Genomic DNA, 139,868 nt, shown 5'->3' on the forward strand with positions numbered 1-139,868 from the left:
CATACATTCACATTATACACAATTAGTCTCAACCATTAACTATTAGCCTACTTAGTACATTGTCTATCCTTCTGTCCAATCACAATATATACAGTTTGTTCAAGTCTTGTCACCTTGTCTTATACCAATCATAAAATCTGTTCCAGACTTCAAAATATTCTGATTCCCCTTTATTTTTAAGTTCAAGAGTGAGCCTATCTGCTTCCACACAGGCCAACACTTTTCTGATTATATTTAGCTCTGGTGGTTATTTTCTTTTTTCCAATATAGTGCATAGGTTATGCGCGCCACAGTTAGTACATGCATAATTAGATAAAGTGTATCTTTCTTAAGCCTCTCCGGTATTATACCTAGGAGAAAAATTTCTGGTTTAAACAAGATTTGGTCTCCCACCATTTGTTCTAACTATGATTGAATCATTTTCCAATATATTTTTTTGCCTCATTGCACGTCCACCACATACGATAAAAAGTGCCTGGTGTTTTTTTTTACACTTCCAACAATTTGGGGCCAGATTTTTAAACATTTTGGAGAGCTGTGCTGGGGGGAGATGCCATTTGTAGAACATCTTATAAAGATTTTCTTAATACGCTGTAGCCAATGTTAGTTTCTGATCAAGTATCCAAAGTTTTTCCCACTTAGCCAATTCCACATTATCACCGAAATTTTTCGCCCAGGCAACCATAGTTTCTTTGACATGTTCCTCCTCTAGCTTATATTCCAACAAAAATCTGTACAACATTTTGATCAGCTTGTTTTCTGTCTGTATCAAAAGTTTATCTAATATTGTGTAATCTTTGGCAGTACCTTCCTTCTTCCTATCCTGTGCACACCTTGATTGTATCTTTAATTAGGACCACCATTCTACTTGTACTCCTTGTGATGCCAATTCTAATCTAGTTTTGATCTCTCCCTGTCTGTTCAATAACTCTTTATATGTAACTATATTTTCCATAATAATTAAATTTGGATGTATGTATGCTTCCATCGTAGATAGCCAAATGGGTGTTTTAGTATAGTGGTCGTGTTTAATTTTGTTCCATATTAATAACAGGGACTGTCTAATGTAGTATCTATTGAAATATTTGTGTGCCGATCCTTTTTCATACCAAAGGAAGGCATGCCATCCTACTTGGAGATCATGACCTTCCAATTTGAGTAATCTTTTATTTCTCAACATTATCCATTCTTTTAACCATGTTAGAGTGGCCGCAGTATAATAAAGTTCCCAATCTGGTACACCAAATCATCCTTTTTCTTTAGTGTCTTGCATAGCCTTGAGTTTTATTCTTGGTTTTCTTCCCTGCCAAATAAATTTTGAAACCAATTGATTCAAATCCTTAAAAAAAACCTTTTTCTAATTTAATGGGAATATTCTGAAATAGGAAAAGAAATTTTGGTAATACATTCATTTTTATGACTGCGATCCTACCCATCAGGGACAATTGTAGGTTTTTCCACCTTTCTAAGTCTTTCTTAGTTTTATTGATCAAATTAGTATAGTTATCTTCTTTGATGGACACACACCTCGCAGATAAATGTATACCTAGATATTTGACTTTTTTGACAGTTTGGATACCCAATTTCTTTGTTAACTCCTCTTTTGATTTTGATGTCATATTTTTAACCAGCATTTTAGTCTTTGTCATATTTATATTTAAACCCGCTACTTTCCCATACTCTGTCAATTCCTCAATAAGTTTCATACTAGACTTTATAGGATCCTTTAACACGAAAACTAGATCGTCCGCAAAAGCCTGTAACTTAAATTGTTCCTTTTTGATTTCTAGTCCCTTTATCTGTTCCTCTTTACGTACATTCCTAGCTAGAACTTCTAAGGTTAATATAAATAGCAGTGGGGATAGAGGGCAACCTTGTCTTGTACCTTTCTGAATTGCTATACTTTGCGTTAATTCATCATTAATTATTACTTTGGCTTTTTGATTTGTATATATTGCTCTAATCGTGTTTATAAATTCATCCCCAAATTCCATGTGTTCCAATTGTTGATGCAAAAATTCCCAGTTCACATTATCAAATGCCTTTTGGGCATTGAGAAAAAATAGTGCAACCTGTTTTTCATTATGTACTTCATAATATTTGAGAATGTTCAGCATAATTCTCATATTGTTTTAATTTGTCTTCTGGGGAGGAATCCATTTTGATCTGTGTGGATGAACGATGTAAGGAATTATCTCTGATGTTTTAATTTCTTCATTGAGCATATCTTTTATTTCCTCTGGTATCTTTGGCAGTTCTGACTTTTCCAGATATTGTAGTATTCCTTCCTTTGTATAGCCTCAGTTTTCTCTATATAATTGTTCATAGAACTCTTGGGTAATCCTTTTCTTTTCCTCTAGTTGATAGCAGATCTCACCTTTTTCATCCTGTAATTTATTGATCCAATTCTCTTGCTTCTGCTTCCTCAGCCTATAGGATAGCCACCGCCCCGGTTTATTTGCATTCTCAAAGAAATTTTGTTTTGCTTTTTTTATAGACTGTGCCATTTTTTTCAAATATAACCAATTCATGTTTAATCAATTCCATACTTCCTTTTATACTTCTATTTTGTGGTTTCTTTTGAAGTTCACTTTCTAAATTTAGTTAGACTGTTGTCCTCATGGTATTGGGTTATGCAACTAAGCCATTTCTCCTAGCAATTAGATAAATACAAATTGCGTACCAAATCTTGTGGAGACATGATGACCACATACAAAAACTATATGCAGATTAACAAATGAATTAACACAGAAGATCTGAAGTGCACACTGCTTAGCAAATGCTGGCTTTTTAAATTTTAACCCAGGGTGTCTCATATTTATTAGACAGAATGGGAGGCTACCTAGGTCTGCTGAAAAGTTTGCATAACAGAAAAATTCTCTCTGTTGATTCAGACAGTTAAAACAATCATGAAACAAGATGTGTATGATATTATATACTTCATTAAATAAATCCTTTTTGGGATCTGCTTTTAAGAAATACTGTCCACATTTCTTTCCCTGCCAGGAAGTCCCTGAATCCAGGTTGAGGAACTAAAGAGTGTCAGGGTTCCAAATAGCATCCAAAATTAAATAAGAGTCCGAGGCAAATGATTCTTTAAATTTCCAATTTATTAAGAGATCCATGTTGGTACATCTGAAGGCTTCCTGCTTTTTCCACCCAGTTGAAAGTTCAAGATCTTGCCCCCACATCTATAAGTCCATCACATGGTCCAATCTTCCACTGCCATGCTGGCAGCTTCCATCCATCCAGTTCCAGTCAGATGCAGAGGTGTAGAGACAAAGGGTGACCTTGGCTTTCAAGAAAGAATTTTGTTATGGCTACATACCATCTAACTCTGTACAATCCCCCCTCTCATTTTCCCACAATAGAAATGCATAGTAGAATAATAGAACGTGTGGCATGCCTGAAGTCCACAAGAAAAGATGACTTGCAGGCCTGACAAAGAGACAGTTTAGGGCCATGATGGCGAAATTTTGGGATGCGTGCCACAGGTGGCATGTGGAGCCCTCGATGCAGGCATGCGAGCCGTCGCCCATTGCCCGGCTCAGCTGCACCGTGCATGTGCACCTGCCTCGCACCGGCCAGCTGATTTTTGGGTCTCTGCTGCTCACAGAGGGGGTTCACACGTGCATACATGAGAGGAGAAGTGTGGGGGACCACAGGTGTGAATGTGGTCTGTTTTTAGACCCAGGAGGCTTCAGAGACCACCATTGCATTCGCTCTTTCAAAGGCTCCATTGGCAGTGGGGTGGCATGCTGAACTGAGACCCAGCAGTAAAAAACAAAGTAAATCTGAAGGTGATTAAGAAATGATCCTCAACTGAACTTTATGTCCATAATGGCTACATTATGATTGTGGGCACAAATGAAATCTCTCAACTCCCAGTCACTCTATTCACCAGCTGATTGCAAAAACCTCAGTTCCTGTGGCCTACTTGCAAGGAGCAGCTGTCCAAAATGATGTACACAGTCCCACAATCTTTCTGGAGAGATTTCACCAGCCAGGATTCATTTTCTGGTCACTAATCTTAACTGTGATGCCATTCCTGCTCCTTAAGGGATGTCTAATTCATCAGAAGTCCTCATCAGATTTTTAATCTTAATCATCTGAGATGCATCTTTATTATTGATTATGTCATTGTTTCAGCTATATGGTTATTTTTAATTAATGTTATTTATGATGTAAGCTTGACATAAAATACAAAACACAAAAGTAAATAGGAATACGGGGGAGGGGAAAGAGAAGTGAGGAGGGACTGGGGAAAAGGAAAAAAAGTTTATTTCCGACTTCCTCTGTTGCAGTAAAATAAAGCATTAACATTAAACCACAGCTTTTTGCTTTTCCATAATAATATAATATAAACTATCCGTTTCTATAAACATATATCAATGTAATTGGTAGAACTCAAAATCAAAGTTTCATTTTCTCCCCACTTCAAGCATAAAGTCTCTGTGAGGCAACATAATAAATTTATATTCTTTTCTTTAATCAAAATGGTCAATTTAGCCATTTCTGCCAAGTCCATCAGCTTCTGTAGCCATTCGTCCATGGTGGGAATCAAAATGTCCTTCCATTTTTCTGCATACACTAACGTTGCTGCTGTCAACATATATAAGATCAAAGTTCCGATTTTTTTCTCCCAAGTCTTTTTCCATCCTTTTTGTCTTGTTATGCTCCTTCTAATTGCTTCTGCAGGGATTCCGAAGAAGAAGATAAACGAGTGACCTTCAGGAATAGAAATATTAAAGCATCCATCACTTCTAATGGAATCCAAGGAACCTATTCAGCATCCGCAGCAGACTTCAGGTTGTTTCCTAAACTATTAAAAATTATAACTAACAGCACCTTTCCAGAAATACCTGCAGAAGTAAATCTCATTGTGTTCAAGGGGGTTTATTCTAAAGAAAGCAAATGCCAGGTAGTCAGCCTGCTTCTGAAAACAAAGTGCCTTTTTGATTTGGTTGTGATGACTTGTCCTTGATTTATCATTTTCTCTCTGTTTTACTGCCCGTTAACTATATATCCTAACAGGGTCTGACAATGTGATTAATAATGACTGACAAATGAAAAGTCTCACATTTTTTTTACTTAATTGTTTCTTTTAGCTGTTAATTTGGCTGTGTGTATAACCGGCATATATATGGTGGCTCAGTGGCTAAGATGCTGAGCTTGTTGATCAGAAAGGTTGGCAGTTTGGTGGTTTGAATCCCTAGCACTGCGTAACGGAGTGAGTTCTTGTTACTTTCCCAGCTTCTGACAACCTAGCAGTTCGAAAGCATGTAAAAATCCAAGTAGAAAAATAGGAACCACCTTGGTGGGAAGGCAACAGCATTCCGTGTGCCTTTGACATTTAGTCATTGGCATTTAGGCCCCATGACCACAGAGACGTCTTCGGACAGCACTGGCTCTCCGGCTTCGAAACAGAGATGAACACTGCCCCCTAGAGTCGGGAATGACTAGCACATATGTGCAAGGAGAACCTTTACCATTATAACCAGCAACCCTGAAATACTTCACTTCTGAAATCTATAGGAAAAAGAAATTGATTTATGGATATTTTAACCCTCTTGGACCATTTGGGAACATCAAAATATCATTCAGACAACCTTTTGTTTAAAATGGTATAGATAGGGGTTTCCTACTTGAGCAAGGGATTGGGTTAGAAGATCTCTAAGGTCCCTTCCAATTCTGTTATTTTGTTATTTAGAACACAGAGTTGACCATTTTCCAAGGCAACAATTCTACTAGGTTAACCAGGTACAGGTATCAGCCCTTTGAGGAAGTCCAGATAAGAAGTTCAACAAGGAGTACTAATCCTCATTGCAACATTGCATTAACAGACTCTTGCAAGATTGAAAGTGTTTCTCCTTACCTTTTATGCTCCAGAAAATTAGAGATGGTCCCTTGTGAATCCTTTCCCATGCCTTCCTTCCATCTATGGGCTGAGTCCAGTCTCTGGCTCTGTCCTGCCCCCAAGGTATCATTACATATCATATTGTTAAGTAATTGAGCTCCCCGTTGGGAGAGCGAGTATGCAGAGAAGCGTAATGAGAGTGATATGGAATAACACGCACAAACCAGTATACAGAGACACTGAATAGTATAAAAATATAGTATTTATTTATTTATTTATTTTATTCAATTTATCAGTCGCACCCTCTCCACGAAGGGACTCGGGGCGACGTACAATCAAATAAATAAGCGTGTGGCATGGAGGAGGTAAATACATCAACATTTAACAATTCAAATAGAAATAAAAGTAGTAGTTTACTATGTAGAAATATAGAGTATTCAGAGTCCAGTTTACAGTCCAAGTCATACACGGTTCAGTCAGTCAGTTATCAATAATAGACAGTCTAACACACAAAGTATAGCTAAACAGTAGTAAACCACAATGCCTCAGTATACACCTGATCAGCTTCTAACAAAACGGAGAGAGAACTAACAGTCAGTCTGGCTTCCTTTCATGGCTGCTTGAGGTAATAAACCAATTACATCTCTGAATCATTTAAAGTAACAGTAAAGTAATCATAGCTTATATACATTGGTAAGCGAAGCCTAAGGTTACATCTCTAACATCACATATCATTACATCAGAAGCAACAAGTGGTTGTATCCGTGGCTAAAAAGAAAATATGACTTTTACCAGATTATGGATTAAGGGCATTTGTCACCCATTCTCAAGAGTGCAAATACCAATTCTGTCCATCATTTATTTCTACCCACTGCTCTTTCAAGGGAGGGAGGAATCATATGACCAGGACACTATTATGAATATCAATGCAGCTATCTCTCAAATTGGGAGAAGAAATTGGAGGGAGATCTATGCATGGTATCCTTGAACATAGGAGGAGTGCCAATATGATACAGAAATAATAGATCTTCTTTTTCTAATATTTCAGCTGTGAAGAAGGCCCTCATTACTATGAAAACCAAGTTGAGTTTGAATGTGACGCTGTGACCAATCATCACACTGAATGTCATACAAGTGTTGACTCCCATTGCGACACCACGACTGAATGTCACACCCAAATGTAGACGTGGTTACCACAAATATGTAACATCATTTTGTTATTTATTCTTACATTTTAAAACCTCCCTATAATATAGATTCCTTACAAGATAAGCCCACATCATTTATGATGCATGATTTTAATCAATTTATTCAAAGGCCAACTATGTAGAGGCATATTAACATTTTTGCAGTGGGTTTATTGTGTCTAAGTTCTGCACATGTCAGATAGAATTAATTGGTACATAGCAGAGGTGGGTTGCAGCTGGTTCGGCCCAGTTCAGCCGAACCAGTAGTGGCAGCGGTGGCGGGAGGTCCACCCACCCAATCGGATGCTTCTGTGCGAGGGTGCATGCGTGCACGAGCGAACTGATAGTAAACCGGTTAGCAACCCACCACTGGTACATAGTACCTCGTAATATGGTCTTTTCACCAAAGGAAACTCACTACCTATTTTATTCTATTTTACTTTTCTTGTTGCATGTTTTTGTACGTCATAATCTTTGTAAGATTAGTGCTACAGATGATCCACAATCTCACTTTCGGGCCCTCTGCAACTCAGTGTTATGATCCTGTTTATTACCAGGGAATTTCTTATTTGAAAATTATTTTTCTTCATGGTAAAAGATTCCACCCCCCTCCCAACAATCTATAGAAGCACATCAATATTATTGTTAATAAAGCTGAAGGCATAGTGGTAGTCTTCGACCAATTGCTCTCATTTTATTTTTTATTCTTGTTTATAGCGTCCCCATAAAAACATACTTTTTTGGATGAGGTTGGAATTATTTTTAGATAATTTTTTTTCACATGAATTTTCTTTTTCTTATCTGCATTAAACACTCCTTATCTATGAGCATATATAACTCGTTGTTACTTTTCTAATAAAATTCGTGAATCAAAAAAAGGTGCTACCAGTCTCCTGATTTTTTCACTACCACAGACTAACATGGTTCTTCCACAAAATTAACTTTTCAGAATTCTTGGAGAATCTCAACAAATGTGTGGGTGTGATTATCGGTGGTATATTTGATGGTAGACCGAAACTAGACCATGTTTTTGATTATCACTTCCACAGTCCCTTGCCATGGGCCATATGGGTTGAAATGGCTAGAATACAATATTGTAGGCAAACTCTGCTCACATCCTGGAGTTTGAACCTGATGGACTCAAGGTTGACTCAGCCTTCCATTCTTCTGAGCTCAGTAAAATGAGGTTTCAGATTGTTGGGAGAAATATGTTGACATTATAAACTGCCCAGAAAATGCTGAAAAGCATTAGGAGGCCATATATAAGTCTAAGTGCTAATGCTAGTGATACAATTTTATTGAAGTATCAGGTTATCAGTCCCTAACTATGCTATAATTGGCTCTTCCAAAGGCCTTTGAAAAGATAGTATCCCTGAAGGGTCTAAGTAAATGTAGAATTTATGAGATAAACAGTCCCTTTGCAAATCAGCAATATTATGCTTTCTTTAAAGGATGTAAATGAATGCTTCCCATAAGCATATAAACAAGAAAGTAGAAATATGTAGCTTATTTCTACATGATTTAGAATTGGGTGCTCAGTTGTCTTGTCATATCTTATAAATATAAATATATAATGTGAGGATTGGTCACAAAGCTTTTTTTTGCACTGTTGTAGCTTCAAATGGTCTCTAAACAAGACAGTTGTTGAGCAAGGACTGTATAAGGAACATATGAGCCATGGTGGCGCAGTGGTTAGAATGCAGTACTGCAGGCTACTTCTGCTGACTGCTGGTTGCAGTTTGGCAGTGCGATTCTCACCAGCTCAAGGTTGACTCAACCTTCCATCTTTCCGAGGTGGGTAAAATGAGGACCCAAATTGTTGGGGGCAATATGCTGACTCTATAAACCACTTAGAGAGGGCTCTAAAGGACTGTGAAATGGTATATAAGTCTAAGTGCTATTGCTATAAGACCATCCTCACTGCATCCATATAGCATTCAGCATGTTTAAAAGACTGGATGTGCTTCTCCCTAGAAGTCAGGAATGAGTGTGAAATCCCAATAGCTTAAAAGAAGAAAGTTTATAAAGGCATTAGTTTGAAATACAGACCATGTCAGTTACTGACTGTTTGTATGCAAAGAAGTCAGCGAGAGCCTGAAAAACTACATTTGTTTTTCAAATGTGAGGGTTTTTAAAAATGAAATACATATTTCCACAGCTTAATTTGCTTTATATCTTTCTGTCAATAAAACTGTTCCTCTTCTCTTGTGTTGGAAAAGATATTTTAGCTATTACTGTGTTTCTCCGAAAATAAAACAGGGTCTTATTTTCTTTTTACCCACAAAATATGGCTTGGGCCTTATTATGAGGGGAGGGTTTATTGTTTTGGGGTTGCCGGGTGGCTGCTCTCTTGCGAGTGGGCTCCCAAAGAGCCGGGCACAGCCTCATGGGAGAATAGCTGTGTTGCGCTGTCGCAGCAGCACAACACAGCACCCATGTAGCGACCACACTCATGAGCAGCCACCCGGCAAACCCCCTTTGCAGCTGAGCACAGCACCATTCACTGACCTAGGGGTATCGCCAAGCCGCGTGAGTGCCTGTTCATCACCGCCCGGCTCCCATGGCTTGGCCCCTTCAAAATGCCACTGAATGACGCTCTGCACAGCTGGAGAGGGGGGTTGCGCGAGCGGCTGTTCCGCTCTCACTTACACGCCTCCCAGCCTCACAATGCCCTGGCCCAGCTCTCCCTGCAGATCCAGGGCACCTCTGCTGCTGCCGCTGCCGCCACCGCCACCGCCATCCCAGCATGGCTTTTTCAGCGGCTTCCAAACCAAGTCTTCCAGCAGTGGCCACTCTGGGCATACACTCTATGGTTGTACGTTCTGCTGGCAGCTGGCCCACAACCATAGAGTGTATGCCGGAAGCCTCGGTTTGGAAGCCGCTGAAAAAGCCATGCTGGGATGGCGGCGGCGGCAGCAGCAGCGGAGATGCTCTGGCTCTGCGGGGAAAGCTGGGCCAGGGCATCATGAGGCTGGGAGGTGCACTAGTGGGAGCGGAACAGCTGCTCATGCAACCCCCCTCTCCAGCTGTGCAGAGCGCCTTTCACTGGCATTTCGAAGGTGCCAAGCCACGGGAGCCAGGCAGTGACGAACAGGCGCTCACATGGCTTGGCGATACCCCCAGGTCAGTGAATGGTGCTGTGCCTGGCTGGAAAGGGGGTTTGCCAGGTGGCTGCTCGTGAGCGTGGTCACTTCATGGCTGTTGTGTTGCACTGCTGCGACAGCGTAACACAGCCATTCACCCATTAGGCTGTGCCTGGCTCTTTGGGGGCCCGCTCGCAAGAGAGCAGCTGCTCGGCAACCCCGCACCTCTGGCCAGGCAGAGCACCGCTCACCAACCTAGCGGTATCCCAAAGGCACCAAGCAATGTGATCACCTCCCCCCCCCCCGGTTCCCTTGGCTTGGCACCTTCGGGATACCGCTAGGTTGGTGAGTGGTGCTCTGCCTGGCCAGAGGTGGGGGGTTGCCCAGGGGGCATATTTGCAGGGGATGGCTTATGTTTTTGCCCACCAGAAAAATGTGGCATGGCCTTATTATCAGGACATGTCGTATTTTCGGAGAAACACGGTATATCTGGAAAGTGCTTAAAGAAAAATATGAATTTAGGCCCTTCAAGTAATTCCTCAGGATCAATCAAAATTTGGAATTGGGGTATTTCTTCCTTCACTGAAAGAAACTGTGAACTTTGTGTCAGGGTAGTGGTGCATGTGCAGTGGATTTTTTTCTCTTGAAAAAAAAGCTACTTATCTATAGGTAGGTTTATTTGTTACTATCAGGAAAACAGCCGATCCACCTGTATAATGACTGTGGCAAATGTAATATCTAGAAACAAAGGGTATCAACCCAAATATTGTTAAAAGATTTTCAGTGTTAGGAAGGAATACTGTATTAGGAATGTGGGCTACTTGAGTTTCTTATAAAATAATAAAGGCAGAATAAAAATAAAAAATAGAGATGATAGATAGATAGATAGATAGATAGATAGATAGATAGATAGATGGATGGATGGATGGATGGATGGATGGATGGATGGATGGATGGATGGATGGATGGATGGATGGATGGATGATGGATGATAGATATATCCACTGGCCAATGCATTGTAAAAAGCAAACTAAGGGATAAATAACTATTTTATATATGCATTCACTCTAAAATGCAGGATGCAGTCAGGAAGAAACATAAAAGGCAATCTTGTGTACAAATCTTGATGTAAGAGTTGTGTTCATTGTTAACATAAACAAGGCCCTGCTTTGTTGTGCTTTTGCAAATGCCTCTTGAAGTGCAATGTTTTTTTAATTTGATGTTGTTAAAAAGAAGGACAGAATTTTGATGTTATATCATCAGAAAGACTGCTTTTTAGTAAGTGGCATGGGTTATCTTCATTTTCCAACTCACGTCCTTCCGGTTATCAGATGCCTTTAAAACCAGTGATGGGATTCAAATCATTTAACAACCAGTTCTCTGCCCTAATGACCATCTGCGTAGGCGTGGCTCGGTGGTCATGTGACCGTGTGGGTATGGCCAACTCAACATCACTCAGGTAGATGGGCACTTTGCCTTAGCTGTTACAATGTAATAAGGGTTAACCAGAGAGGCAGTTTCTGTAAGCAGGGCAACAAAGATTAGGCTAGAAACAACACCAGAATGTTTTCTTCCTGTCCTCCTTACAGGATTTGCCCTGTAAAGTGGGAACAAACAAACTGAGATTTCTTCCAACAATCGGTTCTCCGAAGTGCTTAGAAAGTTAACAACTGGTTCTCCTGAATAGATGCAAACTGACTGAATCCCACCACTGTTTAAAACTATTTATAAACTTATTTCTGGAGGTGGTATTGATAAATCACACAAACCCAAAGCTTAATTCTTAGGGAAATTGTGGCAGGAAACATGACTCAAACTAAAAAGCAATTAAACCACTGTAGTTTTTTTTTCTTTTAGCATATAACAAATGACACATATTTTCCTGTATATTAAAATATAGATTCTTTCTCTATTTTTAACTAAAAGATGGAAGTACAAAATGAGCTTTGTCCCTCAGTTTTCAAGTTATAAACTAAAATTATAGATTCAAATATTTGACCATATATGGTAATTTCAGTTGTAGAATACTATGGATGGAGTTAAGACATTTTCCAAATTCAAGAACTGTGAACTTCATTCTAAATTTATAGCAATGTGTATTGATAAGCTTTAATATTTCCAGATTCAGCATGCCTTCACTTAGAAAGTCGGTCTTAGGAGCAAATAGACCATTTTAAGTGTTGTTGGCTTGTCAGATATCAGCCCTGGAATTTAATTCCCTGAATATGTCTGGAGGGAATGAAAGAGCAATTCAGATGGTCTCTTAGAATAAGTAGGATATTCTCACTCATCTTTGGGGGCCTGGAGCCAATGGGACAAATCAGTGCGCATTTTTTTAAAAAAATTCAGATTCTTTTTTCAAAGCAAAACAGCTTTGAATGTACATTTGATTTCCATTTTGTCTAGAAATCTCAATGCAATAGCTCCATGAAATCTTCTTTTTTTCCTGTTGGAAGCCTCTCCATGTGGGCCAAAATCTGAGCAGTGGCCACAGTAGTGGGTGCAAGTGAACATACAATTGCACATGTGTGTGGGCAACACAAGAGAGCACAAAAGTTTTCCTAGTCTTTGTTCACACGCGTGAAAGAAATAAGAATGCCATCCTTTGTGGTCTGTACACCCAGAAGCACTCAAACAAACAGCCCCTGAGCCTTCCCTTATCACTTTATTACACCTGCTAGAATGAATAGATTAAAAGGCAATGGGAGGGAGGGAAGGCAGAAGAATCTCCCAGAAAGAGTGGGTCGGGGATTGTTAATTATTCTCTGGGGTCTCTAATCTTTAACCGGCAAACAGCATCACTAACTGTCTTAAACCTCCTTCTGGAAGACACTGATAATAAACCATCTGCATGAAGGAACCCAATTATCTAACCCTCAGTAGCCGCCTCTGACATGGCTGTAGCAGGAGATAATAGATGCACAGTATGTAATAATGACACGTCATTTATGATTATCTCCCCGATACATGACCTTTTTAGCACTTCTAAAAAGAGAGAGAGAGAGAGAGAGAGAGAGAGAGAGAGAGAGAGAGAGAGAGAGAGAGAGAGAGAGAGAGAGAGAGAGAGAGAGAGAGAGAGAGAGAGAGAGATGAGCATCCTGGGTGCTTAGCATCTACACACACACACACACACACACACACACACACACACGTCTTCTTCAGCCCCGTGATGTAACCTTGTTGTAAGTGCAACTAGAACCTACCGAGCTGTTTAATTGGATTTATGGCCCATCCCATCAGAACCTCTTTAATAATTGGCTAGTTGAGGTGCAGCCATTGTTACCATGGCGACTGGAGAGAGAGAGAGGGAGGGAGGGAGGGAGGGAGGGAGGGAGGGAGGGAGGGAACAGAAATAGCATGGTGATAAGAGCAGCCCTTTGGGCTGAACACTGAGATACTTTACTTTTTTTACTTTTATTTAGATTTTTATACCGCCCCCTCTCCCCAAAGGGACTCGATAGATGATTAGATATCTATCGCCAGAACCAGCTACCTCAATCTCCCACTCCATCTGATTCTATAATGAGCAGATTCAATGGATCCTTCAAGAGAGGAAGTCAGCAATGGAGCTATGGGTGTTTCTCTTGCCCTCACTCATGACACAAAAAATGATGTGTTTGTATACACATTGACCTACTAGCCAACAACCTCATTTCAGCCATACATGTGAAACTAACCTCAGTGGTTAGAGTATCATTTAGCATATCATGAAAACATCAGGTAACACAATCACTGTTTCTGACTGAAAGCTCACCTCCTGGACTTCATCTCAAAACTCTCACCAATTTTGCATGAACTTTTTCTGCTTGAAAGGAGCAGAAATAGGAGGTATATTCTGAATCTTCCTTATTCATGTCAGAAGCACCTGCAAATTGTAAACATGTAACATTCAACACTGAGCAAATAAAATAGGTATAAAATAGGTCATAGAAATATAGCATGTTAAAAAGAATGTAATATAAATAGGATTAAAACTAAGTGACATTCTTCCAGTATCTGGCCACATCAACAGCATTTTCTCTTGCCAGCATGACGTCTTCTTCTACACATGTTGAAGGACATCATAGGCACCAGAGCATATGTGAGATGGATTGAGATATATTCTGAATCTTCATCAATGATTGTTGTGGCCTGTCAGCGGCTACAGATCTGGCAACAGATTTGGACAGCGTGGAGGTTGGGGAGGAACATGGGCCAGTCCTGGAGCCTGGGGAAGGCTCTGATGAGTTCTCTGCATTGGAGGCAGAGGCCAGGGCCGTCTGATGGTTATCAGCTGCCTTTGGAGTCGGACATCAGTGGGGCAGAAGAACAGCTGAAGCCTGTTCCCAGTGTGTGCATGTGCAGAGCTGCCAGGAGAAGGGAAGAACTAAGGAACAAGGGTCGACTCGGGAGTAAAGCCACAGGTGGACAGTGAATGGCCTCTCCCATAGGGAATGAAGAGGAGTGAAAGTGAAAGGGGGGGAGTTTGCAGGAGACAGTTCAATTCATTAGAGTGAAGATCTGTTCCTGACTTCTTGCCAAGTGTTGTCTGCTACAGAAGATATCAGCCTGTTAAAGGTCTGTAGTTGTGAAATCTCTTGAAAGACTCTTGGCTGGAACTTTGCTGGAGAGGAATTCACTTAAAACTAAATAAAAGGGGTTTTATTGGACGAGGAGTTGGCTTCGTGTTTTTGGGAAGCCTAGGACAGAACAATGATGCCATGTTCATCCAATAGTTATTCCTCTCCAAGTTAATAAACTTTCTCAACTAGCAAAGTGAATGAGGTACCATTAAGGACAGACGTATGTTTAATGATTAGTATTTAGTCAGGTCTTTCTCAATCAATAAGGAAATTTATTGCCCAGGATTAATGTATCGCCATAGAACTGCCAGACAAATTACATTAAAGATGAATACAGTTATTACATCAGCTATCAAACACCATGGTTTTTTTTCCCTGAAACTTGCCATCAGCAAAAGAATGTGTAAACTGATTATAATTCCTTATATACACCATAGAAGAATTAGTATATAGCAGCGGTTCTTAAACTGGATGCAGTTACCCCCAAGGGAGTAATTTCGTCATATCCTAAGGATAATAGAGCAATTTGTAACTACTTGTTTGTAAGCCAAGGATCAAATCTGGGACTGTCACTCAGGGAACACTTGCATAGAACTGTATAGTCTGTATTTTTTAATGGTGGTGATGATATTATTCAGTTTGATTCATCAGTTTTAGCCACCAGATGTCTTTCCTTTAAATGTATTTGAAATACATAAAATGTATGTCACATTTTAAAATAAATTTACAAATAGATAAAAATATTTTAAAAGTAGAATCAGTTACAGATTCTGCAAAACAAATCCAAGAGAGAAAACTCTGGGCAGTCACATACAGTAGCTTCCTGTCAAATAGTCTGGGATATTAAAATAAAGTAAATAAGGGGGAAAGTTGGTTCAAATCTCACCTTGGCGTTTTAATTTCTAGGAAGCCTAAGATGCAGAACAATAGGTTCCTTAGCTGAAGATTTCACAAGTTCAGTTCCATACATCAATTTCCTGAACTGGATATGCAGGGTGAATTTCTGAAGTGCTGCAGATGAAGTACAATTCGTATTCCTACAATGCTAGAGATGATGATCATTATAATTATTCAGTTGGATTGTCACAGGTTGCCTACTAAGGTGCCAGAAACTCAATATGGGAAATCTTCTATAAGTAAGAACTGAGAAAGAGGCACACAGCTCAGCAACCCTGATATTTCAAGCCAATCTGTGGAGTATTTTTACTCCATATCCAGCAATGGTACAATAAAGCAAGGACAGGTTCCTGTGCTTTCTAAATCCTTTTGCTGCCATCTAGTGGTTGGATTCAATATAACATTAATCCCCTCCCATTTTTCCTTTGATTCACCCCTCTGACTAAAAATTAGCAGAATCTTCACTGGGAAATGATTTATGACATAAAGCCAATGAATCTGAGACTGAGACAAAAACATTGCTTTCTGAGTGATCTGAATAGAAATCATGTTTGCCAAGAAAAGAAGTAGAGGGGGAAATAATCTGATGATGTATCAATCATCTATAATTGATAGTCCTTTGTTGAGCTTCTTTATGTTGCCAGAGGAGAATTGGATCTCCTAAAGCTCAATTCACACATTTTTTTCTTTTTTTTATCATTGTCAAGAATTCCATACTCTTATTTATCATACTAAAGTTCACTAAAACTATTTGAAATATAAATTATCGTTCAAAATCAGAAGATTCACTTGCTCTTTAATACACAACAGTAAACTATAATTGGTAAAGTCAGTGGAAGCATTGAGAGCGGAGGTGTCAAACTTGGTTCATCACGGTGGGGTCACCTGATGTATCGTGACTTTTCCCCCCTTTGCTAAACCGAGTGTGGGCGTGGCTAGCATGTGTTGCACCCGGCCCACGGATTGTAAGTTTGACACCCCTGATTTAGAGCATTGTCCCAAGAACTTCCAGATCTGAGATGCCAAATGCTATTAGAGATCAGTGAAGACTAATTTCTTGTATCTTTTTATTGCCATCTAGTGGTCAGTTGGAGTTTTGCGGTCTAGATATGGTAGCTTATACTTTCTATCAATATCTTAGCCTTCAAGATTGGGTGTTCGCACATGTATCTATCTGTTTTTATCTCTTAAGCACATGTTAGCCTGCCTGCTCATAAAAAACAGAACTGAGAGAATCAAATTTTCACCCAAAGGGGAAGAATCAACTGCCCTGCCATGATTAACATACTCTTGGTGTACAGATCGGTGGTGGGATATGACCGGTACGCCCCAGTACGGGCGTACCAGTGCCTGCTGGGAGCACCAGGTACCGTTCCGGTATGGTGCTCCGAAGGGCCCACACGCCCTTCTTACCTGCATTTGAGCTGATCGGGGTTTATGCGCATGGAGTATACAGCACCTGCGCGATGCTCCACCGAGCAGCTGGAGCGTCGCAGGCGGTAAGTACGCATGTACGTGCTGCACATTTGTATGTGGTGGACGCCTGGCCCGTTGCATCGTACCAGTTACACCAGGATCCAGAGCCCACTACAAGATAGTCCTTGACTTACAACCATAATTGAGCCTGAAATTTCTGTTGCCAAACAAGACAGTTGTTAAGCGAGCCCCATTTTATGACCTTTTTTTGTTACAGTTGTTGTGAGGTCACTGCAGACGTTAAGTTAGTAGCACGGTTGTTAAGTGAATCTGGCTTCCCCATAGACTTTGCTGGTCAGAAGGTAGCAGGAAGTGCATCCCATGACCCCAGGACTCTGCAACCGTCACAAATATGAGTCAGCTGCAAAGCATCTGAATTTGGATCACCCGACCATGGGGATGCATAAGTGTGAAAAGCAGTCATAAATCCCTTTTTTCCAATGCTGTTGTAACTTCAAAGGGTCACTGAATGAAAGATTATATTTCAAGGACTACCTATATTCAGTTAACCTCATTTTCTGGTTTTGCACAATAACTTCATCCAACTCGTTCCCAGGGAAGAGTTTTCACAATTTCTTAGGCAATCCTTTGGCTGGCTGGTTGTTGGCCCAGTGCATTCCTGCTCTGGAATTCTCCGTGCATTCCACTCAGTGCAAATATTTAAATTGTACACCACCCAGAATTTCCCTGCCAGAGAAGTGAGCAGGTTCTAAATTTGATGTACCAATAAATATGTATAAATAAATCCCACAAAGCATAGACATTAGGAGCTGCAGAAGTAACTCCCCCTGTGTGTTCAGTAGTGTATGCATCTCCCGAAGCAAAGCTTAAACTGTTTACCCTTTATTTTGCTCACTTTTAAATTAGAATCTAGATTTGGGGAAAGGTGTTTAAACTATTAGCGCATAACGCCCATTTGTACATATTCAAATTCATGTTCCAAGTGAATGGTACATTATTTGCTTAAGTCACATGCAATTGCTTTATGTTTTCTTTGGCACTTTTATGCCTGATATGTTCAGATATTCCTTTCCAGGTTTTAGTACTTAAACTAGCATAAAAAATAATCTCCTTTTCTTAAATAGATTTAAAGGTTCCCAACTGGGGAATTCTGGAAGTTGAAATCTATCCATCTTAAAGTTGCCCATTTGAAAAACAGATAACAGATTAACAGAGTTGGAAAGTACCTTATAGATCCGTGATGGCGAACTTATAGCCTGTGTGCCACAGGTGGCATGCGGAGCCATATTTGCCAGCACGGCAGGCCTCAGCTCCGGCACGCATGTGTGTGCTGTCCAGCAGATTTTTGGCTTTCTGGAGGGCTGTTGAGTCATTTTTCGCCTTCCCCAGGCTCTGGAGCAGTGGTTCTCAACCTTCCCAATGCCGTGACCCTTTAATACGGTTCCTCATGTTGTGGTGACCCTACAGCCATAAAATTGGTGTCTCAGTTCCTAAGACCATTAAAAATATGTGTTTTCCGATGGTCTTAGGCGACCCCTGTGAAAGGGTCGTTCGACCCCCAAAGGGGTCCCGACCCACAGGTTGAGAACCACTGCTCTGGAGGCTTTCCTGAAACTTGGGGAGGGTGAAAAACAGCCCAATGGACGGTTGAGCCATTGGGCCTGTTTTTCGCCCTCCCCAGGCTCTGGAAGTTTTCTTGAAGCCTGGGGAGGGTGCAAATGGCCTCCCCTGGAGGGCTGGAGGGGGCCGTTTTCACCCTCCCCAGGCTTCAGGAAAGCCTCCGGAGCCTGGGGAGGGCAAAAACTCCCCCACACACACACATGAAGGGGAGAACACACACATGCATGGGGTGGGTGTCATACATGCATGCGCAGGTGTAGGAGGTCATGTGCACATGCACAAGTGGGTGGGCACGTGTGTGTGCGATAGCGTTTGCGCACACAATTTTGGCACACCTTTAGAAAAATGTTAGCTATTACTGTTATAGGTCTAGTCCAACCCCATGCTACAGCAGGAGACTCTACACCACTTCTAATAAATGGCAGTCCAATCTCTTCTTGAAAGTCTCAAGTGATGAAGCCCCCACAACGTCCGAAGGCAACTTCTGTTCCACTGGTTGATTGTTCTCACTGTCAGAAAGTTCCTCCTTGTTTCTAGGTTGAATCTCTCCTTGGTCAGTTTCCATCCATTATTCCTTGTCCGGCTTTCAGGTGCTGCACTAGAATTAAGCACACACAAACACACACACACCCTCTTTAAAAGTGTCAGAACTCCTTGTGTAAAAAGGTTATTGATGCCAAAACCATGTTTTAAATGCTGGTGTGACATCAGCCCCATAGTCAAGGACATGGTCATGAAAGGGAGAAGATTTGGGACAAGTCCAAATATTCCATAGAATACCTACAATATCCTGTGCAGCAGAAAAAATGAAGCAGAGATTAGCAAAAAAGCTCGATATTCCTGGCAATCTACAGGCCTTATTTGCTTTAACTAAAGCCAAGACTCCATCATCAGAAAAGCACGGTACTGAAAAAAGAGAGCTTACTTTGAAATAGCAGAGTAGAAGCCATTGAATCTTGATGTTCATCTCAGGTTTGTAAAGGAAACAAAATAATTGAATGGCTCTCCAGACTTCTGAAAGAACATTCTGCGGGTAGTTGAGTCCAAAGTGGATCCTTGGGGTCTACATGGACCTTAGAAAACTAGCAGAAACCAATCCCTACTTTTATGCTCCAAGTCTAAGTCTAAGATATATTCCATATTCACTCTATCCTGGAAAAACAATGCATCCCTGATGGTTAGTAAGACTCAACAGAGATTTCATTTCCTTAGAGTCCTGCAGAAAAATCAGGTGGAACAACAGCTGATGACTTATTTCTATTGGTCCACCATAGAAAGTGTCCTCACATACTGTATAACAATATGGTACACTGGTTTAACAGCTGCGGACAGGAAGGCACTATAGAGAGTGATAAATTTGGCACAAGAAACCATTGGTTGCCCTCTGACACCACTGCCAGGTCTCTCTGTTTCGGCAGAGTAAGAAAAATACTTAGGGATGATTCACACCCTGGCCAGTGTCTCTTTTCATTTTTACCATCAGGCAAAAGACACCCAAATATAGCCAGCTGGACAAACAGGTTTAGAAACAGCTTCTACCCATAAGCTGTCAGACTCCTAAACACAATATAGCACCACAAACAGATTAATACGACGAATTTCACTGGTGCCAGTGTGGTGTGCAATATGTATATACCATGATATAAGATCATACACCAGACCAGAGTAATATACAGTACATGTTGCACAGAATATGACGTACATATGGAAATGTATGACTAGGGTTTTTCCCCCTAACTACTTGTATAAGGATTATTCTTTATATTATTTATGTTGTCTTGTATTCTTGTATGGATTGCACCAGTAGAAATTAAACCAATTTCGTTGTATACATGATGTACATTAAACATTCAATTCACTAAAACCTAAAATCTTCTGGTTTTAAAAGTGGTTATAATTTCATCCAAAGAGAATTCCCTTCAGAGATCTAGAAAATCCTCTACTGATAGATAGAATTACCAGGAATCAGCAAACTGTTAGAATGGCTGTAAATTCAGTCTTTTTATTTTCCTTACCTTACTATTCCTTACCATGCCATTGCCATTTCATTATCCCTCGTCTTTTTCAGCAGCCACCATCTGTTTTGAAACAAAAGGGACTTCATTTTCATTTCTAGTGCGTGTGAACCAGTTCCTCTAAAGCATGTATCAACGTGTCTCTCGTGATCTTCTGGATGTCTAGATTTCTTATACGTGGTTTTTTTGGCTGACAGCTTCCATTCCTTTAGGCATTATTCTAAGGTGACCAACTTTTTTACAATGAAAAGGAGGACAAATAAATTGGGGAAAAATATCGTAAATAAAAGAAATATTTTATTCATTGCAACAATAATACAGTAAAATATGATATATGCATAATAAAAACATTTGTAACATTTTATATTGTAATTATGCTTACATGCCTGTTAATTATTATTTAAATGAGTACTTTTCCATTGAATAAATATTTTCTGTCAATATATCATCTTCTAACAATATTTTGGAAATATCTGAACAAGAAATATCCTTCATATTGAATTTTACGGCAAATGCTGCAGCTAGAGTATTAACATTCAATCTCAATCTCAGTCTACTGCGTGTGTATGTGCCGTGTCGTTTTTCAGTAAGAAGTAAACAAAGCCACTTGCACGCGATGCTCTCTCTCAAGGTCTCCCATGCGGAGTGCATGCATCTCATAATCGCATCTTATACTGCACTATACCGAGCCTTGACGAATTGTCATGTCAAATACAAATACATCACATAACGCGCAACAGATTAGTCTTCAAATATCGAAAAGGAGGACATGTAGGAGGACACTTTTTGAGGGAGGACAAAACTTACAGAAGAAGGACTGTCCTCCCTAAAGGAGGATGGTTGGTCACCTTAATTATTCATTCATTCATTGGATTTTTTTAAATCAGCATTTATCTTTCCAAACCAATTCTGTTAACCTTTTCCCTAGTTGCTTAAAGACACAAATTCCTTACAAAGCATAAGCTGTGGCTTATAACCAGTAGTTCCACCGCATTCATGTACCATTTTTTGAACTTTCAACTTCTCACCTAAGGTATATCTTTTTTGGGTTTCATTGGCTACATCCAATTACATCTTTCTCACTTTTCCCTTTTCTTTTGACCCATTTGCTATTCCTTCATATGCTTGATTCGTAGTTTGATGTTATCTGTGTATCTGTATGCTGAAGCATCATAATATATTTTTGTTGTATTATTCACTTATTTTTTAATTAAATCCATATTTATGCAGGATCTGTTCCATTTTTTTTACCCCATTGTTTCTTCTTGTTTTACTATAGCCACAATTTAGATATCATATACCCATTATATTCCTCAATTCAGGACTACAGTACCTACTAACTTTCACTTTGATATTGTTTACACATAGCCATTTTTGGATTACTCCATGAATATGTACTCTTTACAACAGGCCACATAACATCCGCTGTCTTTTTATCAGCATTTGCACATCTTCAACATTTTCCATGTGTTTTCCTATCTTTAGTAAATGTTCCAACAAGATGCACAAATTATTGACTTGCTTTACTTTTTCAATATTATGTATATCCACTTACTATTCTTTCAATTTCCCCCTGTTAAATATAGCTACTTTGGTCTTCAGTACATTACTTTTAGATGCATAATGACTCATATAACATAATAACATTCATTGCAAATAATTACACAACATTCTATATAGATTTATTCATATGGTAAGTCCATTAAATTAGCAAGAAAATTTCCCAAACGCTTATCTTGCTCTCTGCTCAAAGATGAACTATTAGCTAAGCATTTCATTTATCCTGATTCAAGCCCTGTTTCTATTACATGTCTCTTTCATCACCTTTTTCTTAATTTCATTGCCTCAATTAATATAAATTCATTATTTCCCCTCTTACATTCTAAGGTGCAATCTTTCATTGCCAAGGTTGCCACCAAATGGTCCTACAGATATTGACGTCTGCTGTCCATTATGACTTTAATTAATCAAGGATTTCATGATAGTCTTCAGTAAGAGAAAGTATAAACTAGGTCACCAATCTTAGTTGTACCTGCAGCAAACAGTAAAAGCAATAACAATCACTTATTTTGGCTGGTGTGTCAAATGCCCAATCAGAACCAATGTTGCACTCATACTTTTCTCATCTGATTTTCAGGCTCTTCACTGAATAGGATAATAGAATCTTGATAAAACCTGCCAGCTGGGTGAAGAGGCAGTGTCCGTTATATATAGCTATCCACTAAATGGCAAATGAGGTCATTTATATGTTTTGCATCATCTGTATAATGACATCATTATGTAAATGATGATTGGCATAGTTTGCATCCAAGGGCATAATTCATTGCTAATTATCATACTTTAAGGTGCCTTGTCTGGGTTACTTAAGATGCAGAGGAATTTCCCTATATTTTGGGGAGATACCAAACAGAAATTTGCTGCACTGTAGTACCTGAGGACTGCCAATTGGTGATCTGTTAAATAGAGATCTCATTCAATTCCTATTATTAATTTTGCTGTATCAAGAATGGGTGTTGGTGTAGGACAGGGGTCCCCAACCTGTGAGCTGTGGCCCATTACCGGGCCGTGGCCTATTTGGAACCAGGCCATGTGAGAGGTGGGATAGTGTGCGCATGCAACTCCACTCGCACCCAAAAGGCTTCTATTCTCTCATGTGAATGGAGCTGTGCATGGAGTGGTGAGAGCAGAGGCTGAATGGGACAAGCCAGCCCTACTCAGCTGTGCTGGCTCAACAAGGCTGCCTGCACAGGACACCCGATCCACCTTTGGAGTGTCAGGCAGCCTCGGTGAATCTGAAGGAACACAAGAATATGCCCCCTTTGTTTAATAATATATACATGCTCTGGTATTGGCAAAAGCAACTTGGATACAAACTCTAAACAGCGAGTTGGTGGGGGAAAGGGTTTAGAAATTTTATTAATTGACTTTTACTTAGAATATGTCATAAAGGTATAATGTTATTGGAGGATTTTTGAAATAGTTAACGAATGCCATTATGTGGTTGTGTCTTTAAGTATGAATGATTTGAGGTAAAAAAGCACGTTGAAATAATTGTAGTCAAATGGGAATTGTGGTACCTTGATAGTAAGGTATACAAAGATTTTTGATTTAAAGTGTATAATCTAATATGAGCTATAAGTAATGACTGTGGAAGAAACGCACAAAAGTTATTTGTAACCAATCCACACACTGTCTACAAGATGTAATGAAGGGTGATTCTTTTTTGTGTATCCTTGTTTAATTAAAATAAAATTTAAAAAAAAATTAAAGAGAAAAGAATGTGCCCCCAAAGGATTCTCTTCTCCATTCCAAGAGCTTTTGCGAACAGATGAAAGGCTTCGGGGGAGCAATCTCGCACTGCTTCAGGTCTTCCATCCCTGTCATGGAGAAGCCTGAAGGAGTGCAAAACCGCATCCAAAGCCTTCTCTTCTCTCTTGCATGAGTGGAACTGCATGCACATGTGCAGGTGCACCAGCCCACCACTGGCACAGACGTGTTCTCCTCCCTGCCACCCGGGCCACTAAGCCAGAGAGTTCCTGGGTTCTTACCAGTTTGGAACGCTTTGGCTGAATAGGTAGTAACGTGGTGGCCTGGGTTGCTGGAACCAGCAGCGACCCAGGCCTGCTACACCCCCAAACTGGTTCTCTTGGCAGTGCCATAGGTGCTGCCATCTGATTTTTGGCTTCTACACATGCACTGAAGCATTTTTTTAAGTACTGTGCATGTGCACATAGCATGCATCAAGAATGCACAACATGCGAGGCGCATCTCTGAGCGAACTGGCAGTAGCAGCAGCCGGAACCCACTCCTGCACCAAGCCACAAGGATTGGGGACCATTAGGGGAGGATTTATACTATATAGAGAGTTACCATGTGATAAGGTAGGTAGTCTGTCACTTTGATAAATAAATAAATAGGAAACGGAAACAGTTTTCTAATCCAAGGTAGGACTTTCTATATTTTGCCATTCATGTAAATGTTTGCATGTATTACATGATTTGGGGTTATTTAGCCTGGAAACAATAAGTAAATAATAAACATCTAATCAGACATTGATACATATGATAAAAGATCAAAGTTAAGTGCTACAATCTCTCTTTGGGCGAACTAGAGTTCCTTTGAAAATATCACACTTTATTTTAAAAATTGTTTTTATGTTATTTACAGTTTTACTTAATGTGGTACCAAACTTACATGGATTAAATATTACGTAAGTTAACAAGTCTGTACAAATACAAGTTCTATCCCTGGAGCAACTTTTAATATATACGGTAAGTTGAAAAGAGTTTCTGTTGCATGCATAAGTACACAAAGATGTTGCTGGTTTCACATATATTCCCATTAGCTAACGTTCATGTGAGCAAAAAATGACTTTTTTTTCAAAATCTCCCATATTAGGAATTCCTCTTTGAACATTCTTTTTAAAGAATGAGGCACTCCCTTAAACCAGTGGCCCCCAACCCTTTGGGCACAGTTCTGTGGAAAGAGGTTGTTCCATGGACTGGGGGGGGGGGAATGGTTTTGCATGCCTGCATCACATGGGTGGGGCTTCCCTTGTTTGCGTGGCCCAGTTTCTGGCATGCCGCGGCCCAGTGCTAGTCCACAGACCGGAGGTTGGGGATCCCTGCCTTAAACAATTAAGCGATAAGCTGTTTAGAACTTTAAATTATGCCTGCTAAGCCAGCAATTGTCAACAAGAATCACTCAGTACAGGTGTCTTATGAAGCCTGGATTTTGTATGTGCCTCAAAAACCAGAATACGTTAACAAAATAAAAGAATGAAAAAGAATAATTTCAAACAATAAGTTAAAATTATGCATCATTTGAGCAAGTTAACCCTAAAAGATGGATTTGCTTAACAGCTTTGGTATACCTCAGGGTCACCTGAATAGTGAAAATAGCAATAGCAATAGCATTTAGACTTATATACTGTTTCACTATGTACTATTAAAACCTCTGTAAATGGTTTAAAGAGTCAGCATATTGCTCCCAACAATCTGGGTCCTCATTTTACCGACCTCAGATGGTTCGAAGGCTGAGCCAGCCTTGAACTGGTGAGAATTGAACTGCCAAACTGCTGGCACTTGGCACTCAGCAGAAGTAGCCTGCTGTACTGTATTCTAACCATTTTGCCACCACAGCTCTTGGTGTGGTCTGGTAAACACAAGATAGGGGTTTGAAAGAGGGGTAAAAGAGGCCATCCACATTAAGATTGAACAGTCTTCTCTCAACAGAGGGGGAGGGATACAACACCACCTACAGTATCTCCTGTTTACAACACAGTCATTTCAGCAATTCCAAGAAGGTTCCACACCATTTGCACTATTCAGCGGTCCCTGAAGGCACAGATACACACCTCCAAGTGACTTCAATGACTCTCAGAAAGAGTGCTAACAACAAGATGACTGCAAAGAACATACATCCTTCCCAGTGATGAGTTGCTCCCGGTAGCAGCAGTGAGAGGCCCCGCCCATCCTCCCAGACACTTCTGTGCATGCGCAGATGTGTTGCACACACAAGCGAGTGCGTGCGGGAGCGCGCCTGAACTGGTAGTAAAAACATTTGCAACCCACCACTGATCCTTCCATTCTCCACCATTCAGTCAGAACTGAAGAAGCTTATTGTATGAGAAGCTAAATGTTTTCAAGCAAAATTAAAAAGTTCAGTTGCCTTTTGAAAGAAAGCTCCTTCGGGTCAGTAATTTTTAAGTATTTTAGGAAGGCTCTTCCTCTCTTGGCTTAATTCTGAAATTCTTAAATCTTGGCTTTAAAAGAAACTTTTTCTGTTGCTATCAAGGGGACTAAAGTTGGCTCATGAAAATGTATAATTACAGCACAGTAATCAGGTTGTTCAGTGATAATATATATTTGCACTGATGTGGATGCTTAAAAGAAACCCCAGATTCTACCATTTACCATAATCAATTAAATGCACACTTTTTTGAAGTTTATAGTTTGGAACCGTAAAGAAGCCCATTTTAAAAAATTTTGTCCAGGCACTTAGCAACTTCATAAAATTTGGAGAAGCAGAGAAACTGAAAATGGCTAATGAAAACATTACTGTATTTAGAAAAAAATAACTACCTTTAATCCTTCGTAGACATTCTCAGCATCCTGCCTATTTGCAAAAGGAAATTATGTAAGCACACTTGTTTTGAAAGGCCAAGGGACGCAATTTATTTTTCAACAGCACGCCATGTAGAAACTAGTATTGATTTCATCTCATTAATAATTTTAACATTGGATCGAAATTTAATTTCACATCTATATTCTGTAACTTCATGTTTTCCCTTTTCTATTACATTAACAATTCAATGCTGTAATGAAATTTGGAGACGTCAATGGAATTTAGGCACTTTTCCCTTCACTTCCACAAAAAACGTCATTTGAGTTTACTGATGAAAGAAGGAGAAATCTGTTGACATCAGCTATTTTACTCATAGCGGCTTCTAAGGCAAAGGTTAGATGAGATTATAAATTGAAAACTTTACCTGGAGTTCACTCCCAAACAAGTGATTAACGGTTGAGAAAGTTTATGTGGAAGTGGGCCAAGTACAACAAAAGACTCACTTGAGGAACACCCATTTTGCACCTTATTGGTGATGACATTCATCCTCTTATAAAACCCAGCCAGAGAAATACTGTAACACCATTGCACCATTGCTTCAGCCTCGTGGTAAACATGATGGAGAAAACATCAGGTTTCTACCAGCTCACATTTATTTGTTCTGCATTTTGTCTTGTTTATGTCCTGGTTAAAATCATCCAACTGTTTTACAAGAGACAAAAGCAGCTTAAGGCTTATAAGAATTTCCCAGGCCCTCCAACTCACTGGCTATATGGCAACATCCATCAGGTAAGAAGCGGCAAAATATATGGTGAGGTGATGGGGCAGAAGAAGACAGGGAATTTCTGATGTGGTTAATTGCTAGTGTATCTTGAAATTATTTAAAGATTGTAACTGTGCCTTAAATAATATTGAATATTCTTAAATCATTGATTCTGGCTCTGTTATTATCAGATGAATAACTTTATTCTGGTGCCCGTGTTCCACAAAGTAATTTAAGATGCAGTTAAGTTATTTATTTTATGTATTTATTTATATCAAATTTATCTAACTGCTCATCTCTCTAATTCAGAGAATATACTATATTTTCTTAAGTGTGCATTATATTATAAATGCCTTACCCATTCTTAACCTTGTTTGCATTACTCAGGCTGATTGAAGTGGACGAATATTCTGACTCTGATGAGTGTGAGGGTTTAAACACACAGCTTTGCAACTATACTGTAAACATAATTTTCCTTCCTTTCTTTCTTTCTTTCTTTCTTTCTTTCTTTCTTTCTTTCTTTCTTTCTTTCTTTCTTTCTTTCTTTCTTTCTTTCTTTCTTTCTTTCCAGATACCTAGCCAGAAAGAAGAACTAAAGTATATGTTGGAGTGGTCTGAACAGTATTCTTATGCTTTTCCAAGATGGTTTGGGATTTTTTTTTCTTCTGTAATAGTCACTCACCCAGAATATGTTAAAACTTTGTTTGCCAGAGGAGGTAAGTCCATGCCAGTTAGAACAATGACTATTTCCCATGCAGTTATGTATATAGAGATATGTAATAGAGAATAGTACCCAGGCTCTGTTGGATGCTAAGGAGCACATTTCTATCAGAGCTTCAGTACCTTTCAGCTTCTCCTATAAAGTTTATACAATACAATACAATACAATACAATACAATACAATACAATACAATACAATACAATACAATAGTATTGTTGGAAGGGATCTTGGAGGTCTTCTAGTCCAACTCCCTGCCTAGGCAAGAAACCCTATACCGTTTCAGACAAATAGCTACCCAACATCTTCTTAAAGACTTCCAGTGTTGGGGCATTCACAACTTATATTGATAGTAATACAAGATGATGCTAAAAGAGACAAAAGTGAGTTACCTTCCTGTATATATTTGGCACTCACTTTATACACTTAGTTAAGAACTCTTTTAAACCTCATACTCATTAAAGTATGTCTCGTCTCTACTGCAGCTCAAAGACCAACTTCAGAAGAGTAAAAAATAGTGTCATCAAGACTTAATGATTTCCACTAAACTTCGCTAAACCCTTCCTTGTAAATAAGTATAAAGTTGTACTGTACATTTGAATAATTTTTCTTCTGTTGTGATCCAATGGTTAATGTGTATGTGTATGTGTATGTGTATGTATGTATCAGTGATGAGTTACAACCGGTACGCCCCCGTACAGGTGTACCAGTGCCTGCCGGGAGCACCGGGTACTGTTCCGGTACGGTCTTCCGGAGGGCCACCTGCCCGCCCACGCTCCTTACTGGTATTTGAGCTCTTTGGTGCTTCCGTGCATGTACACAGAGCATAAGGCACCTGTGTGACGCTCCGCCGAGCAGCTGGAGCATCACGGAGGTGTCACGGAGGCGTCACGGAGCATTGCAGGAGTAAGGACGCATGCGCACGCTGCGTGCGTATGCATGTGTGCTGCACGCATTCATGTGATGGACGCCAGCCCCCGTTGCACCGTACCGATTGCAACAGGATCCGGAACCCTCTACTGGTATGTATATACATACATACATACATACATACATACATACATACATACATACATACATACTGTATCTTACATGTTAGAATTACTGTTTCTCTCATATTTGTTTAATGAAAGAAAGATGCAGTAAACTTCCAATGTGGACTTTATCTATGCCAAATACATTAATTATTTCAGTATAGGTTTAGAATTGTGTTTTAACTTTGCTCTGTTCTTCTTTGAATTTTCTAGATCCAAAGCCTGAATTCATCTATGCACCTTTGATTCCTTGGATCGGTATGTGTAAAAATTAAAATCAGTTATAAGTATTTTTTCTATTTCCCCCCTTTTTTTAAAAAAAAAACAGTTCAATTGATAATTTAAATGTTCTTATTATGTTGTTTGTTATAGTGTAGCTTTCCAATGTTAATTTGATCTTCTCCGGTCTTCTGCAGATTGGTTGTATATAATGGGACCAAAATCTGGAACCATATTCAGAACCACACCTGAAAGTTATCACGTTGCGGAGGCTTGATTTAATTTACAAGAATTTCAGTTTGATCATAAGAGTCTGATCATCACATCTACACTTTAATGAATGAAATGGTGCATTAAGGAAGGTCACCCAATGGTTTCTGTGCCTAATGGAGGACTAGAACCAATAAAGTAATACCTTCTCAGCCCAAATCAGTATCCGATACTTCAAACAGTTTGTCCTACTATGTAATGATAGCTTTGTTATAAGAATTGCAGTTCTTATAACAATACAAAACAAGCTCACCCTGCAAGTGGGACAACACTAGGAAGAAAAACAATAGAGAATAGAATAACAGAGTTGGAAGGGACCTTAGAGGTCTTCTAGTCCAAGCCCCTGCTCAAGTGGGAAACCATGTGCCATTTCAGACAAATGGTTGTCCAATCTCTTCTTTAAAAAATCTCCAATGTTGGAGAATCCACGACTTCTGGAAGTAAATCATTCCACTGATTAATTGTTCTAATTGTCAGGAAATTTTGACTTAGTTCTAGCTTGGTTCTCTCCTTGATTAGCTTCCATCCATCAGGTGCTTTGAAGAATAGGTTGACCTCCTCTTCTTTGCGACAGCCTCTGAGATATTGGAACACTGCCATCATGTCATCCCTAATTCTTTTCATTAAACTAGGCATACCAATTCCTGTAACCATTCTTCATATGTTTTGGCTCCAGTCCCCTAATTATCTTTCCTGCTCTTCTCTACACTCTGTCTAGAGTCTCAACATCTTTTTTATATCATGGCAACTAAAATTAGTTTTATATTCCAAGTGTGATCTTACCAAGGCATTATAAAGTGGTATTAACACTTCATGTGATCTTGATTCTATCCCTCTGTTAATGCAGCCTAGGACTGTGTTGGCTTTTTTGGCAGCTGCTGCACACTGCTGCCTCATATTTATATATATATATATATATGGATGGAAGAAGGGATAATTTAAAAATAACTTTCCTCTTTAATTAGCATGGAAGAAAGTCAACTCAGGTAAAATTTAAACCATCCATCCATTTGTGTTCCTATGCAATTTTCCATGGAGTAGGTATTCTTATATAATCTGCTGCATAGAAATAAAAAAGCTCATACTGCATATACATACTGCATACTACAGTCTAGCGTCTTTATGAATTGTCTTGAATAAAAGCAGTTTCTTCAATTCAAAAGCTTCAATATCTGATTCCCCCAACATTCAAAGAATGGATGAAAAGCTACAGGGAGAAGAAAAGGTAAAGTTTACCTATGTTTCAGTTGGATAAGCAAAAGAGAGATAAAGAAATCATATTCCTTTCAGGAATTCTAAGACAACTTGAAATGATATGCAACAGTCCTTGAGCTCTGTGCTTGAAATATGACCATCACTGTGTCAAACGAATATCAAAAGAAGCAATTCTGATCGGTGCTGACCCATTTTTAAAACCCTGCTGTCATTTCTGATGAGTTTTATTTTATGGGATTTTGAAAGATGGGCCTGGACACTGCAGGTGCATTGACTCTGTCTTAGCACTTTCAGATGTCTCCAGCATGAGATTAACTGCCTATCAAATTCTGAGTGCAAACAATCTCTTAGCTCGGTCAGAGCAGATGGAATAATATCATCATCATTATCACCATCACCGCCACTACCACTTCATTCAATGTAATTTATCTTTTTCTTTTTGTACCCCTAGGAAAAGGACTGCTTCTCTTAAGTGGCACAAAATGGCGTCAGCACAGACGGTTGTTAACACCAGCTTTTCACTATAATATTTTGAAGCCCTATGTGGCATTAGTTTCAGATTCCACCAAAGTTATGCTGGTAAGGAAAGTTTTTTTTCCTCCGAGGTTATACAAGCAGATGCAAATGGGACCATTGTAAACTGAGTAGGACCATTCCTATCTAGCTCTTGGATAGGCAACAGTCAGAATTTCTAGGACTGTAAAGTACAGGTCGTCCTTACAACATTTCATTTAGAGACCATTCAAAGTTACAACAGCACTGAAAAAAGTGACCTATGACAGTTTTCACACTTATGATCACTGCAGCATGTAATCCAAATCCAGATGCTTGGCAACTGACTTATATTTATGTTGGTTGCAGCATCCTGGGGTCTTGTGATCATCTTTTGTAACCTTATGCCAAGCCAAGTCAATGGGGAAGCCAGATTCACTTACTAGCCATGTTACTAACAACTGCAGTCATTTACTTAACAACTGTGGCAAGAAAGATCTTAAAATGGGGCAAAACTCATGTGAGCACTGTCTCGCTTAGCAACATAAAATTTGGGCTCAATTGTAGTTGTAAGTCAAGGACTACCTATAAACTAGTCCGGAACAATTCCAGAAAAATGAGAATGGGAAATCTCTTCCATGTTGTTGCTAAGTAAGTAATATGGACATAGCTGTGTCTGAAGCTGAGCTGAACTCAATGGTACATTGGACAGCAGTTCACCAAAATGGCATAAAGCATGGGAAACCGATAAACAGCTGATACAGTTCCATCTCTATTTTCCCCACTAGGATAAATGGGAGAAACGGATTGCAAAGGAGCCCATGAAGTCTTTGGAGATGTTTGAACATGTTAGTTTAATGACTCTTGACAGCATCATGAAATGTGCATTCAGTCACAACAGCAATTGCCAAACTAAGAGGTTAAAACTTTTATAATAGTACATTCTAATAACATGAGTATTGGAGAACGTTGCTCATATTTGTGTAGCATGTTTTTTTTTGTAAACAAAATGCTTTTTTCCCTTCCATTAGAGACCTGGATTATTATGTCCAAGCTGTATCTGATTTAACTTTCCTATCATTTCGGAGAATTACCTCTACTATACTTCGGAGTGATTTTCTATATTCATGTACCTCATCAGGACAGCGTTTTAAACAGGCTTGTAAATTGGCACACCAGCATACAGGTAACTCTCGTGTTCTTTGGTAAAATTAAATTAAAATTACTATGAGCTCCCAGATTATATGAAGACGGAGGAGGAGTGGCTGTAGCCTGAGGTCATCTTTGGGAGACTGTTTCACTAATCGAAAGCAAACATGTTAAAACCACTTGAAGTGAAACTCTTTCATCTAATGCCATTATATAAGAGCTATTATATGACAAGTAGAAATGTTTTCAAAACATTGTTTTATTTGGCAGCAAAATAGTTCAATCTTCACTCAAAAGTTAATGACCTGTATGGATTATGGTACGATGCTTAAAACAGCATACATTAATTTTTCACTTATTTCATAGCCTTATCCTTCACATGTCATCTTAGAAGCAAGTCCCATAGACTTCAATAAGCCTTATTATAATATAAGCAATGTTTTCTGATTCTTCTAGCTATGGGAATAAGCCTCATTATGGCCTTGAGATATGTCAGTGAAATCCTTGACCTGCCAACACACAATGACTTTTATTCATCACTACTCAAAATTGATTAGCATCAGAAAGACACTGTTGAATTTACTTGGAGCCTAATAAAGGATTTCGGTGTATACTTATTTGATTATGAATAGTTCTTAGCTTGCATATTGCAAATTTTGTTAATAATAAAAGGAATCAAATTAATCTCCCAGAGCCCTTTTTTCCAAAGTCAAGGGACAACATGATAAAACGAGGCAAACACAGTGAATTTCTCATTCTTGGCATTAACTTCTCTTGTATTAACTTCATAGAAAAAGTAATTGAAGAGAGAAAGAAATCACTACATAATGAAAGAGAGCTTGAAAAGATCCAAAAGAAGCGACATTTGGATTTTTTGGACATTCTTCTTTGTGCCAAAGTAAGAAACTAGAGGTTTTTTTTAAAACAGCCTCTTGTCTCACACTGTTATGAAAGTTATTAAAACACAAAATGAAATATTGTTTTGTTACAATGGTTAAGTAGAACAACCTGGATGTAAAATTGATGTGCTAATGAAAAACTGGTAAATCGGGGTAGGTATTGTAATAAACGGGACAATTAATTTGAATCTTTGTTACTGACTTATTTGCAATGTCTGTATTAAAAAAAAACAGATGAGAAAGTCAACAGTGCCTGAGAAAAATACAGTTAAAGCAAGCTATACTTTAAAAAGCTTGCAATTTTTATACTAGAGATAGGAATTTTCTCTATCAAAGAGAATATTTGCTGACTCAAAGCATTTGTGCAAATAAATTGTGGAACAAATGGGGCTGCCAGGTCAGGGAGTCAATATTCTCCTTAAAAGTTGCAGAGAGGGGGAATTTCATCAGATCTGTTATTGCAGCACCTAAGAGGAGCAAAGTCTATATGGCAATTCTGTTTTTTTTTCCTATTATTGGACAAAATGCTCAAGGCTATAAAGAGGAAAGCTTCCCTGTTTTCCCTTTTATAACACTTTCCCATGCAGATGCAATGGGAAAACAGAAACAATTCTCATTTCCTTTAACGAGGCAAGACTGGGAAATTTGCTAACCAGGGTAAAAGGCTTGCTACCGGCATTACTGCTGGTTCGGTGTGCAATTTTTTTTGCATGCGCATACACTCCCTTTGCTCACGTGCACGCCAAACGCCCGCTTTGCACGCATGCACATTTGCGCGTAAAAAGGTCTGCGCATGCGCACGTTAGAAAAGAAAAAAAATTAAAACTTTGCAATGAAGATTGTTCTGTGCATGCGCAGAACCGAAAATCAAGATGGTGGGGCTACCAATAGAACTGGTTTGAGGGCGTGGCAGGCCGAGTTACTACCTACTCGACCGAGCTGGTCCAAACTGGTAGGAACCCACCTCTGGTAAAAGGCGAATGGTTATGGACTGACTCTCATGTCCTGCCCATCTCGTCAGGAAATCAGCTTATCGTTTTTAAAGGACATACCCATGTGACTGTTGCCTTGGTTTCATTCCCAGCCAATTGCAGAGAAAAAAAGTTTTCCTTCTACCAACATTTTTGCTGAGGATGCGATCTATTTTATGGCATTTTATTGGCCAGGGTGGGATAAAGAGTCTCTGAGGTATACCATTTTTTTTTAAAAAAGACCCTATTATCATTTACAATTGCAGAAAGGTAGATAGATAGTAGCGTGGTGAAATCTCACAGTTCCTTGCAAAAGTAGCACTGAATGAATCAGATGTATTTGTAGTATTCTTTGGATGAGACAGGAGAAAGAAAGTAAAATAAAGATAGCCGTTTATGTCAGGATGCTTTTTGGCAACTCAAAGACTAAAACAATATACATTAACTGAACCAAAAGGAAGAACCTTACTTGTCTTTGTTCAAACCATGGAATAATAAATCCCAATAGTATCAGTGTATCTGAATCTCTCTATATATAAAAATGAAAACCACTCATGGCGCAATCATGAAATCTCCAGAACCATAAAGCCTACAAACTTGAAATTTGGCATTTGGCTTCTAGGTGCTCGGTAAGAAAGGATTTTTTGAAATGACCATCAGATCATTAGTATTTCTTATATTATTATTAACACGCTCTGATGTTAAGGAGTTAGATGTTCTACTCCCCCTCCCAACCTGAAAATAACTCTGTTCCAACTGCCACTTGGACATGGGCGTGGCCAGCGTGTGCGGGCTGGGAACTTGGAGAGGAGCCTGAGGGAGAGAAGGAGTAGGATAGGAAAAGTGCCTATAGGCAAGACTGAGGGAGAGAAGGGGATAGGTGAGGAGAGGCTTCTGTGGAGCCAGCCTGAGGGAGAGAAGGGGAGAGGAGAGGCCAATCGTAACTACTCATCAATTTTTAAGCTGTAAGTGTTGATTTATCAAGCCTGATCATATAGTTTCGTAGCGGAGCACGGGTATTCAGCTAGTCCAATAATATCATAAATTAAAAACTCAGTTTTAACACTTTTGTTTTTGGTCTGATTTTATGATGACCTCATTTTATTTTATTTTTCTCTAAATGAATGCTCATTGAAGATGCCCCTTGCTGATTGTTCTTCTCTGTTTATCAGTATGAAGATGGAACTGGACTATCTGATGAAGATCTCCGTGCTGAAGTGGACACTTTCATGTTTGCAGGCCATGATACAACAGCCTCTGGCATCTCTTGGCTACTGTATGCAATGGCTAAGCACCCAGAACAACAGCAGAAATGCAGAGAAGAAGTCAAGGGAATCTTGGGGGACAGGGAAGACATCCAGTGGTGAATACAGTATTGTTTGCTTTAGATTTTTTTTCATTGATGACTTGATTTAAGCATAACACTACACGATACCCATTTAGAAAGTATTTTTAAGCAAACAAGAATCAGAACACTTGGAGGCTGTCAGGTGGATGAATTGGTTAGATGGGATGTTTAATCCTTTCGCTGATATCACCATATTCTGCCTTTTTTAATCAAGAGGAAGGATAACCACCAACATGGTTCTTTATGTTATGTTTAGACCCACTGTCAGTCAATACGATCATTCTCTATGGCAATGTGCTACAAGAGACATTATTATTTCCATTCCATTGTGCGGGATTAGGATTAGGAAGGATACTGCTACATCTTGCTGTCTGTCTACTGCAAAACGTCTTCTGCACCCTATTTGTTTAAACCTACTGGGGAAAGAACAGCTGGAGGTGGAGGTTGTAGGGAGGAAAATTGCCCATCTACTTGTTCATCCTCAATTAAAGCTTCTGATTTTATTTTTGTCCAATAAAAAAAATAGACTATTAGTATCTTAGAGTTCAGACTATTATTCTTGCGAGAGAATAAAAGGCTTGCTACACATAGTACTATCTTGAATGTTAGGTAGCAGCTCAATTTGCATACTGATTTTATACACCAAATCATTTATTTAGAGTGTTATAAGATCTGTAGAAAAGATGAAAACTATTGGATACAAGATGATACCTGAGCACAAAACATAACACAGTCACATTTAGGTGGTTATGATTCAATGAGAATATGTTTCAGGCAAACATATTAAAATTAGCAATTTTAAATTTAAAATATTCAGAAGTTTAAAGATTGCATTGTACCTTTTCCTCCTCCTTATAGTTCAGTGAATTAGGTGGGTGTCTGATCCACTTCTAAATATTATCTGGACATCCTGCACTTACTTCAGCCCTTTTTCCCTGGGCAACAAGGTTTGTAAACGTCCATCAAAGTCGTCTTCCTTACTTTCTGCAGTGAGACTGGTCCATTCCCCATTCTCCCCAGGAAGGACTGACTCTTTATGCTATTCTTTAAAACTTTTGTTACTCTTCTAAGAAGTGGCATTATAGAAATTAGTTTGACCTTTTAGTTTCCAGAAAGGCAGGTTGGGTTGTGTAAGCCTTAGCTTTCTCTCACGGGGTCAGGCTAGATGTCCTGGGAAGATAGATGATGATAGCAGGAACTACCAAGACTCTAACCCAGGGGTCAGCAATCTTAAACACTCAGAGAGCCATTTGGACCCATTTCCCACAGAAAAAAAAACACCTTCCTGCCACAAAACCCTTCCTGTGCCTGACTATTTCCTGAGCAGCCACAAAACTAGCATATGTTCCATTGTCAATTCTTACTTCCACCCCTTGCAGTTACCTACCAAAAGACAAAACCTAGTACTTTTGGTGCACATCGAAGCTTCCCTTGGATGGTGTAGAATGGCAGTGGAGGGGGGGGGGGAATACTACGTAACTGTGAAAGGGATCTTGGAGTCCTAGTGGACAATCATTTAAATATGAGCCAGCAGTGTGCAGCAGCTGCCAAAAAAGCCAACACAGTTCTAGGCTGCATCAACAGAGGGATAGAATCAAGATCACGTGAAGTGTTAATACCACCTTATAATGCCTTGGTAAGGCCACACTTGGAATACTGCATTCAGTTCTGGTCGCCATGATGTAGAAAAGGTGTGGAGACTCTAGAAAGAGTGCAGAGAAGAGCAAAAAAGATGATTAGGGGACTGGAGACTAAAACATATGAAGAACAGTTGCAGGAACTGGGTATGTTTAGCTTAAGAGAAAGAAGGACTAGGGGTGACATGATAGCATTGTTCCAATATCTCAGGGGTTGCCACAAAGAAGAGGGAGTCAAACTATTCTCCAAGGCACCTGAGGGTAGAACAAGAAGCAATGGGTGGAAACTAATCAAGGAGAGAAGCAATTTAGAACTGAGGAGAAAGTTCCTGACAGAACAATTAATCAGTGGAACAGCTTGCCTCCAGAAGTTGTGAATGCCCCAACACTGGAAGTCTTTAAGAAGATGTTGGATCGCTATTTGTCTGAAACGGTATAGGGTTTCCTGCCTAGGCAGGGGGTTGGACTAGAAGACCTCCAAGGTCCCTTCCAACTCTACTATTGTATTATTATTGTATTACTTTACATCATTGCAGTCAAGGATAAATTAAGCTTGTCTCATTTATGCCCTGGGGATGAGATGAAGGCAATGTCACAGGTGGAATTAAAAAGGTGATACCATGAGACATTGGGGCCATTGTTAAGTGTAAGTAAATAATAAAATTGCATGATTGAGTTCCAGCTGATTCCAAAGCTCCCTCCTTTGGTACCTAACATTTTACTAATAGAAAGGTTAATTGATTTTTCTCTATAACTTTCAGGGATGATCTTGGTAAGATGACCTATACCACAATGTGCATAAAAGAGAGTCTCCGTCTATACTCTCCAGTCCCAGTGGTGTCCCGAAAACTCAGCAAACCTATTACTTTCTTTGATGGACGCACTTTGCCTGAAGGTTTGCAATTTCTTTATTTTAAAAAAATATGTTTTTAATGTTTCATTCCATTATGTTCTGCTCAATGTTGGATGACGCATAAGCTTTCAATATAAATACAGTTGGAAAAGAGTAAAATCACAGTAATAATGATAAAATGTTCGACACACTCTGATGTGAAATCTTCCCTTCCAATCTTCCCCTTTGCCTTCTAGGAGACACAGTTAAGAAATTTTAATTCATTCATACTGTATACTGCAGTGATGGGATTCATTTTTTTTACTGCCGGTTCTGTGGGTGTGGCTTTGTGGGCATGGTGTGGCTTTGTGGGCGTCAGTGACGTACGGTGAGGTTTATGGCTGGTGAGGCTAGTGATGTCATCAGGAAGGCGGGGAATGGGACCACGTGTGCTGGAGGCTGAGGCTGCCTTAGCCTCCAGCACACGTGATCCCATTCCCTCCTTCCTGAGCGCGCTCCGCTGGCTCGCGCTCTGCGGTCCCCAAGAGCAGCTGCTTTTCAGTGCTTTTCTGTGCGTCTGGCGTTTAGGACATCTGGCTATCTACCTAAACACCAGACGCACAGAAAAGCACTGAAAAGCACTTCACCTCCAAGCCATTTCATCTTAATGACGTCGCTGCAGCTGCTGGGCACGGCTGGCCGGACTCCTCGCGACTGCAATATACATCCAGAAGCAGCTTTTGTGGCTAATGGGGTTTGGGCTTCCAGCCCAACAGCCCTTGCCACTTCTGGACATCTATTGCAGTCGCGAGGAGCGCGCAAAGTACAGCGGAGGCAGGAAGGTTACTGGCGCTTCCGAGAACCCTCCTGCCTCTGCCGATTGCCCAGCTGGCACCGCCCCGCGCGCACACCTCCTCCTCCTCCCTCCTCTTCCTCTTCACTCCCCAAAGGCTCTTCTCCTTACTGGAGCTTAGCGGGAGCCGTGTAAAAGGGATGGGAGGAAATATATATTATTATTATATATTTTTATTTCATGATGAGAGGTGAGGCTCTGCCTCCCCTGCCTCCCCTGACCGCATGTCCCTGGTGGGCGTGGCAGGGGAAGGTTACTGCAAAATCCCCATTCCCTCCCCACCCCACTAACCTGCTTTCCAGCTCTGTTCTCCTGTTCAGGGCAACAAAAGAAGATCGGCTGGGAGGTAGTAGGGGTGGGGCCAGCCTATTTGCCAGTTCTCCGAATACTCAAAATTTCCGCTACCAGTTCTCCAGAACCTGTCTCAGAACTGGCTGAATACCACCTCTGGTATACTGTAGTAAAATGCAAAGCAGGGCCATGATAGTTACTATTTAGAATTCGTTTGAATGTAAACTTTGGAAAAAGCGCAGAGAAAAGCAACTAAGATGATTAAAGGCCTGGAGACAAAAACATATGAAGAACGGTTGCAGGAGTTGGGTTGGCTAGTCTAGAGAAAAAAGAAGGACTGGCGGGGGGAAGATATGAAAGTGGTATTCCAGTATTTGAAAGGCTGCCACAAAATGGAGAGGGTCAACTTATTTTTCAAAGCACCTAAGGGCAGGACAAGAAACTATGGAAACAATGGAACTGGAGGAGGAAAACAACCTGGAATTAAAGAGAAACTTCCTAAGAGTGAGAACAATTAACCAGTGGAACAGCTTGCTGTCAGAAGTTGCGGGTGCTTCATCACTAGAAGTTTTTAAGAAGAGACTGGACAGTCACTTGTCTGAAATGGTATAGGGCAGTGATGGCGAACCTTTTTTGGCTCGCGTGCCACAAGTGGGGGGAGTGGAGGGGGGTCGAGTGCGGGCGTGCCGCACCCATAATGCAACACGCAACCCCCCGAGTGCGCATGCACGCACAACGTGCAACACCCCCCCATTTTTACATTTTTTTGCCCTCCCCAGGCTCCAGGGGCTTTATAGGAGCCTGGGGAGGGCGAAAAGAGCCTCCCCCGACCCCCCGGAGGCCCTCCGGAGGCTTCAGGGACTGTCCAGAGGCTTCCCTGAAGCCTTCGGAGCGCTTAAAACCACCCTCTGAGCAAACTGGAAGTGACTTCCGGGTTGCTCGGAGGGTCGTTTAAAGCGCTCCGAAGGCATCAGGGAAGCCTCGGACGGTCCCTGAAGCCTTCGGAGCGCTTAAAACGACCCTCCGAGCAACCCAGAAGTGACTTCCGGTTTTCTCAGAGGATGGTTTTAAGCGTTCTGAAGGCTTCAGGGATGGTCCCTGAAGCCTCATGGCGGGCGGGGAGGCTCTTTTCGCCCTCCCCAGGCTCCTATAAAGCCTCTGGAGCCTGGGGAAGGCAAAAAATAACTTTTAAAAAAGGTGAACTCAGCCCTGATAAATGGCTCCGTGTGCCACGTGTGGCACGCGTGCCATAGGTTCGCCATCACGGGTATAGGGTCTGCTTGAGAAAGGGCTCCAACAACTAGAAGACCTCGAAGGTCCCATCCAACTCTATTCTGATTGGCAAATATCCTTTGCTTATTTAAACCTCTTCAAAATAGTCCAAAATTAAATATTACATTATGTCTATAAAACTATACTGATAGTGCATCTATCTAAATAGTTACTCTAGTTAGAATAAGCAATTGCCATTATAACAAAATTATTAAAAACACTAATTTCAACCATTCTGAATTAATTGAAGTTCTCTGATAACTTTGTTCCAAGAAGCCAATATTTTAGGCATTACCCTGTTTTCCCCAAAATAAGACCTCCCTGGATAATAAAACCAATCAGGCTTTTGAGCGCATGCACTAAAATAAGCCCTCCCCCAAAAGTAAGCCATCCCCCAAAAATATTGCAACACAGCAGCAGCCACAAGGTGACCATGCTCGCCGCCTCCTGCACCTCAAAAATGATAAGACCGCCCTGAAAATAAGGCCAAGTGCTTATTTTGGAGGTCAAAAGAAAATAAGACCCTGTCTTATTTTCGAGAAAACACGGTAGATAATAACTAATTGGAAGTTTGCAAAGCAAGCTGCCAAGCCTAAGCAAAGTAAAAACTTGGATAAGAGTTCTTGGATTATTTATTATTTATTTAATTAAGAGATTATTAGGAAATTTGGGGCTATAGTTCAACCTGACAAAACATCCTAGAACAAAGCTACGGCAAGCCACATCTATATTGTTACCAAGTAACTATATGAATATACTAGCAGTTGACTTTGATTCTTCTCTATTATCTAAAGTTATGGTTCTGATAATACAAGATTATCTGAGGTTTTTTTCTACAGAATACTTAAGACTCTGCTTAATGAGATATACCAAAGGTCAAGATAAGCTATTGCCTAGTGCAGCTGGAATGAAATTGGATTAAGAGTGATTTGGATACTTAAATGGGATCAGGATCACCCCTTTTCCTGTTGTCAAATATGGAATTCTTTTTCATCTTCAAACTAGTTATTGAATGGATAGATCCAGGATGGCGAACCTATGACACACGTGCTACAGGTGGCATGCGGAGCCATTTGTCAGGTCACACGAGGTGTTACTCTGTCAGCTGGCCAGCACGCATGTGCGCGCAGGCCAGCTGAGTCCAGCTTTTTTTAAAGCCATTTTTTGCCCTCCCCAGGCTCCAGAGGGAGGGTGAAAAGAGCTCCGGAGTGCAAAAAACTGGTCCTATGGTAACATGACATCCCTGACATTTGGGAACGGACTTCTGGTTTGCTTGTACTGGTCAGTTTAAGCCCTCCTGAGGTTTCAGGGACCTTCAGGAGGCTTCCCTGAAGCCTCCGGAGGACTAACCGCGGCCCTACGAGCAAACCTATGTCACGTCCAGTTTGCTGGTAGGGTCGTTTTTAGTCCTCCGGAGGCTTCAGGAAAGCCTCCTGAAGGTCCCTGAAGCCTCCGCCCTACGAGCAAACCAGAAGTGACTTCTGGTTTTCTTGTAGGGTCATTTTTTGCCCTCCGGAGGCTTCAGGGAAGCCTCCTGAAGGTCCCTGAAATCTCCAGAAGGCCTCCGGGGGTGGGGGGGGGCGGGGAAGGCTGTTTTTGCCCTCCCCAGGCTCCTATAAAGCCTCTGGAGCCTGGGAAGGCCGAAAACAGAATGTAAAAAATGGGGGGGAGCGCCTCTCATGCGTGCATGTGCACTGGGGGGGTGCATTGCATTATGGATGTGACACGCCCATGCACGACGCCCCTGCGCTCCCCCCCTTATGGCACACGAGCCAAAAAAGGTTCACCATTGCTGGTATAGATATTTATACTTCTGTATGTAGGATTACTTATTTATCATAACGCAAGAGAAATCCATTGAGCAGATAATAAATTAATAAAAAATTGAGTAATTTGCTGAACACTGCCTAGGAACATTTTGCTTGAAAAATGTAAATGCCAAACTTCTCTGGCTAGATGGAACTGGCTGCAGAATTCTTCTCATCCTGTCTTTTGATCTTGTTTCAACCACTGACAATGTTTTAATTGCTGTCTTCTCTGGTTCTTTATTTTACAGATATTACAGTTGCAGTTGACATTTATTCTCTTCATAAAAACTCCAGCATTTGGCCAGATCCTTTAGTAAGTAGGGGTTTTTTTCATGAAATGATGACAGTGATAAAGGGGACTAACTGTTGTAAATAAAATTTGTCACACTTAATCAAGACTTTTATAAGTACACAGATTCTCTATAGTAGAGATAATCCCCATTTATCAATTTTATTGACTCACTATATTTTCAGAGCAAAGCATAAAGTGATTCTGAGATGCTTCAATAGCTTTATAATAGCACAAGTACTGTAATGAGAAAAAGGGTTGTAAGCATAGCAGATTCACTTTTCTCTCTCTCCGATTGTTTTTTTTATTCCAGGAGTTTGATCCTATGAGGTTTTCACCAGAGAACACCTCTAAAAGACATTCTCATGCATTTATTCCTTTTGCAGCTGGATCAAGGTGAGTCTACAATCTATTTTTTAGACTATTGGTTTCAATGGTGGGTTTCAAAATTTTTTAGAACCTCTTCTGTAGGTGTGGCCTGCTTTGTGGGAGTGGCTTGCTGGCCATGTGACTGGGTAGGAGTGGCTTGCTGGCCATGTGACTGGGTGGGTGTGGCCAACTTGTAAAATGTGGTGAAACTCACTTAACAACACTCTTGCTTAGCAACCAAAATGTTGGCTCAGAAACTCTGGCATTTGAAGCACGCAAGTCTTAAAGCTGTCAAGTTACAAGACCCTTGCACCCCTAACCCTTTAGGAAAAAAAACCCAGGGGTGTTCAAACGTGACAGCTTTAAGACTTGTGGACTTCAACTCCCAGAATTCCTCCTCTCGCTCTTCATCTTGATGATGTGTGGACGGGAGAGGGGAGGGAGCTGGAACTGTTTCTAAACGGCACTGTAGATTTGTGGAACCTTTTCTATAGAAGAGGTTAGAACTAGCAGGAACCCACCCCTGATTGGTTTAAAAATGAATATCTCTGTCAGTGTTTCTCCTCCTTGGCAACTTATTTGGACAACTGGATGCAAATTCTGAAGCGTTGAGTCCACACAAGTTGCCAAGGGTGAGAAATGCCTATCCCAAGCATTGTTATTTGCTGTTTTTTTTTTGAGTCTTATGAAATGTTCTTACAGCTAAGAATGACAGACAGATATGTTAAAGGAGCAAAATAATCATCCCTCAAAGCTGTATAATTGATGCAGCTGTTTTTTTTTTAAATTAAGTGTGAAAATGATTTCCTAGTTAGAAGGACAGACCCTGTACCGGATGTTGTGTATTTAGCACTGTATTTAGAAGCCTTTCCAGATAGAAAATTCTAGCCAAAGATTGAAAACTGGGCATAATTCAAATATGATATTCAGTCGTTGATTATAATTTCCTATGGTGCTTTCCTGCTTAGTGACTTCAGTTAAATGCAGCCCCTGTAGAATAAATGCTTGCACTGAAGAGAAATATTTCATACATTCACACCTTGTTTTAATTGATTCAATACACTGTCCTCACCTGTTCAGTTTTTAAGATATCTGTTAATGTTTGCTCTTCTCATTACACTCTATATCTAATTTGCATGCTTACTAACTGGTACATAACTGAGTAGGAAAACCCACCCTAACTTGTTCTGAATGTCAGCCAGCCTCCTTTTATATTGAGTATAACACAAAGGATTTTTCTCTCTCCTTTTTCTTGTTAGGAATTGCATTGGACAGCAATTTGCCATGAATGAACTAAAAATAGCACTTGCTCTGACACTGGTTCGCTTTGAACTAATACCCGACCCAGAAAAAACTCCGATTCCACACTCCCAGGTTGTCCTCAGATCTGAAAATGGAATACATCTCATTTTAAAGAAACTCAACTGATCCTGAAAAATTATTGCAGGTATTGATGCCAAGAAGGCTGTAAGACAAAGATGGGGCATTAACATACTATGCCATACCACCAAAATCATGGTGCATACACCAGCTTTTTAAATCGTTATATATCTCTTCACTTTGCCCAAAACTATTCTCATTTTTAACTTTAATTCCCTGTAAATGCTTAAAAACTCAGCCTTCACTATTGTCAGAGGAATGCATCACAACCTATTTGTCATGGAGTCATGTGTTCCCCTATCTCAAAATGTAAAATGTTGACTGGAAAACTCTGCTAACAACTTATACCTTAATACATCATACAACAATTAAACAGTAGCTTAATTGTAGAATCCAAGCCTATCTCAACAATCTCAAATTGTTCCATGGCTGTGATTTCCCCCGTCCGTTGCTGCTCCAAGTACACATGACTGACCAATTGAAAAGGTGAGAGTTATAGGGCTGTGCAACATTTTTGTTTCTTTCTACAACTTTGTCTCTGCGGAAAGTATAGTAGTTGAACATAAAAGAGCAATACGACAATGAAAGTAAGCATCTACTGTACAGCAAGACAGCAACAGGGCAAAACAAATTGAATGTATGGTACATAATATAGGGCAGCTGCCAGATGTATACAATCTTTTATGCTTCAGTGCCCATTAAACTGGATGCCCAAGCTAGATAACAAGTACCTACTATAGTGAATGGGATCAGAGAGGCTCTTACTGAGTTGTATGCTGATGTAAAACTCCCTCCCTCCACTCCCCCAGTCTCTTGTCTGCTATTGCTCTCTAAAGAGCCAGAGGTGGGATTCTGATAACATCTGCTTCAGTGGTGGGTTCCTGCTGGTTAGGATGGGTTTGGCCAGACCGGTAGTGGTTTGGCAGCCTGAGTCGCTGGAATCGGCAGCAACCTGGGCCTGCCAATACCCCTGAACTGGTTTTGCAACACTGTATGCACCACCATCTTGTTTTTCAGTTCTGCGCATGCACAGAACAATTTTAACTGCACTTTAATTCATCTGAGTTGTGGCAGAACAATGCCCAACACAACTGGAATAGGAGCGATTGTAAAGAGAAAGAAACCAGAGGATCTCTAGACATACACAATAAACAGATGGGGGAATATATTAATGGCTTATCAAGGCAACACAGAAAACCTGGGAAGAAAAAAAATCAGAGACTCCATTTTAATGAGCACACTAATAACCCAGGGCTGGAAGTTCTTGTCACTGTTTCCAAGATGTATTTTTCTCTAAACCTTGTATTAAATCTCCTCCTTGAAAACTTGTTTCCTTGATTGTGCCTTTTTCTGTCTCCTAAATAATGACATTTGGGGAAAGGAATGCAGGCAAGGTACGCCTTAGAAGATATAATCTGATAAAGGCTGGTGGCTTCTGGAAATGGGATGACCAATCTAATTTTAGGATTTTGTCCAGAAGCCTCATTCCTACAAATGTGAGTTTTGATAGATAACACATCATTTCTTTTATAAGAAAGTGTACAGGAAAGGAGGGATGTAAAATGACTGTGAAGCCATGTATGTAATCTTTTTTTTTTATTATTAAAAGAGTTTTGTACAAACAAATTTTCCCCCTTTTCACCCCCCCCTCCACACAATATAAATCTCATACAAATGCTATACCCCCCAACCCCCCCACAAAAATTCACATTCAAATATTATACCAAACACTTTACCCCCTCCCCTCCCCCCATCTTAAAATAGATTACTCATAACCCCTCTCCTCCCAACAAACACTATATAAATTTCTCTTAAATTAATAACACATTGATCATTTTCTAAGCTAATTTAACATCTATAACTCTTAATATAAATTTCTCCTAGCCTAACAATGTTTCATTAGTCCCATCTTCTAATTTATTCATACATATATATTGCCCCACCCTCCACCCTAACCCTCCCCCACCTCCCACACAAACCCACCCCCCTGACTTCCGCTGTATACCACTCTAACAATTCCAAACATCCCATATACTATTTACTCTGATCATCTATCGGTCTAAACATTCTTACCTAAAGGCTAGATAATAACTCCTAGTCTGGTATTTATTCTGTATATAATCAATCCATTTTGCCCATTCCTGTGTGTAATCCTCCTGTTTCTGAGCTTTTAAGAAAACTGAAATTTTTGCCATTTCAGCGAACCCCGCCACCTTCTGAATCCATTGATCAATTGTCGGCAAAAAATCTTTTTTCCAATGTTGCGCAATCAACAACCTAGCTGCTGTAACCATATACAAGGCCAATTTTGTTTCCCCTTTGGTAAAATCCTTAACTATACCCAATAAAAACATTTGTGGATGTAATCTTATTGCCATGTATGTAATCTTATTGCTGATCAACACTTCCAGCTTGCCTTGGCTCAAGCAACTATCACTAACCATCTGTGAAGAACAGGAATTCATAGATATCATTTTTAACCATCTCCCCATGCCACAACGAAGAAAGGTTCCATGTGTCTTCTCTTGCACCACAACATATACAGCACGAGTATCAAACTCGTGGTGTCATGTTGCCGTCATGTGATGTTTTGCAATGTTTTCCCCTTTGCGGAGCTGGAGTGGGTGTGGCCCAGTGGTGAGATTCACTTACCTTTGCTATTGGTTTGCAAATGTGAGCTCGCATGCGCCACCTTCTGCGCATGCGTAGAAGGTGGCACATTACATCAGAACAGGTGGGTGGAGCCTCCAGCAGCCGCTGCTACCGGTTCGCCCGAACCGGTAAGAATCAGCCGAATACTACCTCTGGTTTGGCCTGCGCATGATGCATTGGGCCTGTGCGCCACCAGTTTGACACCCCTGATATACAGTATTTCCCAAGTCATGCTGCTTTAAGCTGTGATGAACAGTTACACTGTTTCATGGTCAAAGGGTGAACTTTTGTTATTTTTTTTCCTAGTGAACTGATAATATGATTTTTTTAAAAATAAGGTGGAATTTTCGGAAGTTCTGTGAATTCCCAATTCTAGCCCCAGTAACAGAACTAATTACCATAAATGTAGTGTTTTCCTTTTTTTATATACATTTTCTGGTGCACATACCAGACTGGAAGATACTAAGTAGGGAACTCACTAGATGGCAGTTTATAGAAAGTTTCACCTGTGAAAACCATGTTGCTCTAACGTCCGATAGAAAGGAAAGGGAATTGCTTTCTCAGAACAAAGGAGAGGATCAGGGGAGGAAAATCTACTAGCCTGTTTCCCTGAAAACAAAACCTGACCAGAAAATAAGTCCTAGCATGATTTTTCAGGAGGCTCATAATATAATCCCTACCCCAGGGGTGAAATGCTACCGGTTCAGGCCGGTTCACCCGAACCAGTAGTAAAAAAATGCTACTGGTTCACAGAACCAGTAGTAAAAAATACTAGAAAAAGTAAAAACAAAAAGTTCCGATGATCGTATATCGCACAGCAGAACTTTTTTTTAACTTTTTAAGCAATTTTTTACTACAAGTTCTCTGGAAATGCGAGGATGGGGGGGTCCGTTTTTGCTCCCAGCAGGCTTCCCTGAAGCCTATTAGGCCAAAAATGGGGGGGGGATGGGAGGGGATGCTGAGAAAGAGAGGGAGAGAGAGAAAGAAAGAAGGGAGAAACAAAGAGAAACAAAGAAAAAGAAAGGGAGGGAGGTAAAAAATAGAGGAAGGAAGGACTACAAACCTGGCACTAGATGCAGCTTCAGAGGATAATCCAGGGCTGGAAGGGACCTGGAGGTCATCTAGTCCAACACTGTTCCAGCAGGACATTGTTAAAGTGAGTTTCTGTCTTTTGATCCCCCAATTACATAAGTACATAGTCACATGGCCCCACCAAGCCACGCCCACAGAACCAGTAGTGAAAAGATAGATTTCACCACTGCCCTCCCCCTCCCCCCAAATAAGCCCCAATTAAGATTGTCATCCAGATGGATGCATTTAGTATTGGATAGCTATTGTCTGAAACGGTATAGGGTTTCCTGCCTAGGCAGGGGGTTGGACTAGAAGACCTCCAAGGTCCCTTCCAACTCTACTATTGTATTGTATTGTATTAAAGTACCATATTTTCCCCAAAATAAAACCTAACCAGAAAATAAGCCCTAATGAATCTTTTGCGGCAAAACTTAATATAAGACACAGTCTTATTTTCGGGGGAACACGGCAATAAGAGGTTGATGTATCCACTCTCTGGGCAGAATACCTGACTAGCATCTTTGCCAAAGCTGACAGCATTTTCTTAAAGAGGATTCATTTCCAGTTTGTTTCAGTCTGGGAGACAAACAGCATAAGACTGTTGTGTAGGATTACCCATGGAGTACTCTTTATTTTAATCAGCAAAGATAAACTTTATGGCTTGGTAGTAATCCTTTTTTTTGAACAGAAGCCTTAGATATCATGCACAGTGCATGGCATTCACAAGAAGTCCAGGATAGAAGTGCATTGACAAAGCAAAAGATTGGCAAAGAATGGTGTGAAGTCATGTTTCCTGTTGCACATACAGGTTGTCCTCGACTTACAACAGTTTATTTAATGACCATTCAAAGTTACCACAGCACTGAAAAAAGTGACTTAAGACCGTTTTTCACAGCTACCCCCTTTCAAGCATCCCCATAGTCATGTGATCCAAATTCAGATGTTTGGCAACTGGTTTATATTTATGTGTCCCAGGGTCCTGTGATCACCTTTGGTGACCTTCTGACAAGCAAAATCTGTGGGGAAGCAAGATTCACTTAACAACTGGGTCACTAACTTATCCCCTGGAGCGATTCACTTCACAACCGTGGCAAGAAAAGTTGTAAAATGGGGCAAAACTTACTTAACAAGTGTCTCGCTTAGCTACATAAATGTTGGGCTCAATTGTGGTCTAAGTCGAGGACTACCTGTATAAGAAATAAGGTATGCTTCTAGAACATCTAGGAGACTTCCCAAATGTATGGGTTTGGAATAATAAAGGGCTGTGCTTGAGTTATCCTATTAGGATACTTAAAGAGATCCCTGTGCCTCCTACCCTGATGGTAATCCCGGAGGCCGCCTTTTCTTAGGCCTTGTTGGAGGAATTTTGTGTTAGATAGGGTGAGCAAATGAGGCAGGACTAAGGCTTCAGTGACAAAAACAGCTCTTTATTCAGCAAACTATGTACAGATCCAGCGCTGGCCTGTCTGACAGCTGGCCCTTTTATAGGGAGCTGTCAGACGGCTCAGCCCATCAGCTTCGGGTATTTTCCAACTGGAATGGAGGAACTTTGTGGAGCCTATTGCTCCAGTCTCAATGTCTAACATTTTGCATTTAGACAGTTTGCATTTAGAGATATCCAAGTGGAAGTTGATTATTTTGTATATCTTATACTGTGTATAATATATTGTTTTTAAATTGTGAGCCCCCCAAGCTCCCAGAGACCCTTTGGAGTCAGGGTCTAAATCTAATAAATATACTGTATTTTAGACCAAAGATGTTCTTGGAAATAAAGATGGCAATGTGCAGCATTGCCATCTTTAGAAGTCACAAAGAAAGGTGATTATAGATATAGTTTATTGAAAACCCCAACTTTAAAGCTTGAGATTTCTGAACTTCTATGGGAGCTACCAGATTTTCTCACGTAACTCAGTAGAACATTAGATGTTCCAAGATCATTTGAATGGTTTCTCAAAGAAGACAGTGTCAGGGGAAAAAAACACCCTGGAGAAAATGAGGTCTATGGACCGGGCTGATTCCCTTCAGCATATCTTTTGAGATATTAAGAAAATAAAATAAAAGTCTTTGAGAAGTATATTCTAATTAATAAACAAACTTTAATACGAAAATAATAAAAGTAAATAAAACAGAAAATTAACTAATGGTTACATTTTGATAATAAAAGCTCCGGTTGCCAGCTCCCTGGCAATCGGACAAAGAACAAAGGAAGGAGTTCTGGAATGTGTGAAGCATGCACAATAAATCACTTTCAGATAACATTTTGTTTTATGACCTGCGCAATAAAGCTTTCTTAGTTTAACTCTTGAATGTCAGTTCAGTCAGTTCAGGCCTAGCAAACTTTTTAACATCGTGACACCCCTTCTTTTGCTAGTCTGGGCTGACGTCATCAAATTATCAATTAAGGCACATCTTCTTTCGCAGATACTCGTGTTGATTTGCGGCGAGTGGTTTGTTAAGCATGTCTGCAATCTGATCATGCGTAGAAACATATTGCAATTTAACAAAACCTTGCTTAACTAATTGCTTTGTGTTTTGATAACGAATGTCAATGTGTCTGGACCTAGAACCTGTAAAATGTGACTCAGAAATATAAACCACAGATACATTGTCTTCCATCACGGTGATTGGTCGAATCGGACGTGTCCAGATATCTGTGATCAAAGCATCAAACCACGTTAGAAATTACAAGCATCTGAAACACAAGCATATTCAGCTTCAGTAGATGAACATGAAACAAAACTCTGTTTTCTCACTTGCCAGTAAACAGGACAACCATTTAGGAACATCATGTAACCAGAAGTGCTTTTGCGTGACTTCTTGTCACTCGCCCAGTCGGCGTCAGCAAAACAAATTAACTGTGGATGATCAGTGTGTGTTGGTTCTAGCAATAACTTCATGTGTTTAGTGTGTTTCAGGTATTTCAACAACTTCTTAATGCATGACCAATGAAATTGTGTTGCCTTACCTACGTGTCGTGATAAAAGATTAACACTAAGTGCAATGTCAGGTCTGGTCCAACTACTAATGTATAATAGTGAACCAATAACTGAACGATAAAGTGTTTGGTCCTCGAACTCAGGACTTGGTTCATGTGTTAAGTTGTGAAAATCTGTTTGCATGGGTGTCTTTGTTGTGCTAGCATCTTTCATGTTGCAATGATGTAAAATGTGATCAATTTTCTCTTCTTGTGAAAGACTAAAGCCCTTCTGTGTCTTTTCAATTTGAACACCTAAATAAGTGCTAATGTGTCCTAAAGATTTCAGTGTGAAGTATCTCTGCAAACTTTTGGCAAAAATCTCACTCATTTTCTTATTTGGACTAATATAAACAATATCATCAACATAGACAAGAATTATCTCATATGCATTGTTAGATCTTTTTGTGAACATGCATTCATCAGTTTCGGACTTAATAAAGCCCATTGAATTTAGTTTGTCAGTAAGACATAAATACCACATTAAACCTGACTGTTTCAGACCATAAAGACTTTTGTTCAGGAACCAGGTATCCCCTTCTTGCTTTCGGAATCCTGGAGGGCTTCTCACGTAGATCTCTTCATCTAGGTCTGCATGTAGATAAGCTGTGTCCACATCAAATTGGAAAACTTCCAAACCAAGAATAGTTGCAGTGGTTAAGGCAATTTTTACACTTTCAGTTCTGACTGTTGGTGAGTAAGTGTTTGTGTAGTCCTCAGGATAACGTTGAGCGAAACCCTGAGCTACAAGTCTGGCTTTGTATAAAGACTCACCATTTGGTTTCTTCTTGATTCTGTAGACCCATCGAGTGCCAATGACTTTCTTGTTTGCTGGAGGTTTTGCAGGTGTGAATACATTAAGTTTCTTTAAACTGTCCATTTCATCCTGCATTGCATCATACCATTTGTCTTGTTCTGAATCAGGAAGCTGATTGATTTGTGTGAATGTCTCTGGAGGAAGAGTAACGTTGCAAATCAAAGGTAATGGTGATTTTGTCAGTTGCCATGAATAACGTTGTGGAGGGATTCCTTTTGTGGCCCTCTTGGAACGTCTAGGAGCAACAGACCAGTCTTCTTCTTCTTCATCATCATCATCCTCGTCCTCACGTTTGTCGCTAGCATCAGCATCCGCGGCTTGCGAAGACAGAACATCAGGTAGTGAAGAACTGGTAGAAGGAATATCTGCCTGCGAATTGTCATCAGGCTGCGTGGCATCTGGAACACCATCTCTAGGAAAATAAACTTCAGGATCATTGGAATGAATCCTGGACCAGTCAATGTCTTCCTCAAAATTAGCAGATTGTGAAATGACAATCACATGTTTAGTATCGATGAATTTGTACCATTTTGAATTATCATCAATACCCATAAATCTCAGTCTCTTTGCTACTGTACCTCCCTTTCTTCTTTGACTTAAGGGAGTTTTCACCATAGCATATGAACCAAAAATGTGGAGGTTCTTGAGATCAGGCTTGTAGCCATACAGCATGTAGAAAGGAGTTTGATTGATTACACTGCTCCAAGTACGGTTGACAATGTAATTTGCATATTTGATTGCTTCACCCCAGTATGTGTTACTGAGATTGGCATCTTCTAGAAGACAACGCATCATGGTTTGTAGAACCCCTTGTCTTCTTTCTACGACTCCGTTATGAGCCGGTGTATATGGAGCAGATGTCTGATGAAGAATTCCATTCTTACGCATCCAGTCCTGGAAACGCTGAGACATGAATTCTGCACCACGGTCACTCTGGATTCTGGCGATGCGAACTTGGTATTGTGTAGAAACAAACGCTGCAAAGTCTTTAAAGATCTGAAAGGTCTCATATTTCTCTCTCATAGGATATACAAATCCATATCTAGAATGATTATCTACAATTGTTAAAAAATACTTTCTGCCACCAAGTGTTGGTGGGAAAGGACCCACTATGTCAGTGTGTACCAAATCAAAAATGTGTGTTGACCGGCGTGTAGCGTGTTCTGGAACTGCAGCCGCCTTGGATTTAGCCTTTTTGCAAACCGCACAATCCAAAAACACCTTACACCCCTTTAGATCCAAACCTTTTGCGAACTCCGGCATCTTTCTAAGAACACGGAAACTGGCATGTCCCAATCTTCTGTGCCACTTGTGAATACACCTGGAATGCAAAGGTTTACCAGTTAGTGAATTCTCAACATTAACAGTTTCATGAGGACCCTCAGGCTTGCTCTGAGCAACCTGTTTCTGTTTTCTCTGTTTGTTGGCTTTAGGAGCCTTTGGCACAGTAACGTTTTCTCTCTCTGGGACAACTCTCTCTGGGTTCGCGTTGTGCCTTTTTGGAGTTTGCATACTTGCCTGTGCTTGCCCTTTAGGCTTTGGCTTTAAGTAATAAACACCACCAATCAGCATAGTTTCAGCAACAATATCTCCATCTTTAACTAAGTAACTTGCTTTTTCGAGGTGGTGAACCTGGAACTTTAAATCTCTAGACAAGTGACTTTGACTAAGCAAATTACTGGTTGCTGAAGGTATGTAATAAACATCAGGGATGTGTGTATCGAGCTCTTCAATGTAAACAGTTCCTTTTCCCATAACCTTGCAAGTGTGGTTGGTGAAGGAATACAGTTCTCGATACTCGGGCTCTGGTTCGCCCATCTCTGTGAAAAGTTCCCTTCTGTGGGTAACGTGCACAGCTGCTCCACTGTCTAAAGTCCACAAAAGACGTCTGTCGAACTTTGGATCAGGTTGTGGAACGTTGGTTATGGCCAGTGTTACAAGTGGAGCTTGTGGATCACGCCTTGGACCACGACGACCTTGTCTTCCGCCTCTACCTCTGCCTCTGTAATCTGTTCCTCTGGGCTGGTACGTGGCGGGAGCTGGAACTCGTTGGGGACAATCCCGGGTGTCATGTCCCACACGGTTGCAGGTGTAGCATTTTGGCATCCTTGGAGCGTAGCCTCTTCCTCGGAAGGGACGTCTGGCTGGAGCCTTCGATGCTGGGGGTCGTTGCAGATGTGGTGTGGCTAACTTGATAGCTTCCTCTTCCACTAAAAGTCTGCAAACGTGGTTAACTGTGCGTTGAGCAATAGGCACGTAGTTAATCTTTGCAACAGCATCTTTCCATTCATAATTCAATGAGTTAATGATGATGCTAATCATTTGGATATCATCGATTACATGGCCATTTTGTCTCAATTCACTTCTCATTCTTTTCAGTTTGGTCAAATGTCCACCAATTCGTTCACCAGGTTTCAACTTCGAACCATGGAACTCAGACATGAGCAAACATGAAGATTCAATTGAAATGGGCCTGTAGCAATCTTCCAAAATAGCCCAAATTTCTTGGGCAGTTGCATCAGGCGGAAAGATACCCTGGATCTCAATTTCCATTGACATGAGCAAAGTCGTGATTGCTCTGTTTTCCAGGTCTCTTATCGCAGGTGTCCATGGCTGAGGCGGAGGGTTAAAAATCATGGAATGTGTGCCTTCTCTTCGAAGCAAGAGCGCAATTTCACTGACCCAGGCTTTATAATTCTCTCCTGACTCCTTTAATTTGGACTCACCAGTCAAGGGAGTGACTGGAAGTACCTGCTGAGGAATGTGCATCGGAACAATTTGTTGCGCAGGTTGCAAAGCTGGTTGTTGAACCAGGGGATGCTGGGGTTGCATCATTGGCCTTTGCGTGGCAACATCAAATTGGATTCCTTGCATTCGCCTTTGGCTTTGCCTTTTTCCATCTAGGGAGGAATCAGCACCACCAGGGGGTGTTGAAGACTTAACCTTTGGAGGCAAAGTTTTGGCTTCTAAAGGACTCATAGCTAAATCTTTAAAACTTTGATGAAAATGCATCATCTTTTGCTCTAATAATTTTTCTCTGCCAGCAGATGGCAGTGCAGCTTCACTTCTTGGCTGCAGCCCTCTATACATGGCCGGAAGTTCAATGGGCTCAAAGGGATCACGTGAGCTCGGTGACGTGTACATATCTCTTTGTTCTGATTGACCAATGAACTCTGTGGGGTGTGTCTTAGGCTGTTGTTTTGAAGACAAGATGGCGTCCTCAGACATTTTGGGAGTGGGGGAGCTCCTCCTACTTCGCTTTATTTCGTTAAAGCACTCTCTCGCCTCCCTAGCATATTTTTCAAACAGCTCTAATTGATCAAGATAGCTTTGCATTTCTTGCTCATCATCTGGGGAGAATTCATAAAATTTGCTTTCTGCGTGGGAGTGTTTTTTCTCTGCCGGCAGTTGCCATTCATCAAGTGTTTGATAATCTGCGAGGGTCTGGGAATGGAGTGGCTTTGGCAAAGTGGGAAGTTTTGGCTTGGCCCCCAAAAATTCATAATCTCCTGGAGATATTTTAGAAGGAGGAACCACTGACCTCGTTTCGTAGATCTCGCGTCCTGTAGCTCCTTCCCCCACATCTGGCTCGGCACTTTGTTGCTCCTGGAATACATTTGAAGGTCCTTGTTTCTCTGTGTCTGAGGAAGCCTCCTTGTCAGAAGAAGCTGATCCATCTGTGCTTGTCCCATCTTTCTTCTTCTTTTTCTTCGACATGGCTAATTAGCCTTAGTCGGTTATCTTAAGATAGCATGAAGGGAAAATACAGCCATAAAATGTAGCCATCTCAGCTGGTATCATCGACCAACCTCTGCATACCAAGTTGTCAGGGAAAAAAAACACCCTGGAGAAAATGAGGTCTATGGACCGGGCTGATTCCCTTCAGCATATCTTTTGAGATATTAATAAAATAAAATAAAAGTCTTTGAGAAGTATATTCTAATTAATAAACAAACTTTAATACGAAAATAATAAAAGTAAATAAAACAGAAAATTAACTAATGGTTACATTTTGATAATAAAAGCTCCGGTTGCCAGCTCCCTGGCAATCGGACAAAGAACAAAGGAAGGAGTTCTGGAATGTGTGAAGCATGCGCAATAAATCACTTTCAGATAACATTTTGTTTTATGACCTGCGCAATAAAGCTTTCTTAGTTTAACTCTTGAATGTCAGTTCAGTCAGTTCAGGCCTAGCAAACTTTTTAACATCGTGACAGACAGCATCCAAGTAGCCACAAATATAACCATCTTCTTGTCTGTGAATCTCTCTTTGCACAAGCGGAGAAAATCCAATCCCAGACATCTCAATTACAACAGTAGACAAATCCATTAATGATAGCTTTATGTTGTTGGGAGTCACATCAGGGCAGCCAAGGATCTATTAACTCTGTTTTTAAGTCACCTAGTTCTACTGAAATAAGAAGCTTGTTCCCCCAAAGCAGCTCAGAAACTGCTGATCCATAATTCAGTTTAGTTATTTTTCTTCCCGTAAGTAAGTAGGATGGAAAGTAAAACAAAGAGATATGAGAGTGAAATATAGCACAGTAAACAAGACCACTATCTCATTTTTCAAACTAATTGCAAAAGGTCCAGCATCTTGCAGCTGCACCAGTGGTGGGGATTCACATTTTTTACTACCGGTTCTGTGGGTGTGGCTTTGTGGGCATGGCATGGCTTTGTGGCATGGCTTGGCTTGGCGAGCATGGCAGGGGAAGGTTACTGCAAAATCCCCATTCCCTCCCCACCCCACTAATATGCTTTCCAGCTCCGTTTTCCTGTCCAGAGCAAAAGCTGGGAGCCTGGGAGGCAGTGGGGGCGGAGCCAGCCTATTTGCCAGTTCTCCGAACTACTCAAAATTTCCGCTACTGGTTCTCTAGAACCTGTCAGAAATTGCTGAATACCACTTCTGAGCTGTACTATCACAGTTCTTCCATATTGTTGCCTGAGGACATTTCTGGTCATCTGATGATATAGCATTCAAGAAACTTAGGCCAGGCCACTTCCGGTTCCGGCGGCTACGGCGACAGGCAAGCCTTTGCCTGCTCCCGCTCTCCCGGTGGGCTTCCCCCGCTTCTGGGGGGGCACAGGACGCCCCGGAGAGGTGTCCTGCCGAGGGAACGGCTCGCGGAGGGTCCTGGCGTCGGCGTCGGCTGGCGGGGGCTTCTCCGCTTCGTTCTAGGCACCGGGGAGCAGTCTCGGAGGGCGCCCGTGTGCGCGCGCCTCGCCCCATGCCGATCGGAGAACGTGCGATTGAACGAAGCAGCGGCAATGTGGTGAGAGGCTTCCCTTCTCCATTCCTTTTATCTTGAATTTATGGACTTTTCAGCATCCTTTTAAAAAAAAAAGTCAAACTTTCGGACTTTTGCTAGAGGTGCGGCTAGAGGGAGGGGGATTTCCCCCCCTCCCTTGGACAAGCGGCTTGAGAAGATTTTGCTTTCGCCCTCAGGGGAAGGAGGAGGGGGGAGAGCCAACTAATGATGCCTCACCCTCATAAAAGTGACTTTCATTGGACTTAGCTCCAGAATTTATGGGTGAACTGAGAACTTTCTGAACTTTTAAAACTTTATTATGCCTCTGAGCCCAAAGCTGGCAGGGCAAGATGGCACACTTCCGTTGTCTTCATGAACTGTGAAACCTGACTCCACCTTTAAAATTCAGGCTTCCGGTCTTTGTCTCCGAGTCACCCAGAGGAATCTCTTGTGGATTGTTTTTTTTCTGAACTCTTTGGGGAAAAAAATTTTCATCTATTGCTAGACTGACTAAAGAAATCCCCATCTGTTTGGATCCTCTGCCTTCTGGATTCGCCTGCCTGCTCTACTTCTCCAGCTGCCCAGTCTCTATTTTGACTGATTTCCTTGCTTTAAAAACCATGTCTCCAAAAAGACCACCTCCTGGAAAGCCTGGATTTGCTACTTCTGCCCCAACATCTGCAACGTCTAGCCCAGCTACACAGTCAAAGATAACAGAACTGATGCAACCCAAGACTACAGAGATAGACTTTCAACAAATGCTTCAACAAATTCTACAGGGCCAGGAGGAAATTAAGAAACAGTTAAGGGAAATGAAAGATGAAATTAAACAGAACCAAGCCCAAATCTTCAAGAACTCACAGAGACTGGACCTTGTGGAGGGTGGGGTGGCGGAGGCGAGGGGGGGGTAGAGGCTTTACAGAAGGGGAACAAAGAACTTGACATCCAACAAATGAAAATAGAGTTTGAGAGAATGTCCTTTTATCTTAGATTTCAAAATGTAATAGAAGCAGATGGGGAAAATATAAGGGACATTATGACTAATATTCTAGCTGAATACATACATAAAGATAAACAGCAGATGGAATGGGAGATAGACCTAGCTTATAGAGTGAATTCAGCATATGCCAGAACACATAATGTACCCAGGGAGGTTCACATTAAATTCCTTAGGAAAACCACAAGAGATGAAATTCTGGGTGTGCAAAGGGGGCAAACATTGACATACTGTGACAGGGAGATAACCATTCTAAAGCAGATTCCCAAAAAAATTAGGGAAAAAAGGAAAAATTATTCGCAATTGGCGAATAAATTATACCAGAAGGGGGTGTGGTTTAGATGGTTGATGCCTGAAGGTATGCTGATATTCTGGGAGGAGACAATAATCAGAATTAATACACCCATAGAGGCACAGGCCTTTATGGAAAAAAATAAAGCCAACCTAGAAAAAACAGAAGATACCACAACGGTCACGCAGGACACGGGAGGGGCCGGAGCTCTGCCAACGGGGGGTGAAGGGGCAACACCAAGAAAGCTCAGATCACAAAAATAAATAAGAAAATCACAATGTTACAAACAGACCGAAAGTAAAAATGAATTTATAACTAGACTATATATTATAATTATATAAATTGATTGAAAATTACTCTTTCTAGAATTAAGATGCTGACTTTTTATGATTATGTATTAAGATTTGATATTTTGATGTAATCTAGGAGTTTGGAGGGAGGGGGCGTCTGCCGCATTTGCAACTGCCAAAATTTGTAATTCCACTTACCCTTTTCCACATAAATGTTTTTAAAAAAACCAATAAAACTTTTTGAAAAAAAAAAAAAAAAAAAGAAACTTAGGCCATACTCGCTGGGAAATAAATATCATATTTTTCGGACTATAAGACGCACCCCCAACCCCCAAAAGTGGGTGGAAATGTCTGTGTATCTTATAGAACAAATATGGGCCATTTGTGCCCCCCCCCATAGTCACCCCGCATCCCATTTTTGCCCGCCTGGCACCCCAAAGGCCATTTTTGGCCTCCAGAGGCCTCTGCAAGTCCCATTTTTGGCCAGAGTGCTTCTTGATGCAGGAGAGGGCATAAATGGGACGTTTGTAAGCAAAAAACATTTTTTCTTGTTTTCCTCCTCTAAACCTAGATGCATCTTATGGTTCGGTGCATCTCCTAGTCCAAAAAATACGGTAATTTCTATGAAGTTGTATTTAACATATTATAATGGAATGTTTGAATGAACTTGAGGATTGAGGTGAAGAGATACAGCTTAGGAAACAATTGGACAAGAGAGGCAGGAATTCCCCCCCCCCCCCTCTATTGCCAGTGTTCAGAGAAATTGTCTTCAGAGTAATTTAGGAAAGACTTGCCTTAATGGATCAAGCAGTTAAAAGTGGTGGTGGAAAATGTAAACTTACAGGCATACAATATTCTCTTAAAGAAGCCTTAAAATAAAGTAGAATTAGTTCATCTTGTTGCATTTCCTGTCTGGATTACATGGGACATATGGACTTATATGTTCGAAGGAAGAAGGCAATGAGAAGTTACAATTATGTCTTGAGATCAAAGGAAACTTCACTTACCACTGAATTCAATGTTCCATATTTGCTGTGGTCGTGCACATCATATTTCATTCAAAGGTCGTTTGGGACATTATAGTTTGAATACAATTAGTTTAATAATATCCAGTATGGACAAAGCTTGTGACTTTAGTTACAAATGAATTTTACTTTTTAATCAAATACTGTGATCATATTTTATATATAATAGTACTAGAATCCCAGAGGCATATATTCTGGCTTCTGTTCTAGGCTTCCAAGCCCAACTTGGAGCTGAATTACTCTACAATATGAGTGACTGAAAGAACTGACCTACATCAAGGAAGGTCATACCACCGCTGCATATCATGTGAGAAGAAATAAATTAAAGTCTATAGCAGTGATGGCGAACCTATGGCACGCGTGCCACAAGTGGCATGCAGAGCCATTTGTCAGGGCACGCGAGGCGCTGCCCTGTCAGCTGGCCAGTGCGCATGCGCGTGCTGGCCAGCTGAGTTCACCTTTTTAAAAGCTATTTTTCGCCTTCCCCAGGCTCCAGAGGCTTTATAGGAGCCTGGGGAGGGCAAAAACAGCCTCCCCCCCCCCGGAGCAAACCAGAAGTGACTTCTGGGTTGCTCGGAGGGTCGTTTTAAGCATTCCGAAGGCTTCAGGGACCATCCGGAGGCTTCCCTGATGCCTTCGGATGCCTTCGGAGCGCTTAAAACGACCCTCCGAGCAACCCGGAAGTCACTTCCGGGACGGTCCCTGAAGCCTCCGGAGGGCCTCCTGGGGGCGGGGGAGGCTCTTTTCATCCTCCCCAGGCTCCTATAAAGCCTCTGGAGCCTGGAGAGGGCGAAAAAAGCATGTAAAAATGGGGGGCGTCGCGCGTTGTGCACGCATGCGCACTGGGGGTATCGCGTGTTGCATTATGGGTGCGGCATGCCCACACATGACCCCCCTGCGCTCCCCCCACTTGTGGCACGCGAGCCAAAAATGGTTCGCCATCGCTGGTCTATAGCTATAGACTGTAAGAGCTGTGATGGCACAGTGGTTAGAGTGCAGTACTGCAGGCTACTTCTGCTGACTGCCAGGTGCCTGCAATTTGGCAGTTCGAATCTCACCAGGCTGAAGGTTGACTCAGCTTTCCATCTTTCCAAGGTCAGTAAAATGAGGACCCAGACTGTTGGGGGCAATATGCTGATTCTATAAACTGCTTAGAGAGGGCTGTAAAGCACTGTGAAGCAGTATATAAGTCTAAGTGCTATTAATATGGCTATAACAAAAGGCTTACAGTTGGATGCTGCAAGGCCACTCAAGTGTTAATCTTTTATCTTCCCAAACAGTTTACTCATGGCATTTAAAAAAGAAGATGTGAAACAACTACACCTAGAGTTTTGGAAAAACACAGCATCCTTGGTCATGTTCATCCAGGTGATCATTTTACATATGTAAGTCAATAAAGAAGTGATACTGATTAAGAAAAAATAGAATAAATATATTAGGAAGAAAATAGGAAAGAAATACCAATTTCAAGACTACTGACATTTCCATTCATTTTGTGGACAAGGAGATCTACTAAGAAAGGGAAAGGGAATTAACTCATATGCAAATACTAATTTAAAAAATAGTGACTTAATTACTGGGTGAAACTTTTGTTAGTGTTGTAGTTAATCTAAGAATGAATTAATAGTAGAAGAAGCCAGAATCTCTTGGCCATTCAATCTTTCATTGGGATAAAATCTGGTTCCTGGTAATTATTGCAAATATCATTCTATTATATACATTCCCTTTCACATTTTCAATAAATTAGCAACCCCCAGAGATATTATTATTTTAATTCCCAGCCACCATGATGAAAATCATTATTAATTTTTTGAAGAGCAACAGAAGTATTCTTGGAATTATAATCTCAAACCATGTAAAGGGCACCTGGCTGGATGAGAAAATTATACAGAAGCCCTTCCGTGCTCCCCACATGAATTATTTCCTCTGTTAATTATAGGTTCACTCCAGTTTCTTCAAGCAAACATGAATTCCTGTGTCAGAACGCAAGACAATCAGAGGCACTGGAACAGGCGGAGGCTTTGACAGATCAAGTGACAATTCAAATCGAAGCAAAGTCATAGCAAGAACCACTTTCATCTCATTCATCGCAAACTGTTGTCCAATGCAGTTTCTGAAAGGACAACAAAGCTTGTTATCAAAGGTGCATCTATCTGGAAATTAATTCCTAAATTCTTAACCTTCTCTTTAGATCGCAGTTCGCTAAACTAGTATTTTATGGTTGCCCTTGGACTCTTCAACTCCCCAAATTCTCTGATAGTTAATTTATCTTGCCCAGACTGTTCTTTGAAATATACTACTAGGAATGATAGCAACATTCTAAGATGCTTCTGGGAAGATGCTGTGGTCTACTATAGATAACTTATAGGTTACCTTCCCCATTTTTTAAAGACCTAGAAACCCTTTGGATTGATATTCTGAGAAAGTATTGCCAATAATAAAAAGGAGAATGGAATACCCTGCAAAGAGTATTACTTTTTCTACCACCAAGTCTTCTGTCAGCAAAGGCAATGAAAACAATAATTCTAAAAAGAAGACACTTCCTGCTACCATCTAGAGAGGCCTCTAAATATACCCACCTTTATATACTCTTTTTATACCCACTTTTCTTTTTCTGCTTTAGTAATAAATATTAAAAGCAGGTCTTTAGAACCAAAAATTCTACTGAAAGAATGCTTGTCTCAGCACTAGCTGATTCACCTACCAAAGAAATCTGCTCCTAAGGATCACAATGTTGGCTTCATTGCGTTTAGCTCAGTTTTGGCAAGACACATATAAAGACATTCTGGATCAAGTTAATGTGCTCACCTTGGCCCTGCAGCGAACGGAATAAAAGCATGGGAATTTCTGCTGGATAAGTTCTCAGGAGAAAATCTCAGCGGGTCAAACACCTAAAAACAAGAAAGGGGTTGTTTCAATAGGTGGTTACAAAAGAAATATCAAGTCATTTTAATTGACCAGGTTATTAGAGAACATCAATTTCTATCAAGTGCCATAAAAAGAGAAAATTAGAATCACTTTAGCTGGTCTTTGAACACGTTACAAAGCTGTCTTAAACTGAGCCAGACCAGCAGATCAACTAGTTCAGGTCAGTCTACTGTACAATTATTCTTTCAGCTTTCAAGCAAGAGATTTTCCCAGTCTGTATCTAGAAATGCTACCGACTGAAACAGGGACCCTAACATGAAATCTACTATTGCCCCTAATCTGGGGGGGGGGGATTTTTTTTTGAGTTGCTGTGTTAATACTAAATGTTTTGCAAAATGAAACTTTTGCATTATTTTTATAGATTATGTTTTGTATTAATCTTAAATGCCATTTAGAAGTGACAACTGTGACAACTCTCTACTTTGTTCTAGTCAACCCAAAGGATGTGGCTCTCTTTTGGAAAAAATAATTGCAATGTCACCGAATACTGTACCTCTGGATTAGGCCATATACTGGGGTTCTTATGGATTAGGTGAATGCTTATCACAACCCAGGTACCTGTGAAACAATCAATATGGGAAAAGGAGTCATATTGGATTGCATGCAATGAGATGACAAGAAAAGCTCTGATGGACTTTTGTGTCCATTCACTGATGGAAATTGAGACTGTGCCTATGACTGCAATACGGTACACAAATAGTAGGAACTTGACATTTCCTGACGTTTCTGAACCAAAACTAGCATTTCTATTAATTGATTTGGGTATTTTGGAAGCTTTCAGTGCCTTCAGCTGTACTATCTTTCTAGTAAGGCTGCTCAACAAAACTAACATGAATTTTCTGCCAGGTCTTCTGGGACTATTATTCCAAACTCCTTTCCTAGCAGATAAAGATACTTCAATCTGTCCTAACGTCTACCCAACCCCCCAACCCCCCTTGCTGGATACATTATTGGGCCTTTAGACAGTGGAAGGAAAGGGACTGGTAGGCTCAACTGTGTACATGTTGTTTTGATTCGTTTTAAGTTTTGTTAGTAAGCTAGCCTGAGTATTATAGAACTGAAATAGAGATTCCTAGCTAAATAATAAACAACCAAATTAGAAACAAGGTAGTTTAGAGCAGTGGTGGGTTTCAAATTTTTTTAGAACCTCTTCTGTAGGTATGGCCTGCTTTGTGGGAGTGGCTTGCCAGTCATGTGACCGGGTGGGAGTGGCTTGCTGACCATGTGACCGGGCGGGAGTGGCTTGCCAGCCATGTGACCGAGTGAGAGTGGCTTGGCAGTCATGTGACTGGGTGGGCATAGCCAACTTGTAAAATGTGGTGAAACTCACAATGCTCTTGCTTAGCAACCAAAATGTTGGCTCAGAAACTCTGGCATTTGAAGCATGCAAGTCTTAAAGCTGTCAAGTTACAAGACCCTTGCACCCCTAACCCTTTAGAAAAAAAATCCCAGGGGTGTTCAAACTTGACAGCTTTAAGACTTGTAGACTTTAACTCCCCGAATTCCTCCTCCAGTCATGTTGGCTCAGGAATTCTGACATTGAAGTGTGCAACTCTAAAAAAAGATCTATGGCTATGAGAGTAGAATAAAATGATTTGAACCTTCAGGTAAAGTTTTCCCATCAAAAAATGTAACAGGTTTGGTTAATTCTCGGGATATTCCAGGTACCGGGGAATAAAGGCGGAGACTCTCTTTAATGCATAAGGTGCAGTAAGTCATCTTATTAAGATCATCCCTGGAATATGTTGAAACAAAGTACATCAATAGGTTAATTACGAATCAGATAAGTTATTTAAAGCCAACCCTAAGGATACTCTGTATTGGTAGTTGTCATGCTAGTGCTGAGATTCAATGTCTTCAGTAATAAGAACATAATCACAGCAGCAGAACCAAGACCTAACAAAATGCAATCAATGGGCATGCTTTTAACCTCTATAACAATGTTTCTCAACCTTGGCCACTTGAAGATGTCCGGACTTCAACTCCCAGAATTCCCCAGCTGGCTGGGGAATTCTGGGAGTTGAAGTCCGGACATCTTCAAGTGGCCAAGGTTGAGAAACACTGCTCTATAACCACCCAATACTTACAATATCACTCACAGATATCCCACATCTACCCACTGAATACTGATGCCTATAGGAAATCTCTCCAGTAAAATACTTACCACTCAATTGTGTCACGATCTCCCAGAATGGATTTTATCTCCTCTCTACATCTTTCCTGATGCTCTGGATTTTGTGCAAGGCAATACAAAAGCCAAGAGATCCCACTAGCTGTGGTGTCATGACCTTCAAACATGAAAGTGTCCACTTCAGCACGTACCTCTTCATCAGATAATCCCATGCCATTTTCATCCTAAAGATTGAGAAAATTCTAGTGATAAGACTTTATCAAGGAATTCATTTTTTCATACAAGACTCTAAGGAATAAATATATTTTGTTTCATTTTTGGCTTAAGTGTATTTTGTGATCCAGTCTTCCAGTTAAGGAGCAAGGGCAGACTAGATGTCCCTGATGGAACAGGCATGACATTGAGGTAGAGATTAGTGGCCATATGGCAAATACAAGCCAGTGCTGTCTTTCCAGGTAAAGGAGAGAACATGAGATAACCCACTTGCACTCCAGACAGCTGTTCCTCATGAGTAGACTGCAGAAATACTTTGTTGTGGGTGGCTGAAATTCCCTGATTTTTATGAATTCTAATCGGATAGGGGGGGGGATTGTTTGACCACTGGAGGGAGCTAAGAAGATAGCTAAAGTCAAGCACATTTTTAGAGACATATTTGAAAATGACCTATGGAAAACTGTTCATATTATAAATCAATTATGTTCTAAAATATAAATAAAATGATACCTTATAAAGAGTAATAGGTAGAAAGAGAAATATATATATAATTTCCTACAGCAAAGAAAGAAAAAAAGTAGAGATGGTTACTCTCAAAGTTTCACTCAAAGAAAATGACATATCTAATTTTGTTTCCATTTGGAAATAGCTTCTGGATTTTGTGGTCCTGATGAAAAAAAATGAAACTTTGATTTTGTTTTTTTCTGATTATATAGGTTTGTTTTTATAGAAATGGCTAATAGTATATATTATTGTGTAAAAGTAAAAAGTTGAGGCAGTAATGTACTCCAATGTGTTAAAGAGAGTCAGAAGTCAACTTTTTTTTCTTTTTCCCTTTACCCCACAATTTTTTTTCTTTTCCCTTTTTCATTCATTAGTTTTCCATGATTTTCATTTTCTTTCTATTTTATATTCTGATAAGCTAATAACAATTTCAAATAATAAAGTTTAAGCAGATATAAGAAAGTTTCAAGACAACAAAGTGGAAAGTTTTTTGTGTGAAAGTGCTTTTGAATAAATTGGAATTAAAATTGACAAACTGCCCCTTTATGGGAATGTTTTTTTTTTTTGTTTATCATTAAAGAGTGCAGGCAATTGGTAGATTTTAAAAAATAGAAGGTAAAACAAAGTTTAAAATGGAATTATACATAAAAGAGCTGCATATATTGCTGAGATGTATGAACTTCAGTTGAAATTTGAAATGGAAGAAGAAGTGAAAGAATATAAATTGGGCTGAAATTTTTGGTTATACTATGCAGTTGGAACAATACGAAAATATCTACTGTGTTTCCCCGAAAATAAGACAGGGTCTTATTTTTTTTGACCCCCGAAATAAATACTTGGCCTTATTTTCGGGGAGGTCTTATTATTTTTGAGGCACAGGAGGCGGCAAGCATGGCTGCTGCTGTGTTACAATATTTTCAGGGAGGGCTTATTTTTGGGGGAGGGCTTATTTTAGCGCATGTGCGCAAAAGACCGATTGGGCTTTTTATCAAAGGAGCTCTTATTTTCAGGAAAACAGAGTATATCCATGTGAGTTATCTTTGAGAGTTTCAAAACTTCATAGCGTGAATTAGAATTGCAAGGTTCTTATTTGATTATATAAAGTCTACTGATAGTAAAATCATTTAGAAATCATGGTCACAACTAGTATAATTAGCTGGCCAATGTTTTCCTTGTTGTAAATACTTACTTTGGCACAGAGAAGAATATCAAGAAAATCCAAGTGCCTCTTTGCCTGGATCTTTTGAAGTTCTTCCTCAGCCTTCAAAGATTCCTTTCTTTCCTTGATTACTTTCTCTGCATTGGGAACATTTGATGTTAATAGCTCACCAATTCCAATTTTTAAGCTTGTTCGTGTTAATTCTTTAAACAGTAAGAAAATGCCAAACTGTAGGTTATGTTGAGCTTTTTAATTAGCTATTTTTCTTGTTGTAATAGCACACCAATTGAGTGGTTTCCTTAGCCTTCCCTGAAGTGCATTGCAAAATTTGAAAAAATGCACACACTGGAACAACAGCATACAAATGAAATATAAATTGCAAAGAAGCACTTAAAATGATGGGTTGCACTCTGCATGATTTCTTCTTAAATGGTTGTTTAAGATTTGCTTGGGGTTTTTGTTCATTTTGTTTTCTTTTTACCTTCCTTTGGGTCCAGAACACCCAAAACCAAAAACAAAACATTGGGAAAAAATACCTGTATGAAGGTGAGCAACTTGGCAGGCTTTCCGAAACCGAAATCCATGAGAACTGAACCAATATAGAAAATCACTGAAACCTATAATATGGTGCATCCTTTCATATATCAAGAAGCAAAGCTCAAAGACAGCTTGAACATAAGAGTTTTCCCTAAAGGACAGCAGGAAAATCAAAGGATAAATTCAGGATTGTAAATATGAATACTGTCACTGCTTTATAGTCTTCAAACAATACTAAAGGTAGTCCTTGACTTACGACCACAATAGAGACTAAAATTTATATTGCTAAGCGAGACATGTTTAAGTGAATTTTGCCCCATTTTATGACATTTCTTGCCACAGTTGTAAAGTGAATCACTGCAGGTATTAAATTAGTAACAAGTTTGTTAAGTGAATCTGGCTTCCCCATTGACTTTGCTTTGAAAGTCACAAAAGGTGATCCCAGCACCCCAGAACACCGCAACCGTCATAAACCAGTTGCCAAGTCCCAAATTCTGAATTTTCATCACTCGACAGTGGGGAAGCTGCAATGGCCGTAAATGTGAAAAACAGTCATCAGTGACTTTTTTCAGTGCTGCTGTAATGTCAAACATGCAGGCTGTTTCAATACATGCAGGTTGTTTCAATACATGCAGACTTCAATGAACTGTTGTAAGTTGAAGCCTGCATGTATTGAAACAACTCAGTGAAGCTTACTTCTGATGTTACACAAAATTACATCATAAAGCATTAAATTTATTTCATTGTGAAGTTTCCAAGAGTTGGCCTAATTAATTTACGAGCCCCGAGACAAAGTTAAAAAAAAAACCCATTCATTTATTAGGACTAACATCTTGGTACCGACTTCTGTGTAGCTGAAACTAAATCCCACTTAATGGCGTCTGAACTTTACCCCTGTGCCCCCTCACCTCTGACAAGGTACATCTACTTCAGGAATGTTATTTAAAAACAATTCTGACTATTCATTAACTAATACAGTATAAATTCCCTGGGCCTTTTATTGCCACCCAGCCCACCAAAATCAGGGGGTGATTACTCTGCACCACAGGCTCCAAATAAATGTCAACTCCTGGTTTGAAGTCCATGGCCAAAATCTGACAGAAAATCACTGAGCCTTGAAAGCATAATTTTCTATTGATTTCTGAAAATGGGGGTGGAATAGAAAAGACACAAGGAGTTGTTAAGTTTCTTAGTGTGCTTAACTGTAACGTAACAATCATGTCATTCTTTTAAAAAAACCCTCACTGCAATAGACAAGTGTTGGAAAAGAACTTTGACCACTAGCAATGCGTTATTATTTTGCCCCCTTTCAGCCTCACCAAAAAGTATAGGGAATCAGTCCCTGGTTGCAAAACATTTCGTTATGTGTAAATGTGTCTTTAAGTCAGTGTGGACTCCAGGTGACTGACTGGACAAGACTTTCTAGGAAATATTTTTTTGAGATGGTTTACCATTGCCTACTTCCTAGGGTTAAGAGCAGTGGTGGGTTGCAGGTGGTATGCCCCGGTACGGGTATACCGGAGCCTGCCTGGAACACAGGATACCGTTCCGATACGGTGCTCCGGAGGGCCCACCCACCCACCTGAGCTCCTTACTGGTCTTTTAAGTCTTTGGTGCTTCCGGGCATATGCACGGCGCGTACAGCACCTGCGTGACGCTTTGCTGAGCAGCTGGAGCGTCGCAGAGGCTCGCAGAAGTGGTAAGATGCATGCATGTGCTGCACGCATCCATGTGGATGCCACCGGTCCCATTCCAACCATACCAGTTGGAAAAAGGTTCCAGAACCCACCACTGGTTAAGAAGTAATGAGTGGCCCAAGATCATCCAAACTGAATTTGTTCTGAAGGCACTAGACTAGAACTCAATCTCCTGGTTTGAAGCCTGATGCCTTAACCACTATACCAAACTAACTCTCTAAACCATGATTACTTAATGCATTGAAATGATGTATAATGTATACAAACAATGAGACAAAAAATGGTTCTTTTCGGGGACTTAAATGTAATTTTTATTTGATTCCAAAAGAAGAGCAACTGATGCATATTAAATAAAGAGGACAGTCACGAAATGTGTACGTTATGATTCTGTATACGTGGGGGGATAAGTCGTTACAGAATACAAGGACGCTATGTTTTATAATGGATCCCTGGATCCCATTAAGTCATTACTAAATATGCTACTAACCAAAGAAAGGAGATTTTAAGGAGTTAAAAGAAAAGCAATACCAACTTGTACATTTGACAGTTGCTGTTAGAACTGAAGGCACATTTCATGAGGCTATCAAGTGTCATCAAGCTCACATGTTCAAAGAGTTCCACTGATTTCTCCTGCATGATCAGTTGTTCCCATTTATCCTAAATCAACAGAAGGAAAATGAAATATTGCTGTTATGTTATGTTGGACCCCTTAAAACAGGGGTGTCAAACTGGCGGCCCACAGATGCATCATGTACAGGCACTCCCATCCCCAGCTCTGCAAAGGCAAAAAAACATCGCAATACGTCACATGACGTGATTGAGTTTGACCCCCTTGCCTTAAAACAAGCAAAACTAAATTATTGCACAATATATTCTATAAATCTTTCTACTCTAATGTATAGGAGAATGACCTCTCTATTTTCTCAAGTAATTATTTTTCTGGCGTATTGATTACTTTTCATTTCTGATTCTAATGCAACGCTTCTCAACCTTGGCAACTTTAAGGTGGGAGACTTTAACCCCCAGAATTCTGCAGCCAAACACACACACACATATATGCACACACCATTTCTGCTGCCAGTAAACTATCCATAGAAAAACTTTTAATAAATCAATTATTAACACTTACCAGCATCACTTTTGTAGAGTCTGCAATCAGGGGCACATATGGCTTTAGTATACTAAAGTGGAAACCTGGAGTTAGCAATTTTCGATGTTGTGCCCATTTGGGTCCATGCAGGACCAATAAACCTTTCCCTAAAGGAAACAGACACTTCCAATCAAATAAGAAAAGAGGTGGAGGAAGGCATATTATATACATCTGGCACCTTACACTACTTATAATAAAAAAGAAATTAATAAAAAATTAACAGTTCTGTACAAAATCTTGTTACATCTAGGTAATCTCCTATAGTTTACAGCAACAATGAAACTTCATTTCCATAAAAGTTTCCATAACTATTTCACTAATTTTGAACCAGGTAAGTGATGCTTTATGCACCTGATGTGCATACAAAGAAATAAAAGTAAACAGATTTCAAACGTCATTACAACTGAGTCTATAGTAAGAACATTTACTATAATTGTAAACCAAGATACATTATGTAATGTGGGGATCAAAAGTTCTTATTGTATCCCTTTCTGTGACTCATGTTTACATTTCTACTTTATTTGGTAGCTGATTTGTTAACCTAATCATTCTTGATAAGCATTTTCTTCAGATTTATTTTTTGCCTTAGAAATGTTTTCTCCTTTGCCTGTTTCTTCATGGGACATTTTCAAACAAGTATTTGTCAGGTGTGGTTTAATGGACTCCAACAATGAGCAGAGAGTTGGATTAGATGGCCTATTTGTCTCCTAATGTATACATTCTATGATCACTATATCTGCTTGTCTACTTTCATTGCATTGTATCAGAAATATTGTACAGCATAATAATTAAAACTTGAAATGCAAAATTGTGCCCTAATGGCTCAGCCACACAGCCATGTAGATGTAGCTTTCCTCCATGTTGTCTTTGCAGACTGATTCATCAAGAGAGACTGAGGATCATGAAAGGCAAAGTTCTTTTGGAAAGAAATTCTTTTGCAAAAACCAGTACTTAAAATGTCATTTGAGATTTCTCAATCATCCAGGTCATAGTTGTCCCAAAGGTGCTGTTTTCAAAACGCAACTGGAGTTTCTTGGATTTTTTCTTTGAAAACATTTTACTTCTCACCCAAGAAGCTTCTTCAGTTTCAGCTTCTTCTGCCTTTTGGAAAAATCAGCTTTAGGATAGTACTTAAAAGCATTATTATCAGTATCATGGAGACCCATTGGTGAGCATTAAATATACTGATTAGTAAGAAGAGGAGTAGGCAGGTAAAACAGAGATTAAGAATCAAACCATTGGATGTTCTTCCCATGATCAATGTCTCTTTATGCTAGGAGACTCCAAATCCCGGAACCAGATGCCAGGGGGTGGCACAGCAGTGTTGGCAAGACACTGACCTCTGAAGATTTCTCCTCCTTCAACATCTACATGAGACGCTTTTTATGCTTTCTCAAAGAAAACAGTATTTTAATTGATTTTAATTCCAGGATTTCAGTAGTCAGTAGACGAATGCATTATGCATAAGTTAGCAGGATAAATAAATCTGAAGGCTCACTCAGCCAATCTGTGGCACCTGCAAGGATGTATGTGTCTGAAATGGTACAATGGGCAGACTGGAATATTGCAGTGCAAACATTGCCCTTTCTGAATATGTATGCAATTCTCTGTCCAACAACCTGATGATTTTTAACTTCCTTTAGATGGCACTGCAAATCATTGCCAGAAAACCAATTGAAAAAAACCTACCAACCCAGAGGGGTCTTTTTTTCTTTACTCACAAATGAAAGTCTTGCTAAAATCAGTGCTTCTATGAGAATCTCAATTTCTAATGTAAATTGTTTATTTATTTACTTACACCTCTACTTTCAATAACTCTCTAGACATCTCATGACCCTATTCAACTCCTTTGTAAATCATGAGGAAGTGATAGGGCAATAATACAATAGTAATACTGAAATACATACATATACAAAATATTTGGAATTTTATTATTGGAGAATACTTAATAGTTGCAAGTATATTTTTCAGAAATCATTATATTAAATAGCATATAGACTCAGTTCTCTTATCATAACATATTTTGTCTGTTTGATTATTGTATATAATCAAACACATTTCCAGAGAAGTGGAAGCAAGCAGAAATTAAAATAAGCAAACAAAATAAAGGTAAATATTGTCTTTAGTTATAAAATATTTATGACAAAAGTTTGTCAATGTAGAGCTCCTAAGGGGGAGTCTTTAAAAAAATTATAAACAATTTTATCTGTGCTAACTCATCAATTGTTCTTCATCATGGAGAACTGGAATATACATACCAATCCATGGGACTATGTGCCGATAACTAAAACTATCTTTTGGTTCTAAAAGAAGAGAAAAAAGAAGTAAATTATAGATTAATTAATTACACTAGGCTGTGATTAGAGAAAAATACATAAATCACTGTGAAAAAATATCTATTAACTTAAGGAAATAATAACTAGATAATTTGTGGTTATGTTTATGGATAAAGAACTCATAAATAATATTATAAATTAAAATATGGGCATAATATATAGATATCCTTACTTTGCATTTTTAATGCTAACAGATAACAGAATGACTCCCTTCTTCCCCCCAATAATTTTCAGGGTGTTCCTCAGATTAAGATAACTGTTTCTCAGAACATACTCCATTCCTTTCTAGACAATATGAAATAATGCTTGTGTTCTCTTGTGGTGTTAAAAAAAAATAACTGAAACAACTACTGCACAAACTACTCCTCTACTTGAGAAGAACTTGGACTTTGTTTTCCGCCATATAAATTATTTTCCCTACTTTACTCAGCTATATTCCAGCTCAGTGACATGCGGTGAGGTTTAAGGCTGGTGAGGCTGGTGACGTCATCAGCGTGAGCCGCGGTCCCCTTCATGTTGACTCAGGAAGGAGGGGAATGGGACCACGTCAGCCTCCCTCCTGCACACATGGTCCCATTCCCCTCCTTCCTGACTCCTGAGTCAACATGAAGGGGACCACGGAGCGCTCCCATTCCCGACCACGTGTGCAGAAGGCTCCTCAGTGCCTTTTCCCTTTTCCCTTTTTTTAAAAAAAAATTCATGATGAGAGCGGGGAGGCTCTGCCTCCCCTGCCCGCACGTCCCTGTTCCAGCTGATAAAACTTTGGGAATTATTACTTAAATTGCATGGGCAACAGGAACCCATATTCCCAAATTATTGAGTAACTTCAACAGCACAGTATCAGCAGTAGAATTCTTCAAGTTCTATAATTTTCCAAGATTTGAAATGGACACTTAATGTTAGAACTATCATCAAAAAGGCACAACAAAGAATGTTTTTCCTGTGTCAACTTAGAAAGTTCAGACTGCCCCAAGAGCTCTTCATATAGTTTTACAGAGGAATTATTGAGTCTGCCATCTGTATTTTGATAACTTTCTGGTTTGGTAAAGCAACTAAACAGGACAAACAGACTCCAATGCATAATTAGGACTGAAGAAAAAAAATATGTAACCATCCTGCCTTACATAGAAGACCTGTATATTGGGTGGGTCAGAAGGAGATCTGAGAAAATAATTGTAGACCTCTTACATCCTGGACATTAACTGTTTCAAATTCTCCCTTCAGGCATTACGTGCCAAAACAACTAGACACAGGGACAGTTTTTTCCTTGTGCCATAATTGTGCTGAACATCTACTCCTCATAGCATTGTCTTATGTCTAAGTATGTTCACCCATGTTGTATGGCTGTAGTATTATTATTATTATTATCACTCTCATCTTCTCTACTACCCCTTCCTATTGATATTATTTTTATTTTTATTATTTTGCTGCTCTGCATGGACACTGACAACTTCTGCACTAGAAACAAATTCCTTTTGTGTCTAATCACACTTGGTGAAATGTCCTGTCCTGTCTTATCCCTATCCCTATAAAGGAAACTCCCAGCAAGCCCTTGGACCTGGCACAAAGATACAGTCTTGGTAGGGCAGTGCCTAATATCAGGGACGTGCGGTCAGGGGAGGCAGGGGAGGGAGAGCCGCACCGCTCTCACCATGAAAATTTTTTAAAAAGGGAAAAGGCGCTGAGGAGCCTTCTGCACACGTGGTCGGGAATGGGAACGCTCCATGGTCCCCTTCATGTTGACTCAGGAGTCAGGAAGGAAGGGAATGGGACCACGTGTGCAGGAGGTTCCTCTAGCCTCAGCCTCCCTCCTACGCACGTCCCATTCCCCACCTTCCTAAGTCAACATGAAGGGGACTGCGGAGCACGCTCCGTGGTCCCCTTCATGTTGACTTAGGAAGGCGGGGAATGGGACGTGCGCAGGAGGGAGGCTGGAGGGATCGTGGGGGAGGGATCGCGCAGTGTGAGCCACGGTCCCGCAGAGCACGCTCCGTGGTCCCCTTCATCCCCTTCATGTTGACTTAGGAAGGCGGGGAATGGGGACATGCACAGGACGGAGGCTGGAGGGATCACGGATGAGAGATTGCGCAGCGTGAGCCGCGGTCCCGCGGAGCACGCTCCGTGGCCCCCTTCATGTTGACTTAGGAAGGCGGGGAATGGGACGTGCACAGGAGGGAGGCTGGAGGGATCGCGGAGGAGGGATCGCGCAGCGTCAGCCACGGTCCCGCGGAGCACACTCCGCGGTCAATTCAATTTCAATTTATTAGCGCTTATAGACCGCCCCCTCTCCCGAAAGGGACTCGGGGCGGTGTACAGTCCATGTCAAAGAACAAAATTAAAACAATTAAAATTACTAAATGAACAATATATATATATACAAATATAAAATAGATGGATAAGAGGAGGATAAAAGATGTGCAGGACTGTATTGCTAATAAATAATTAAAATAAACAGACATTAAAATCCCAATACCCAATAAAATTAAGTCTACAGAATAATCCCCTTAAAAACCAGTAAAAATATAAATGCCAGGAGATAGGCGTTGAAATTATGCCAGGCCAGCCAGTCGGAACAGGTGAGTCTTTAGTTTCTGCCGGAAGGAGCGGAAGTCAGTGGTGGTTCTAATGTCAGGGGGGAGGTCATTCCAGAGGGTTGGGCCCATCACAGAGAAGGCCCTACTCCTTGGCGTCGCCCGCTGGCATTGCCTAGCGGAAGGCACCAGGAGAAGCCCCTCCCTGTGAGAGCGAATTGGCCGCTGGGATGTATGTGGGAGGACGCGATCCCGCAGGGAATTCCCCTCCTTCCTGACTCCTGAGTCAACATGAAGGGACCGCGGCTCACGCTGATGATGTCACCAGCCTCATCAGCCATAAAGCTCACCGCACGTCACTGCTGATATTGCTCTGGTATGATTTATTGCTATGCTTTGCTATGTTTTAGTAAGTTTTATACATGATAACCAGCATTTCAAATGCTAGAAGCATGTCAAAATACATAAACATTACAATTTGTCTAGATTTAGAGTGTCCTGCCTTGAACATTATTTATTTTTTATTTATTTTATTTATTTATTAATTCAATTTATAGGCCGCTCCCTCTCCACAAAGGGACACATTATGTACCAGATGCAACATAACTCCAAAAAACATCCAGTCCAGAACATGTTACAATAGTCCAAGCAAGGGGTGATCAAGGTATAAGTTACTACCACCCAGAATACTTTTTCAGAAACAGATAGGCCACACTCAATCTTCCTTCAAGGGTTCTTCAGTTACATTCTATAGAAAAAATCTGGCAATGTGAAGTTAGACCAAGTGCCAGGTCTAAATCCACTGTAAAAAAGAACAACAGCAAGCTGTGAAAATTAGTAGACTGTTAGAACAGTCTGTTCAGTGAGACAGAATTATATAGATCACAACCATTTTACATTTCTGTCTCATAACCTGCTGTAGCACATGGTAATCCAGCAAATAAAATAAGAAATGACCACACTCGCATGTGTGGTCAGCAGCTGGTACATATCAGTTCAGTCTTTTCATCCAAGAAAATATATAGGTTGGAGGAACTGCCATTACTTTGACTTCTTTGCTTACTCAGTAGCCTGAAAGAAAGGAAGGCCAGCCTGCAGTCTATCCTTCTTTTCCTGTATCAAAAATGTCATCAAAAAAGCACAACAAAGAATGTTCTTTCTGCGCCAACCCAGAAAGCCAAAACTGCCCAAAGAGCTGCTGATTCAGTTCTACAGAGGAATTATTGAATCTGTCGTCTGCACCTCTATAATTGTCTGGTTTGGCTCTGCAACCAAACAAGACAAACACAGACTTCAACAGATAATTAGAACTGCAGGAAAAACAATGGCTACCAAGCTGCCTTCCATTGAGGACCTGTATACTGCAGGAGTCAAAAAGAGGGCTGTGAAAATATCTACAGACCCCTCGCATCCTGGACGTAAATTGTTTCAACTTCTACCTTCAAAACGACACTATAGGGCACTGCACAACAGAACAACTAGACACAAGGACAGTTTTTTTCTCCAAATGCCATCACTCTGCTTAACAACTAATTCCCACAACAATGTCAATAATTTACTAAGAATGTATTACTATTATTCTTCTCTTCCTTACTACTATCTATCTCTCCATACTTATGACTATAGCCATGTTGCTTGTATCTTTCAATTTATATTGTTTTTATTTGTTTCCTAGTACAATTTGTTTTGGAATATACTTTCCCAGTTACTGATCAGTTAATGTACATCTGCAATGAAGTATTAAAAAATTATAACAACTAATTAATTATGATTGCTGTGTTTCTTACCCGTTCGAGCAAGTATTGGTTTTGCATAATCAGGATTTGTGATATTCAAACATGCAAAGAACCTGCCAAACCACAGAGGAAAGGCAAATGGATACAGACAACTGAATTTCTCTACTTTTCTGTAAACTGCAGAAAGAGGTGAAAGCTGCATTGGTGCAAGATAAAGGAAAAAACAAGAAACGATTATATTTGGTAAAATATTGTAATGAGATATTTGGTGTTTTAGACTTATTTTTTCAGGCCAAAGGCTTACCTTGGCCTTTAAGTAGCATACCAGGAGCCCCTCCCCTAAAAGCAGGTGTAGGAGCCAGGAGAAAAAATCTTTGAAGCCGAATAAAAGAAAATATTATTTACATTTAATTTAATTAATGAAACGTGAAATGAACAAAATACAGTTGTTGTTGTTGTTGTTGTTGTACTCTGTGTTACATAATTTCTCTTTCGATCACATTAAACATTAGCATTCAGTAGCAACTTCTGGAAGAGACGGACCTCAACTAAGCCTTTTAGGGTCTCCTGAATCTTGGAAACTTAGTTTCTGCTTTTGTAGACCACTTTTTCGCTGAGAATGTCAGATATTACTATACGTCAATCCAGTGTAATACAGGATCTGAAGCAAAGCTGACATTTGAAAAATCTTGCTGCATTCTGAAAATATCTGGAGCTCTGTGCAATTGGCTGAACAAATATACAAACTGGGTCTGCAAATCAGATTAGCCCAAAACCAAAGTACATAACGTTAAGGTTCGGTGCAATGTGCAAATGCAGCCAGAGAGGAGGTACTCAACCTTTTTCTCCTGATCAAAATATGAAGAAAGTTTCAGATTACAGATATACTGATAGCAATTTCTCATGCCTGTACTTCAGGTTTTGCTGGCCACAAATGGAATACAAGGGAATATAGGAAACCCATTTTAATTTTTTATTTGGAAACTAAGAGGCCAGAAACCCTAGGAGCAGAAAAACAGATTTTATTATCATCTACCCTATGATGGGAAGCTGCGCTGTGCTACTTACTTTCTATGAATAGTTGTACGGAGGCTTGAAAAGAAATGAGGGCAGACATAAACAAGTATAAACATGCCTTTAGCCCAAGTGTACAGAAATATGGCAGAAGTCGTTTAAGATCACTCAAAGAGATTCTGCCTTAATGAACTCCCTATAAATGAGGCTGAGGAATTTCTGTTACATTTTCCAAGATTCCATATTTAACCCATCAAAATATCTTAGTGAAATCTGTGTTGCTGTTCTTGCTTCCCTGATTCTGCCAAAGTTGACACATTTGGCATAATGAGGTTTGCTTCCTTTTGGCTTTGTGCACTGGATGAATATTTCTCTTATGAATTATAATTGAAGGTTTTGATTATTATACATCATGAAGCTGGTATCAACTCTTAGGGACCACACAAATGAATTTTCTCCATTTCTTGATTGCAAAGTAAGTGCAGGAAAGATGTTACCGGTAGGTAGCTGTTAATGGACACAACGTCATTCAGGGAGTATTATGATTCAAAACTGATTTGTATGATGAACTTCTAACTTGCATATAACATTAACTCAAAGTTCTGTCAACCAGGCAATATAGCCATGCAAACCTTGGTTGCATATTGTGCAACTGCACAAGGAACATGAACCATAAATTATATTAAGAAGGAAAACAATAACATTAACAATATGGAGCACTTCCTGCTTACTACACCTCCCTCTCTAGAATTCTTAATATGCACATAAATCTATGTAGCCATAGATAATGAGAAAGGATTCAAGTCCTACCTTCCCTGGCATTACTAACTGTTTTTAAGGACATGATCTCAAAATATCACCTCCATCTCACCCCAACACCCTACAGAGGCTGCCTGTACATGTCTTTTGTTGTCCTGATTTGCAGGTAGAATTTCCTTCTACATATACTTTCCTATAGGACAATCTACAGGCATCATGGAGACATAGCTGAGGATGCCTGCTCAGCAACTGCTCACCTTCAACTGGCCCATCAAGAGTGCTTGGGAATGTTTCCTTTCTTATCTGACAGTTGGGCACTGCCTGCCATGACCTGTTCGGAGCCATGACTGTGGGTTAATTATAGGCTGTGAGAGTTTTATCTTTGCACAATCTTTATGCAACTTTTGTGTTAGCTCTAATCAATAGCCACCCTTACTTTTCCAGTTGCCTTTCTCATTAATTTAAGTACTGCAAAACCCATGCCATCAGTGACACTAGGAAGAAAAAGCACAGAAGTTTAATAAATCATGTTCTTGTTAGACAATATGAACAAGATGAGATTTATAATACCTAAACTTCCGCCCCTAAGACATCCCTAGTCCTCCACTTGAATTGGTCAAGAAACTCTGACGTGCTCCTGCTTATGCAGGTACTCCTTCACTTACGACCGTAATTGAGCCCAACATTTCTGTGGTTAAATGAAACATTTGTTAAGTGAATTTGCCCAGTGTTACAAGCTTTCTTGCCACAGTTAAGTGAATCACTGCAGTTGTTAAACTAATAATGCAATTGTTAATTGAACCTGGCTTCCCCATTGATTTTGCTTATAAGAAGGTTGCAAAAGGTGATCACGTGACCCCAGGACACTGCAATAAATATGAGTCCATTGTCAAGTGTCCAAATTTTGATCATGTGACCATGGGGATGCTTAACAAAGTGTGAAAACAGTCGTAAATCACTTTTTCCAGTGCCGTTGCAACTTTGAACGGTTTATTAACCATTAAGCAGACTAAGCACATGCTTAGACCACCAGGCCCAAAGGGGGCTCCATAAAGTTGACAAAGAAAAACAACCCAATGAACAATATGCACAAAGAACAGGGACACCAAGATTTGCCAGTGCTTAGAGCACCAGTGAGCCTTAATCCGCCAGGGAAGCTGAGGACCCACCTGTAATAAGATAGAAGTACTACAAATGTTTCTCTCCCCCCCCCCCGCGCCCCTTTCTCACACTTACGCGCGCGCGCACACACAAAAGGGAACAAACCCTCCCATCCTTCCACTCAGCCCTTACCTCAATGAGATGACCGTAAAACCAATGGGGAGGGGGACCGGCAAAACTGTCCAAAGCTTTCAGCAGCGCCTGTCTTCGGCGATGTAGCCGGATGATTTTGATCAGCACGTAGGTCAAGCAAAACACAGCAACCAGGTGCCAAATCCGCGAAAGATCCATCGCAAAGTGAAGGAGGTAACGCAGGCTCGGGAGGAAGGGCTGCCAGTCCGAGAGACAAAATGGCTTTTCCCAAGGAGAGAAAGCTACGAGGAGCGATGCTCGTTGTTGACTATTGCCTCGTTGGAGAGTTGGCAAAGGAGAGAAAGGGCATCCGAAGCTGCTTCCTCGAGAGTCAGCGGAGCTGGAATGTGGTGGGGAGAGGCAAGTTTCGGCCCCTAACAGGCTTACGAAAGAAAAGCTCAGGGCGCATCTTCCGTGCAGCAATTAGCAATAGCAAGTAGAGGAGAGGGGAAGCCGCAGGGAGAATTTACGTCCTATTGAACCCGTCTTCAAACAAACACGGTAAAGTCACTTACTTCTGCATCCTTTCACCCACCCGTTGGTCTCTCAAGGCTGTGACGGCTGTCCTTAAACAAGTCTATAAAACAGTACTTTGAAGTTTTGTTAATATGTATTAATCACCATGATGAAACAGCAGCTCTTGTTCCCTTTTTGTTTATCCAATTTCTTTTTGCCTGCCAGCAAGTTTCACTCACCAATCGATTATATACACTCATTTCACTGTTTCATGCTTCCACCCAATCTCCCACGCAAATGGGTTAGGATCGAGGTTATCAAATAATAGGTAATGGTTTCCTTTGCGAATATATATGTCTATGTCTGATCACAACTACCAGTGGGGAAACCGTTTTGAACATGAGATTTAAACACTAGTGACAGGCAAACAAGAAACAAGTGTGACAATGAATAGCCTTAGCAAGAGAGCAAAAGTTACCTGCTCTCTTGGAGGTTATCTCTAATATGTCTGCTAAGCTTAGAAGAATAAGAAATATTTTGTTGTATCTGATAATCAAAATAAGTATGATTATTTTTTTTACACCAAATAAAAGAGCAACAATAAAGAATGTGTGTTATATAGACTCAATTTCCTCAAAAAGTTATGGACATGAATGATTTATCTAGATGTGCCATTGAATCTCTCTTCCAGAACTCTGGCTATTGTAAAAGCACATGTGTATTGGGCATAGGAGTTCTCTAGGTGACAGGTTTAAAGGTTAAGGTTTAAGATGGTGGTTATGGACACACAATCAAAGCCTTGTCAGCTTTGGATGTGCCTCATCATATACTTATAAAGGGGCAAGGCTTCAACTGTATAGTTTTGTTCACTGTCTCAACTTTGTTTTACATTCCCCCACAGGCTGCTGGATGGCTATAAAGTATTGAACATGCCTAAACCAAAAGCTTTTTAAAAATATGACTGAAATCTTTGTGTAAAGCTAGGACTAGGATTTATTGTATTTCCAAAAGAGTTTCCTCATAGTTAATCAGGAACTGATACTGCAGGGAGAATAGAATAGAATAGAATTCTTTATTGGCCAAGTATGATTGGACACAAAAGGAATTTGTCTTTGGTGCATATGCTCTCACTGTACATAAGAAGAATAAAATGCATTCATCAAGAATAAAGATACAACACTTAGTGGTAGTCAAGGTTAATAAGCTATCAAATCGTACTAGGAAACAAATAAAAACAATATAAATTGAAAGATACAAGCAACATGGTTATAGTCATAAGTATGGAGAAATAGATACTAATAAGGAAGAGAAGAAAAATAGTAATACATTCTTAGTAAATTATTGACATTGTTGTGGAAATTAGTTGTTCCGCAGAGTGATGGCATTTGGAGAAAAAAACTGTCCTTGTGTCTACTTGTTCTGTTGTGCAGTGCCCTATAGTGTCGTTTTGAAGTTAGAAGTTGAAACAATTTATGTCCAGGATGCGAGGGAGTTTGGGTGAATTCAGAAGTTTGCAACTAATTGTAATCCCTTTTGGGCGGGACCTATTTTCTCTATGCTGTTTGACTTTTTTCTTCCCACTCTAGTCAGCATATCTTTTTTCCACCCTAAGTAATTAATGATATTTATTTATTTTTATTTATTTATTCATCAACATGTACAAAGTAACAGGTTTGGTATAGACATGGGTATTTTTGCATGAGATTGGTACAAATAGATGGATATAAATAAGTATAACATGGCCATGAACACATAAAATGAGTACATATCAAAGGGGACAGTAGGATAGGGACAGTAGGCACACTGGTGCGCTTATGCATGCCCCTTTACGGACCTCTTAGGAAATGTGTGAGGTCCATGGTGGACAGTTTAAGGTTAAAGATATGGGGGTTTGAGGAACTAACAACGGAATCAGGTAGAGTGTTCCAGGCATTGGCCCCTTTATTGTTGAAGTCGTATTTTCTGCAATAGAGTTTGGAGCTATTTATTTTGAGTTTGTATCTATTGTTTGCCCATGTATTATTGTGGTTGAAGCTGAAGTACCATAGTTGTTTACAGGTAGGATGTTATAGCAGATAATTTTGTTTACTATGCTTAGGTCAGAACATAGGTGGCGGAGTTTGCAGTTGTCCAGGCCTAAAATTTCAAGCCTGGTAGCATACAGTATTTTATTGCGAGCAGATGAGTTAAGTACTCTTCTTGTGAAATACCTCTGGACCCTCTCTATTGTAAGGTGACCAATTGTCCTCCTTTAGGGAGGACAGTCTGTATTTTGTAAGTTCTGTCCTCCCTCAAAAAGTGTCCTCCTACATGTCCTCCTTTTCGGTATTTGAAGATTAATCTGTTATGCGTTATGTGACGTATTTGTATTTAACATGAAAATTCATCAAGGCTCAGTATAGTGCGGTATAAGACGCGATTATGAGACGCATGCGCTCTGCATGGGAGACCTTGAGAGAGAACGCCGCGTGCAAGTGGCTTTATTTACTTCTTACCGAAACACGACACGGCACATACGTGCGCAGTAGACTCACGGCACGTCGGCAATTACTCACGGGAATTATTTCTTTCTCAGTGAATATTCAATTATACAGAGGTAAGTACAATTCATGTTTCATTAATTCATTATCTATTTAATAATTTCCAAATATGTATAGTTTTATTTATAAGTTTATACAACCCTGTTGTCAACAGAAGTGTAAAACAATTCAAATTTTAATTTTATTGAAGTTTATTCGCTTATGTTATTAAAGTTTCAGTTGTAATAATTAATTTTATTTATTCATAATGTGCTTGCATCGTTCGTGTAGCTTTATATTTTATTTTTAATTTTAAATTTCATTTAGGGATGGAAAAATCAAAAAATAGGAAATGGCATTTCAACGATCAATTGAAAAAGGAATTTCCATTCCTCATATCAAAGAAAGATGCCATTGTTTTCTGCAATATTTGCAGAGGAGAATTTTGTATTGCAGTTGGGGGCAGAGCAGCTATAACGAAACACTTGTCTATCAACAAACATAAGCAATCATTAGATGCATCAGCTTCTAGTCGTAAAGTAACAGGCTTTTTTAAAACTTCAAATTATTCTGAAGATGAAAAACAGTTAGCTGCAATGGAGAGAACATTTGCATTTCATACCATGTAAGATTCACCGGAGGGCCTTCCATGAAACCAGCCGAATGATGAGTACACGCACAGTGTTCTCGGGATGGAAGCGCGTAAATCTAAACTTACACGTCCCTTTTATTGGTTACAAAAGTGGGTGGTTACAGAAGGCAAACAAAGGAATAGCAAAAGGGAAAATTATGATTTCATACATAGCAACACTCTACACGTGATTATAAAACTTAGTTACAAGCCAGAGATAGAGATGAACACCTCCCCTTCATTACGGCCAGGAAAGGAATGTCAAAATGTTATCTACAATGGACTCCCTTCTGCTGAAGGACAGCCAGAGAGAAATGTGTTTCTTTGAAGTCTATGTGTCAGTCTTTTGTATAAACCGAAGTATGTCTCCACAAGGCACCAGGCTGATTAATAATTGCAACAATACCATAATTCACAATCAAAGTTTTCGTAGTATGGATAGTACAACTACATTATTGAAAAAGTTTCACAATGCTAAATTTTCATGAGCCAGGACAAAATGCAAGGCTATTATTAAATCAGTATTTAAAAATTACTGTGATAAAATACTTACAGCAGACTTGAAAATTGCAGCATTTGTAACGGTTTTATCTGATGCATCAAATCATAATGAAACCAAATTGTATCCAATACTAGTAAGATATTTTAATGTTACCAAGGGGATTCAAGTAAAAATTTTAAATTTAGAATCCTTTGAGGGTGAAACTGTTGAAATTTTGTCAAACCATCTATACAGAGTAATAAATGAAAACAATTTGAAATCCAAGGTTGTTGCACTAACAGCTGATAATACAAGTACAAATGTTGGTGGGTTAAGACGCAAAGGGGTGAATAATATGTATGTATAATTACAAGATTTACTCCAAATGAAAATACTAGGAATAGGTTGTAATGCACATATTTTGTCAAATGCAATCAACAAGGCGTCATCTGCCATGCCAATTGATGTAGAAGTAATAATAACTACAATTTATTTGTATTTTAGTCGTTTTACCGTTCGTGTGGCTACTTTAAAACAATTTTGTGAAGAAGCGAATGTTGAATACAAAAAACTTTTAGGATATTCAAAAGTTAGATGGCTTGCTCTAACACCTGCTGTAGAGCGTGTTCTACAATTATTTGAGCCTCTCCGTTCATATTTTTTAAGTTTAGACAAATGTCCTAAAATCCTGGAAACGTTTTTCAATAATGAAATATCTGAGATACTAATGTATTTTGTACATAATCAATTTTTCATCTATTTTTCACAAAACGATTCAAAAGATTGAAGGTGAACACATTTCAGCTACAGAAGTTAGTCTTATTTTGAATGACTTTATCCTTCAATATAAATCTCAATTTGAAGATAAATTTCTTCCTTTAATTATAAAAAGAAAATTGTCAGACTTAGAGGAATCAAATCTGGGCATAACGGAAAAGTTTATCAAAGAAGTGCAGAATTTTTACCAAAAATGTTTTCAATATATCCAAGAATGGTCTGAAACAAACATCACGGGAAATAACAGTTTTCAATGGTGTTTTTTAACTTCATCGCAAGTATATTGGACAGATATTGAATCTTGTGTTGAGTTTTTATCTAAAGAAATGCCAGATATTAAAATAGACGACAATTGTCTCTTTGAAGAAATTAGAAGACTGAATGTATATTTAAATTCTGAAAAATTAATACAATGGGAAAATCAACACGTTGAAATTGATAAAAGATGGGTGGATATTTTCAGCCATTTCAAAAATGAACATATTCCATGTGAAAATTTATTTATACTTGTACAATTTACCTTGTGCTGCCTTGGAACTAATGCAGCAGTTGAAAGAGTTTTTTCAATTGCCAATGATTTTTGGGCAAGTGAGAAATCGAGATTGAATGTTGATACTCTAGCATTTGCCGTAAAATTCAATATGAAGGATATTTCTTGTTCAGATATTTCCAATATATTGTTAGAAGATGATACATTGACAAAAAATATTAACTCAATGGAAAAGTACTCATTTAAATAATAATAAACAGGCATGTAAGCATAATTACAGTATAAAATGTTACAAATGTTTTTATTATGCATATATCATATTTTAGTGTATTATTGTTGCAATGAATAAAAGATTTCTTTTATTTACGATATTTTTTCCCCAATGTATTTGTCCTCCTTTTCATTGTAAAAAAGTTGGTCACCTTACTATTGTATTAATATGCAATATACAGTGTGGATTCCAGGCAGGTGAGCAGTATTCAAGGATTGGTCTAGCAAAGGTTTTGTATGCCCTAGTTAGCAGTATAGTATTACCAGAGAAAAAACTTAATAAAATAAGGTTGACAACTCTTAATGTCTTTTTGATCTATTCAATCATGTTTGCAAGTGAAGTGTCATTCTAATCTAATGTATCCCATTTATCTCTCTATTAGTCCCTTTAATTGGTTAACTTATGTACATTCCTCGCTGTGGGCGGGTATTAACCGGTTCCCCGGATGTAAATGTCACTAGCCAATGAAAAAAAAGGGCTAACGTAGCCCAATAGGAAAGAAGGCAGAGCTAAGAAAAACAATCGTTTTATCTAATAGGAGAAGGCGATACTGGTAGGTCCTTGCCCACGAGCAAAACCCTCCAATCGGTGTCTCCGGTGCTAGCAACTAATGGCTCCAACCCTTTGGTCGGCGAGGAACAAGTGGAAGCGATGCTCTTCCCACGGCCATGGCTGGGGCTCCTGCGGCGACAGCTAAAGCCGGCGGGAAGAAGAACAGGCCAAAACGGCATCGCCGAAGCCTAAGAGATCCGGCCCGGCCCTCTTGAGACGCCCTTCTGGGCGGTGAACGTCGGAAACGCTGAAGCTGGCGAGCCGGGGCCCCGAGTTAGGCGCCCCTCCTGCGTTGCGGAGCCCGGCTCCCCAGAGCCTCGCCCCGGCTCAGCAGAAGAGGATGAAAAAACGCAAGGAGCTGAACGCGCTCATAGGCCTCGGCGGTGGAAACGGCGACCGGGGAAGCGGCAGCGGCGGAGGCGGCCGGCTCAAAAAGAACCACCCCAGGAAAGGCTCTGCCTCGGGGCATCGCTTGCTCCGCACCGAGTCTGCCGAGAGCCTCACCAGCAGCTCCTCCGATCCGGATTACGGGGACAGGTTCGGACTGCCGGCCTCCCGCGCCCGCTTTCCTAAGTGAGACCCAGAGAATCCAAGGAGAAGGGGAGGAAGGGAAAGTAGGGTTGGGTAGGCAGGTTAGGGGAACCGAGGATTGTCTGTTGGGGGGCGGTCAGGAGGTTTAGGAAAGGAAAGGGATGCGGGGCTTTATGGAGGGGAAGAGACAGACACCGAACGGGTTTCGGTTTATACAGGTAGTCCTCGACTTACAACAGTCCGCTTAGTGACTGAAGTTACAACAGCACTGAAAAAAGTGGGACTGTTGATGGTTTTTCACCCTTAATAACCTTTGCATTATCCCCATGATTTACATTCAAATGCTTGATAGCTGACTCACATTTATGACGGTTGCAGTGTCCCGGAATCAACTTTTGCAGTCTTCTGTGAAGCAAAGTTGATGGGGGAAGCTAGATTCACTTAACAACCAGGGTACTAATTGCACTAATTGCAGTGATTCACTGAACAAAGGTGGCAAGAAAGGTCGTAAAATGAGGCAAAACTCGCTTAACTAATTTCTCACTTAGCAACATATATTTTGGGCTCCATTGTGGCCGTAGGTTGAAGACTACCTGTAATCCACTCAGAATTTTGAAGAAGCCAGGTGTTGAGAAGTAAAGTTGGATTTGGAATGAGTATAAATTGAAAAATAGAGCGGTTGGAATAGCAATATTAACATAGCCTTCAATCTGTTGCTCTGAATTTGTGTTGGATTGTAATTCGATCACTTCAGCTGTTAGCTGCTTTGGATTGATGGTAATTGTAATCATAACTCATTTGGAGAACATCAAATTGCTGATAACAACTGGAACTGAAAATGATTGCTGCTGGGGTATGACTACAGTCACAGCAAAACAGTTTGGAGAATTAGCTTCCCTGGCATAGAAACTTAGGTGTGTTACTTGTACAACTTGTCCTGGTGTTATTCTTGGGCTCTGCTTAATAATGCAGGCATGGGGAAGAATGATACTATCATTCTTTCTGCTTGAGTATTGTCAATTTGCAGACATTATACTGTTAATTTGATTCCATAATATGATTTTGGTTGCAGTAGTACATAAAGATATATCAAAGCATAATCTGGTTGTATTGGCATTTGTTGTACATTTGTTTTTCCTTTGTAATGTTTATGTATTCCTGTGGGATAAGGTACTTTTTTCTTGAATTTTTGTTTAATGTATTCAACTTCGCGATTCTATCTCAGGCTTAATGTAGAATAACATTATTTGTTCTTCTCTGAGTTCTATGCATAATTTTATATGCTTCAGTCATATGTCATCATACTTTTTAAACTAAAGTATCTCAAATATTGTAGCTTTTTCTTATATAGATGTTTCATATCCTTGATCATTTTGGTTGCTATATTATGCTTTTGCTTTTTTTTAAAATCTGTGTTATATTTTTCAAGTACAGTTACCAGAACTAAACTTAATATTTCAGATGCAGACATGCCATATGTTTATACAAAGACAATACAATATTGGCAATTCTGTTTTTATTCCTAATTTTTCATAGCATGGAATTTCATATTTGGTATAGTACAAATATATAGAGTTAAAAAGCATGATTGCTTCCTACGTTGAATTTAGTAATGTATTTGTTTAGTGTAAGATTTAGTTCTGTTATCAAATACCAATTTAAAACATTTTTAATATAGGGGTGACTACCTGCGATGCTGCAAACTGTGCTGCCCGTTATGTACTTTTGTCATCTTGGCTGCTTGTGTGGTGGCCTGTGTTGGATTGGTATGGATGCAAGTTGCTCTCAAAGAAGATCTGGATGGATTAAAGGAAAGATTTAGAACCAGTAAGTTCAAATCTCAAATATTTGCCATCTCTAAGGGGGAGATGTTTACTGGGAAGAAATTAGCATATAGTTTGCCTTTAGCTAGCATGCATTACGGGGCAAGATCATATATTCTCATTTTCTTAAGAATATTTTACCAAAATCAAAAACAAATATCCTCAGTTTTGTTTTAAATTGATAGAAGGTAATATGTTTTGGCAAACTTTCTTCTTTATAGAACATCATGCTGTATAAAGCAAGTAAAGAATGAATGGATGCTCATTTCAGAGAGCAGGAATATTTTATATTTTCAAAATTCAGAACAATTCTGTTTCAGAAATAGCTGCATCTGTCTTGGTTATAATAGACAACCTCTGCACCAGGGAGACCCTAATTGCTGTCTCTCCTACATTCTAATTTTGATATGGACTGTGCAGATTTTATATTTCAGTGCAGGTAGTCCTTGACATACAACCACAACTGAGCCCAAAATTTCTGCTGTTAACAGACATTTGTTAAGTTAATTTAATCCTGTTTTGTGACCTTTCTTGCCTCAGTTATTAAGTGAATCACTTCAGTTGATAAGTCGATCAACTGGTTGTTAAGTGAATCTGACTTCTCCATTGACTTTGCTTGTCAGAAGGTCACAAAAGGTGATCACATGACCTTGGGACATAGCAACGGTCATAAATATGAATCAGTTGCCAAGCATCTGAATTTTGGTCACTTGATGATGGGGTTGCTGGAAAGGTCGTAACTGATAAATGATCATAAGTCACTTTTTCAGTGCTGTTGTAATTTTGGACAGTCACTAAATGAGCTGTTGTAAGTCAAGGACTATGTGTATTGTCATTTTTTTTCTTCTTCACCCTCCACTTCTGTGTCTTAAAATATTTCCTGATGAAAATGTTGAGAGCTTATGCTTTTTTTGACCTTTGGGTTAAAAGATATAATTAACATCTTTTATGATTGGAGTTTGAAATTAAGAAGCAAAGAATGAAAAGGACCTTGGAGTAGTCCACCTCCCTGCCCGGTAAAGGAATGTACTATTACAACATCTACAGCCAATGAGAATCACCTAAAAGTGTTGTTGAACTGCTATTGAAATCTTAGTAATGTCATGTGGGGAGTTGGTGGGTTATATCATGCTTAATCATAAGAACTCAATAGCATGAACATAAATGTTTTTATTTGCTGATGCTAGTATCCATGATTAATATCATGATTAACAGACTTTCCATTTGTGGGTTCCTTTATTATTAATGCATCTTCTATGTGTAAACAATTTTTTTTTTTTACAAAACTGCAGAAAATAGTGTCAAGCATAATAAGCATTAATGCTTATTAAATATAATAAAATACTTTGTGGTCAATTTTAAGGCATGTTTATGACAATTTGATTGCAATCTATAATAAAAGTTAAAATGTTTTAATCCTAGAATCTTATTTATTTGCTAGTTTACCACAGCTTGCTTCTATTATCGGTGTACTGGATTTCAACTTCATTATTACTAGCAAACACTGAGTTATATGTCATCAGTTATGGATTAGAAAATTATAAGTATATTGGCATAGATATTTACAGTATATACTACTGAAACTCTGATTGTCATTACCTTTAACTGAGCAAAAGAGTGCATCATAAAGCAATATTTTTGAACTAAAAGTGTATCTCAAATGGGCTAATTCACAAAATCCAGGACCAGTGATTCCCAAAGGAATGAAATTTGGAAAAGATGTGGCTGCTTCTGGCGATGCTAGTTCCCTGCTAATTTCTTCCTGCATGTTTCCTACAATCAAAATAAATGGAGATGGGGGGGGGGGGTTAGAGGGGAGGGGAGGGGAGGGGAAGGAAGAAAGGTAGGTAGGTTATCTGATGCTACCTACCAACTTCCTACATGGAAACTCGATGGGGAAGCAAGCAAGAAGTCTGAAGTCGCTCCCACTCCACAATTGTTTTGCCCACCTATGGTCTTTGTTTCTTTGTTTAGATAAAGAAATATCTTTGAAAGGATGACCCAATAGGGCATGGGGTGTCTTGTATTTTACTGTTTTATGAAAAATGAGCACAATAAATGCACTTGGAGATGTACTTGAGACCTGGAAGAAAATATTTTGTTGTTTATTTGAATTATGCTCTGTTTTTCTACTCTAGCAAGTTTCTAAGACAAAGCAGAATCCCTCCAGAATCTTAAATTTTAAGTATAAGATTAATATAATAATTAATAAGAGATAATGTTTCTAAATACAAGACAATGGAAACCAAATGCACTTCTCATAACCGGCTCTTCTGCATATTATGATAATGATAATGGGCTTCTAAAGCTGGGAATATCTTCAACAGAACTTATGCATATTCATAATGAGAGTCATAGCATGTTAGATATTCAGAATTAGCGCTTGAAAGAAATTATGCTCATGTTTTCAGATTCATTATGTATTTACTTTTCTATTTTAGTGGAATCTAATCAAAAAACCTCATTTCAAGAAATTCCCAGAATGACTGAAGACCTCCTTAACAAAGAAAAGGAATTGGAAAAAATTAAGAATGGAGATTTGGGGATAAACAAAATATGGATAAATATCACTGAAATAAGCAAACAGGTAAAGTGAGCCAGCATTTATTCAAGTAAAGTTGCATCAAAAATAGTATTAAATAGCACTTTTAATCACTCAATTTAGTCAGTTCATATTTACATTCTACTGAACATTTTCTATATTGGGCAATAATATGTCCAACCATTCCTTTGTTTACCAATAGAATTTAGAATTCTTTATTGGCTAAGTATGATTAGACACAAGGAATTTGCCTCCGGTGCATAAGCTCTCAGTATACATGCAACAATAGTGATAGATCATTATCATAAGTCATTTTAAAAATACATTAATCATAAAACATTAGATACAACACTTGGTGATAGTTTTATGTTCTGACCCCCCCCCCCTCAATCCAGTAACGGATGCTGACACAAGCTTATCTGGAATGCCACAACACTTTATTAGCAGGACTATAAATCTTGGTGGCTGAAAGTCCAAACACGAAACTAACAGATAATAACCTTGGCAGCAACACAGACTCCGACGGATACAGATAACAGCTTCTCCAACATGTTACAAACAGGAATCCAAAACAGTTCAGACCAGACGTACTGCAGATTGCTTTCAACGGTTGTGTCCTGCAAAAGTCTCCTCCCCAAAAGCTCTCCTTAAGTAAGCTCTTGGAAGGGGCCAAGCCACAACCACCTGGGCGTGATTATCTCTGAGGAGCTTGTCTCCGAAGCAGCTGTTGCCGTGGCTTCTCCGCCCTCCTTAATCTTGGTCAGAGACAAACTCCCTTAGATCCTCCCCACTGCTCCATGCCTCAGGCACCTCCTGGTGGCCAACCAGCCTCTCTGGTCCCTGCTCTTGAGTCTGAAGTCTGCCCAGGGTCCCCCATCTCTTCCATAGCCGACTCATAAGGCTCGTCGCTATCTGAGTCCCTCAGCAGCTCCAGCGGATCCTGCTGGGCCACAACAGTTTTATTAAGCAATCCACATAAATCATACTAATTAAGCAATCAACATAAACCATACTAGGATACTAAGTAAACAATATAAATCATAAGATACAAGCAACAAAGTTTTATAGTCATAAGACAAAGAGAAAGGTAATAGGGAAAATGAGAATAATGATAATAATACTGCCTTTCTTCATAGTTTTACAGTGTTGTGGGAATGAGTTGTTTAGCAGAGTGATGGCATGGGGGGAGGAGAACTCCTTGTGTCTAGTTGTTTTGACGTGCAGTGCCCTATAGCATCGTTTTGAGGGTAGAAGTTGAAACGGTTTATGTCCAGGATGTGAGGGATCTTTCACAACCCTCTTTCTGGCTCGTACATTATACAAGCCCTCAATGGAAGGCAGGTTGGTAGTAATAGTTTTTTCTGCAGTTCTAATTATCCGTTGAAGTTTTATGTTTGTCTTGATTGGTTGCAGACGGTTATGCAGGTGCAGATGACAGATTCAATAATTCACCTTGAACTGTATCAGCAGCGCCTTGGGCAGCATTCAGTGGTGGGATTCAGCCAGTTCGTACCACTTTGAGAGAACCGGTTGTTAACTTTCTGAGCAGTTTGGTGAAGTAGTGGTTAGAAGAAATCATTAGGACAGAGAACCGGTTGTTAAATTATTTGAATCCCACCACTGGCAGCATCTGTAGTTCAGATTTGTTCCTTTGAGTAAACTCCCTTAGTTTACTGGTAACTCAACAGTAACACATTCACCACATGGTCTTGGGATGAACCTTTACAACAGAAAAGATTAAAAAACTGTCCTGTAAAGTCATTCTTTTATTTCTGATTACAGATATCTTTGTTGATGTTGGCAGTAAATCATCTCAAAGCAAATATTAAATCTGCTTCTGATTTAATTAATCTTCCTGTTACAGTGGAAGAGCTTCAGAAAGTATGTATTATATTTAATACTAATCTATCTTTAGAATTTTTTGTGCTATAAATAATTTGACAAGTACAGAGCTTTTCATTGTGTCCGTCCTTCCTAATAGGAACTATATTTTATTGCATTGTTAATCCCTCTTTATTTGAAAATGTATAAAGAAAGCATAAAAGCATATTTGTAAAACTCTTGAAATCCTGCTTTCCAGTTCATGTGACTAGACCATAAAAAATGGTATATTTCACCAGTGATAGAAATCACTTGTAGGAAGAATATAGGTGACAATTAGTAGTGGTGATTTTAGTGTCTTTGCAGTGTTGAGGCCCACTAGTAAAACTGGGCATCAGAAATGTATTCAGAATTGTTGTCCTTATATGCTTATAGCCAATATTATGTTGGCTTGCCTGGAAGTAAGTTCCTTTTTCTATATGTAAGCTAAGTACAATACGATGGACAGGTTGTATTTCCAGCACTTTATACATTTTTCCTATAATCCAGAAAGTAGTTTTCATCATACTTTGTGATCTGATAATAGAACTGTTAATACTAGAGGTTTGTGTTTCTAAACACTTTTGCAAATATCTGTTTGCATGTTTTTCTCAAAATATAAAAACAGTTTATCGTAGGATGTATCTTTTCTTGCATATCCAAGCATGTAGAATGCTTTGTGTGTGTATGGCAATATATATGATGTCTGGTTGTGTGTATACACTACAACATATACTTTATATAAACATCAATGTGGAAGTGATTTCAATGGAGCAATACGAAGTGACTTACTTTATCCACCACCTGATTCCATATTCTTCAAATATGATATAAGTTCCCAGTTAAATATATCCTAGAAAATAAATTGTTATTCATACTGCGATAAATGAGATTTGTTCATGTACATTCTTTGTGTTTAATGTAACCAATTAAAATTGGTTTTACTCATTGGAGTAAACACATTTGAATTTCAATTGGTTGATCAATGAATGTCTGACGGTAAAAGATTTGCTGTTGGTTTCTTTCCTAGAGTGTCGCTACTATAGGTAGCACGGTGACCAGCGTTCATCATGATGTTGAGGCCATGCAAGCAGCAATTGAAGAGCAAAAGAAGACTTTAGAAACACTCCAAAAAGAAATGGTAAGGATGTATAGACGTTTCACAAGAGTACATTCTGTAGCACGTCCTATAAGAATTTCAGATTTGGTATGCAATTTAAAAATAAAAGTGGCGGAAGCCTTCTCTCCCCCCCCCCCCTCCTATTTTCTTATTTAAAAAACCCCATGGACCTATTAGGGGGAAAATGATGTTTATAGTTCACCTTTTCAAGTGGAATATATTTTATGTTCCTATATGTTTGTTAAACTTTATTATCAGGTCTTAAAACCAATTTAAATTTAAACTTTAATCAGATATGTAGATATTGATTGTTTATACAGATGGAAACATTTTAATGTTAACATCACATTTTCGTTATTCAGACAGTTCCCTTTTCTAGCTATAACTCTGCTTAATATTCTTCCTGCATTAAAAACCTTAAATTCAAATTTCATGTCGAGTAAAGCATATGCCAGTATTTTATGGCTGCTCACAAAAGGTTGACTGTCTTCTTTTTTGCTTTCTTCTCCTTCAATTATTTGTGGAATATAAATAAGTGTTATGCGTGATGGGTTATGAATATTCAAATAGTAACTGGTTTGAACATATATCTTAATATATTTCAGAATGAACACACAGAAGATGTTAGACAAAAGCATTTACCTTCCTTTTCCTCCTCTTCTGTCCCCCAGATAAATGAAAAGAATATGTCGAACATTTGTAAACAGGTGCTGCTTTTTTGCTTTTAAAAGCTTTGGAAATCACGGTTTCAAAACTGTTATGTAAAAATAAAGCCAGGGTAGCTTTGCATTGTTATATTCCTTAGTATTATTTTTGGAGCACAAATGCTGATATTTATAGTGCCTCTAGAATGAAAAGAATAAGTAGTCAAGAAGCTATTGCTGTTGCTTCAAATGCATCTATCATATAATCGTTGAGAGTACTTGCAATATGATAATGATATAGGTGTCGCATCCGCAATAGAAAAAAGATGCAGTTTCTATAAAACAATTATTCAGTGTTTAAACACTCCCAAGTATCTGACAGTTACTGAATTGGTTCCCCTATCTTCCTATTAGCCACCTGACATAGGATGATTAATTTAGAATTCTTTATTGGCCATGTGTCACCAATAAATACACAAGGAATTTGCCTCCGGTGCATAAGCTCTCAGTGTACATGCAAAGTCATTTTAAAAATACATTCATCATAAAACATTAGATACAACACTTAGTGATAGTCTTAGATACTAAGTAAGCAATATAAATAGTAAGATATAAGCAACAAAGTTTTATAGTCATAAGATAAGGAGAAAGGTAATAGGGGAGATGAGAATAATGATGGCAATACTACCTTTCTAGCTAGTTTGACAGTGTTGTTGTGGGAGTTAGTTGCTTAGCAGAGGAATGGCATGTGGGGAGGACTGTCCTTGTGTCTAATTGTTCTGACTTGCAGTACCCTATAGCGTTGTTTATGTCCAGGATGTGAGGGGTCCGTAGATATTTTCACAACCCTCTTTCTGGCTCTTGCAGTATACAGGTCCTCAATGGAAGGCAGATTAGTAGCAATAGTTTTTTATGCAGTTCTAATTTAAATTTAATTATTTAGATACCAAGAAAAATATGTACATAAAACTTCAGTGGCATTCTAATGATTGTGCAGAATCCATACTAGCCACTGAAATTGGCCTGCATCCGAGGAGAGGTACATGAGAGAACATCTGTTTCTGCTTCTGTCTTTGACTTGTGATTGAGCACATTTCCCTTGCTAAGCATGACAGTTAAGTGAATTTTGCCCCATTTTACGACTTTCTTGTCACAGCTATTAAGTTTGCTTCTTAGAAGATTGCAAAAGGTAGTCACACGACCCTAGGACACTGCAAGTATCATAAATATATGCCAGGGTCTGGATTTTGATCATGTGATCATGGTTTGCTACAAGGTCGTAAGTGTGAAGGACAATCATAAATCATTTTTTTCAGGTTTCCATTATAACTTTGATCAATCATTTTACAGTAGTTATAACTCGAAGGCTAATTGCTTATTCCTTTGGTACACAGTTTGTTCTTGTTGAACTTGAAAAGGCTACAGAGAATAGTTTACAGTGTACTAGATTCATTAATCTTAAACTTTTCAATAATAACAACATAATAACATCTTTTCAATAATTTTGTTGCACTGCTTTTATAGTCAAGTAATCAAATTGTTTTTCTGTTAAACAGGATAACCAATATCTACATATCTCTATAGAGGAAATGAACTCTACCCTAATGTTATATCAGAAATTGAATGATTTAAAATTTTTCAATCTGGATTCCACAGTCACCAATCTAAGCTGGAAAATTACTTCCTTAGAAAATCATATGTTCGTTGGGAATAAATCGGAAAACAAAAAGAACCTTACCTTTGGTGTGGTAAGTGTCTAACAATTTGGGGAATTAAACACTTGCAATATGTTATCGTGCAGGATAGTAAGCCACAAGCAAACAAGTGCATTATATTGTCTCTTCCAGGTGAGTAACCTAACTACCTCGGTAAATATGGATAGTGAATCAAGAAATGAAACTACTGCTGAAAAAGTAGAAAATGTGGAGGTAGGTTTTGGTGAACCATAGTGAAGGTGATTTTTTAGAGCCCCCTTGAATTGTCTTCCTGACATTGAGGGTAAGAAGGGCAAGGTAATCAACTCAAGTGAAATGACAGAACAATTGAGGTTCATAGCCCAAATATATACATTTTTCTCCATTCACATTTTGTAAAAACAAAAGTCCCAGGTGTGCTGAAATGTTGAAAAGATTATATTGGTTCAGCCTTGGAAAAAAAAATAAGGACAAATTATTTTAGTAAATGTAGTAAATATATACTGTATATTTACAGTGCTGTGTGCCTTCAAAAGTTACACACACACTTTTAGTTTCTTTATAAATCTACCCACAAAGAAGAAACTCCATTACTGTATTAAAAAGTAACAGCGTTCCGGGCGCCTTCGGCATTTAGTCATGCCGGCCACATGACCATCGAGATATCTTTGGACAGTGCTGGCTCTTCGGCTTCGAAACGCCACCACCCCCTGAGTCGGGAACGACTAGCACATACGTGCCAGGGGAACCTTTACCTTTATTAAAAACCAAATGGAAGCAAGTAAAATAATACCTTAGCTTATACAATGGTTGATATTAAATCTTGAACTGCTCCAAAGCTGACAAAACATAATATATTGCTTTGTTTATTTACTCATATTGAGTTCTATTTAATTGAAAAGTGCACAAGATTGTTGAAAATGGGTTCTTGTGTCTTCTCTATCTGGGAAAACAAAGCATTTTTGTTTCAAACATTTCAGAACTTTTAATTATATGGTCACCAATTGACTGAAGTGAGTTTGGCTGTTATTTAATGCTGAAAGTCTATAAATTATACTTTTAAAAAATACTTTTAAATATAATAAAATATTTCTCTATGAGGCATTAGAACATCACTTCAACTTTCCTCTTTGTTCAAAACCTTAGATATAATGCTTTTGAAGGACATTCATATGCAAGGCAAAATATACTCAAAAAAACTTTCTCAAAAAATCAACTTTCTGTTCCTAAGGATAATTCTCATGTTGCAAAACTACTCAGGTTATTTTATGTTGTAGTTAATGACGAATGAAAGTAATTAATAAAAACCAGGGTTTAGTCACATTTTAAGAATATGAGAAACTATAGAATAGCCTTAGAGCAGAGATTTACGCAAGAACTTCAGCTTTAAAATTTGAAGAGAATGCTAATTTTACCAATAAAATGGACGTTACTGTGTATTTATGTCAATCATAGATTGAAAAATTCAGTATACAATCACGTAAAAGAAGTGCAGCAGGCAATTGTTTTAATTTAGTTTATTCAACTTATAGATAGAACTATGACTTGGTATGACAGTACCTGAAATTAGTTACTCTTCATAGGAATTAAGACAAAATTCCTGCTGGGTTTTGACATGGCCAATTCCTTTTTCAACGTAGATAGTTCTGAAACCATTAAAATTACAGTTACAATATTCTCATAGGTAAAAAGGTACATAAATATATTTGCTAGAAACATATTAACTACACAGTATATTTTGTATTAAATGCACTCAAAATAGAGCAAACAGGGCTTCTTTAGTTTTTTTTTTTAATTGGTAATCTACAGAAAATAGAAAATGGAGAATCTCAGGTATCCAAACTAAGAGAAAAGCTGCAGTTGATTAATGCTCTGTCAAGCAAATCAGATAGTGAACGATCTGAAGCACTTAAAGGTAAACATCTCATATACATGTCATTTTGCATATTGTATTAGAATATCAAGCTAAATTCATTTTATCATGCTTTAATTACTAACTTACTTTAACAAATTATTATCTGTTTCCCAATGCATACCTGAAGGCATGGAGCTCTATTTACTGGCTAGCAATTGAATTCAAGCTTCTGAACTAAATATTTTAGTTGTAATATTTCATAGAATTTGATATCATTTTCAGCATTTATATGTTTGTCAGCTTCCACTTGGGGCCACCATTGAAGACCATTTGGAAACTAGTAGTAGTGGAATGCAACTGACCGGTGCTGCCTAGTATAATCACATTACACATTTCCTCATGATCTGTATTGATGGCCACTTGGTTTACAGGTGCTTGTTGTCACCTTTAACATCCTATATGGTTTGGAGTTGGATTTCTTAAAGAGTATCTACTCCAGATGGAATCTAGGTCACCTAAGGTAGACCAACTGAGAGTCCCCATTTATCATGAGGTACAATAGGATGGAATTTACAGTGGATATAGAAAGTCTACATACCCCTGTTAAAATGCTAGGTTTTTGAGGTGTAAAAAAAAGTCAGATCAAAATTAATCACAGGTTTTTTTCCAACTTTAAATCTAACATAAATTGTACAATTCAATTGAAAAAGAAACTGAAATTGATGATCTGATTAAAAAAACAAGTAATAATTCTGGTCTTTAAATCTCCAAAAGGCAGTCACTCTATATGTTTATTATTTACCTTAGTATGAGTGGAAGTAGAATACATTTGAAATCTGCTTAGATTGCTTGTGACTGCTTTATACCATCTAAACGAAGAACCCCTCCCCTACCTTGATGCATAATATTTGCTATTATCAAATAAGAAAAAGAAATGACACCTGTAAAATTACTTGACAGTAGAAAATTCACAGAGCATCACATCAGAACCTACAAAACTTCCAAGAATTTCTTCAAGATCAATTGGCAATAATGTTGAGGGAAGTCGACACCCAAGAAGCTTGTCCTTACCTGGAATATCCAGCATAGAAGGTAAAGTTGAATTATAGAAGGTAAAGTTGAATTTTTAGACATGGAAAAAGAACCCATATTTTATGTGCAAAAGATTCTAGAAATTAATAAATTTGGATCTACAGATGTCAAAGAGTTGTCTTTACAAATTTAAGTTGGGAGTCTACATTTAGAAATGTCAAAATGAATGAATATATATAAGGATTTATTTATGATGGTAAATATTTGATTGTGTATACCTCTTTGAGATGGGATAAATAGCTGTTAGTTTCAGGTGGTATGAGCAAGGTTGGGATTACAGAGAGATACTTAATCCCATTATCAGTTCATCGGTCTCTTTGAAGTTACTTCAGAAATGTTTGTTTAGATCATGTTAGCAAAAAGGATGAGTCTCTGCTTTTGCAGGATCCTTATTCCTTGATTTGCTTAAATACGTTTAAGCAAAGATGTTGGTTCCTGCCATATCCAACTGAAAATATTAAAGCAACAAAAGAATATTCTGAACGTGGCTAAAATGTATAAAAATAATATAAAATGGGTTGTTACACTAGTGTGCTCTGAATACTTGAAGCAGATAATCTGTTATATTGAGACAGTTGACATACATTAATATTTAGCCATTATCTCTTTCCAAATGTTTAGTGCTGCTTTTGCTAGTTTAATGCATGCATATGACATATCATACGTATGCATTCACAAACTGTGTGTGAAGCGTACCGGTTGTTCAGCAGGTAGGAACACCCCCCCCCCCACCTTGAACAGTTTTTTTATATATATTTTTTGTCTTTGCAGATCTTCAAAATTTATTCAGGACTTCTAGCCAAGGCACTAATGACAAGTTATCATACGAGGACCTGGAAAATCTGGTTGGATCTACAGGGCATGATCCACAGAGTTTTCTGGAATTTGATGAAGATGGAGATGGAAGATATTCTATATCAGAACTGAAAGTAGCATTGGGTCTATAGTATCTTTTCTTATAAACACAGTATTGAAGGACTACAGTAGCTATTGTTTTTTTAAAAAAACAACTGAATAAGTAAAAGCTACGTATAGCACTTTCCCCAGTGATCTACTAGTCTTTGAAGTTAATTTAGTGTATCAATTGACAGCTTTTAAATTTTCTGTTCTTTGGAAAACAGTGAAAAGCTTTTATATTTTTATCTGTTGTAACATAAGATATGTGGACCCCTGAAAGTTTTTCCAACTTTTGAGGCCCTGATCCAGGGGTAAATAGCCATGCCTAAGTCTGTTTATGCAAACAGGGCCTATTAATAGCAAATACATTATTGCATTGGTTTGGATTTCCACAGAACTAGGGACATTTTATTTGTCCTGGATCACAGCCCCAGGATTGCATTGCATTGAATGGAATAGTTGTAATGAAAATGATAATTGCACCTTATGACGAAGAATTTTATCTCAGAGTTCTTATTTCCCTTATAAGGGAAGCTCGTCTTCAAGTTAAAATATGTGTATATATTGACAAACTTGATTTTATATTTCAAATTTGCCTTAAATTAGCTGCACTTTAGAATAAAATATAAAAATCTGATTTGCAGGATTGGAATCTTCCATTTGTAAATATTTAAACTAGAATAACTTATACATATTTGGATCTAATTTTCATCAAAAGTAATCAATGTTCCAATTTGTATTAAGTAAAAGTCAACAATAGAAAACATTTCTTCTTCCTAGGAATTACACTTGTATGACACTCCTTTCCTATATTTGTTTGTGAATCACTGGAAAGTTTTGTGCTATTTAAGGACTAACTTTTATGCCAGATTAAAGGAGAGCTCAGTTCTTGAAATTGAGATTAAAAGATATTCTAACAGGTTGTGAGAATATTAATTTCTTCTGATTTTAAACAGATCACAGATTGTTATTTTCAGTTATAATAATTTTATGAACAAGAATTTCTGCTGGAAACACTGCAATATTTACTTCAGTTTTTCTCATTGTATTGGTTATATTTTATTCAATTAACCTTCCCCAATTTAATAGAGGATTAAAAGTGGTGTTAATGGTTAGCATAGTTAATATCAGTAATTAGGATTCTCTCCGAGAAGAATGAGGTGATAAGGACCAATTATATTTTGTACTATCGTTGCATTTTCGCTCTATAGTTGGCTGATTTATTTTAACATTAATTCCAATGTGAGGTTCAACTGGATTGAGATTGGGGCATGGATGTGCTATTTTCTCACATTATAATTAAACTTCCTGCTTCTTAAATTGCAGTTTGAGAAAGTTTTGTACTAGGAGTACAGCATCTTCCTATCACAGCTATCAAGATTAGTAAGCTTTTGCCTTATTAAAAAAAAAACAGATGTGTTTGTGAATGTGAAGTCACTTTTTGGTGATGTAGCATGAGCTATAAACTTGGAAATTCAAAGCATTTTTAGCTGCTGTTTTGTTTGTTTGTTATTGAAAACATCAGGTGTTGTTAGGCAAACAAATGGTAGGATTTCATTTAGTAAATAGCCTCAGATAAACATTATTCTCTGTACAAACCAAACACATCAAGGTTTTCTAATGTGCCACTATTACTGTAAAACTATTTTTAAAGGATATGTTGAGTAGAATGCTGTCATCGTTGTTAGCTTTCTTTACAGCTTTTAGTTTAGCAAATTTATCAGGAATCTTCATTGCCCATCACAAAATTCAGGCTTTCTGGGAGAATAATGGCAGTGGTTTCTATCAAAGTACTGAGCACTGGTGTACTAGAATATGATGTAAACAGATGCCTTTCAAAAATTTAATTAACAGTTTTTTGAAAACCAGTTTTTTGAAAACCCTTATCTAAATAATTATCCAGAATGCAAATTGTTTCCTTAAGTTTCTATGTTAGCTATACCCATTAAAGTTCAAAATTCATATTGCAAGGTAACTGAACACCAGTATTCTTTCAGATAAAATTAGTTTTATATGCTTTGTGTATAAAAACATTGACCAAATAAAGCAATAACAAGTAAATATAGCAGTATTTGTATGTGTGTATGTCATACGATTGTATAGCAAAATATTGAAGGTATTTTTTTAAAGGTGGCTTGTTAGTATCCATATGAAAAGAATGACTTTTAATCTCAGTATTAAGTTAATTATCATGAGCACTTTGGGGGATTGTTTTCAGATACATTTTTGTTGTAAGAGAAATCTCACTCCAAAATTTCTGATCCAATTTAGAAGCTGAAGTCATAGTCTTCAATAACTTAATACTGTACCATAGGAGAAATATGCATTTGAAAACTATCCTACATTAAGGAAATGCTTTCATTAGAAAAAAAATACCTAAGGTTAATTCATACTTTATGTTATAGAGTAGGAAGGAAGGTATAAAGTATCACTTGAATGACTGCTGAGGATCCTTTACATACCAACATTTCCCCATTCCTCATGTGTATACGTCACCACTGGGAAAGAAGGCATTCGTATTAGGCAAATTTAGGGACATGAAGTGATGAAATGTCTAAATTCTGAAGTGCAAAAGCTTGCAAATGTTCCCTATTTGCAAGCATTTCAAAAAACTAACTCGTCATATAAAATCTTGAAGTAATTCTATCTTTCTGTTTTTGAATATAATTAGAGCCTTCAAAATACATTGTCTTATGAAGTATTTCTTCTAATTTCCAATATTTCCAATATTTGTGCATTTAAAAGTAAATTTATGCAAATTATCAGGAAAGCAAAATAAATATGGCAATCCGAGTACTATAAATTGGCTCAGATGGCGCATTCTTTAAAATTATTTCAGGTTAATTAAAATATGCATAATAGCTGTACAGCAGAATTGATTTGAAATTGAATATGCAGCATAGGTGAGCCTGCCTTTTTAGGGAAGGTTATGTAAGGAAGAGTAATGGATAAACCTCTGGTCAAAATCCTAGCATTTCCCCCATTTTAGCTTCATCATCCTTAAGGTATAATACTCTTCTGAACTGATGCCACAAGTCGTATCATGTCTAGCCATGTTGAGTAAGATAGCTAGAAGCCGTAACGTATTTTAGAAATACACAAGATTTGGAAATGTTCATGTGGATATTAATCTTGGTTTTTTTCCCCCCGTGTTCATCTTCATAAGTGCCCATGAAATGGACTCATCTCTTTATATTGGTAATAACAGAAGGCTTCAAATGACTGTTGGACTTATTGAAATGCTTCCAATGAATATATTATTTTTTAAAATTAGGTTATTCAGGTATTTCACAACGATAGAACCCCCCTGATAAAATTAGGGACATCAGAATAGAAAGAATAGGGACAGGGTAACGTAACAGTGGAATGTATTGTATCTTTTCTGATTGCACAAAAATTCTAGTGGCACTTAAAAAGTAAAAATTACTTGATTGCAGATTGTTTTTTTTTTGTTCAGATAATCATACGAAAAGAATTAACAAAATTAAGATGAATAGAAAAGGGTAGTTTATTTGTATGGAGAATCATAACATTGTAAAGGAAAAATTTCTTAAGGGTTTTGAAAGATCGAAACCTGTTTCCCTTATATGGGAGTGTTGGCTGTACTTAAAAGAGGTACTGCTTTTTATGCTATTTAAAAAAAAGTCTTGGTTTTATATCTCCAAAGTGAAAATTGTGTCCTTTTGAATATGAATAACTAATCCAATCTTTAAACTGTTAAAACAATTTTCTGCTATGAATCATAGTGTTCATCTATGGAATTTGTTCTTTAGAATTTGTATTGGAATCCACTGCACTGAAAGTACACTGGTTTTACATTGTATAAAAGTAATAGATTTGCATTGTTCTACTTAAACTAATTGAAATGGTTTATAAAATTGGGCCTCACAAATGTGCAAAAGCTCTAATGGAGTGGATGAAATCTGGATTTAGCTGTTGCATTTTGCACCTATTATGCATTGTGAATGTCAAATCTAAATAAAATAGTTTGTTTTGGGTCTGATGGTTATTTTATTTCATCTAGAAAAGTATGTTATAGGATAAACTGAAGCATTCATCTTTCTTTATTGTTGAAAATGCAGTTCACTTGAAAAAATCCTTTTGTGTCCATGGGAATAGCGTAGTACATGATGAACTGATTTGCAAAAACAGTTGCTGTTCCCAGATTACCTCTTGCACTGGAAAAAATAAGTTGCTTCAAAATATTCACTAAGATGGGCCGTAATTTGTACTATAGTAAAGACTTCCATACCATTTGCTTTTTGATATATCTGGATATTGCTTCTATATATTAAAATATAATTTGTTACTGAAGCTAAAATTAGAAGTATCGCCATGTAATATTCAGCTCTTTTGGCAATTGGGATGAAATGCAGATTTGGAAATCTTGGGAGAAGCATATACTTCAGTTTCATAACGTATGAAAGGATTCTGAACACAATTTAATTTCTAAAGAAATTAATTTCTTTCTACCCTAGCTGTCGAAGGCAGATTGTCTTCCCAGTATTAAAACAATGCTTGAAAGAAAACGGAAATAGTTTGAAACTGATCTTTAATTGAGTTCTAACTGAGACCACTTAAGAATATTCCCATCCGTGACATTGACTGCTAAGCAGAAACCGTGCTACCCATACTGTAGGGATCATTTTTCAAGATGCTTGGTTTTAGAGGTGAGCTGAATGGTGAACTTTCTGTTGGAATGGCAGAGCAAGGGTAAGAAGCTGAATGCGCAAGCAGCGGCGGCAAGTGAGAGAGCGCACAAACACACGCAACTTCTTGAAATACCGGTTTGTATGGAGCTGAATCTGAAAGTGGAGGGTTAGAATTGTCATTGCTCTCCACAATATTCTCACTGGGCTGGTGCATGCTTTGTGGCTCTGGGATGTTATCGTGATTGCAGATGGCTGCATTTGTTTTAGGCTGGGTTTCTTCATCAGCCCTGTGAGCCAATGCATGTTGAAAATAAGACTCTGCTTTCAACTGTTTCATCCAGACTTTTGCACGGCGCTTCTGAAGGATTTGTTTTCGCCATTGAAGGAGCAGCATACACATGAACAGCAAGATGTAGCAAAAAGCTAGGCTTCCAAAATATACCGGCAGCAAACCTATAAATAGGTCATAAAGTAAAATCCAGAAGAGAATTTAGTTACATATGTCATTTGAGTGTTATTATTACATTACTGTGAAACTGTTTCAAACTCAAAAAACTGTCCCCAAAACATCAATAGAATACTGCTTTGAGTAAAGGATTCACTCATGTTTTAAGTTGGAAAGGGTTAGCATGTTAAAACAATCACATTCCCTCTCTGTCCTTCTATAAACATTTTCATCAAGGGAAGAATTTGATAGGGAAGCTGGATTGCTTGGAATTAAAGGATTCAAGCTTTGATTTGGAAGAATAGCTTAAAGATGTTTTATACAGTAGCTTTTAGATTTTTTTTTAGCATGTAATTCTATATCCCAAATCTTCAGTTCAGATACAATGGTAAGAACTTTATAATATTTAATTAAAAAAAGTTGTCTTCTAATCTAAAAAAAAATCTAAAAACTGTAATTCATTATTTTAAAATTAAATTATTTTTAAAATAAATATTCTACCAATTTGAGAACTGAAGATTTAAAATAGCAGAATTCTACCAAAATAAGTCTATAAAAAGGTTTAATCCCCTAATCAAAAAAGAAAAAAATTGGAATTTTGGAGCTGGATTAGTGCCATGGAAAAGCCTTATTCTACATTTCCTTTTCAAGGCTATCTACAAAGATACTTGTATAGATACACTACATTAAGTGCTGAGCATTTTACAGGTTCCATGTAAACCTGTAAAATTCCCTGAATGTCCCAGAAATAAACCAATGTTAGAGGAATTGTACAATTGAGTGCTCATGGCGTACCTTTGGAAAGTGGTTGCCCTATTTTATATTAATTATATCCAAACACAGATCAAGGCAGCTGTATGTGATGTGCATTGCAGTTATCTGAACAAAAGGTAACCATGGATTATTGGCTGACCTGCCTTTATATCAGGAAGTGATAGGTTCTTCCTCCAGCCAAAGCTGCAGAATCAGATCTAGGCTAAAATAGCCACCTCCAAAGGAAGCAGCTCCTAAGTAATCTAAAGAAAAATTCCTCATAGCCAGTCCAAAATCAACTTACCTTTTGATCAATGACTGTGTTCATGTATTTTAATTTTAAAAAAATACTGTGTGGTTTTTTTAAAATTTTGGCTAAGTACCTATGTTGTGCAATCCAATCATTGTAATTATAGTTGTAGTTTGTAAATTGTGTTTTAATCTGTTTGAACTACTAAGCTTTAGTTAAGAGACTAGAATTAAAACGGATCAGGCACAGCATTGTATGTACCACTGTGTCTATTGCTTGCTGCTGGGTCATTCACCTAGCTTTCCAGTAATAAAAAAAATAAACTTGCAGATGTTTAGTTCAGAAAAGACACTGGGCTACTTACCACTAGGGATAATCATCATTTACTGTAAATTTGGATTTTATCATGCCTTTATGTGAAGAAGATGAAGCTGCTCTCTTTTCAGGAGGAAAAAAACCAAATGGGTAGTTGAAATTAATTCTAATGGAAAGGAACTGAAGAGAAAGTCAGATTCCAAAGCTTATGATGAGACAATGGTCACCAGGAGACCATACTGATGGCCCAAGAATTTACATTCTACTTTCACACCCAGTTGAAATCTCTACTTTCCTGGAACATAGGTGAAAGGACTTTTTAAGTCAACAAAACAATACTATATAGCAGCGATGGCGAACCTTTTTTGGCTCGCGTGCCATAAGTGGGGAGAGCGTAGGGGGGTCGTGTGCAGGAGTGCCGCACCCATAATGCTATGCGCGACTCCGCCAGTGCGCATGTGCGCACTACAGGCACGACCCCCCATTTTTACATGCTTTTTTCGCCCTCCCCAGGCTCCAGAGGCTTTATAGAAGCCTGGGGAGGGCGAAAACAGCCTCCCCACCCCCTCCGGACGGTCCCTGAAGCCTTTGGAGCGCTCAAAACGATCCTCCGAGCAAACCGGAAGTCACCGCGCGCATGCACTCTAGCCAGCTGACAGGGCAGTGCCTCGCGTGCCCTGACAAATGGCTCCGCGTGCCACCTGTGGCACACGTGCCATAGGTTCGCCATCACTGCTATATAGGAACTGAGAAACTTTCTAGTAACCTTTGTCTTCCTTTTCAGGATAAGGAAATGCTTGATTGCCCATACTTCTCTTATGCAATCAAAAAAGCTGCCGGCTGATTTTTCTGTGTGTGTGTGTGGTTTATTTATTTTTTATTTGAAAAAGGCCTGTTTGTGGTGCCTGCCTCTGGACTCTGATCTATACAAATATTAACCCCTTTAACTGGAAATTCTGGTAGTTGACTATAAGACCTCCCAAACAACCCAAATGATTATTTTCGGTCAGGGATCCATAACCTTTTGGTGCTAAGGGCATATCTGGAATTTAGAGAACCTTTACCAAAAAAAAAAAAACCTGCTGGGGAAGATTTATCATTTAGGAGAAGCTAACTATCAGGACATAGGTCTATGGAGATTGTCAGTAATCCAGTTCATAGTTATCTCAAAGATGCTCCCCACACACACACACACAAAAGCCAACAGGACTGATTTTTGAGGACGAAGATGAAGATGTTTGCGTCTCATCCAAGAATTTCATCAGTTGTGACTTGATGATGGGGGTGATGCATATATCTATCCTTCTATCCCCCCACCAGCCAGTCACAACTGATGAAGCTTCTTGGATGAGAAGTGAAACGTCGTCTTCCTCAAAAAACAACGCAGTTGCCTTTTGGGGGGAAAAAAAGTACCTTTGAGACATTGGGACATAACTATTTACAAAATGCCTGCTACCTGAATCACCCTCATAAGATGCCTAGCTTTATTCTTTTTGTGAGTAAATGGGCATATTTCTGAACAAAGCACTTTTATATCTCTAAAAAAAGGTTACGGGAGCCATGTGGTGTTCAGGGGCATATTTTGAAAAGAAGATGATGCTGGAAACCAGGAGTTTATTTTGCAGCACATGAGCTTCACCTGTTAAAAGAATTGTTGAAGAATGTATTTTTTTTCAGGCAGAGCAGAGAGTTTCTAGATGATGTGTCGAGGACCTTATATTTAGATTGCGAATTAGAAAAAAAAACAATTTGTAAGTTAATATTGCACTCCCTCTCCTCTATCCACCTGACAGAAATGTATAACCTTCTAGGAGTTCGGTTGAGAAGCAGATGGACAGGGGACATAAGAATAGCAGTACTGTGCATAAATCAGACAATCTGTTATAATCATTTATCTTTGATAATGTGCAGTGGTGGGTTCCGGATCCCGTTACAACCGGTATGATGCAATGGGGCCCGGCATCCACCACATGAATGCACGCAGCGCATGCGTGCGTACTTACTGCCTGCAATGCTCCGCGATGCCTCCGTGACACTCCAGCTGCTTGGCGGAGCGTCGCGCAGGCGCTGTACATGCTGTGCGCGGAAGCCCCGAAGAGCTCAAATACCAGTAAGGAGCGCGGGTGGGCGGGCCCTCCGGAGCACCGTACCGGAACGGTGGAACTGGGTGAAACGGAAGCAATTACATGTAGCCTGAAAGATGCCCTCTGTAGGTGCTCTTGCGTTTCTTGTATTTGTCAAGTGCTTGTATATGGTCCTACATGAAATTATGAACACAGGTGTACACACATACACATAGTAACAACATAATTGCTGTGTTGACTATTTATTATACTTTGGTTGGAAACATGTAGAAGAGGCCTTCATCCTGCAGTTGATAGACAATGGCTAAAATGATGATGATAATGATGATACTGTTGGAAGAAATGTCCTTCTGGGTTCGGCTCCAAGTGGGGAAAAAGACACTGGAGACATGGAGGCTGCTTGGAAAGATGGTTTTAATGGTGGACAGGACCACATGGCTTAAGTCCTGAACAGAAAAGATGATCACATGCTTCAATGTTGGTGGAGAAGAAGAGAAGGCAAAGGAAGAGAAGAGAAGAAGGGAGAAGAAGGGCTTGCAGGTCTTTTTATAATCTGTTCTGCCCCACCTATCTGTTTCCTGTTCCTGTATAAGAAATGTATTCTGATTGGTTGCCAGACTCCCATGGGCCTGGGCAAGGGCAACCCTCTAGGCTGAGTTTTGAATCCAGGTTTGGTTGAGTTCTCAGATGCCATGTGGTCAGTTGAGTAAAAGGCAATATTATCCTGCCTTAATCCCATCCCCCTGGAGCTGAAGAGGAGAACTCTTTATTATGTAAAGTGGACTAGCTTGGCCTTCTTAATGGCCCATTGACAAAGTGGGGATGGGCCGGAAGCTGCAGGAATTTACTTTGTGTTTAAAAAGTGTTTCTCCCTTTTTCACATCCAGGAAAAAATATCTGCACTCTGTCCATCAAAGCAACTGCTATGAAAGATATGCTTTGGGCAACAGAACAAATATGTTTGTAAGAGCAACTCCTCAAGGAAGCAAATTAAGAACAGCAGCAACTGATGGTATGTTTATCATACTGTAACACACAACCAGATATTTCAATTAACAGTTTTAATTAAAATGCTGTATATCTACAGTACTGTGCATATAACAAAGGCAGATGCTCTTGTTACTAATGCAGTTGCAACTTTTTATCATGAAAGATTGGAAATGCAACATGATTTTATATTTCTGTTCTGGTTTCCAACAAAAAAAAAAGTTGATAGCTATAAAAATTCCTTACTTTAAATTCGGTGAGTGAAAATAAAAATATTAACTTTTGTGTCAGGTAAAAATTTTTACATACTGTGCAGAGAAATATGGAAGGCCCTTGGCAAATACAAGAAGTAAAAGTTTCGATTAAATACTGGTAAAGCAAAAGGAGGAAAAACCCCTTTTTTTGCAGATGGGTAACCATCCCCAAAAACTTTTAAACTTGAATGGGATGTGCCACCTAGTGTTCAATTTGTAGTGTAACTAGTTTCTAACTGACAACTCCAGAGAACACTTTTATTATCCAAAATTGCAAACGTTTCAATATTTATGCTGCCAGGGTCGCACAATTTAAATAATTTTGTGGTTTTTGTTACCAGAGATATGAGTAGTTTCTCACTACAAAATTTACTACAAGGAATATTCAAGTGCCGCCTCAGATTCCAGTAGCAGACAGGAGGGTGAAGTTCTCAAATTTTGCCACTCACACCAACTGGCCTAACAGCAGTTATATTCTTTGATTATCCCTTTGACGAAATCTGGTTAAAAGGTTTTTTATGTAACAAAGTTCTGAAAGAAACATAAAATAATTATGTTTCACTGACTTTGTAATTTTTTGCTTCTCCCAGAGCAGGGATCTTATCTGCCAAGATAAATATACTGTAATATATGCAATAATTGAAATGTGTGTTCATTTTCCTGGTAAGCAATGCAATTATCATAGAAAGAGTATTGCCTCATTCAGGGGTCCGCAAACTTGGGAACTTTAAAACTTGTGGACTTCAACTCCCAGAATCCTCCAGCCAGCAGAGTTGGCTGGAGAATTCTGGAAGTTGAAGTCCACAAGTCTTCAAGTTCCCAAGTTTGAAGACCTCTGGATTGGAGACGCTCTCTTTAATGGGCTGGCTCTGAGTTTGTGTTATCTCTAACATTTAAATTACGGCGCCCATCGCTCTCCCCTTTCTTGCCTGGGCGGAACCTTTGCGCTGAGTGACGTAAACGGGCGGAGGGCGTTCCTCGTTGCTCGCGGCCACGGCAGAGGGGGGCAGGGGCGGCATGGCAGCGGGGCATCTGCAGCAGTTCTGGGGGTCGGCGGGGCTCAGCCTGTCCCGCGGAGTGCTGATGAGTCGCTTCGCTGCTCTTCGGCCTCTCGGCCTTTTGGTCCCGCCGCGGCCTAGGCCGCTAGTCATCGGGATCCGCGGGCTGGCAGACGAGAGTGGTCTGGGCGAGAACCCTTTCTTCGAGAAATACCGAACTAAGATCCAAGAGCTTCGCAGGTAGAAGGAAGCGCCGAGGAGCCGGGCACCCTAATTTGGGCTTAATCCCTTTTTTGGGAGGTGGGAAGAAGTGGGGATCTGAGAGTAACCTTGAAGTGGCAGCCCAAGGAACGTCCTTAGCTAGGCTTTCTTTGCCCGCCTTTTCCTGCATGCCTCCCAAAGGCTTTCGAGGCATTTACACGCATTCAAGTAAACAAGTCCAGGGTCAAGCTATATATCCCGCATTCGGGTTTACAGCGAAGCTTCAGGTCAAGCCTTACTCGTATGCATGCAAGCTCTTCTGGTTTGGGGGCTGCTATAAATACGTCCAGTTTAAATATGTCCAGTTTGCTGTCATCCTGCCCCTGCTTTTTAATAAGTTACCAAGACAAAGTATGATAAGGAGGTCACACACTTTTGGTATATGATAAGGAGGTCACACACTTTTGGGACTGAAGTATGATCTGTGTGCAGTAGTTATAAACTGTTCTAACTTTGATTCAGATCCAATCCAGATCTTTTTGAATCTCGCCTGGAGCAAAAGAATGATTTGAAAAAGCAGCCAGTGGGATTCTCAAAACAGGCAGAGTTTGTCAGATGCATGGAGGAACAGGCAAGGCTGATATCAAATATTTCATGTTTAGTGTCTAATCCAATACATATTTTATTAACTATCAGAGGAAATCAGGATTAGAAAACACTTTTTGCTATATGGGGGAAAAAATCCTGACTGTTGTTTCCACTGTGTGCCTGTGTATATGATTATGCATGTATTTCAACTTTACAGAAATAGATTCAACTTTTTTTTTCTGTTTGTACTAAATATCCCTTTATATTGAATAGAGGCATGTATAGTCACAGTTGAATCCTTTATCCCATTTTTTTTTGTTAAAGTAAGGCTTCAAAAAGGAGGCCCTCTTTTGCAAAGAGGACCAGTAATTAAACTGAAATTTGTTTGGACATTAAAAAATAACAAAAATATTAAGATCTATCTTCTTTAATTTTTTGGATGCATATATTTGATATGTATATATAAACATACACACACACACACCTTTTATGTTTTCATATTTATTATATACAGGAAGGATGCATTGAGTTTGAGAAAATACATTAATATCAGCAGCATAACCTCTCTCTTCCTCATTGCTCTCTGATTGAATGGAATGCAGGTTATTTCAAGATTTGGGACAGCCTTATATTAAAGTGTAGAAGTATCTTCCAGAAATAACTATGTCAACCAATAGGCTTCATCTCAAAATTAACTCATATCTTCTACTGATACAAAACTAATTTCTAATTGAAAATCAATTGTATTTTACCCAGTCCCTTGACTTTGTACTTCAACCAGTTATATGTTATATGTGCCTCCTTGAACTGTTCTGAAGTCTAACACAAAATGCTTAACACTAGGAAGATTATAACAACTTTCATGGTGCTGATTCTAAATTAGTCTTAATATTTAATTTTAGACTGCAAAAGCAGGACAAACAAAAGCAGGATTCACAACAAATAAGGTAAAATTATATTTTAATTAAACCTATTTTCTACTCTTATTTACAGTGCCTATTTTGCGAATGGTGTATTAGATTAGGGAGCTAGATCTATCTGAGGGATTTTTCATAAGATGTGTTATAGAAAATTCTGTCATTGGCATCATTTAGCTGCTTTTGATAAGCTATCATGGATATGCTTTCTTTCATCCTGAGAACAGGGCACTGGATTTGATGTTTATTTTATATAGTTATTTGCTATTGAACCAGCATAGTAGAGTGACTAAGGCCTTGGATTTTTCATATTTGGAAATGAGAAATGTGAGAATATTCTGGATTTTACCAGTAAAGAATATTTGTAGCTCAGGGTTTGAATGAGGAGTCTTTGGTGCTCTCTGAACTTGTTCTTTTTTCCAGACATTTCATTACTCAAATTAGGTAACATCACCAGCACTGATGATGTTACCTAGTTTAGGTAATGAAACGTTTTGCAAGAAAACAAGCAAGCAAGCTCGGAGAGCACCAAGGACCCCTCATTCCGGATGTTGCAAAAGGCAATATTTTCTACCGATCAAAGGATGCAAGGATATATATTACTGTGGCAGAGATTTTGTAATATTTTACAGTTTTGTACAGATTATATTACAGTAATATATTTATTAGTAGCAATAAGATATAGAGATTTTTTCCTCTGTTTTTAGTTTTTTGGAGCTGTCTTATTCCTATTTTTATTTTGCTATGTTATTTATTTATTTTTTAAGTTAAGTTTAAATATTGTTTTACTAATTATTTATTATAAGAATGTAAAATAAAATTTTACAAATAAGTTGAATCTAGATTGGTATGGTCCCTTCCCATTCATCGATTCAATGGTTGATTTTGAGCTATTTTGAGCAATGGTTGATTTTGCGTTTGCTTTCAACCCGCCTCTCCTCCAGATTGTTGTTGTTGTGGAATAAATGTATGAGACACCCAAATTCATACCACATTGAACTATTAGATAAAATGTAACATACAAATTCTATAAATTAGATAACTATTATTAAAAGTAGATAAACTTTTTCCCAGTTACATTGTATGTGTGTTAGCCTACGACGTAACAATGTTTTGTTTAGTTTCTTCTTACACTTATGACTTAAGAGTGCAAACTTTATGGTGTATAATTTGTTTCAGACACTTGATTCTATTCTTAATGTTGAGATGATGAAACAGAAGAAGCCTGAAGAAATAAAGCAGGTGATAAAAATGGGAATCCTTAAAAGTACTTTTTGTGTAACTTTTAACATTTCTAAGTTAATGGAACCTGTTGTTCTCTGTTAACTTTTGAACAGCAAAAATTTACAACATTGAAGTCCTGTGTTCAGTGCTGTTGCTCATATTTATTTGTTTGTTCGTTTAATTAATTTATATTGCCACCTATTCACACATGAAGACTCAAGGCAGCTTATACAATATAAAATCTCATTTAAAATAATAAAACTAATAAAAAAAGAATCAAATAAATTAATATAATATAATAAAATCACCCCCCACCCATCCCACCCTGGCGACAGCAGATCACACAAGCCATTTAATGGGGTCCATGCTGCTCTGGGTTCCCCTGGCCCGCTGTTAGAACCAGGTCTTCAGCACCTTCTGGAAGAGAGTTAGAGTGGGGGCCATTCTAATCTCTGGGGGAATGATGGTCCAGAGAGAGGGAGCCATCACAGAGAAGGCCCTTCTACTAAGTCCCATTAGGTGTATCTCCCTAGGGCAGTGGTCGGCAAGCCGCGGCTCGCGAGCCACATGCGGCTCTTTACACATTTTAATGCGGCTCTTCTGTGTGCCGGGCGCCCGCTCCCCTCCCTCCCACTGTTCCCTCTAAGGTGCGCGGCTGCGCGCCCGCGCAGGTGGCAAGAAAACACCGCGCAGCAGTTTCCAACTGCCGCGCAGTGCTTTCTGCTGTCACAGGCGCCGGAGGCTGGGGAAGTCCTTTGCAGACGGCTAGAACTGGCCGCCCGCAAAGGACCTCCCCGGACTTGTTTTGGTGAGCGCGGGGCGACTGACGCCACGAAAGCAAGCCCGGGGAGGAGGTCCTTTGGGGGTGGCTAATCCTAGCTGCTTGCGCCCGACGCTGCAGCTAAAGTAAAGCCCCTGCCGCTACCGGAATATCTGCTGCCGCCTCCTCCTCCTCTAACAGCACCCGACGCTGCGGCAGAGATGAAGCCGCCAAAGCTCCCGCCGGCGCCCCCGCCTATGGCAGCGGCGCCTCCCCCTCTGGAGCACCTGAGTTGGGCCCCGCGTTACCCTGCCCCCTCCTCCTCTGCTGTGCTTTTGAGGAGCCATGAGGCTGCGGGAGCCAGTAGGAAGGCGGCGGGGGGGGCAGGAGCAGGGAAAAAAGGCCTCATGGCTTCTCAAAAGCATGGTGGCAGCGGAGAAGGCAGCAGGGGTAACGTGGTGCTCCGAGTGGAGGGGGGCGCCAGCGGGAGCTTTGGCGGCTTCACTCCAAATGTAGTGGTGCTGTTGGAGGAGGAGGCAGCTGTTGTTCTGGTGGCGGCAGGGGCTCGTCGACATCTTCAGCAGCAGCCCTGCCCCCTGTGAAAAAAGCCGAAGATGGATCTACGCAGATGACGTCGCCGCAACATGACTGGAGGAGGAATTCTGGGAGTTGAAGTCCACAAGTCTTCAAGCTGTCAGGTTTGAAGACCCTGGGTTTTTTCTTTTTTCTAAAGGGTTAGGGGTGCAAGGGTCTTGCAACTTGACAGCTTTAAGACTTGCATGCTTCAATGCCAGAGTTCCTGAGCCAACATGACTGGAGGAGGAATTCTGGGAGTTGAACTCCACAAGTCTTAAAGCTGTCAGGTTTGAAGACCCCTGGGCTTTTTTTTTCTAAAGGGTTAGGGGTGCAAGGGTCTTGCAACTTGACAGCTTTAAGACTTGCATGCTTCAATGCCAGAGTTTCTGAGCCAACATGAATGGAGGAGGAATTCTGGGAGTTGAAGTCCACAAGTCTTAAAGCTGTCAGGTTTGAAGACCCCTGGGCTTTTTTTTTCTAAAGGGTTAGGGGTGCAAGGGTCTTGCAACTTGACAGCTTTAAGACTTGCATGCTTCAATGCCAGAGTTTCTGAGCCAACATGAATGGAGGAGGAATTCTGGGAGTTGAAGTCCACAAGTCTTAAAGCTGTCAGGTTTGAAGACCCCTTGGGGTTTTTTTCCTAAAGGGTTAGGGATGCAAGGATCTTGTAACTTGACAGCTTTAAGACTTGCGTGCTTCAAATGCCACAGTTTATTGAAACTAAAAACAGTGTACCATCCTATGTATTTTCGGTTTTAAAAATGTGGCTCTCAAAATAAATTTCAATCGTGGTTTTGGCGAGATTTGGCTCAGTTGAAAAAAAAGGTTGCCCACCACTGCCCTAGGGGATGGGACCCGCAGCATTCCCTGCCTCCCCCCTCTGATGGGTTGGGTAGATGTGACTGGCAAGAGACTGTCCATCAGATAACCTGGTCCCAAGCCATGAAGGGCTTTAAAGGTGACAACCAGCACCTTGAATTGTACCCGGAAGCAAATCAGTTAGCTTCCTGAATGGAGATACTTGCTCTGACAATTTAACAATACCATAATTTGTCTTGTGTGTGAATTGTCCTTTTATATTAAAAGTCTGTAGATTAGTCTACAGTCTTATCTAATCTTAAAGAGACATATATATGCACAGTTCCTCTTGTATGACACAGTGAAGTCCTTTGGTTGTGATAGAAACATGAGTTAATATATTCATATTAATATATTAATTTGAATTTATAAATAAATAAAGCCCAGAGCTTATTTCCATGCAGGATAATGAGGAGAAATCAATTCCCATATATTTTCCCTCAAAATCCTATTTGAAGAATGTTTGGGTTCCTCTGCATGGTGAGATAAGATGATGGTGAACTTTTTAAAAGTATGCCCAGACCAGAGGTTTTTGTCCAAGCCAGTTCCTTAGAGTTCATCCTTACATCTTTTAGGACTAAGTAAAAATCTTCTTAGAATGAAAATCCCACTGAAATCAACTCGCAGTTACCCTACAGACCTCTTTAGCTTTGTTATATGTTTCATTTAGTAAGTTTTGGTTATTTTTCTTACTAGTTTTGACTGACTGAACCTTAAATAGAGACATGAGTAAAAAAAAAAAACCCTGGATAACTTTCCAGTTTGGCTGTTAGACTGGAAACAGCACCAATAAAAACCAGCATCAAATATTTCAATTGAGAGATCATTTTAGTAATATTGTTTGACTAAAGTTACTGCACCGAATTGAGATTCTTTTGGTTTCCATTCACTGTCTTTGAAATAATTGGCACAATCTCGTTTATCCAGATATGGAAGCAGTACTTTTCTGGAGAAGACACAGTTTATGCTGTTATTCCTGTAAGTACAACAGTAATTTTCCCCATCCCAACTTCTCTCCTGTTTAACTTAGTGGAGCCTTCAGAAACTAAATTAAATATTGCTGAATGTGCTGAAACAGTTTGCAATTAATATTCAGGAGTTTGATCACTTGCTATCATTAGAATCCACCTCAAGTCGTGGGATGATGGAATGTATTTTAATGATGAGAACTACATAAGCATGCTTTCCCATTTCTTTCCAAAGGGAAAAACTTTTGATGTCATCTGGAAACGAGTTCAAAATTGTCCATCTGTAAGTATAATTTGTGTTTTTGTGTGTCCATCTGTAAGTACAATTTGTGTGTTTGGGAAGGTTCTTTGTGGCCAGAGTCTGTCCTTTCACTATTCTCAATATAAAATTTTTGTTACTGATAGTTTGATGTCCCAGTTGTGATGGAATTTAGATAAGCTCCTCTTAATAGATTATAGCCCTGATAATAAGTGGGTGCTCCGTCACTGTTGGTTTTTAAGAAGAGATTGTCTGGAATGGTATAGGATGCTTGAGGAGAGGACTGGACTAGAAGCCCTCTAATGTCCCTTCCAACTCTGTTATTCTGTTTATAAAAGTACTTCAGTTCAAAAAGCGTGCAGCATACTAAATTGTTGCAAAGAACATTCTGTGGGAACATCAGAGGCAGATAAAAAGTTTCTGAGGCTCAGCATGAAATGAGGAACTGAACATTTAAGACGGGTCATTTTCCAGAACTAGTCTAAAATGAGTGCTCATTTGTCTTCCTGAGTCTTGTGTGTTACTCAATTTGACTTGGATTTCAATAGACCAATTTTAATTTCCATCCATCTTCAATCCAGTTTCTTTATGCGCTGCCAAGGAAGGAAGGGTATGAATTTTTTGTTGGACAGTGGTCAGGAACAGAACTTCATTTCACTTCTCTGATAAACATTCAGGTAGGTGGAGGGTTTTTTTCCCTAAACATTTATTTCCAGGGGCAGTCTGAGGAATTCAGAAAGGAGGAAGAATTGTCTATCCCCAGAAAAAAAAATATTCTGTGTATGTCACTGCTTTAAACCCACTCCTTAAAAACAAGAATTATTTCAAGTGGGCACTGATAGAGATGTCTGGATCTTTAAGGGAAATTGAATTGTTTTTTATCTCTCTTCTACATATCTCTTGTGCAGGGTTCTTAAATTGCAGAAGATGAATTTTATTCAAGACTTCGGTCATTTATTTGGTCTTACTGTGAGATCCATAAAACAGACAATTCTCCAATGCTTGATTCAAAAGGGCACAGTGCTCCCAATCAATTAAGCCTTGACAGTTCTTTTTACAGTAAAATTATTTAGTGGAAGCGAGTATGTTAATCATTGAACCTACGCAAGTCAAAATTAGCTGATTAGGTGGTGATTATGTCTGGACAATTAATAAGCTGGGATATGAGCAGACTTTTTGCAGGACACATCACAGTAGCAAATAAATTAAATCTTCACTTTACTATAGCATCTGGAATCTATGATTCTAGGATACTAAACTATGGTTTGAAGCCGGTTAATAATTTTTGCTTGTTTTGAGAGGTAACATGGAAACTGTATAGCATAGAAGCTTGATTGCTCTTGCCTCAAAACAAAAGCAAAATGGGTCCTTGAATTATCAGCAGACCCTTCATAACTCAGCTTGTTAAAGTAACATGTTTGTCTGGACTCTTCCAGTAGCTCTGAGGTAGCTCTGAGCTTAAGTTGAATAATGCATATTTTTCATAACAGTCATGTGATAATATGTGCCCAGGTGTCAAAATGAGAAACTAAGGTTTCCCAGAGCAACCCTGGTCTCTAGATCAGTCTTTCTCAACCGATTGCTTAGACTAGTCAATGAACATGCTACTGTATATGGGAAGTAAGAGAGTTGTAATTGAACTTTGTGCTTGGAATGACATTTTAATCTAGCCAAAAATCAAAATGTACTGTACATACCATATTTTTGGGAGTATAAGACACTCTGAGGTATAAGACACACTTAGCTTTTGGGGAGGAAAACAAGAAAAAAAATCTGCCTCCCAGCAATTTACCTCCTTGCAGCAAACAGCCCATTTCAGTTTCAGCACAGCCTGATTAGCACAAGCAGCTGATTATCGGGCCTCCCAACGATCAGCTGTTTCAGGCTACAGGAATTGCCATAGCCTATTTCCGCCTCCGTGCCCCCATTTTCGGCCTCCATATCTCATTTTCAGCCTCTGCACGCCCCGTTTTTGGCCCCCACACACTCCATTTTTCGCCGTTCCGGGTGGTGGGAATCGGAATGGGCAGAAAATGAGGCGCGCAGAGGCCACAAATGGGATGCGAGTCCCTTTTTGGGAGAGGGGGCGGTTTAGAAATCCAAATAAATAAATAATAATGCGGAGCCTGAAAATGGGGCATATGGAGGTGGCAATAGGCAATAGTAATCCCTGCAGCCTGAAAGAGCTGATGGTCGGGAGCCCGATCCAACCGACAATCAGCTGCTTGTGCTAATCAGGTTGAAGTTGAAACTGAAACAGGCTGTTTGCTGTTTGCTGCAAGGACGCAAATTGCTGGAAGGCAGAGGCCAAAGAGTAGGGATAGGCGGGGCTACATTCAGTGTATAAGATGCACCCAAATTTTCACTCTCTTTTAGGGGGGAAAAAGGTGCGTCTACATTTCTGTTTTTCTGTTGACTTCCTAGTATTAGAGGATTGGAAGGTTTTAGACACACATACATACAAACATTTCTAGGCATATACCATACATGAAACATCAAAGAAGGAAAGAATTCTGAATAGAAAATGCTCAATAGTGCAGCATTTTCTTCTTATAGCTTGTAGATGCCTGTGAATCTTTCTCCTGATTGGAGTTAAAATGATTTGGTTATTAAAGTGCTTGTTGAATACCCCTATCTTTATATAATAGTGAACATTGTATTTGCTGCAGACTCAAAGTGATGCTTCTCTCAGTCAGTTGATTTTGTATCATTATCCTGAGCTTCAAAAGGAAAAAGGAATTGTACTGATGACTGCAGAAATGGATTCTAAATTCTTGGTAAGTGAAACTTAGCAATGAACAGGTTTTCATGACAAAAAGACAGTTCCTTGGTTTATTAAAACAAATAGCACCACAACAAATAGCATAAAAGTGGAATTCTGGTATCATTTTATCAGTCTTGCTTACTGAAAGCACAGAATGGATGAGCATTTCTAAGTATACTAGACAAATATTTATATATATATTCCACCCTCATGTTGATACCAATAGAAGAGACTTCCAGATGGCCAGCTAACAGTTTATAAAACAAATATGTAAACTTGTGAATGTTCGGTAATGGCTTGCAGAGTTTAGTAATCTGGATTACAATAGGATTGGCCCATTTTTTTTCCATTCCTGTTACTCCCCCCCCCCCCTCTCTCTCTCTCTCCCCCTCCCTCCCTCCCTCCCTCCCTCCCTCCCTCTCCCTCCCTCCCTCTCTTCCCTCTCTCTTTTTGACTGACTAGTATTGTGATAGTTGAAGCTGTACCAACTATTGCTGTTACACATTTGTGTTCTGCTTCAAAGACAAGACAATTGGACAATATTCAGGACTGGCTTAGAAATGCCCCAGAATTCATAAAAGAGCCACTGACCTCATCCCCATAATGTTCTTTTCCCTTTCATAATCAGTTCTTAATGATTTGAAATGCCTCCAAATACTAAAACACTGTGCCACTTTTATAGCAGCTTCGTCATGTCTGTTACTATATAATTGTCCTGGCGTTAGAGCACAGTAGTAAAATGAAATTAAATTTCTGGTACAAGGTGTAAAGCTTTAACGCTCCTTGCTTTTCCATTGATGAAGCCCCATAATTCTTCTAACAACGTACATTGTTTATTTTCACAGAATGTACAGGAAGCCCAGTGCCTTGCCAGCCAGGTTCAGCTTTTCTATGCCACAGACCGTCAAGAGACCTATTGGTTGGTGGAAACATTTAACCATCAGCCAAATGAATTTAAATATATGTCTGTAATAAGTGAGCTTGAACAGAACAGAATTGGGCAAGAGCTGAGGCCTCAGGAAGATGTGCCCTCACCAACTGCTTGAGAGGTGTTAGCGGCTTTAACCAAAGACCACTGGCGTGGCAAGACATACCACCACGGGACAGAGTTGCTGTTTTTTCTCCAGAAAGTGTCATTAGAAACGATGCCCTTGGGACTCAGTTGGGAAAAGAATCGGTTATAAAGGGAACTACTCAATACTGTGACAATGTAGAGGCCCTTGTCCATTTTATATCTGAATGCTAGAAGAATGGATAAGCATTTATGATCACTATATGAATCATTTGAAATTTTCCTCCTCCCAGTTGCACACGGCTTATTGGATTTTAGCGTTTTTGAAGTTTCCATATGTCTGTTATTCAGCAAAAAATGAAACTGAACAAAAAAAAGAAGAACCAAGAGGGCCTTTTCTCAATGGGTATAAAAATTCCCTGGACCTAGTTAAAAAGTATTTTACTGTGAGTGACATGATATCATTTTCAGCCTGAATGAGAAGACGTTCCCCACCTCTTGAAGCCGAAATTTAGAATAACACTAAAGCCTGAACATGTCCAAAAATGTATCAACTAAAAATGTGAGGTAATTTGGGGGAAAAAATGTAACAGAGTGAGATCCATTGGAAATGAAAGACTGTTGAGTATTTACAGAACTGTTAATCTCTGTAATTCTAAGCAGTGGGATAATATTGAGATAACGAAGTTGTGGGAGAAAAACATATTGAGGCCTTTAATTGCAAAAATGGGAATTCACCATTTTTTTTTCATCTTCGAAATTACCCATCAGATGCCAAAACTGGATCTAATGTCACCTTTGCCCTTCATACATGAAAACAGAGTGTACTTTCTATTGCTTTACTTTCTCTGACTTTTCCTGCTTTTATAATGAATCACTTCACTGATAATGGGAGCAAGAAAAAAGGCACATATCGGAATAGGAGCCAGATGGACTCCTTTTCTTGGGCTTGCTTCAAAATTAAATATCGGTAAAGGAACACTGCCAAATATTTTATTTAAATAAGGTAAGGAAAAGCATTTGGAGATTCTGAGAATGTTTCCTAAAGATTTCCCTCTGTGTTTTAATGATGTAGTCCAGCTTATGTTCACCTTTTGAACAGTACATGCTGTCAAGAAAATCACAAATTGATTTCTCAGGCAAATTGTTCAGAACATATTATGTGATTCTCATTCTCTGAAAACCAAAGCATTGTAAAGACATAAATGAAAATTAACATGTGCATTGATTAATTTATGGAATCTATACTTTTGCTTTGAAATTAAAACAGTATTCTGCAGACAAATGATGCATTTTTTTTCCTTTTGTGTTCAGCTGGTGAGCCTTCAAGTCCTAACAGACACAATGTAGAGACATCTCCATCTAGGTGGTGAGGAGAAGATGCTTTTTCGCACTGGCAGTTCAATATTTAGGTATTACCTTTTAATTTAAACTGGGGTACCTTTCATATATTGAAAAAAATTAAACTAAATGATATTATAGTTCTAGAGACAAGTGTGTTATGGCCCGCCGGTGGCCAGCGGAGCTGGTAGCAGAATCAGACACTGAGGAGGTTGGGGAGGAACATGGGCCAGTCCTGGGGGCTGAGGAAAGCTGAGACGAGCATTGGAGGCAGAAAGGGAGCTAGAAAGCAGTGAGGCAGAGGAACAGCTGGAGCCTGTTCCCAGTGTGCGCATGCGCAGACCTGCCAGAAGACAAGAACAACTGAGAAAGAAGGGTCAACTTGCGATTGTTCCCTCCCATAGAAAACAATGTAAAAGACTATAAAAGACTCTGTGCCAAGTGTTGCCTTGCCCTGCATTTGGAAACTAATTATTTGGCAGCTCTCTGAGCGAGAGCTGAGAGGTTTGTGTTGATAAATATTCCTCTGAAAGACTGTTTGCCAAGCCTTGCTGACTGTGAATGAAAGGAATTCACAGTTGTATAAATAAAAGAGGTTTTGCCGGGACCAAGACTTTGCTTAATGTTTCTTAAGGAAGCCTAGGTCAGAACAAAGCATTGGATTCAAAGGGGTTTTAGATTTAATGCCTGAATGCACGATACTTCATTTTATTGTGCTTGCTGTGGAACAGAAAGGTAAAATTTTCCTCTTCTGCAGCTGCACGGACTAAGCCACGCCCATGCTTGGTTCCAGAGAGAATACTCAGATTTTGGAGTGCCAGAAGTGTCATGGAAAAGGAAAATTAACAAAAATATCCCTGTTCTTCAATAGAAACCTTCAAGTAGGAAGAAAGTTTCTTCACAAGGGAAGACTCAAGGGAAGGTCCTAAGGAAGTGATGACAAATCTTTTCAGCACCGAGTTCCAAAAATGGAGCGTGCTCAGGCATTCATCTGGGTCGCAACCCAGAAGAGGAGCTGGCCAGGGTGCATGTGCCCCAGCCAGCTAGTCTTCCTGTTACTGGTGCGCGATGATCAGCTGGCCGGCACACATGCTCACGCAGGAAAATGGAAGACCAGCTCTTCCAGATTCCGGCACTTCCGCATGCACAAAAGCCAGCTGATTATCGCGCACACATACGTGCCAAAAACCCAGAAGACGAACGGGCGATGCCGCACATGCCAGGCAACATGGCTCTGCATGCCACTTCGGGCACGCGAGCCATAGATTTGCCATCACCGTCCTAAGGCATCTTGTTTTTAAATCTTCATCAGTTCAATATACACACTCAGTACTTGGATTACAAGACTTGAAATATCTTACGTGCAGACAGACATAGAAGTCAAATCTCATGGTCCTATGGATTCTGTATAATGTCTATATAAGACATCAGGCCGTTCTCATTTAGGAATATAGACACATGGAACAGAATGTGTTTCTATTTCTTTCCTGGTTTTAATTTTATTGGAGGAGAGAGCAGATCAGGGACTTGTGAGGACTAGTAATAAAACTTACGTTTTAGATACACAGTTTTCCCTTCAGGTTGATTTACTTATCATAGCAGCAGTGAACTGAAGTGCTTCAGAGACAGGCATCAGTGTTGTCAATAGTTTAGGAGTCAATAGCTATTCACAAACTGTTGTGTTCCGTAAATTTCCTGACGGAACCATCAGTGGAACAGCATGCTTTCAGAAGTTGTGGGTACTCCATCACTGGAGGTTTTTAAGAAGAGATTGGATATCCATTTGTCTGGAATGGTACAGGATCTTCTGCCAGAGCAGGTGTTGGATTAGAAGACCTCCAAGTCTCTTCCAACTCTGTTATTCTGTTAAATAATTTTTAATACGGTAAATATAAGCATTATTAAATATTAATAAATCTTGAAGCAGGCTTAATATAATTTTTAGAAACTCAAATTAGTGACTTCCGTTTTGATTTCCATCTTTTAAATATCACCATATTCAGGATATTAAAAGTTCTTTGAATGTGCTGATTAGGATTCAGTCAACTTTAGATTCAGTCCTACATAGCTCAACTAAAAATTAGTTTGCGTTCATGACTGATTTGAAAAAGATCATGCTCTCTGCCACTATTGTAATAGTATTTTTCAGCATTTCTACTTCTAAATTGTTTTCTGAGTTACGGTCTCCCAAATGGGCCTACTAAGTATATGGATATCTTCTATGAATATTCTCTGTCTCTTAATGCCTTCAAAGGTGAGATGAGTGATGATCAATGAAAACACCTGTCTGGTGTTAGAATTTTCAAGAAGTTCATCCCAGTCTGACCCTCTTCTGTGCCAGTTAAAAATTCCTATCTAAATCTTATGGTACTCACTTTGTCTTAGTAGTTTGCGCTCTTAATTTGAAGTATAAATACAAAATATAAGCTTCTTTTGAGAAGTCTGTCCAGTGAAGGAGCAAAGTACTAACTAAAAAGAGAAATAAAAATACCTTTTCTTCTTGTTAACTAGTTATTCTAGTCATACATTCTTCAAAATGCAAGTAGCTAAGATTAGATAGCTTGCTCTTTGATTAATATCTAAAATTCTTTAAAGCACTATACGAATAAGTAGTTTAGCACAATATTTATCCTAATCAATGTCAAAATACATCCCTGAGGGACAAAACATTAGAAAATAAGGGATGGGATCCTCAATTTTTGGTTGCATACTGATTTAGCTGCATTCACACCTTGTTCCATAAAGTCCGTCTTTCACAATAGCGGTTCTTAGTTAAGGAATGAATTCATCTTCTCAAGCACTTGTTCAGCTCCTGTTAGGTTGCACAGATACTGCCTGCGCTACTGGACAAAAATGCAGTACTGCAAAGGCATATCATAGAAGCAGCCACTAGAGGACAATCTTGCCCATGCCATCTCATATTTTATTCTATTGCTGTTGGTTTTACTCTGAAAATGTACAAGTGGCAATGCTGTAATGAAAAGAGAAAGATGCAGTGAAAGATGCAGCATGTAGAGGTTTTTTTCCCCCAAGACCCTCAAAAAATAAGAGCCACAAGAAACACTTTGGGGAAGTTAATGCCTTCCGTCAAAGTGATATTTTTGCTGTTTTCAGAGTTTTGCTTACTAAGCCACCATACGGAATACAAACATCCCAGGGTAGGAGAATGAACTTAAAACTGTGAGGATGATCCATTATGTAATCAGTTTATGCAGTATCCATCATCTTTCTCCCATGAGATGAATCATTTCTCCCATTTTTTTAATACAATGGTGCAGTTACAGTCTTTCCATAATTCTTGCAGCTGTCCCTATAAAAACATATCTTCAGTTTGCCCAAGTTGGGAAGTTAAACTAGCTTTTTTCTTCTTCTTTGGGACATGACAATTACAGGAAAGAAAGAAAGACTGAATGGGGTTTGGTCAGCCACAGGAAGAGCAGGAGTCAGAAATGAGGCTCCAAATAAAGACAATAAATTCAGACTCGCCCATGTAATCCTTTGGGAGCAAGAAATTGTACTCTACAAACACCACATAAGTATACACTTATTCTACCTGGCTTAACAATGGCAATAGTTTTCATTGTGATATTGCACTAAACAACAACAGTAAATTTTGCTTAAGAAATTTCCCTTTTCAGGAAAAAAAAAAGTCTCAAAATTCTTCTCATTCATTTGGCATGAGTACACTGTTGTCATCTTCTCCTAAGCCCTTTAGTTGCCTTTAGAAAATAGATATTTATTAAAATATTGATTCTACAGGCTACTTGGGACAAGATATACTTATTATATGAAGTATAATTAGCTGCAAGTTTCTATTATACTTTATAAACCTAATAATTGGAGAGAAATCCAGTGAGGTGGTGGTGGTTTTTTTCTTAATGATGACAATGTCTTTGTTCGGTGGATCTCACACATGCCTTCTTCAACATCCTCTTGCACGTTTTCAGAGTGCTCCAGAAAACAGAGGGACTATCCAGAAGAAGGTTTAGGGAAGGGAATCAATGTACAGAAGATGAAACAACATAAACCTATAGTTACAATATGCCACCAGACTTGACGTTACATTTCATCTATTGTCTCCCATGATAAGAAATATTAGATAGATATAAAACATAATATAAAAATATTTTAATAGCATTTTGCTCCTGCTATTTTTTTTTATTTGTTTGTTGTGGAGCTACTCCAGATGGCTTACAATAATAAAATGGAAGAAAAATGAAAGGCGTGGAAACAAAGCAGAAATAAAATAATAAAACAATGAACAATGACAAAAGCATTTGTCATTGTTTTAGCCTATTTTAGCCCTTGGAAAGCTGGACTACTTTTATCCATTTTCGCTGTGCCTTGTTGACCGTATTCATGTTACTACCTGCTCAAATGTTACATTTGGGGTGCAGGCTTAAGGATCTATAGTAATGACTATAGTTTATAATCATTAGTTAACTAATTAATTATTAACTATAGTTAATAATTTCCAAGGTTACTGTTCAACAATGGTTGAACTCACAGTTTCCCAGGTTCTAGCCAAGTGTTTCTCAACCTTGTCAACTTGAAGATGTCTGGACTTCAAATTCCCCAGCTGGCTGGGGAATTCTGGGAGTTGAAGTCCAGACATCTTCAAGTTGACAAGGTTGAGAAACACTGTTCTAGCCTGATGTCTTTAGCACTATACCAAATGGGCTCTCAGTAATTTTTTTAAGGTGATGCAAAACTCTTTTGATTCACTGATTCATTCATTTTTTCCCCAATGCTGTGATCTTATTATTTTCTCTAATAGTAAAGTTTGTTATGAAAGCAGCAGATCTATTCTACAGCATTTTTGAAAGATTTTATTGTAATACCTATATAATAATTTGTAATGTCTAAAATTGACTTACAAGCTTCAGGTTACTTGGAATATTACCTTTTTGAAAGGTAAATTAAAAAGGGCTAGGATAAAGTTGAGCTAATTGTCTTGCTCAAGTTTCTAAAGCTTTTAACAAATACTGAGAGAGGTCAGAGGAGATATAGTTACACCACCCTTGGAACGTTGTAACACTTGGTTGAAAACACTTTTAATTGCTTGATTTTGTAATAAGAATTGCATCAGGATTAAAACAAAGAGATGATGCCAATTATGTAATAACCCCAAAATAATAACTACAGAGAAGTCTATAATCTTGTGGCTTTGAGGAGTGAGTAGAAAAGGAAAAGCTATCCTCCAACTTGATATTTCAAGGAAATCATCCAAACATTGCATTTGGTCCTCTTACTGATGTGGTAAGGTTTTGTGACCACAGTTTTTATAAATTGACAAGGAAGACTCTGGTTATTCTTTACAGTGTAAGTCAGAGGTAGCATTGAGCAGGTTCTGACAGTTCTGGAGAACCGGTAGCAGAAATTTTGAGTAATTCGGAGAACTGGTAAATACCATCTCTGACTGGCCCCGCCCCCATCTATTCTCTGCCTCCCAAGCGCCAACAGATCAGGAGGGAATGGGGATTTTACAGTATCCTTCCCCTGCCATGCCCACCAAGACAGGCCACCAAGCCACGCCCACAGAAACGGTAGTAAAAAATTTTGAATCAATTTCAAAAAACTGAAACACGTGTAAGTCTTGCACCACCAGCTTCTGATTAAGATTGGATTTTTGAAGAAAACTGGGGTCTCCTTTTCTGCCTTTTGTTCTCACAAGGAGACTATGATTCTCTTCAAATTCCAAGCCTAAGCAGGCAATAGAGATTCAATAAATAATCACTTTGACGTACTGGAGGACAATTCGCAAACAAAGACCATGCTTTTGACAACAGGATGTGGCTATCTCCATATTCAGCAGCTACTGCAAGCTGATTGCCCTGACCTCTTGCCCTGCTCTCGACTTGATTTTGTAAAATTACATGGTCTCTTGGCACTGTGCAAAAATTGGGTAGGTATCTCTAAGAGAACCTACTTGTTCCCAAATAAATAGCATTCTTTACGTAGATGGAACATTCAGTACAGCCTTGGCAGATTTTAGAGCCCTGGAGTGGGACACTGGTTTGATAACTCTCATTTCTTTTTTCTAAGCATCCGTAGGCAGGAATAACTAACAGTGGTGAAGTGGCCCAGGAAAAGGAACGCATAATTCTCAATTCAAGTGCTTTTTTAAATTAAAAGTATTTCATTGGCTATGTTCACATAAAAAGCCCGGGATCAATTTAGCTGGTTTCACAAGACATAGTGAACTTCAAACTAAGCCCCTGAGATAAATGGGGGTTAGTTACTTTACTACTCTCTTGTAAAATTCCACAGTGCTGTGTAAGGTGCACTTGAGTCTAGAGGCTTCAGAATTATAGAGATGGCTCTGGGAGAATTATTTTAATGGGCTCCTTTAGAAGCTTGGAGGCCTAATAGATAATGAACATGTGGCAGGGAAAGAGGTGTTGGAGTAACATTATAGCTGGATTGGAGCACTGTAACACTGAATAGAGGGACACAGTGACTCAGAGGGACGTGGTGGCTCAATGACTAAGACACTGAGCTTGTCGATCAGAAAGGTTGGCAGTTTGGCGGTTCGAATCCTTAACACAGTGTAACTGAGTGAGCTCACATTACTTGTCCCAGCTTCTGCCAACCTAGCAGTTCGAAAGCATGTAAAAATGCAAGTAGAAAAATAGGAACCACCTTTGGTGGGAAGGTAACAGCATTCTATGCGTCTTCAGCATTTAGTCATGCTAGCCACATGACCATGGAGACATCTTCGGACAGTGCTGGCTCTTCAGGTTTGAAATGGAGATGAGCACCGCCCCCTAGAGTCAGGAACAACTAGCACATATGTGCGAGGGGAACCTTTACTTTTAACACTGAATAATGGAGTCCATTAACAGAGATTTTCCCAAAGGTGTTTTTTCAAAAGGCAACTGGACTTTCTTTGTTTTTCCTTGAAGATGTTTCACTTCTCACCCAAGAAGCTTCTTCAGTTCTGACTGAAGGGATTAAGAGGAATTTGTTTTTTTCCCTACCAGCCCGTATTAAACACTTACTTCTGCCTCATTGTTTTCCCCTTTTTATTTTTTATGTTCATGCTTCAAAAAAAAAAAAAAAAAAAGAGAGAGAGAGAGAGAGACTTCCAAACGAAAGATTCCTCAGACAAACAAACAGGTTTTGGGGTTTGAGTTTTTGTAAATAAGAAAAAGTTGAATTCTAGCTGCCTCAGAAGTAACTGAATACTCCCACCGCTTCTTACAGCTGTAGAAAAACAATAGTATTCTTCGTTAGCTTGTACTTTTTAAATTCACTTACAAGATCAGCCCTTCCCAAAATACATCACAATAACCCTAGAATTCACAAAGTTGTGAATACCATAATTGAAGAGAATCTGCATAATGTAATGCATGCATTGTACAATTTATTTTCAATTATGGTATCCATAACTTTGTAATTTTATGCCTGGGTGTCCTAAAGAACAGAAACTGTTCAACTAGTGCTGCTTTACAGTCTATTATTAAATCTAGATAAACATGTTCGGACTTTGCTGAAGATCTTGTTTGGGTTTTATCAATTCCCTTTGTGCTATGTGTCTACAACTGCTATCTTGTTAGCAGTCTTGTTTTATCCTTGTTAAATATGGGATTAAAATAAGTAACTAGTTTCAGCAACTCCCTAATCTCGGTCCTTGAAACTGGCATAGTAAATGCTGTGTGCAGAAATTTTATGGATAAAGTTAAGACACAGTTCTGTTTCGCTGACCTTCCATCTCTATCCAAGCTAAAGTTGAGTCTTGTGGTGCAGGATTATTAGTCTATGTGTGGGCATGGGTGAGAAAAATTGAACAATCCGGAGTCATATACTTTAGTGGGAGAAAATTCAGTTTCATTAAAGTGTTCAGTAATGCTCCCCGCTGTTAATTACATATTTGATTTACATATGCTCATAGTGACAGAGGAAACTGTCCTTCAAAGGTTGGGTGGACTTCTTCAGATCTTTGATGGCACATATAACCTCTAAAATCTTTCTTATATTGAGCAAGAGACTCCCATGGATTTGTCCCTGTGGTGCTTATTTTAAAATATTCTGAAACTTTTCTTTTGCTTCTAAACAACCAACTATTCTTCCAGAAGCCACTGTGTTCTCCTTATCACTGTCCTAATATCTCTTGGCCTTTCTATCAATTTCCAGCTGATCTCATTAGTGCTCTCCTTTACAACTTTATAACAACTTTTGCTGATTCCCACACATTTTCCATTCATACTCTAAAATGTATTCATTGTATTGATGCTGTTCTAGAAATAATGTACTGTATAATTCAGTAATATAGACGTTGTTAGTAAGAAGCAAATCACAACTGCATTTACAGGAATTAGAACAAACCATATAGCTAAAAATACCATATAGTTGATTCTCCACATAAGCACAAAAGGTGTCAGACGCTTTTCATGTAAGTTGTTCCTAATCCAACGACTACATTGGAGACCGAGTGACAGGAGCCTTACTGGTGAAGTCTTCAGTGGACATGTTCAAGCATCTGGTAGAAGCAGAACTGTTTTGATTTCAGAGGAAAAGTAGCTCAGTCCCAAGAAACAGAAATCTATATATCAGTTCTACCTTTGACAAATATGCCTCATCACTAGCATTCCAAGTTCCTACACTGCAGGAAATATGTGATTGCTGGATGACAACGCATGTCAGCTTAAATTGGGGCAGAAATCAAGTTTTGGATAAAGCTGCTGGAGGATATGAATTGGCAAGCTCTAATAGGACTCAGAATTAATGTTAGGCAGTGTAAGTATTTTCTTTTTGTGAACTGCCCTAATGTAAATCAATTAAGGATGTCTCACTCAAAAAGAGACATTTTGGATGGAAGGAACAAGTCAAAGGAGAAACGATACAAAAGCAAGAAGCCAGTCATTGTCTCAAGACCCTAAAACTTGAATTCTCCTTTCTCCTAAATTGTTTGGCCTGCAGATCAGAGGTGATATTCAGCAGGTTCTGGAGAACATGTAGCGGAAATTTTGAGTAGTTCGGAGAACTGGCAAATACCACCTCTGGCTGGCCCCAGAGTGAGGTGGAAATGGGGGTTTTGCAGTATCCTTCCCCTGCCACGCCCACCAAGCCACGCCCACAGAACCGGTAGTAAAAATTTGAAGTTCACCACTGGCCCCGCCCCCATTTTTTCTCTGCCTCCCGAGTCCCAGGTGATCGGGATGAAATGGGGATTTTATAGTATCCTTCCCCTGGAGTAGGGAGGGAATGGAGATTTTATCCCTCCCCTGCCAGGCCCACCAAGCCACGCCCACAGAACCGGTAGTAAAAAAATTAAAATCCCACCACTGCTGCAGATCAGTAGTTGGAGGCCTTCAGCCTTTACCTCTTGCAACACAAGGGGAATTTTATCTTGGAGTTCTCTGAGAACAATCTCTTCTGCTTTGGTTGTTTTGTTTTTAACGGTGTGCTTGGTTTTCCTTTTAATCTCGTTTTGCCCTGTGTAGATAAGAGAAATTTGCAGTTGGTGAATTGCCTTCTTTTTGAAAAAGAGGAAGAGGAGCCTTTTTTCAGTCCAGTGCAGTTTTGTCAATCACAAGGAGGGGAAACGGATCACATCTTCTCTTTGAGGCTGCCTCTGTGATCCCTTGACCCAAATCAATGTGCTTTTATGACTAACGATGAAGCAAAATCTTCTTTCCAGTTGGCCGAATGTTTATTTTTCTGCAGAAAAGGCACTGCTTCATCCTCAGGGTGCTTTCTCATTTCTGTGGGTGGGGTTAGTTTCCTGGCAAAGGGTGATTTTGACTGGTTTTTTTTTTTTCTGGCCGAAGTGAGATTATAGATGCTGTTTTTCTGCCTATTCAATTTTTCTCCATCAATCTGCTCCCTCCCGTCATCCTCCTTCCTGATACGTTTTCCCTTGAAATTTATTTGAAGCAGAGGAAACCTGTGCTACAAAGCACTGAAGAAACTATTTTATAATGAGAGACTACGCCCTTACTTCCTTCAACTTTAAAACCCAGGAAAGTAATATCAGGATGGAAAAAGAAACATTTAATCTGTATCTCTGTATCTCTCTCCCTCCCTCTCTGCTTCTCCCCCCGCCCAAATGAATGCCAAGCCCAGAATTCAGATGCAGAGGTTTTCAACACTGCAATAGTCAAGACCCCTAAATAATAAATATTTCGCCTGCTTATACTTGGAATAAGATTGTGTTATTAGGGCTATCAGTGGGCAAGAAATGAATAAAGCATTTCCTTTTCATGGTTAAGGTTTAAGCTCTATGCTACAGTTATCAAGCCTTGTGGTACTGCAACTTCCCATTGTGCCTTGCACACATGAAGTGAAGGGTGGGAGCTCAACCGTGCCCCATGGCAACACATGGGTCTCGAACGCGACTTGCTGTCCTACCCGGCATCCTAAACATGCAAGCCACCGTCATCCTACCTGTTACATTACATTAAACAAGAGCTCTCAAACTATGGGTTAAGACCGTAGGGTCAATGGGGTCACTTTATTTTGGAAAACCTTGCTGACCTTGTACAGGGAGAGTGGGAGCACTGTCAACCATTGTCCTGGACTTTCTCCTCACATGAAAGGACACCCCAACTGGGTGTTCTTCAGGCAACAATGATGTCACCGGCTCATCCTTTCAACACAGAAGCGCCTTAGTACTTCTGACACAAGTGCTATGCTATGTAGTAGTAGCAATTGTACGTAGAGTGATACACCACTTCACTAAGACTCACCATATTTCCTGCCAACAATCTGGGTGCTCATTTTACCGACCTTGGAAGGAGGGAAGGTTGAGTCAACCTTGAGTCAGTTGGGATCGAAGGAATCGAACTCCTGGCAACGGGAGCAGAGTTAGCCTGCAATACTGCATTCTAACCACTGTGCCACCATGGCTCTTGTACCAAGTAGCCCTTTTCTTTGGTGGTGATGTTAAAAAGGAAGTTTTACTGACCCATGTGATTTAATCTTGTGAACAACTTGCATCATCTTGGAATAATATTTTAATGTACATAGGTAGATTTATGGGGTATTTCCTAAAATGAGAAAGATGTCGATGTTATGCTGAATTATAGCCAAAACTTTAAAATCTGAAGGTCTTTGAGGGGTTATAGTTCAGGGGTGGGTTCTGGCAGGCACTACTGCTGGTTTGCTTGTGTGCGCTTCGTGCGCATGCGCAGTGCAATTAAAATTGTTCTGTGCATGCGCAGAAGCGGAAAACAAGATGGCGGTGCCTATGGCACTGCCCAGAGAACCAGTTTGAGGGCGTGGCAGGCCTGGGTCGCTGCTGGTTCCAGTGACCAAGGCCGCCAAACCACTACCGGTTCGGCCGAACCAGTAGGAACTCACCACTGTTATAGTTGTACTAGGAGTGGGGAGTTGCCCAAAGAAGGAATTGTAAAAGTGACATTATTCCAGATATGAAAGGTAGGTTGTAAAAATGTGTAATTAATCTGTTTTGAAACAGGCATATTTTCCATTAATCAGAAGATGAAGCAATACACTTTGGTAGATGTTTCATGGCATACGTGAAAGGAGGCCCTAAGGAAAATATTAGCATTTTTAAAAAAAAATCCTCTTTTTATATTTTGGAATAAAATATGATGCTATTTATTCTATTGGTGTTCTCCCTTCAGCATTTTGCTGGGTGAAGGACGAAAAATTCACTGCATGTCTAACATCATATAACACATTTTATAAGAAAATACAAAGTATGATATACAAAGGCCAATATCATCTTCCTTCACAGATGCAAATCTATATATAACGTTGTAGTAATCACATGTACCCTTTTGAACCAGGATATGATTTTTAGAGTAATATATTTTTTGTTTCCCACAGTGGGAAGACTGTAACTTAAGTGAGAGAACAGGTTTTACATGAATATTCATCATATAATATTTCCTGGTCACTATTCTGTCTTAAAGGGAAAGCTTCCCCTCGCACCTATGTGCTAGTTGTTCCTGACTCTAGGGGGCGGTGCTCATCTCCGTTTCAAAGCCGAAGAGCCAGTGCTGTCCGAAGACGTCTCCGTGGTCATGTGGCCGGCATGACTCAACATTGAAGGCGCACGAAATGCTGTTAGTTTCCCATCAAAGTGGTCCCTATTTTTCTACTTGCATTTTTACGTGGTTTTGAACTGCTATATTGGCAGAAGCTGGGACAAGTAATGGGAGCTCACTCCGTTACGCGGTGCTAGGGATTTGAACCGCTGATCTGCTGACCTTCTAATAGACAAGGTCAGTGTCTTAACCACTGAGCCACCGCATTCCTGTCTTCTGTCTTAGGATCTGGATAAATGGCTACCAAATTATTCAGATTCTAGCCCCATCCTAGTATCCTTCAGATTTAGTAGGAAACCTTTGTCTTTCATAGGCAGCATGGCATGCTGCTTAGGGACAATAAGAGCTGCCTAATTTATCTAATAAGGATCAGGTTGGGGAACCCTGACATACATAATATTGACACATATCCCAAATCTGACTTCACTTTGAGACAATTTTTGTTGTTCCTTAGTAACCTATGCATGTATGTAGATCCATAAAAAATATTAAGATAATTTTAGGAAGCAGACTTAACAGCAATTCCCTCTGAACCCATATTAAACTCATTGATGCTTTTGGGGGAGAAGATAGCTCTATGACTGCCGTGTGGATTAAAATAAATTAAATTTATTTTAACCATAAATTAAATTCAACCAGAACTTTTCATTTTAAAAAGTTCTCAGGATACTGGATACTTTCCAAAGCCATCAGTACAGCACGCGGACGATGGGGGGCGGGACGGGCGGGACGGGGGACGACTGTTATTTAACAAACCACGATCCACTAATGTCTTTGTCAGCTGATCTGGCCTGCCCTATCTTTCCCATGTGTATATAGTCTATGTGTTTGAGATCAGCCAAGCGAGCAAGGAGTACACAAAGATGGTTAGCCTGCAAAATAAAGACTTGTCAATTATTGTATTTTCTGCCTCTTCTCTTACATGCATTTCCTACCTGTTTTTGCGCTCTTTAGCCAAACCTCTTCTCTCCCAACATTGCAAAAAAAAGTTGGGAGCGTGAGCTGTCTTATTACCTGGTTTTGTTTGCTAAGTAGAGAAAACTTCCTCCTGGCTCTTTTGCAACTGAAAAGCTTATCTCTTTATCTAGGAGTTATGAAGAGCAGGGGAAGCGGTGTGGTGCAGCAGAATTTCAGTTTCCTTGCTGATCTTCCTAATAATGTGGCCTTAAACTTCCTTTTAATCTGGAGCCAAGAAAAACGAAATGAAACAAAAGCCGAGGCTGTGTGTGTGTGTGTGTGTGTGTGTGTGTGTGTAAGAGAAAGGGGAGGGGGAGAGCATTTCACAAGGATCTTTCTAGCATTGGGGTTTCTACACAAGAGTGTAAGAGGCGTAGCTGGGGGAGGGTGAAAGAACTGATGTGTTGCAGCAAGGACAGCTGAAGTTCTCTAGACACAATCAGGATATGACATCACCTAGGAGGAGGCAAAAAAGAAAGGAAAAAAGAAAGCAGAGTATTTAATGAAAAGCCCCAAAAGGATTTCGTAAATGAAAATACTAGATGCCTGAGTTCTGAACACACCAGTAATTTTACAAGAATTTCAGGAATTTCTTTTGGACATTTCTGGACTAACGTACAGAAGGAGGACATTTTCTTTGGATCAGCTGTGGAGTCGTGGGTGAGTGTTTTCTGTAAACAGTTGGTTTTACAAAGAACTTTGATCAAAGCAGGACAAGAAGCCAACTCCTACAGTGGATCTTTCTCTTGAATTGATGTTGTTTATAGCTTAGCAGTGGCACATTTGCAGCTTTGCAGTCCATCTTCAAATATACACCAGAGTATATTTCTTAACTTTACAACTGTTAGTACTGTATAAGCTAACTGCTATGGATCTGGACAAGTTCTGCCTTGGGATAGAGGAAAACTCTAGAGAAGTGAGTGGATTACACTAAAATCTTTTCAAATCTTTGCAGTGCCCAAGTTCTAATAGTCTCCTGTGGTCAGAGTGGAGTGGAGATATCCTGGAGCACAAAATAAGGACTGTTTTTCAGATCAGTTAGGGGCTCCTTGGTTGCCCCGTGGCAAAAAAGGTAAAAGAGCTACAAACACCATATCTAATAAACTTTCTAAACAGACTGAATCATTACAGAATGGAGCAAACTGAAAATGAGCCTCTGTGTGTTTGATACAGAGACTAGCTTAACTAAAATAATGCCATGTTTCTGGGTGTGTAAAAGGAACATGCCGTTTACAATTCCCTGGGGAGGCATTTGAGGAAACCTTTCACTTTGCTGATATTGTTATAGAATCTGTCAGCCTAAAGATTTAGAGTGTTTCCAGTCAGGCTTTTACTGTGCAATTATCCTTAACAGTGGTCTAAGGCAGTCAGTGCATTCTTTCATTTTGATCATCTCATCTTTTTCCTTTCCTTCTTTCAATATGTCCCTTTCTGGAGAAAATCCATTAAGGAAGAAAAATAGAATCCCTTGACTGCTAGCACTAAAAATGAGTGGTTTCAGTACCACTACATTCAAACTTTGCTTATTTGGGAATAAACCTATTACTATAAGGGGGTTTTCTTCTGAACATATATGCAGAGACTATATTGCCAAAGAATTTGTATTCTCTACAGAGGGGAGGGCATTCTATGCTTCTGCTCCCACCACATTTTCCACCCTAGCTAATCATCGCAGGTGGAAAAATCAGTCCAACTAAGAGAGATATTTATATTGATAATATTAGTTCTCATTTGGATGCTTCTGGACAAGCCATCATTCCTCCCATTCCAAAACTCACCCATTTCCAAAGACGTACAACAGAGAATATAATTCACAAAGTCCTTAATAGTAACAACATTCAGGTTTTATGGAACAAAGTGATATAAAACTTTGACACAGGTTTTGAGCAAATCTGATAGCATAAATATATTCCCATTATACAAATCCATTTTGGGCTAAGCAGTATTATACTAAGGGTAGAAAATTTGTAAGAAATAGCAAGTCAATGATAATTAGAGTCATGAAATAATAAAAAGATAAGGAAATATAAATTTGCAAAAACTAGTTTATACCAGGATTAGTCCTTATACTGTTCCATAGTTTTTTATTTTTGACAACAAAGAGCTGTGGTGGCTTACCAGTTAGAATGCAGTATTGCAGGCTGACTCTGCTCACTGCCAGCAGTTCAATCCTGACTGGCTCAAGATTGACTCAGCCTTCCATCCTTCCGCAATCGATAAAATGAGGACCCAGTTTGTTGGAGGCAATGTGCCGACTCTGTTAACCACTTAGAGAGGGCTGTAAAGCACTATGAAGTGGTATATAAATTTAAGTTCTATTGCTACTGCTAATAATCCTGGTTTCCAATAGTAATCCATAAACTGCCTTTTGATCTTTAAACTTATCTGTCCTTAGTCCTCATTAGCTCCATCCAGCTACAACTTTTTGGTATTGTACTTTAGGCTCAGCTAGAACTGAAACATCAGCTAGGATGTGAAATATCAATATCTGTAACAATACAAGTGTAAACTTTGGCACATGATTTTGAACGGTAATCTGATTTGGAGTAATAGGCTTACTGAGTTCCTCCATTCAGAAAGCTACCAGAATTAAGATTGAGTATATTTACGCTGACAGTGATTTCATGTGATAATTTTCTAAAGGGCAGACTCCTTAATATGTAATAATGGGGATGCTTAGCTCAAGGAGAGTGATTGAGAAAATTATATGAGCTACAAAGTTATAGGTGCTTAGAGTTCCACTCACTTCCAAATCAGTGTACACTTGATTATGTTTAACCTAACTGTTCATGTAAAATTGGCTGTACAGTCTGACTTTCTGAAGCAACTTACTTTAGCATTATATCACATGAACAATGCATTAATAGACATTGGACACAAATATGTAATCTTTTTCTCCTAGAGATCAATTTCCCCCCTCTATGTCTGCTCTTGTGCTATCTTGTTTAAAATTAAGCCCTACCCAAAGGCCTTTAAAATGAATGTGCACTTATTCAACACTATCTTTGGACAAAAACAATTGTGCTACTGAATCATGGGACCATAACTATGGGTAGGAGCAGTATTTCCAAAGAACTGTTCCTTCAGGGTTATTTCACATCACATGGGAACATCTATGATGAACCTATTAGATATTGTTAGTCATTTTCACAATACTTGTTCAGCATAGAAAGTTCGTTACTATTGTTAGTATTTGTATTTGTATTGTTTGTTAATTTCGATTCCTTCATCTCTGCAATCATCCCAATGAGGTACAACATGTCAGACTATACCAGAGGTGGTATTCAGCAGGTTCTGACCAGTTCTGGAGAACCAGTAGTGGAAATTTTGAGTAGTTTAGAGAACCGGTAAATACCACCTCTGACTGGCCATCTATTCTCTGCCTCCCGAGTCCCAGCTGATGAGCTGGAAATGGGGATTTTGCAGTAACCTTCCCCTGGAGTGGGGAGGGAATGGAGATTTTACAGTATCCTTCCCCTGCCATGTCCAACAAGCCATGCTTACCAAGCCTTGCCCACAGAACCGGTAGTAAAACAAATGTGAATTCCACCACTGGACTATACATGTTTTATTATCTATTTTAGGCGTCCACCAGATCGTTACCTCTTGTTATGAAATATGTAGCACGATATTCTGCATGCCTTTTATACATTTAATGAAAAATTAAGCTAATTAAGTTATATCATTTTTACTCCTAATAAGAATTGGCTCAAAACTTATCATATCCTGGTGCATCTGAATGATAACTGTTCTGAAGAATCATCAGTTCATATCTAGCACCTTCATACATTTTCCACATGAAAAGATCTCCTGGGTAGAAGCAGCAGTAGGGCTGTGCTGTTTAAGTATGCAAGATTCCAGACTCAGTTGAAAGATCAGAGACTTCTAAACAGATGTATTCATGCTGAGTGCGAGGCTCTTAAGGGATAGAGCTAACAGCAAAAGCGTTTAGACATGTATACCGCTTCACAGTGCTTTACAGCCGTCTCTAAGTGGTTTACAGAGTTAACATATTGACCCCCAAAAATCTGGGTCCTCATTTTACTGACCTTGGGAGGTTGAAAGGCTGAGTCAACCTTGAGGCTGGTGGGAATCGATCTGTCAAACTGCTGGCAATTGGCAGTCAGCAGAATTAGCCTGTAATTCTAACCACTGCACCACCATAGATCTAATGCCATAATCCACCTATATTTTTTCACTTGCAGAAAGCATAACAGGCCCCCCACTGTCTTTTGTCCCATTTAAAAGCAGTCTCTTCATTCTGCTATGGTCACAAATGCTTGGGGCAGGTATTACAAGTGGAACACATACATACGGAGCTGTAGGACCTTATCAGTTGGTCTCATTGTGCAATGTTGAGAGGCTAACTGAGCAAGCCCTCATTGATTGCTTATGCTAACCTAACTGCAAATAGTGCCTCAACATGATGGAAATTCAAGGACAACCGTAATTCCTTTACCAGCAGACATATTCAGGGGGATATTACTACATACCAACTTTAATGACTGGTATGGCATTGTTAGATCATATAACTTGTCCTCTACCCAACAATGAAAGCCGTCGTC

The 139,868-nt window shown here is 39.3% G+C and overlaps 7 protein-coding genes across 16 annotated transcripts in view; 5 read left to right on the forward strand and 2 right to left on the reverse strand.

The window, feature by feature from the left end:
• PDZK1IP1 (PDZK1 interacting protein 1) overlaps positions 1–7,922 on the forward strand; it is an 18,089-nt gene extending 10,167 nt beyond the window's left edge. The window contains exons 3-5 of one of the 2 annotated variants that reach the window (XR_014174808.1): positions 4,699–4,809; positions 6,906–7,283; positions 7,318–7,922. Coding sequence is in view for 1 of the 2 variants with exons in the window: in XM_081945971.1 (XP_081802097.1) it covers positions 4,699–4,809; positions 6,906–7,041 (247 nt within the window). In the remaining variant the exon portion in view is untranslated. Of the gene's footprint in view, positions 1–4,698; positions 4,810–6,905 lie in introns of both variants that reach the window. The other variant, XM_081945971.1, reaches the window with a different exon arrangement.
• A 19,382-nt stretch (positions 7,923–27,304) lies between these two features.
• CYP4A11 (cytochrome P450 family 4 subfamily A member 11) lies at positions 27,305–45,862 on the forward strand. Its single transcript, XM_081948300.1, has 12 exons — positions 27,305–27,513; positions 28,059–28,203; positions 29,453–29,497; positions 31,395–31,522; positions 32,224–32,354; positions 32,467–32,621; positions 33,376–33,482; positions 35,627–35,817; positions 38,201–38,334; positions 42,744–42,808; positions 43,098–43,180; positions 44,413–45,862. Exons 1-12 carry the CDS (start codon positions 27,340–27,342, stop codon positions 44,579–44,581), a joined length of 1,527 nt encoding a protein of 508 aa, XP_081804426.1. The 5' UTR covers positions 27,305–27,339; the 3' UTR covers positions 44,582–45,862.
• Positions 45,863–61,260: 15,398 nt separating this feature from the next.
• On the reverse strand, positions 61,261–80,931 carry LOC309389678 (cytochrome P450 4B1-like). 2 transcript variants are annotated; one of them, XM_081948298.1, is made up of 13 exons: positions 79,889–80,931; positions 76,874–77,018; positions 72,478–72,522; positions 70,199–70,326; positions 69,602–69,726; positions 67,372–67,523; positions 66,866–66,972; positions 65,683–65,727; positions 64,993–65,183; positions 64,430–64,563; positions 63,322–63,386; positions 62,709–62,791; positions 61,261–62,013 (listed from the first exon to the last, which is right to left on the reverse strand). In XM_081948298.1, the coding sequence occupies exons 1-13, from the start codon at positions 80,045–80,047 to the stop codon at positions 61,842–61,844; spliced, it is 1,551 nt and encodes a 516-aa protein (XP_081804424.1). In that variant the 5' UTR covers positions 80,048–80,931; the 3' UTR covers positions 61,261–61,841. The 2 variants fall into 2 exon arrangements, with proteins under 2 accessions (XP_081804424.1, XP_081804425.1); XM_081948299.1 differs by lacking the exon at positions 65,683–65,727.
• Positions 80,932–86,056: 5,125 nt separating this feature from the next.
• EFCAB14 (EF-hand calcium binding domain 14) lies at positions 86,057–104,121 on the forward strand. Of its 7 annotated transcripts, none has more exons than XM_081949035.1 (11): positions 86,061–86,638; positions 88,275–88,423; positions 90,861–91,006; positions 92,744–92,842; positions 93,852–93,962; positions 94,547–94,648; positions 96,142–96,333; positions 96,433–96,513; positions 98,089–98,194; positions 99,098–99,226; positions 99,998–104,121. In XM_081949035.1, the coding sequence occupies exons 1-11, from the start codon at positions 86,406–86,408 to the stop codon at positions 100,171–100,173; spliced, it is 1,524 nt and encodes a 507-aa protein (XP_081805161.1). In that variant the 5' UTR covers positions 86,061–86,405; the 3' UTR covers positions 100,174–104,121. The 7 variants fall into 7 exon arrangements, with proteins under 7 accessions (XP_081805165.1, XP_081805164.1, XP_081805161.1 ...); XM_081949037.1 differs by having other exon boundaries at positions 94,613–94,648; positions 99,095–99,226; XM_081949036.1 differs by having other exon boundaries at positions 86,061–86,602; positions 99,095–99,226.
• A 411-nt stretch (positions 104,122–104,532) lies between these two features.
• TEX38 (testis expressed 38) lies at positions 104,533–106,606 on the reverse strand (the record flags this gene model as incomplete). The annotated part of the gene is made up of 2 exons (XM_081948646.1): positions 104,533–105,228; positions 106,588–106,606. The coding sequence occupies 2 exons, from the start codon at positions 106,604–106,606 to the stop codon at positions 104,732–104,734; spliced, it is 516 nt and encodes a 171-aa protein (XP_081804772.1). The 3' UTR covers positions 104,533–104,731.
• A 4,191-nt stretch (positions 106,607–110,797) lies between these two features.
• ATPAF1 (ATP synthase mitochondrial F1 complex assembly factor 1) lies at positions 110,798–121,564 on the forward strand. The gene is made up of 9 exons (XM_081946924.1): positions 110,798–111,101; positions 111,585–111,693; positions 112,553–112,597; positions 113,747–113,809; positions 116,913–116,963; positions 117,189–117,236; positions 117,794–117,889; positions 119,882–119,989; positions 120,822–121,564. The coding sequence occupies exons 1-9, from the start codon at positions 110,881–110,883 to the stop codon at positions 121,020–121,022; spliced, it is 942 nt and encodes a 313-aa protein (XP_081803050.1). The 5' UTR covers positions 110,798–110,880; the 3' UTR covers positions 121,023–121,564.
• Positions 121,565–135,652: 14,088 nt separating this feature from the next.
• The window catches only part of MOB3C (MOB kinase activator 3C), a 49,655-nt gene continuing 45,439 nt past the window's right edge, over positions 135,653–139,868 (forward strand). The window contains exons 1-2 of one of the 2 annotated variants that reach the window (XM_081946552.1): positions 135,653–135,963; positions 136,259–136,363. The gene's annotated coding sequence lies outside the window, so the exon portion shown is untranslated. The remainder of the gene's footprint in view (positions 135,964–136,258; positions 136,364–139,868) is intronic. The other variant, XM_081946551.1, reaches the window with a different exon arrangement.

Source organism: Natrix helvetica (genome assembly GCF_964273705.1).
Source record: "Natrix helvetica genome assembly, chromosome: 3".
Classification (NCBI taxonomy): Eukaryota; Metazoa; Chordata; class Lepidosauria; order Squamata; family Natricidae; genus Natrix; species Natrix helvetica.

What these genes read in the sequence shown, in the direction of transcription:
- EFCAB14 (XM_081949034.1), top strand. Translation starts at nt 86,406, where the DNA reads ATGAAAAAACGCAAGGAGCTGAACGCGCTCATAGGCCTCGGCGGTGGA. An exon ending in TCCCGCGCCCGCTTTCCTAA is followed by an intron (nt 86,639 to 88,274) that starts GTGAGACCCAGA and finishes TTTTTAATATAG; the next exon opens with GGGTGACTACCTGCGATGCT. An exon ending in AAAGGAAAGATTTAGAACCA is followed by an intron (nt 88,424 to 90,860) that starts GTAAGTTCAAAT and finishes TTTCTATTTTAG; the next exon opens with TGGAATCTAATCAAAAAACC.
- CYP4A11 (XM_081948300.1), top strand. Translation starts at nt 27,340, where the DNA reads ATGATGGAGAAAACATCAGGTTTCTACCAGCTCACATTTATTTGTTCT. An exon ending in GACAGGGAAGACATCCAGTG is followed by an intron (nt 35,818 to 38,200) that starts GTGAATACAGTA and finishes TATAACTTTCAG; the next exon opens with GGATGATCTTGGTAAGATGA. An exon ending in TGGACGCACTTTGCCTGAAG is followed by an intron (nt 38,335 to 42,743) that starts GTTTGCAATTTC and finishes TTTATTTTACAG; the next exon opens with ATATTACAGTTGCAGTTGAC.
- LOC309389678 (XM_081948298.1), bottom strand. Translation starts at nt 80,047, where the DNA reads ATGGATCTTTCGCGGATTTGGCACCTGGTTGCTGTGTTTTGCTTGACC. An exon ending in TACCTATTACTCTTTATAAG is followed by an intron (nt 65,184 to 65,682) that starts GTATCATTTTAT and finishes CTCAATCTTTAG; the next exon opens with GATGAAAATGGCATGGGATT. An exon ending in GTATATGGCCTAATCCAGAG is followed by an intron (nt 62,792 to 63,321) that starts GTACAGTATTCG and finishes TCTTGTTTTTAG; the next exon opens with GTGTTTGACCCGCTGAGATT.
- ATPAF1 (XM_081946924.1), top strand. Translation starts at nt 110,881, where the DNA reads ATGGCAGCGGGGCATCTGCAGCAGTTCTGGGGGTCGGCGGGGCTCAGC. An exon ending in AGCCTGAAGAAATAAAGCAG is followed by an intron (nt 113,810 to 116,912) that starts GTGATAAAAATG and finishes TCGTTTATCCAG; the next exon opens with ATATGGAAGCAGTACTTTTC. An exon ending in GAGTTCAAAATTGTCCATCT is followed by an intron (nt 117,237 to 117,793) that starts GTAAGTATAATT and finishes TCTTCAATCCAG; the next exon opens with TTTCTTTATGCGCTGCCAAG.